Source organism: Fulvia fulva, chromosome 5, assembly GCF_020509005.1.
Source record: "Fulvia fulva chromosome 5, complete sequence".
Lineage (NCBI taxonomy): Eukaryota > Fungi > Ascomycota > Dothideomycetes > Mycosphaerellales > Mycosphaerellaceae > Fulvia > Fulvia fulva.
The window spans coordinates 4211959-4349499 of record NC_063016.1 but is presented as its reverse complement, the minus strand read 5'-3'; the positions used below and the strand labels follow the sequence as shown (position 1 = coordinate 4349499).

At 51.5% G+C, this 137541-nt stretch overlaps 34 protein-coding genes across 34 annotated transcripts; 13 read left to right on the top strand and 21 right to left on the bottom strand.

The window, feature by feature from the left end:
* Nucleotides 1-32817: 32817 nt before the first annotated feature.
* On the bottom strand, nt 32818-33724 carry CLAFUR5_06299 (uncharacterized protein; the record flags this gene model as incomplete). Its single annotated transcript, XM_047905447.1, has 3 exons — nt 32818-32990; nt 33040-33340; nt 33392-33724. The coding sequence occupies 3 exons, from the start codon at nt 33722-33724 to the stop codon at nt 32818-32820; spliced, it is 807 nt and encodes a 268-aa protein (XP_047761888.1).
* Nucleotides 33725-34463: 739 nt separating this feature from the next.
* Nucleotides 34464-37039, bottom strand: CLAFUR5_06298 (Saccharolysin; the record flags this gene model as incomplete). The annotated part of the gene is made up of 5 exons (XM_047905446.1): nt 34464-34678; nt 34734-35230; nt 35287-35376; nt 35429-36050; nt 36118-37039. 5 exons carry the CDS (start codon nt 37037-37039, stop codon nt 34464-34466), a joined length of 2346 nt encoding a protein of 781 aa, XP_047762565.1.
* A 2451-nt stretch (nt 37040-39490) lies between these two features.
* On the top strand, nt 39491-39832 carry CLAFUR5_20050 (uncharacterized protein; the record flags this gene model as incomplete). The annotated part of the gene is made up of 3 exons (XM_059462900.1): nt 39491-39550; nt 39606-39680; nt 39737-39832. 3 exons carry the CDS (start codon nt 39491-39493, stop codon nt 39830-39832), a joined length of 231 nt encoding a protein of 76 aa, XP_059319011.1.
* Nucleotides 39833-40511: 679 nt separating this feature from the next.
* On the top strand, nt 40512-41098 carry CLAFUR5_06297 (uncharacterized protein; the record flags this gene model as incomplete). The annotated part of the gene is made up of 2 exons (XM_047905445.1): nt 40512-40968; nt 41085-41098. 2 exons carry the CDS (start codon nt 40512-40514, stop codon nt 41096-41098), a joined length of 471 nt encoding a protein of 156 aa, XP_047761884.1.
* Nucleotides 41099-41230: 132 nt separating this feature from the next.
* On the bottom strand, nt 41231-42448 carry CLAFUR5_06296 (uncharacterized protein; the record flags this gene model as incomplete). Its single annotated transcript, XM_047905444.1, has 1 exon — nt 41231-42448. The coding sequence occupies one exon, from the start codon at nt 42446-42448 to the stop codon at nt 41231-41233; it is 1218 nt and encodes a 405-aa protein (XP_047761885.1).
* Nucleotides 42449-43113: 665 nt separating this feature from the next.
* CLAFUR5_06295 (uncharacterized protein) lies at nt 43114-44749 on the top strand (the record flags this gene model as incomplete). Its single annotated transcript, XM_047905443.1, has 2 exons — nt 43114-44448; nt 44681-44749. The coding sequence occupies 2 exons, from the start codon at nt 43114-43116 to the stop codon at nt 44747-44749; spliced, it is 1404 nt and encodes a 467-aa protein (XP_047761882.1).
* Nucleotides 44750-45601: 852 nt separating this feature from the next.
* On the top strand, nt 45602-47162 carry CLAFUR5_06294 (uncharacterized protein; the record flags this gene model as incomplete). Its single annotated transcript, XM_047905442.1, has 2 exons — nt 45602-46703; nt 46771-47162. The coding sequence occupies 2 exons, from the start codon at nt 45602-45604 to the stop codon at nt 47160-47162; spliced, it is 1494 nt and encodes a 497-aa protein (XP_047761883.1).
* Nucleotides 47163-47648: 486 nt separating this feature from the next.
* CLAFUR5_06293 (uncharacterized protein) lies at nt 47649-49551 on the bottom strand (the record flags this gene model as incomplete). Its single annotated transcript, XM_047905441.1, has 2 exons — nt 47649-47929; nt 48162-49551. The coding sequence occupies 2 exons, from the start codon at nt 49549-49551 to the stop codon at nt 47649-47651; spliced, it is 1671 nt and encodes a 556-aa protein (XP_047761887.1).
* Nucleotides 49552-50632: 1081 nt separating this feature from the next.
* On the top strand, nt 50633-52429 carry CLAFUR5_06292 (uncharacterized protein; the record flags this gene model as incomplete). Its single annotated transcript, XM_047905440.1, has 2 exons — nt 50633-52084; nt 52136-52429. 2 exons carry the CDS (start codon nt 50633-50635, stop codon nt 52427-52429), a joined length of 1746 nt encoding a protein of 581 aa, XP_047762382.1.
* Nucleotides 52430-52482: 53 nt separating this feature from the next.
* CLAFUR5_06291 (uncharacterized protein) lies at nt 52483-53269 on the bottom strand (the record flags this gene model as incomplete). Its single annotated transcript, XM_047905439.1, has 4 exons — nt 52483-52652; nt 52716-52868; nt 52917-53011; nt 53067-53269. 4 exons carry the CDS (start codon nt 53267-53269, stop codon nt 52483-52485), a joined length of 621 nt encoding a protein of 206 aa, XP_047761886.1.
* A 589-nt stretch (nt 53270-53858) lies between these two features.
* On the top strand, nt 53859-55145 carry CLAFUR5_06290 (Acetylxylan esterase 2; the record flags this gene model as incomplete). Its single annotated transcript, XM_047905438.1, has 3 exons — nt 53859-53862; nt 54473-54738; nt 54969-55145. The coding sequence occupies 3 exons, from the start codon at nt 53859-53861 to the stop codon at nt 55143-55145; spliced, it is 447 nt and encodes a 148-aa protein (XP_047762380.1).
* Nucleotides 55146-55254: 109 nt separating this feature from the next.
* CLAFUR5_06289 (uncharacterized protein) lies at nt 55255-55714 on the bottom strand (the record flags this gene model as incomplete). The annotated part of the gene is given in 2 exon segments (XM_047905437.1): nt 55255-55634; nt 55648-55714. The coding sequence occupies 2 exon segments, from the start codon at nt 55712-55714 to the stop codon at nt 55255-55257; spliced, it is 447 nt and encodes a 148-aa protein (XP_047762516.1).
* A 1007-nt stretch (nt 55715-56721) lies between these two features.
* CLAFUR5_06288 (Mitochondrial distribution and morphology protein 34) lies at nt 56722-58476 on the bottom strand (the record flags this gene model as incomplete). The annotated part of the gene is made up of 1 exon (XM_047905436.1): nt 56722-58476. One exon carries the CDS (start codon nt 58474-58476, stop codon nt 56722-56724), a length of 1755 nt encoding a protein of 584 aa, XP_047762474.1.
* A 514-nt stretch (nt 58477-58990) lies between these two features.
* Nucleotides 58991-62863, bottom strand: CLAFUR5_06287 (uncharacterized protein; the record flags this gene model as incomplete). The annotated part of the gene is made up of 1 exon (XM_047905435.1): nt 58991-62863. One exon carries the CDS (start codon nt 62861-62863, stop codon nt 58991-58993), a length of 3873 nt encoding a protein of 1290 aa, XP_047762472.1.
* A 1097-nt stretch (nt 62864-63960) lies between these two features.
* On the bottom strand, nt 63961-67540 carry CLAFUR5_06286 (NURS complex subunit red1; the record flags this gene model as incomplete). Its single annotated transcript, XM_047905434.1, has 3 exons — nt 63961-64169; nt 64315-64543; nt 64595-67540. 3 exons carry the CDS (start codon nt 67538-67540, stop codon nt 63961-63963), a joined length of 3384 nt encoding a protein of 1127 aa, XP_047761941.1.
* Nucleotides 67541-68184: 644 nt separating this feature from the next.
* CLAFUR5_06285 (Myosin type-2 heavy chain 1) lies at nt 68185-75521 on the top strand (the record flags this gene model as incomplete). The annotated part of the gene is made up of 2 exons (XM_047905433.1): nt 68185-74982; nt 75036-75521. 2 exons carry the CDS (start codon nt 68185-68187, stop codon nt 75519-75521), a joined length of 7284 nt encoding a protein of 2427 aa, XP_047762511.1.
* Nucleotides 75522-75809: 288 nt separating this feature from the next.
* CLAFUR5_06284 (Type II inositol polyphosphate 5-phosphatase 15) lies at nt 75810-77162 on the bottom strand (the record flags this gene model as incomplete). Its single annotated transcript, XM_047905432.1, has 1 exon — nt 75810-77162. One exon carries the CDS (start codon nt 77160-77162, stop codon nt 75810-75812), a length of 1353 nt encoding a protein of 450 aa, XP_047762510.1.
* A 408-nt stretch (nt 77163-77570) lies between these two features.
* On the bottom strand, nt 77571-78104 carry CLAFUR5_06283 (uncharacterized protein; the record flags this gene model as incomplete). Its single annotated transcript, XM_047905431.1, has 1 exon — nt 77571-78104. The coding sequence occupies one exon, from the start codon at nt 78102-78104 to the stop codon at nt 77571-77573; it is 534 nt and encodes a 177-aa protein (XP_047762513.1).
* Nucleotides 78105-78617: 513 nt separating this feature from the next.
* CLAFUR5_06282 (uncharacterized protein) lies at nt 78618-82211 on the bottom strand (the record flags this gene model as incomplete). Its single annotated transcript, XM_047905430.1, has 5 exons — nt 78618-80331; nt 80381-80649; nt 80699-81691; nt 81760-81952; nt 82204-82211. 5 exons carry the CDS (start codon nt 82209-82211, stop codon nt 78618-78620), a joined length of 3177 nt encoding a protein of 1058 aa, XP_047762512.1.
* Nucleotides 82212-83753: 1542 nt separating this feature from the next.
* CLAFUR5_06281 (uncharacterized protein) lies at nt 83754-86328 on the top strand (the record flags this gene model as incomplete). Its single annotated transcript, XM_047905429.1, is given in 9 exon segments — nt 83754-83867; nt 83922-83944; nt 83992-84485; nt 84536-84723; nt 84737-84964; nt 85053-85421; nt 85474-85702; nt 85776-85948; nt 85996-86328. The coding sequence occupies 9 exon segments, from the start codon at nt 83754-83756 to the stop codon at nt 86326-86328; spliced, it is 2151 nt and encodes a 716-aa protein (XP_047762473.1).
* A 326-nt stretch (nt 86329-86654) lies between these two features.
* CLAFUR5_06280 (uncharacterized protein) lies at nt 86655-88932 on the bottom strand (the record flags this gene model as incomplete). The annotated part of the gene is made up of 2 exons (XM_047905428.1): nt 86655-88450; nt 88917-88932. The coding sequence occupies 2 exons, from the start codon at nt 88930-88932 to the stop codon at nt 86655-86657; spliced, it is 1812 nt and encodes a 603-aa protein (XP_047762514.1).
* A 987-nt stretch (nt 88933-89919) lies between these two features.
* CLAFUR5_06279 (uncharacterized protein) lies at nt 89920-91039 on the top strand (the record flags this gene model as incomplete). The annotated part of the gene is made up of 4 exons (XM_047905427.1): nt 89920-90058; nt 90113-90214; nt 90269-90327; nt 90377-91039. The coding sequence occupies 4 exons, from the start codon at nt 89920-89922 to the stop codon at nt 91037-91039; spliced, it is 963 nt and encodes a 320-aa protein (XP_047761845.1).
* Nucleotides 91040-91215: 176 nt separating this feature from the next.
* On the bottom strand, nt 91216-93066 carry CLAFUR5_06278 (Serine/threonine-protein kinase haspin; the record flags this gene model as incomplete). The annotated part of the gene is made up of 1 exon (XM_047905426.1): nt 91216-93066. One exon carries the CDS (start codon nt 93064-93066, stop codon nt 91216-91218), a length of 1851 nt encoding a protein of 616 aa, XP_047761846.1.
* Nucleotides 93067-93606: 540 nt separating this feature from the next.
* CLAFUR5_06277 (uncharacterized protein) lies at nt 93607-95385 on the top strand (the record flags this gene model as incomplete). Its single annotated transcript, XM_047905425.1, has 1 exon — nt 93607-95385. One exon carries the CDS (start codon nt 93607-93609, stop codon nt 95383-95385), a length of 1779 nt encoding a protein of 592 aa, XP_047761847.1.
* Nucleotides 95386-95715: 330 nt separating this feature from the next.
* CLAFUR5_06276 (Serine/threonine-protein kinase HAL4/SAT4) lies at nt 95716-97860 on the bottom strand (the record flags this gene model as incomplete). The annotated part of the gene is made up of 1 exon (XM_047905424.1): nt 95716-97860. One exon carries the CDS (start codon nt 97858-97860, stop codon nt 95716-95718), a length of 2145 nt encoding a protein of 714 aa, XP_047761848.1.
* A 3274-nt stretch (nt 97861-101134) lies between these two features.
* Nucleotides 101135-103276, top strand: CLAFUR5_06275 (Putative histone deacetylase complex subunit cti6; the record flags this gene model as incomplete). Its single annotated transcript, XM_047905423.1, has 4 exons — nt 101135-101640; nt 101947-102222; nt 102277-102527; nt 102579-103276. 4 exons carry the CDS (start codon nt 101135-101137, stop codon nt 103274-103276), a joined length of 1731 nt encoding a protein of 576 aa, XP_047761849.1.
* Nucleotides 103277-103732: 456 nt separating this feature from the next.
* CLAFUR5_06274 (uncharacterized protein) lies at nt 103733-104412 on the bottom strand (the record flags this gene model as incomplete). Its single annotated transcript, XM_047905422.1, has 2 exons — nt 103733-104301; nt 104358-104412. The coding sequence occupies 2 exons, from the start codon at nt 104410-104412 to the stop codon at nt 103733-103735; spliced, it is 624 nt and encodes a 207-aa protein (XP_047761850.1).
* Nucleotides 104413-105579: 1167 nt separating this feature from the next.
* CLAFUR5_06273 (uncharacterized protein) lies at nt 105580-106152 on the bottom strand (the record flags this gene model as incomplete). Its single annotated transcript, XM_047905421.1, has 1 exon — nt 105580-106152. The coding sequence occupies one exon, from the start codon at nt 106150-106152 to the stop codon at nt 105580-105582; it is 573 nt and encodes a 190-aa protein (XP_047761851.1).
* A 988-nt stretch (nt 106153-107140) lies between these two features.
* CLAFUR5_06272 (Baeyer-Villiger monooxygenase ATR8) lies at nt 107141-109216 on the bottom strand (the record flags this gene model as incomplete). The annotated part of the gene is made up of 3 exons (XM_047905420.1): nt 107141-108615; nt 108671-108684; nt 108816-109216. 3 exons carry the CDS (start codon nt 109214-109216, stop codon nt 107141-107143), a joined length of 1890 nt encoding a protein of 629 aa, XP_047761852.1.
* Nucleotides 109217-110009: 793 nt separating this feature from the next.
* Nucleotides 110010-112698, top strand: CLAFUR5_06271 (V-type proton ATPase subunit a; the record flags this gene model as incomplete). Its single annotated transcript, XM_047905419.1, has 3 exons — nt 110010-110138; nt 110189-112301; nt 112355-112698. The coding sequence occupies 3 exons, from the start codon at nt 110010-110012 to the stop codon at nt 112696-112698; spliced, it is 2586 nt and encodes an 861-aa protein (XP_047761853.1).
* Nucleotides 112699-113406: 708 nt separating this feature from the next.
* Nucleotides 113407-116461, bottom strand: CLAFUR5_06270 (uncharacterized protein; the record flags this gene model as incomplete). Its single annotated transcript, XM_047905418.1, has 2 exons — nt 113407-113658; nt 113714-116461. The coding sequence occupies 2 exons, from the start codon at nt 116459-116461 to the stop codon at nt 113407-113409; spliced, it is 3000 nt and encodes a 999-aa protein (XP_047761854.1).
* A 1775-nt stretch (nt 116462-118236) lies between these two features.
* On the bottom strand, nt 118237-118721 carry CLAFUR5_06269 (uncharacterized protein; the record flags this gene model as incomplete). The annotated part of the gene is made up of 5 exons (XM_047905417.1): nt 118237-118257; nt 118308-118402; nt 118468-118564; nt 118624-118669; nt 118720-118721. Coding segments are annotated over 5 exons (261 nt in total).
* Nucleotides 118722-119617: 896 nt separating this feature from the next.
* On the top strand, nt 119618-123161 carry CLAFUR5_06268 (Histone acetyltransferase mst2; the record flags this gene model as incomplete). Its single annotated transcript, XM_047905416.1, has 4 exons — nt 119618-119997; nt 120046-120125; nt 120256-120303; nt 120382-123161. The coding sequence occupies 4 exons, from the start codon at nt 119618-119620 to the stop codon at nt 123159-123161; spliced, it is 3288 nt and encodes a 1095-aa protein (XP_047762490.1).
* A 2439-nt stretch (nt 123162-125600) lies between these two features.
* Nucleotides 125601-127160, bottom strand: CLAFUR5_06267 (Spore development regulator RYP2; the record flags this gene model as incomplete). Its single annotated transcript, XM_047905415.1, has 5 exons — nt 125601-126357; nt 126412-126523; nt 126583-126635; nt 126682-126766; nt 126857-127160. 5 exons carry the CDS (start codon nt 127158-127160, stop codon nt 125601-125603), a joined length of 1311 nt encoding a protein of 436 aa, XP_047761987.1.
* Nucleotides 127161-137541: the final 10381 nt, after the last annotated feature.

The following is a 137541-nucleotide window of genomic DNA, read 5'->3' as shown; positions in this document are numbered from 1 at the left end:
GAGTAGAGCTATTTATATCGCTTAGATTAGCCTCGACTAGGGGCGGGAAGAACTTACTAGCTAGTAGACGCGCCTTAGCCTCGGGGTCGCTAACCGGGCTACTAGGCGATTATAGCGCTAGGATAGAGAAGGAGGGGCCCTATATAGGGTCCTATTAGGCCTATTTCGCTAGCTTCTATATCCTCGCTAGCTTGCCGGCGATTTCTTCTACTATAGCCCTCTAGCCGACTGCTTTCTCCCTCCGTATTATAGCTTTCTTCTATTAGTATACCTCCCTATATACGTTCTAGGCCTCCTCGCTATAGCTGCTCGTCTACACCCGGCGGGCTCTCCTTACTTCTCTTACTACCGTAGTATACTTCGGCGTCTAGTATAGTTTAGACTATATCGTTAGTTAGGTAAGCGGAATATAAAGTAAGGTCGCTTTTCTTATTTCGTCTATTAGCCCTTAGACTGCCTCGTCTATCTCGTCTTTACTATTATATTACTACTACGTAATCTAGACTAGCCTCTCGGAGTTATCGAGGTACGCCTAGATATTAGCCTAGTAGGCCTTTCCCTAGTTTAGCTTAGGGGTTCTCGCTAGTATACGTTATATCTATATCGTAATAGAGGTCCTGACTAGTATATAGTCTAACGACGCCTCGAGTTTATGTTCGATCCTATAGTAGGTTACTATATAGTAGTAGCTATCTAAGATCTAGGAGAGGTTGATCGTGCCTTAGAGTCCCCCTCTCTTCTAGGTACCTAGGTCCTTCGGGGTATTAAGGGCAATTACGTTACTCGCTATCAAGTCGAGTACTTTGTCGGCTATAGGGTACGGCTATATAAGGCTCTCCTAGGAAGGGTAGTATATATTAAAGTCTCCTACTACGATATAGTACTATTGTCTCTTAAGCGTACTATCTAGGTGTCTATAGACCCTAAGGTCGCGGCTAGACCTCGAGGCTAGCGGTTATATATATAGGTTATGTATCTAGGTGCTACCTACGTAGAGGGAGGTAATATCGCCCCCGCCTTCTTCGTCTACGTAGTATACTACCTCCTAGTCGGATTCTAGTATGTCCTTACTAATATAGAAGCACGTACGGGGTCTACCGTCGCCTCCTAGGTATGTCGTATAGCCTAGTAACTTATAGGTCGTTAGTCTCTTATAGTACGGGTTAATCTATAGCTCCTAGATTACTAGGACGTAGTAGACGTACGGGTCCGCCTCGTATAGGAAATAGTTCTAGACTATATCCTTACTATAGTTAACGTTATACTAGATAATACTAAGCGTATCGAGGCTAGTTATCGGCATTAACAATTATTTCCTCTATAGCGTCCTATGTCCTACTACCTTATACATCCTAGTCTACGCGTATTGGCTATATACTAAAGGGGAGCCGGGCCTAGTTAGATTCCCTCGCCGTAGCTAGTAGAGTACGTAGCCTCCCGTACGCCCTAGGTTATATATCCTTTATATTATTCTCGGCCCTAGGGCGCTTATACCCGACCGCCGCTAGCTAGTTCCGGTATAGACTAGCCTTACAGTCGCCGTAGAATCTTAGGGCGACGGTTCTGTTTGTAATTGCCTTGTTTTTTGCCAGTTTCCGCTATAGGCATTCCGCGCTATACGATAGGTAGTACCCCAAACAGTTCGCGTACCGTCTCGTAGCCAATATATAGTCCCTAGATATATAGTCTCCTATATAGTTCGAGTAAAGACCTACTTAGAGGCGTGACACGATGATAGCGATCGCAGGAAACGACCAGGAGCAGGAGAGTAACGAGTGGAAGGAGGTCTGCAGGAAGGCAGAAACAATGGCAATGGCAGGAGATGGCGAGCACCCAGAAAGAGCACTTAAGGGGATGATTTTGGAGCTCCTTGGAGGGCTAAAGGCACTAAGGAGCCAAACAGGACAGATCATTAACAGGACAGTAGCAGCAGCAGCAAAGAAGAGGACACAGGAAGGCCAGAAACCAAGCCAACCAACCTGGGTAGCAATTGCATCCCAAAACCCTCCCCCCAGAAAACAGCTATCAAGATCTACATTTCCGACCAGCAAGAGCAGAAAGAGATTGAGGGCCTGTCAGGCAAGGAGATCATACAGAAGATTGGGATACAAGGCATCATTGGAGCCAGGAAAGAGAAGGGAGGTGTCCTTAAGCTGTTCACAGCACAGGAGCAAGACAGGAAGAGGCTAGAGACACAGAAGGAGTGGACAGTCAAACTAGGCAAGACGGCTAAGGTCTCACACCAACAAAATATGGTTATTGCCCATAGGATGACCACAAAGTTTGACATTGAAGGAGACCTTAAGAGGCTGCAGGACCAGAACCAGGCTGTATGCCCAGGGCTACAGATCACAAAAGCAGCATGGGTCAACAGAAAGACAAAGGACACAAAGAGAGAGTCTTCTCTAGTGCTCTGGATAGGCACTGTAGAACAGGCAAACACCGTGCTTGACAAGGGCATCTTCTGGGAATGCGAAAGAATGGACACAGAAATCCATAGAAGCACCCACAGACTACTGCAATGCTTGAAGTGCCAACAGTATGGTCATATCTCTACTAGATGCCCAAGCCAAAAGGACACTTGTTCCCACTGTGCTGGTAGCCACAAAGTACAGAATTGCACAGCCCCAAAGAGTGAAGCCAGATGTGCATGCTGTGGAAAGAAACACCCTTCCTGGTCCCAAGACTGCACAGCTAGGATTGAGGCAAAGAGGAGGGCAAGAGAAGCCAGGATCAACACCCCTATCAGATTCCAGACAGGGACAATCACCCAAGAACCCCTAAGGACTGTCTACAACCCTCTGAAAAGAGGCAGAACAGAAGAGACCACACAGGCACAAGGCCACCCTGCCATAGGTAGACCAAAGTCAATTGTGGTTGCAGGAAGAGACCCGTCACAAAGCAGGCTCAACCTTACCACAATCCCAAATAGCAGCCAGCAGCAGGAAGCACGAGAAGACCAGCAGGAGACCAGCATGGATGAGTCATGATTGAGACACCCAATCTTACCACTATCCAGTACAATGTCAACAAAAGCCAGCACAAGGTCCAGAGAAGCTTTCTCCAAGCACTGGACCCAAAGAAACACCTAGTTATTGCAGTCCAGGAACCTTGGATTAACAGCAAATCTGAAAGACCATCTACTGCTAACGACCTAAGGTATCACACACTCCTAGCCAAACAAGGCACCCCTAGAACATGCATGTACATCAGCAAAGAGATGGCAACAGACAGCTGGGAACAAATCCAACAGGAAGGGGGAGACATCACCTCAGTCAGACTCAACACCAACCAAGGCAGCATCCACATCCACAGTGTATACAACCCACCCCCTAGCTCCAGAAGCAGCACCCAGCTGGGCACACTACAACAGTTGCCAGACATCCTGCAGAGTGACTCCCAACACATCGTGCTGGGAGACTTCAACTTGCACCATCCTACATAGGGATCAGACTTTGCACCTGCCCATCACTTCCTAGCTAACAGACTCCTCTCCACTACCCAAAGCAACAACATGCACCTAGTTACCCCAAAGGGCCTAACTACCTGGTCACAGAGAGCAAGCTCAAGCACCATTGACCTGTGCTTTGCATCACATGACCTGCAGCAGAAGGTCACCAGATGCTGGGTTAACCAGGACTTGGAGTCCTCATCAGATCACCTCCCAATTCAGGTGGAGTTTGAAACACAGACACAGCAGGAAGGAGACCTAGAACCTCAGCTGGCCTGGAAGGCAGCCAACTGGGAACAGATCAGACAAGACCTGGAACAGAAGCTAGCTGGACTAGAGACCAGGAGACTGGGAACAGCCTTAGACATAGACCAAGCAGTGGCAGAACTGGTTAGAACAATGCAGGAAACTGCGGCAGCCCACACTAGAGAAAAGAAACAGTCACTGTACCAGAAGCCATTCTGGACAAAGGAATGCTCAGAGAAGGTCAAGGCAGCCAGGCAGGCCAGGAGAGCCCTTACCCAGAGCCACTCCCAGGAAGCATGGGACAGATACAACCAGGCAACCAGAGACAAGAAGGCCCAGATCAAGAGGGACAAGATGCTGGAGTGGAGGTCAACAGTTGGATCCATTACCCAGAATCCTGAGAAGATGTGGAAACTAGCAAAGTGGGCAAGACAACCCACACAGGACAGAAACATGCTGCCCCAGTTTCCAAACATTGAAGACCAGGAAGGAGTAATCCAACACACTCTCCCAGGAAAGGCACAGGCATTGGGGAAACATTTCTTTGGCACACAGGTAGAAGCTGACCTGCAGGATCTGGAGGGCAGTGTGTATCCAACACCACTAGAGCAATCCTGCACAGTGGGAGAGGGAGAGATCAAGAGCATCATTAAGACACTCTCAGGAAACAAGGCCCCAGGACCAGATGGGATTCCAAACTTGTTCATTAAGACATGCAAGGACCAGATCTCCCCTGCACTGTCAAACATCTTTTCACAGTGCATGGCCCAAGGACACTGCCCTAAACACTTCAAGGAGTCACTGACTGTGGTCTTGAGAAAACCACAGAAAGAGGACTACACAAAGCTAAAGGCATACAGACCTATTGCCTTGCTCAACACACTAGGCAAACTCCTGGAAAAGATCATAGCAGAAAGGCTGACAAACCTAGCTGAAGAACATGGAATCCTTCCTGAAGAACAGATGGGAGGCAGGAAACAAAGATCAACACTAACAGCTGTGGAACTTATCACAGAGCAGATCAAGACCCTATGGCACTTTGGGAACAACAAAGCAGCCACACTCCTCTCACTAGACATATCAGGAGCCTTTGACAATGTCTCACACCAGAGGCTGATCCACATCCTGAAACAGAAGGCTATCCCTAACTGGACAGTCCAGTTTATCCAGTCCTTCCTCAGAGGCAGAACCACAAGACTAAGACTGGGCAGATACAAATCTGACAGCATGCCTACAGAGACAGGAATCCCACAGGGATCAACAATGTCTCCAATCCTGTTTCTCCTCTTTATGGCAGACCTGCCAGCAAAGCTAAACTCCAGAAACACATCAGCCTCAGGGTTTGTAGATGACACAAACATCCTAGCCTGGTCAGACAGCACAGAAGAGAACTGCAGAATCTTGCAGAAGAAACACAAGGAATGCGAGGAATGGGCCAGGAAACATGGAGTCAGATTTGCCCCAGAGAAGTATCAACTCATCCACTTCAGTAGAGCCAGAAACAGACACAATATGCAAGCCCCAATCACTATTCAGGGACACACAACAGAACCCTCAAGTGAATTAAGGGTGCTAGGAATATGGATGGATCCAAAGCTCAGCTGGGGACCACAGGTCAAGAAAGCACAGGCAAGAGCAGACAACAACAGGCAATCAATTGACAGGCTTACAGCCTCCACATGGGGAGCCACATTTGCGAAAGCAAAGGTTATGTACAAGGCCATTGTGAAGCCAGCCATGCTATATGGAGCCCAGATCTGGTCAGCCCAAGACAAGATCCCAAAGAGAATTGCAGATCCCATCAGCAGAGCCCAAGCCTCCTGTCTGAAAAAGGTGCTTGGAGCATACAAGTCAACTCCAACAAGGGTGGTCGAAATGGAGTCTGGCTCCCCACCAGCCAAGCTCTACCTTCAAGGGTTGAGATACCAGTATGCAGGAAAGACGTCTGCATACCCAGCCCAGCTAGTAATCCAGAAGGCAGTCAACAAAATCAGGAGCCAGTGCACAAGAAGGCACAGACAAGCAAGACCCAATCCAGCCCCACAGAAGCAGCAGGACCTGCAGAAGTTCAAAGAACTAACAGAACAGCTGCACCTAGCCCAGCAGGAACAGGACAGAAGGACTCAAGGGAGAGGATCAGCAGCCAGCCAAGGGAAGAAGCAACAGTCTCTAGCTGAAAGGATGGCAGGACTCCTCTGGAAGACTGAATGGACAAGAACCCCACAGAGGCCAGGAACCCCAAAGGCACTCCAACAGTTTGGTAGCCACAACTACCTACTGTACTCAGACCTGACCAGGTCAGAAGCAAGCATAGCAATACAAATCCGCTCTGAACACATCGGAGTCAGGGCATACCTGCATCAGAGAAAAGTCCCAGGTATCGAAGACAAGAGTTGCCCATACGGCTACCTGTCCCAGAATGTCGAACATAGACTTCTGGTTTGCAAAGAATGGAGTACAGGGAGAGGTGAATGGAGGGCAAGGGCAAGGAACAGAAACTTCCAAGCCATGATCAGCAATAAGGGAGACCTCCAGAGAATTACAAGGTGGATCATCCACCAAGGATTTTTGGAGCAGTTCTCTCTTACTAGGGAAACAGAGAGATGGATTGAGGAGAGAAAGAAGGAGGAGGAGAGCAGGAAGAGGGGGACAACTCTAGGGTTGCAGACAAGGTAGTCAGAGGCTAACCACCATGACACTAGTGCACCCTAATGGAAGGAAAACTGAGAACTCATGGCAAGGAAGCTATTAGAGAAGGAGATGAGGTTTTTACCTAGGAATAGGTTTCCTACCTTATGCAGTAACATATATAGACATAAACCCGCATAGGCCGGAGGGCACCACAACGGGTAAATGAATCATCTATCTATCTATATAGTTCGAGTAGGCCTACTTGTTTATATACGTATAGGTTTAGTGTCTATACTGTTAGTATTTAAAGTATTAGAGGACACGAAAGGATAAGGAGTACTTTTCTACTATCTTAAGGCTATATTGCTAGATTAGGCCTTGTTCTATCGCTAGATCTACCGCTTTCGCGTCTTATAGCTATACTATTAGCGCCGAGGCCTTCTTGCCTTCTAGCTATTTCCTATAGAGCCAAGTCGCCTTCTAGATTAGAGAGTTAAGAGTAACCGGGTTGTCCTCTTAGAGAGTACGTAGGTGACCTTAGTTAGTTAGGTCAAACTCCTTAGGTATGTCGTAGACTAGGATCGTAAATTGCTTCGTTAAGACCTTCGCTAATGCCGTAACCTTAGATGCCTACTATAGCTATACCTCTAGGTACCTCTTAGTAGTAGTAGAGCTAGTATAGATCTATAGAGTACCGTTAGACTATTAGTTTACTACGACTACCCCTAGTTAGTTAATTCGTTAGGCGAGCTCCTTATTCGATAGCTTCGTAACTTTGGCCTAGTCTTCCTTTACTATAATACGGATCGTAACTATATCGTACGTTAGGCAGGGACCTAGTATCGATACCGCGACCGATACCTAGCTATAGGGGTGTTAATTCCGGGTGGCCTTACTAATCGCCTAGGACGTCGTCCTTATTTCTTATTACCCTAGTAATACGATAGTATAAGCGCCGTACGTAGCTAAGTGATCATTACCTATAGAGACCGGTATAGGAGCTAATTGTTAGTTTCTATACTTTTTACGTCCTCTATAAGTTACTACTAGTTATCTTAGGGGAGCTTCGCCTATAGAGCCGTAGGCGCCGTTAGTACCGTAGCCTAGGCTACTATCGCCTAGGAGTTATCTAATGTAGCTAGGCACCTCCGCGGCGTTTAGAGCTAAAGAAATAGGGTGAAGAGAACTTTAAGCTATCTAGATTAAATAAGGTAGAACTCCCTTAATTCTAGGGGTAGCGGCCTACTTTATAGATCGTTAGAATAGCCTTAATAAGAGCTTTCGAATATATCGTGTTTTCCGGGTCCGAATATAGTAAAGGCGTATTCTTCTATCCCTATCTAAATATAGCGTTATAGGCTACCCGGAAGGCGCGTAGGAACTCTACTTTATCGATATATAAGTGATGCGCTAGCGTACTAAGCCCGAGAGCTAAGTACCGTATACCTTCTTTAAAGGCGAATAGCAACCTATATCTAATAGCTAGAGTAAGTACGAGGCGTACAATAGTATATATAGGGCCAAGATCTTATATTCCTTATATAGATTCTAGAATACCTTCGAGTTATAGCTCTCGTAGCTATCGATAATAAGTAGTCTCTATACCCTAGTCGTACAAGCTATAGTATACTTCTAGAAATGCTCTAGCTACCGTATACCGAACTTATTATTAGTCTAGCCGTTCTCTATTAGCCCGATTATCTAGTCTAGACCTAAGTTACCATCTTAGGACTAGGTACTAATATACTGTTTACCTATAAGGATAACGTAGGGTAGGAGCGCTATTCCGTCTATATAGATAGTCTTAATCACTATTACCTATTCTCTATTGCCCTATTAAACGACCTTCCTCTTTTCACTACGCCTTTCTAAACCCGTAACGACGCTCTAAGACGTAATAACACCTATTATAAACCCTATCTCGTCGAAGTTATAGGTGTCCTAGTTAAGGATACTATACTTCTCCTTTATATTACGTATAAGTAAGAACTACCTCTTAATAACGTCTAGATCTTCTATTAGGGCTCGCTAACGATTATATCTACGTGTTATACGAACCTTTAGCTTACGATACCGCCTAATGAACCTATCTGTCTAATTAAGACTAGCGGGCTTAAGACCCTTCTCTTATAGTAATAAATCGGCTATTACTCGTATACTAGCCTTTAATAGCGGGAAACCTCTAAGATCTAGCTCGAGTATATACTTAAGTATCACCCTCTCTTCTAGCTCTATAAGCTTCTTCGAATTAGGCTCGTAGTTACCCCGAGGAGGTCGTCTATTTAATCAATACCCTAGTATAGTTCGAGACGCGTCGTATACCTTTATAGTAAGTCGATTCGTAATTATCGCGTCGCGTTTCGTAGCCTAGATAGCTAAGGTCAGTTTGGCCTCGTTTAAAGACAATATACGCTATAATAGTAGTTATATAGCTATATCTATAGAAGTGGTATAGTTCTTAGTAAAAGTAGCCCGCTTAGTAGTATAGCCCGCTCGGTAGTAAAGTACGTTAGCGGTATTAGTATTAGTATTAAGATTACGCCCGTACTACGATAAGAAATAGATTACGCCCGTAGAGCTATAAGAAGAAATAGATTACGCCCGAGCTATAGCGGTTTATAGTCGTGTTAATATAAAGTAGCTAGGTACGTAGGACAGAGGAGCGCGAGGTACGCCGAGGCTATATATAAGCCGAGGTGTTACGCTAGTACGCGCGGTCACGTGACCTACGTACTAGCTATCTATTTACTAGGCCTAGGGCCGTAATACTACCCCCCCTCTCAAATCGCGCTTAGTCCCTTAAGCTCGTATTATTGCCGCTACGAATACGATATTATCTTCTATATCGTCCTCTATATCTTCTATCTTACCCGTCTTCTTCGTTAGTCCGGTATCTTACTAACCGTCGGTTATCTTTCTTAAAGTAGCCGCCTACGGGTCTTTATAAGTACTAGTTTTAGGCTCGTAGTTATTAACTAGTAGAAGAGCTATAGATACCTACGTAATTAATTCGCGTAGCCCTCCTATAGTTACTAGGTTAGTCGTAGCTATTAACGAAGCGTTTATGACGTCTTCGGGTATATCCTTATTAGGAATCTACCCTAGTAGCGGCGTAAAGCCGGCTAGCCTATTCTTCGTAGGATAGTTATAGTAGAAGTCCGCGATAGAGGCGGCGGTAGTATCTATTAACTCCTTAGCGGGCTCCTAAGTAGGCTTACTATAACCTATCTATTATACTAGGTATTTATATCTTCGCTCTTTCCTCCTACTACGAGGTACTAGGCCTAGCGGTAGCGAGCTCTTAACGTCTAGTACCTTGTCTAATACCTATTACGCGCTCTTATTACTATTATCGTCCTCTACTTCGATCGGGGTAGGCGGTAGCTAAACTTAACTAGGGACTAGTTCGTAGGCTAGTTAGAGTAGATTAGTATAAAACCCGTTATAGAGATTACTAAGGGAGCGTAGTAGGTCTAGACGATACGTATTATACGGTAGGACTTCTATAATCGCGTATAGCCCTACGTAGCGGTAGTCGAGCTTCTTTAATAGTCGCTTCATTTGCTAGTTACGCGTACTAAGGTAGACTAGATCGCCGACCTCGTATCGTAGTATAATTATATAGTAATCGTTAGTATAATCTACCTAGCTTACTTATACTATTTCTATTAAATCCCAAAGTCTATATCTTAGGTTAGTTATACGGCGAGCGAATACGTTAGTAGAATATACGTCGAGCCGTTACTTATATAGTAGTAATACTTATAGTAGGTTAAGTTTAGTATTAGCGTATCGTAGGTTCTTACCGATATTTACTATAAACGGGCTTAACCTATAGTAGGTAGAAGGGCGGAGTATATAGAGAGCGAGATAAAGGTATACGGACCCTAACCTATTTAACCTACTTAGGGAACGATAATAAACAAAGGGGCGATAGCGTCGTAAAAGTAAAGAGCGCCCTCGAAAGGCGGCGAACGAAGGGAAACGCGCGGAGCGACGACGCGCCCGGGAGAAACGAAACACGGAGACTATTTACTATAACGACTATAATAACCGTAAGCTACTAACTAGAAGAACTAGTATACAAAACACGGTATAGATACGGTAGAATATACCGCGATTATATACGAAATTATAGCTACCCTCGCGAGCGCTAATCTACCCTACGAACGCGCGATCCGTAGCCTCCTTAAGAGCTTAGCTAAAGCAATCTAGGAGCTACTACGGGCGACGAAGGCGCTAGCTCTAGTAAAGGAAGTGACGAACGCGGACCTCCTACGAGAGATCTAGGCGCTAGGAAGAGCTAGGCCGGCGATATATACCTAAGCGGCTATAGTAGCCGTAGAGTAACTAACGTACCGCGTTAGGCTAGTTTAGCGTAAGGTTACGATATATATAGATAGATATTTCATTAAGCTGTTATAGTGCCCTTTGGCCTATATAGCTATACTATCTTGTTTTTGTATATATAGAGGGGAAACCGTGTTAGTAAAAACCCCTCCTCCTTCCCGCCTATCTTTTCCTCCTAGTTGTTATCTTAATTTTCCCTTGTTAGGAGTACGCTAGTATTATAGGCCTGCCCTAATGACTACCCTATCTACCACCCCCTAGCTTCCGCCTCTTATCTATCTACTCCTCCGTCTCGCTAGCGAGGCTAAACTACTAGAGGTATCCCTACTATAGTATCTACCGAGAGATTCGGCGAATGTTACCTTTGTCCCTAATAATTGACTTATAGTCTCCCCTTCCCGCTTAGTGCCTCTAGTTTCCCCTACCTCTCGCCTACTACGGGCATTGTAGTAGTATATGTTCTAGGTTTTGCGATAGGTAGCTATACTAGTAGGCTAGGCTATAGATGTCTAGTACGCGTCTTCTAAATAGGTATGCCCTTAACCTAATGTGTTCGGACCTGATTTGGATCGCTATGCTTGCCTCGGCCCTTATTAGGTCCCTATATAGCTAGTAATTGTGTCTCTTTACGATATATATAGACAACCCTAAAGAAAGAGAGCGGGTAGCGGTACTATCGTACTAACGCCTCGTAGAGTAGGCGCGATAGGCTAGTAAATAAGACATTATTATAGCCTAGAAGCTAAAGAGTAGAGACGTACGCTATACGTTCGTAACTATAGCGGGGAGACCGACGCTACTATAGAGCGTAGCCTAGGCGGTCGAGGCACTAAACGCGAAGAGCGTAGCGCCGGTCGCGCTAGTATACTAGGCCCTTATATACGGTATCCGAGTTAATACCTTCCTAGTAGATACTAGCCCGGTAGCGATAGAAGAGGCTATCGTAAAGGACAACTAGGCTACTATTATAGGTCTCGTTATTACCCGGGCGTACTAGCTAAAGAAGCCGGAACGAATAGAGCGGAAATACTCGTCGCTTATACTCGCGTTTAAGTATAATAGCTAGAGGATCTAGGCTATAGAGAAGGAACTAGTCCTAGCCTACTCGTACTACTACGTTAAAAAGCACGACTATACCTATATAGTAACCTAGTACTTCCGGTACTAGGGATTCGGGTATACTATAAAGTATTATAGGTAGGAGACCTACTACGGCTACTACGCGAAGGTATATAATACCCGCGAATACCTCTAACCTAAGATAAGCAAGTACGCTAACTACGGCGGGGACTATAAGGCGTAGATAGGCGGATATAGAGTAAAGAGGTAGGTAGCGGAATAGGCGGTAGGAGCACGTCTAGGTATACGCTAGGAAAGAGGAGGAATAGCGATAGTACTATACCGTCTAAGAGTCGACGCCGACGGCTTCTAGCTAGTTATATATAGGAGTAAGAAGAGGAGGCTAAATAGTAATAGACGCTTAATATATAGAGTAGGCCGACTAGCGCTTACCGACCCCCGGGCTTAGGGCCTCGGATAGACGCGCCTCGATACGACGATATTCCGCCCCTACGGAGGTAGCGCGCCCTTACCGGTAGCTACGCTAGCGACGCCGGCCCCGCGATAGGATAACAAAGGCGAGGGCGAGGGCGACGAGGACGACAATATAGTAGTAAACCTACGGAGGTAAGAAGGAGAACTATAGCTAATATAATAGTCTAACTATAAATAGTACGCTTACCTAGCTAAGTATTATATAGTATAACGCTAATAAGAGTAAGGATAAGGCCTAGAAGCTACTCCTTAGCCTACTACACCCTAGCCGGTACTATATAGTTACTATCTAAGAGTAGTAAACAAACGGAAAGACGATACTCGTAGACCCGAGATACTACCTTATAGTACCCTAAGGCGACTAGCTAGTAGCGCGGGTCTACTTCTACGTAAGTGAAGAAATCGCGATAATAACGTAGACGACCTATACCTACTCTAGCGACATAGCCTCTCTACGGCTACGCCTTACCGACGGCAAGACAATAGCTATCTATAACGCCTATAACCCGTACTTAGAACCGGGCTCGATAGAAGACAATAGCTAGTCGGCTACCCTCTACTAGCTCTAAGAAGCTCTCTAAGAGGAAGCTAATATATATATCCTAGTCAGCGACCTTAACCTCTACTACCTAAGATAGGGAGGCGATAGCGTACTCTCGGTCTATAGCGCCGTAGACGCGCTTATCGATCTAGTAGAGGTATCCGGCCTTAGCCTAGTACTTCCCGTAGGTACGGCTACGTATTAGTAGAAAAATACGACCTAGACGCTTGACCTAACCTTCGCGATATAGTAGATAGCCTAGCGGACTATCTTCTACGATACGGACCTAGAACTCGATACCGGCTATCTAGACTACCTAGCTATCCGTACGGCGTTCGACGTAATATACCTATAGGCGCTACTAGCCCTAGAACTACGGCCTTAGTAGAAGAGAGCGGACTAGAAGGAGATTAATTAAGTACTAATCTTACGCCTTACGGAGGTTAATACGGTTAGCTATATCGAGCGTAATATTATTACCCTTAGACTACCCCTAGGATTAAGGGAGTTCTACCTTATTTAATCTAGATAGCTTCAAGTTCTCTTTACCCTATTTCTTTAGCTCTAAACGCCGCGGAGATGCCTAGCTATATTAGGCAACTCCTAGGTAATAGTAGCCTAGGCTACGGTACTAACGGCGCCTACGGCTCTATAGGCGAAGCTCTCCTAAGACAACTAGTAATAACTTATAGAGGACGTAAAAAGTATAGAAACTAACGATTAGCTCCTATACCGGTCTCTATAGGTAATGATCACTTAGCTACGTACGGCGCTTATACTATTGTATTACTAGGGTAATAAGAAATAAGGACGACGTCCTAGGCGATTAGTAAGGCCACCCGGAATTAACACCCCTATAGCTAGGTATCGGTCGCGGTATCGATACTAGGTCCCTACCTAACGTACAATATAGTTACGATCCGTATTATAGTAAAGGAAGACTAGGCTAAAGTTACGAAGCTATCGAATAAGGAGCTCGCCTAACGAATTAACTAACTAGGGGTAGTCGTAGTAAACTAATAGTCTAACGGGGTCGACGACGAGAATCACCTGTACGTGGTGTCGGCTACGAACCTCTCGTCTAGCTACGAGAGAGCCAAGTATTCTCACGCTGGAGCGTCGTGGGCGCGACGGGCGCGTAGCGTAGGCGAAGCCGCGGCGAACAGAGGACTACCAGCAAAACGGGTATGAAAACCATCCGACGAGCGTGTACTCGTGTCGGGAGCGAGTCCCTCTTCTTTCTACGTGTAAGAAGGGCGCGGAACCGTGGCCTATACGCTCGACAGGACACCTCTGGTATGAGTGCAGAATTTTCACCTCCGGAGACCGCAAACCGAGCGGGCTAAGCGACGAACATTGGACGAGCGGACTACAGAACAACAACTGAGCGGACTATGCAACGGCGTCGAGCGGACTACGAAACAATCTGGTGTTTGCCAGCGGGCAATGCGGTGGGTAGGTGGACACGCGACGAAGCCTGTAAGGGCCTGTTGAACACCCGGTATGGGAACGAGGGTTTTGCCTGAGGCACTGCCTGTCCCGCTACACAACGCACCTAGTCTGACATGGTAGATTGCGACGAGGAAAAGACGATAGCCTAAGCAAGGAAAAGACGGCTGTTAGGACGGGGAAAAGACGTACAATGCAAGTGGATTAGTTCTGTGATCGGGGAGGATCGAGGGCAGGGTGATAAGGAACTTCATATTGGTTAGTAGGTGGAAACGCAAGGAGTACGCTGCCCGGCGTGGTGTGTGCCCCGAGCAAACCTGCGAGGCATGGACGGCCGCTTTCTAGAGATAGGCTGCGGTAACGCGAAGGGCGTCAGAACCTGGGGCGTGGTGTACACTGGCAGCGACGGCTGACACTGTCTGTACAGCCCGAGAGGACGGATGCGCATGTCGGTCAATAGAGAGCACTAAAGGGCTCAGGCCTATGGAGGTGGATATTGGCTTAAGGAGCAAACAGGGAGGGAGGGCGTAGAGGGAAGCTTTTGCTCCGGGCTAACCTCTCGAAACGAGGCTACACGGTGGTGCTAGATGAGTGGGAAAGCGCGGTTAAGACTTGTCACCTTATCTCGTAGCTAGCTTGCTAAATACGATTCCTTCCTTGCTAGACATATCGGGAGCCTTCGACTACGTGTCACACCCGCGGCTTCTCTACATCCTAAGGTCGAAAGGACTCCCTGAGTGGCTTGTCAACTTCGTACGGTCCTACCTCCAAAACCGCAGTACGTCGATCCTGGTCGGCCAGTACAGAAGCCCATTTCAAGCAGTCCACACTGGAATCCCGCAAGGCTCAACGCTAGCACCTATTCTGTTCCTCTTCTTTATGGCGACGCTGCTCCCAGCCCTAGAATCCCAGAACACCGCTGCGAGCGGCTTCGTAGACGACACAAACATCCTAGCGTGGTCTTCCTCGACTGAGGAGAACTGTAGGCTACTAGAAGAGAAGCACAAGATCTGCGAGGACTGGGCTAGGAGGCACGGGGCTCGGTTTGCCCCAGAAAAGTACAATCTGATACACTTTACGCGCCGGCCACGGTTCCACAATATGCAAGCTTCTATCCAGATACAGGGGCACACGACTAACCCGGCAAATCAGCTCAGGATCCTCGGACTATGGGTGGACCCGGCGCTACGGTGGAGGAAGCACGTACAGGCAATATTACGGAAAGCTGAACAGAATATGGCATCATGCCAGAGGCTCACTGCGTCCACATGGGGGGCGGACTTCCGGCAGTCACGACTTCTATATACGGCTATTGTACGGCCAGTCCTTACCTATGGCAGCCAAGTGTGGTCCTTAGGCGAGAGGGCCTGCCCATCGAAGGGACTCGTCGCGCCGCTAGCGAAGATCCAAAACCAATGCCTAAGGAAGGTCACCGGGGCATATAAGTCGACACCAACGAGGATGCTTGAGCACGAGACCGCTATACCGCCGATCGACCTATACATCCAGGGACTACGGACCTCCTACTTAGGCAAGTCGGCACAGTACCCAGTACAGAAGGTCATCGCCAGTGCAGTCGCAAGGGCCCGCGAATCAGTACCAGCGCATAAGGGCATTCGACCCGGAAACGAGCCGAACTACCGGGCAAGGGACGAACAGCTAGCAACACAATGGGAAGGTGAGAAATCGTTTGTAGAGCAACTATGGAAAGAGAGGTGGAACAACCAGGTTGTAGGGCATAGTGGACGCCCTCAGCCAGCGGGACAACCTAAGGAATGGTCAGCTACAAAATCCGCGGTCAAGCACCCCCCGAAGCTCATCCACTACCGCCTTACGAGGGCACAGAGTAGCATAGCAACCCAACTGCGAAGCGAACACATCGGCCTCCAGGGGTACCTATCATGGAGGAAGGTCCCAGGATACACGAATACTAGCTGCCCCTGCGGCTATCGCTCCCAGAACGTACGGCACGCACTCCTCGTCTGTCCGAGGTGGTCGCTAGGAAGGGGGGAGTGGATGGTAAAGGCGAGGAACCGGACGATTGGGGCACTTCTTAACAACGCTGAAGACCTACGGCGCATTACGAACTGGATACTAGAGAAGGGCTGGCTAGAACAGTACCGCCTAGTAGGAGCAGTGCAGGAAGAGAGGACACGACGCAGCGCGACGAGACCGGCTAGGAGCGGGGGCTAACGGGGTAGTGACATGGACTACGTACGTTCAGAGGGAAAGCTAATCTAGACAAGGAGTAGTCGGGGGCGGGAAGGGTTTTCACCTATTCGGGTTTCCCTTTGTACATAACAATAGATATATACCTGCATAGGCCGGATAGGGTCCTAGAACAGGGGAATGACAAATCTATCTATCTAATAGTCTAACGGTACTCTATAGATCTATACTAGCTCTACTACTACTAGGAGGTACCTAGAGGTATAGCTATAGTAGGCATCTAAGGTTACGGTATTAGCAAAGGTCTTAACGAAGCAATTTACGATCCTAGTCTACGACATACCTAAGGAGTTCGACCTAACTAACTAAGGTTACCTACGTACTCTCTAAGAGGACAACCCGGTCACTCTTAACTCTCTAATCTAGAAGGCGACTTAGCTCTATAGGAAATAGCTAGAAGGCAAGAAGGCCTCGGCGCTAATAGTATAGCTATAAGACGCGAAAGCGGTAGATCTAGCGATAGAACAAGGCCTAATCTAGTAATATAGCCTTAAGATAGTAGAAAAGTACTCCTTATCCTTTCGTGTCCTCTAATACTTTAAATACTAACAGTATAGACACTAAACCTATACGTATATAAACAAGTAGGCCTACTCGAACTATATAGGAGACTATATATCTAGGGACTATATATTAGCTACGAGACGGTACGCGAACTGTTTAGGGTACTACCTATCGTATAGCGCGGAATGCCTATAGCGGAAACTGGCAAAAAACAAGGCAATTACAAACAGAACCGTCGCCCTAAGATTCTACGGCGACTATAAGGCTAGTCTATACCGGAACTAGCTAGCGGCGGTCGGGTATAAGCGCCCTAGGGCCGAGAATAATATAAAGGATATATAACCTAGGGCGTACGGGAGGCTACGTACTCTACTAGCTACGGCGAGGGAATCTAACTAGGCCCGGCTCCCCTTTAGTATATAGCCAATACGCGTAGACTAGGATGTATAAGGTAGTAGGACATAGGACGCTATAGAGGAAATAATTGTTAATGCCGATAACTAGCCTCGATACGCTTAGTATTATCTAGTATAACGTTAACTATAGTAAGGATATAGTCTAGAACTATTTCCTATACGAGGCGGACCCGTACGTCTACTACGTCCTAGTAATCTAGGAGCTATAGATTAACCCGTACTATAAGAGACTAACGACCTATAAGTTACTAGGCTATACGACATACCTAGGAGGCGACGGTAGACCCCGTACGTGCTTCTATATTAGTAAGGACATACTAGAATCCGACTAGGAGGTAGTATACTACGTAGACGAAGAAGGCGGGGGCGATATTACCTCCCTCTACGTAGGTAGCACCTAGATACATAACCTATATATATAACCGCTAGCCTCGAGGTCTAGCCGCGACCTTAGGGTCTATAGACACCTAGACAGTACGCTTAAGAGACAATAGTACTATATCGTAGTAGGAGACTTTAATATATACTACCCTTCCTAGGAGAGCCTTATATAGCCGTACCCTATAGCCGACAAAGTACTCGACTTGATAGCGAGTAACGTAATTGCCCTTAATACCCCGAAGGACCTAGGTACCTAGAAGAGAGGGGGACTCTAAGGCACGATCAACCTCTCCTAGATCTTAGATAGCTACTACTATATAGTAACCTACTATAGGATCGAACATAAACTCGAGGCGTCGTTAGACTATATACTAGTCAGGACCTCTATTACGATATAGATATAACGTGTTAAAACAGGTACGGGTGGATGGCAGCGGAGTGGAGTAAGAGATCAATCTTCAACTGACTAATAGCACGAGCATGCAGCAATATATCAGGAACCAATATGTTGATTGTGTTAGATGTCTATCTAAGCTAAAGGGGAGAGAAGGTATCTCCCTACAAGCTGAGTCATTGTGGATGCCTCAGGCTGCCAGATCACTTCCTGATTGTTGACTCCCTTTGAGATGCTACATCTTAACACTCCCACTCATCTCGTATGGGAGGTTACAGTCTGCTCACTTCCTGTCAATAGTACTTGGACCTTTTTATGACAGGTTCAGCTGGCTTACAAACCTCTGGAAGTGTGGACCAGTCTTTGGTTTTGTAAACCCGTCTGCAACCATCTCAGAGGTTGGGGTGTACTCAACAGCAATAAGCCTCCTCCACCAAAGTTTCCTAACAGCGTTATAGGCAATGTCAATGTGCTTCGACTTGTCATGAACATGTGCATCTTTCACTAGGGTGAGGGCAGCTTGATTGTCACCTCTTAATTGGACTGGTCTCAAATTTGATACAGTCTCCTGGTTTCCAGTGATTCTTGGTTGATGGGAACAGTCTCCCACTAACTCTGGACAATCCATTTCCCTCAGCAGTGAAGCTAGGAATTGGGACTGCTTCGCACATGCATTCATAGCCATGTATTCAGCCTCCATTGTGGATGTTGCTACAGACTTTTGCTTCTTGCTCATCCAAGAAACTGGTGCCCCACAGAGGAAGAAGACATACCCAAGGATTGAGACTCTGTCTGCTTTGTCCATTGCATAATCAGAATCACAGTATCCAATAAGGTGTCCTTTTCCAGACTTTGAGAACTGAAGTCCTAGATCAGGGTATGATCTTAGGTACCTAGTGATCTTCTTCAAAGCCTTCATGTGGTAGGTGGATGGGTCACTCACAAATGAGCTCATCCTTCCTAGGGCAAAAGCAATGTCTGGCCTTGTGATTGTTGCTGGCCACATCCAAGTACCATTAATACTCTGGTACTCTGCCTTGTCACACCTCTCATCCATGTGGCTTGAAGGTTTGAGGGCCTCATAGCTGTCCATGGGTGAGTGTGTAGGTGCTGCCTTCTCATGGTTCATTCCCATCTTGGCTAGGCTGTCCCTAACAAAGTGTCCTTGGTCAAGTTTCAGGATTCCTCTCTTCCTGTCCCTTGTGACTCTCATGCCAAGGATCTTTTCAGGTTCACCTAGATCTTTGATCTTGAAGATCTTGCCAAGTTCTCTTTTGAACCAGAGAACATCTGTCAACTTTGGTGCAGCAATTGGAATGTCATCCACATGTATAAGGATTATGATCTCCCTCTTCTTATGGATAAGTAGGCATGGATCCACTTCTGACTGTGTGAATCCAATCTCTCTGAGCTTTGACACACAGAGTTGATTCCAATCTCTAGCTGCTTGCTTAAGTCCATACAAGCTTTTGAGGATTTTGAACACCATGTTTGGTGGAAGCTCAACTCCTGGTGGTGGTAACATGAAGATGTCTTCATGGAGGGTGCTTTCTGTGAATGCATTGTTCACATCCACTTGGTGAAGATGAAGATCCTTCTTACACACAATAGCCATAAACACCCTAAGGGTGTCCTGTCTTACTGTAGGTGCAAATGTCTCCATAAAGTCAACACCAAACTTCTGTGAGAAGCCCCTTGCAACTAGTCTAGCCTTGAACTTTTCAATAGCTCCACTAATGCTTCTCTTAATATCAAAGACCCATCTTGATGTAACCAGATTTGCTCCTTTTGGTGGAACAGAATTTTCCCAGGTGTTGTTACTCTGTAGAGCATCTAGTTCCTTTTGGATTGCTTCCTTCCAAAGATGTCCCCATTTCTTGTCATTCACAGCATCCTTGTAGGATTTTGGAATTGGGACCTCTTGCTTGTATGCAATGGCTTCTACAGTTGCTGCAAAGGCCATTTCCTCAACTTCTTCCAGGAATTCGCTATCCCATGGTATTGAACTGTCCACTGATTGCATGGCTGCAAAGAAAGCTTGGTGAAAAGCAGCAAGGTTCTCTGAGAGGTCCATTGCTTCTCCCACTTCAGTGGTTAGTTCGGGCTTAGGGACCATGGATCTTGGGGCTTTCTGTTTCATGTCATAGCCCTCAACATCATAGTCAGCCTTTCTCTTTCCAAGGGATGATTTAGGGACCGTCACTTGTGACCTAGTAACGTCTATTTCCTGGGGATCTAGGGAGCTTCTCTCAATTGGCTGATCGATTTTCTGAAATTCCCCTACGTTCTCCGGAGGCTGGGGAAGTTGCACAAACAGCTTTCTCGGCTGAGCGACTTTAGGGCTCTCAATTGGCTGATCTATTTCGGGGGGGCTCTGATGGACGCCTGAATGGTAGGTAGATTGTCCTAAGGATACGTTCTTCCTCGGCCTTCCTAAGGGCTTCCTAGCTGGTGCACTGCTTGGTAGATTCAATGTTGGAACATTGAGACCCATATCACCTCCAGGCTGGTCCTCAAAGAAGTCTGCATGTGTGTGTTGTTTAACAGCTCTCATGTCTGGTTCCCAAAAGAGCCAGGCTTTAGCTGTGTTTTCAACATACCCAATAAACACTGCTTCTTTACCCCTATTCATTAGCTTGTCACTTCTTGCCCATTGAGGTTGGGATCTTGTGTCCATATAGACAACAGCTTTGCATCCCCAAACTTTCAAATGGTTGATGGTCGGTTTGATACCATCAAAAGCCTCATCTGGTGAAACCTTGAACCCATCGTAATCTGGGCCATTTGGCAGTTTGTTCCTCATATAAGTTTGGGCCTCTAGTGCTTCAGGCCAAAATTCAACCGGCATTTTAGCCTCTTCAAGCATTGCCCTTATAGAGTCCTCTGAGGTTTGTATTGACCTCTCAACTGGTCCATTCTGTAGAGAGTTGTATGCCTCAGTCGGCTCGAGCCCAATCCCCAAATCCTTCTCCCACTGCTTCACTAATGCAATAAGTTCTTTTGCATTGTCAAGTCTTACTGCTTTCAGCTGCGCTGATGATTTCCTCTCTGCTTTGATCTTCCAGTTCTGGAGAGCAACTGGAGCATCTTCTCTTTTCCTAAGAGGAAAGGTCCACTTCTTCCTAGAGAAGTTGTCAACAATCTCAAGCCAGTATTTGAATCCTAGTCTTGAGATTGGTAGTGGGCCACATATGTCAATAGATACAAGGGCAAGTCTTTCAGGTCTTCTCTCTGTAACTTTGCCTTTGTACTTCTTCATCTTTGCTATTGAGCATACTCTGCACTGGTGAAAGCCATCCTTAGGGATAGGAATGGGTTCTTTCAAGTCTGTTACCTTGTGAAGATTCTGGAGCAAATTCTTCCCAAAGTGTGCAAATCTTCTATGCCAAAGCTCCCACTGCTTCAGGTCGGTCTCTGATTGAGCAGTCACAAAGGCATTCTCCATTGGTGGTGCACATGATGAGTAATGTGCCCGTTCTTGTAGGAGAGGAGAAATCTCATCAATGAATGGAACCCCCCCAAGGAGCTTTGTCTGGACAACAGTCTCACCAGAGGGGGAAACAAGAGAAAATGATGGAGGTTGCACACCAAACTGCTTGCTAAACTGGTTCCATGAAACCAGGTTCACTCCTAGCTTGGGTACAAGCAGGACATCTTCCAAAACAACTTTTCTGCCAGCTCTCCCACTCATCTCTGCATTCCCAATATGAGTGGCCAATAAAAACCCACCTCCCACTTTGATCCATTTCTTCCTTGTCAAGGGAGTCATAGATCTAAAGAGGCAGCTTTGGTCAGTCATATGGGATGAAGCACAGGAGTCAAGTAACCACTCTGACGAGGGGAACTTGCCTTGGACTTCTGCAGTTGAGTGAGCCACTTCATCATACTCATCATCATCAGACATTGTCTCTGGGGATGAGCTGCATGGTGACTCTTGGGCGGAGAAACCTTTTCCAGTCTTCTTTGCTTTAGAGGTATAAGACTGGGCCTGGTTCTTCTGGAGTGACAGCATGTCAGAGCTGAGTTTCTTCACCATTTTCTTAAGTTCTTCCATAGAGGACTTCTCTCTTGGTGTCCTCCTTGAAGTGGGTGGTGGAGTTCTCTTCTTCTTGACATGTGTTGTATTCTGGGAAGATGGTGGTTGGGAATGAGATCTAAGGACCTTTCTTGCCTCAGGCAAACTAGGGCAGTCCTTGATCAGATGATCCTTCTCACAGAGAAGGCAGGAGAGTGGTCTTGCTAGACCTGAGGGCTTGACCCAGGTGGCTGCCATGCCATACTCAGCCTTAGAGGGATCCAACCTGGCTTCTTGAGCTTCAAGGATCTTTAAGGTCCTTTCATGATCCATCTTTGGCTGAGCCATGATAGTATCCCTGGCTACATGGTAGTCAGGTGGCAGTGAGCTTAAGAGCTGGGTCATCCTCACATCAGCTTTCCTGTAATGCTGACCCTCTGGGTCAACATCAGCAATCCTTTTTCCAAGAGAAACCAGGTGTGTCCATGCAGATCTGATGGTGAACTCTTCACTCATCTCAAAGGTCACAAATTGCTTTGTGAGCTCATGTGCATGGGTTGGTAGCACCTGGCTATACTTGTTCCAGAGATACACCCACTTCTCAGCAGCTCTTCCAGATTCACATGAGCCCTCAAGCTCAAATTCATCTTCTTCTGTGATCCTACTAAGGATACTGAAGTTGCATACTGCATTGTGTCTTGTCCATGTTGGCGTATTGAGGATCTCTTTGGTTGTAGCCTCTTCTTGGAGTTTCAGAGTCTTGCCCTTGATGTTGTCAAAAGACACTTCCATTAGGTCATCAATTGCAAAGAATGCTGATTGGCTCTCCATCTTGTATCTCTGAAGGTTGAACCATCTCTTCCAATTGTCCCTCCCAAGAATTGGGATTTTGCCTCCCTTCTCCTCTGTCTTCTCTTGGTATGAATCCATAATGAATTGGATGTAATGAAACAAGGTGTGTATGTTCCAAGGTGGTGGCTCAGATCCTGCTGAGGCTTCTGGTGTAGAATGGGAAAGTTCGTAGGTGTGGATACCAAGGCCTGCTTGGTAAAGTAAAGAAGGAGCGGTGTGAGGTCTCGGGGCTAGGACACAGGTCTGTCTCTCCTAGCAGAGCTTCAAATGACTTACTTGAAGTCCTTCTTGATAGTATCTCGATGCAGTTCTGCCTACAGAGTATCTTCAAGGTATTGGCTTTGAGTAAGCCGCACAGAGTCCTTGTCTGGGTTACCTATCACTTAGTATCGAACTAAGCTCCTTGATAGGATAGACGGGGTAGACTTCTGATTCCCAGATGTTTTCTGCTACGATAGCAAGGGATACAAGTAACCTGTACTGATATAGGTTGCTCTTATTCCTGCACAAACCCGGGCTCATAACCTGTTAAAACAGGTACGGGTGGATGGCAGCGGAGTGGAGTAAGAGATCAATCTTCAACTGACTAATAGCACGAGCATGCAGCAATATATCAGGAACCAATATGTTGATTGTGTTAGATGTCTATCTAAGCTAAAGGGGAGAGAAGGTATCTCCCTACAAGCTGAGTCATTGTGGATGCCTCAGGCTGCCAGATCACTTCCTGATTGTTGACTCCCTTTGAGATGCTACATCTTAACATAACGTATACTAGCGAGAACCCCTAAGCTAAACTAGGGAAAGGCCTACTAGGCTAATATCTAGGCGTACCTCGATAACTCCGAGAGGCTAGTCTAGATTACGTAGTAGTAATATAATAGTAAAGACGAGATAGACGAGGCAGTCTAAGGGCTAATAGACGAAATAAGAAAAGCGACCTTACTTTATATTCCGCTTACCTAACTAACGATATAGTCTAAACTATACTAGACGCCGAAGTACACTACGGTAGTAAGAGAAGTAAGGAGAGCCCGCCGGGTGTAGACGAGCAGCTATAGCGAGGAGGCCTAGAACGTATATAGGGAGGTATACTAATAGAAGAAAGCTATAATACGGAGGGAGAAAGCAGTCGGCTAGAGGGCTATAGTAGAAGAAATCGCCGGCAAGCTAGCGAGGATATAGAAGCTAGCGAAATAGGCCTAATAGGACCCTATATAGGGCCCCTCCTTCTCTATCCTAGCGCTATAATCGCCTAGTAGCCCGGTTAGCGACCCCGAGGCTAAGGCGCGTCTACTAGCTAGTAAGTTCTTCCCGCCCCTAGTCGAGGCTAATCTAAGCGATATAAACAGCTCTACTCCCCTAGTCCCTAGTATCGCGGTCTAATAGGAGATGTCCGAGGGAGAAGTTACCGCTATACTTAGGAAGTTACCGGCGAAGAAAGCCCCGGGGCCGGATAGGATCCTAAACGAGCTACTAAAGAAGTATAGAGATCAACTAGCCCTAGTAGTTATAGCAATCTTTAACGCCTGCCTATAGACCGGATACTACCCGATAGTATTTAAATAATCGACGACAGTAGTCCTACGTAAGCCGTAAAAGGAAGACTATACGTAGGTGAAGTCGTACCGCCTAATTACGCTCCTTAATACTCTTAGGAAGGCGCTTAAGAAGCTAGTTATAACGAGACTCTCCGAGGCGGTAGAGGAATACTCCCTACTCCCGGACACCTAGATAGGTACGCGCCTATAGCGATCGACGCTATCCGCGATAGAACTTATCACCTCTTAGGTAAAGGCTATCTAGTATAAGAATAGGGACAAGGTGGCTTCCTTACTTAGCCTAGACATATCGGGAGCCTTCGACTACGTGTTATACCTACGGCTACTCTATATCCTAAGGTCGAAAGGACTCCCCGAGTAGCTTATTAACTTCGTACGGTCCTACCTCTAAAACCGTAGCACGTCGATCCTAGTCGGCTAGTATAGAAGCCTATTTTAAGTAGTCTGTACTAGAATCCCGTAAGGCTTAACGCTAGTACCTATTCTGTTCCTCTTCTTTATAGCGACGCTACTCCTAGCCCTAGAATCCTAGAATACCGCTACGAGCGGCTTCGTAGACGATACAAATATCCTAGCGTAGTCTTCCTCGACTAAGGAGAACTATAGGCTACTAGAAGAGAAGTATAAGATCTACGAGGACTAGGCTAGGAGGTACGGGGCTCGGTTTGCCCTAGAAAAGTACAATCTAATACACTTTACGCGCCGGCTACGGTTCTATAATATATAAGCTTCTATCTAGATATAGGGGTATACGACTAACCCGGTAAATTAGCTTAGGATCCTCGGACTATAGGTAGACCCGGCGCTACGGTAGAGGAAGTACGTATAGGTAATATTACGGAAAGCTAAACAGAATATAGTATTATACTAGAGGCTTACTACGTCTATATAGGGGGCGGACTTCCGGTAGTTACGACTTCTATATACGGCAGAACTCGGAGTCTAATAGTGCCTTACTAGGCTCTTTTACGTCTTATATATACCTATAGCACGGCTATAGCTTCCTATATAAGGCGGGTATATATCTTAGTAAAAATGGCGACGACGACGGCAGTAGACGACCGAGAGCAAGGGGGAGACGAGTAGAGGACGCTCTGTAAGAAGGCGGAAGAGATGGTAGCGGCAGAAGAAGGGAGGTTTCCGGAGAGAGCACTAAAAGGAGTAATAAGCGAACTGCTCGGGGGACTAAAGGCGCTCAAACGACAAACAAGCACTACGATCAACATGGCAATCGAGGCAGCAACACGAAACGCAAGAAACAACCCTTAAAGAGACCCGAGACAGACCTAGGGCCTAACGACCTAGGCAACAATCGCGAGCCAACCCACCCCCCCTTAAAGCACAGTACTACGAGTCTATATTACGGACCAGAAAGAGAAGGAAGAGATAGGAAAGATGACCGGGAGGGAGATAGTCGAGAAGATCGGAGTAAAGGGAATAGTAGGGGCAAGGGCAGACAACAAAGGGGTCAAGCTGTTTATAGCATACGTATAGGACAAGAAGGCCCTCGAAATAAACAAGGAGTGGACACTGAAGATCGGGAGCACAGCGAAAGTCTCCTATCAACAGTATATAGTAATTGCGTATAGGGTCCTACGAACCTTTGATACACAAAGGGATACACTAAACCTCTAGAGGCAAAACTAGGTAACAGCACTAGGACTATAGATCACAAAGACAGCGTGGGTCAAGAAGAAGATAGAGGAGGGCAAGAGGGCCTCCTCGCTGATCTTATAGGTTGCAACACTAGAGCAAGCGAACAAGGTCTTAGACCAAGGGTTGTACTAGGACTTTGAGAGGCTAGATGTAGAAATCTATTAGAGCAACCACAGAATCCTTTAATGTTTCAACTGTCAACAGTACGGACATATTGCCCTAAAGTGTAGCAAAGCCACACCAGTCTACTCACACTGTGCTAGTGATCACGCGACCCAAGAGTGCCAAAAACGGAAGGAGGACACAAGATACGTAGCATATAGGAGAAAACACCCGGCATAGTCAAACCAATGCCTAGTTAGACTATTAGCCCAGTGGAGAGCGCGGGAAGCAAGGGTAACAACACTAACTAGGTTCCTAGTAGGTGAACAGAAACAACTAGAGAGAACCACCCACCCGAATAAGAGACCCCGGCCATAAGAGGAGCCATAAATAGTGCTAGCAATAGGGAGACTAACGTTCTTATACAAGGCAGCGCAGAGCAATGGACAAATGAGAATCAACCAAATGATAGGGAGCCAACCCCAAAGGGAAGAACAGGAGGAGGGACGGGAAAACCAATAGCAAGACCAACAGCAAGACCAAACGGACCTAGACACAAACATGTCCTAATGCCTCACACTAACAGACTATCAATCATTTAGTATAATGTGAACAGAAGCAAAGACAAGGTCTAAAGGAGCTTTCTACAAGCCTTAGACCCGGAGGAACACCACATTATAGCAATATAGGAACTATAGATCAACCCACACTCTAGGATTCTATCAACTGTGCGAGACCCGAGATACTACGTAGTAATAAACAGAACCGAGGGAGTCCCACGAACTTGTATCTATGTCAGTAAGAAGGTACTAGTAGAGGACTAGCAGGCCTGGCCGAGAACCGACAGGGATATCACCACAGTGCAGCTCAAAATAACTTAAGGCCAAGTCCTGATCTATAGCGTATACAACCCACCTCCAGAGTCCAGAAGCAGCACATAACTACACACGCTAGGAAGGCTCCCGGAAGCAATAGACCAACAAAACCACAACATCGTAATAGGAGATTTCAACCTCTATCACCTAAAGTAGGGATCGGACTTCACCCTAGCACACCACTTCTTAGTAGGGAGGCTCATTAGTCAGATGGAAACAGCCCAAATAGACTTGATCACGCTAAAGGGAACAGAAACTTGGGCTAGAAACAACAGTTCTAGCACGCTAGACCTATACTTTATGTCCTACGCCTTAACACGACGGGTAGAAAGCTGTATAGTCAATGACTAACTAGAGTCCTTATCAGACCACTATCTAATCCAAACCGACATCTAACTCACAGTTGAGGAGGAGAGGGAACCTAAGAGGAGGCTCTACTAGAAGCAGGCCGAGTGGACACTAGTACAGTAGCGGCTAGAAGGCGAACTAGAACAGGTGAATATTGACAATATACATATAACGGAGGGGATTGACCAAGCAGTAGAGCAGCTAATAGAAGCTATACAAAGGGCAGCCCAGGCCTATATACCTAAGAAGAGATGGTCGCTATACTAGAAGCTATACTGGACACTAGAGTGCACAGCTAAAGTCAAGGAGGCAAGGAGAGCAAGAAGGAGATAGGAGTAACGACGCACCTAAGCAAACTAGGAAGCCTATAACAACGCGTGCAAAGCAAAGAAGGCGTAGATCAGAAGAGACAAGACGCAGGAGTAGAGGTCAACTGTAGGGATGATCACAGAACACCCGGAACAAATCTAGAGACTAGCAGAATAGGCTAGGAAACTAGACGAGGAACGAAACTCCCCGCCCTAGTTTCCCTCAATATAGGACTAAGACGGGGAAACGCAAACCACTCCGATAGGGAAAGCGAAAGCATTCGTAGACCACTTCTTCGGGACTTAGGTAGAGGCAGACCTAAGCAACATCCTAGGAACACACATTCCTCCGCTAAGGGAGGCTAACTAGTAAGTGTCTACTATAGAGATCGGAAACATTATCAAGAAACTGAAGGGTAACAAAGCCCTAGGCCTAGACAAGATCCCTAACTGTTACCTAAAAGCTAGTAGCAGCCTTATTACTCTAGTGCTTACGCCAATCTTTACCTAGTGCATAAAGTAGGGGTATTGCCTAAAGGCCTTTAGGCAATCACTAACTTGCGTCCTAAGGAAACCCTAAAAGGAAGACTATACCAAGTTGAAGTCATACAGACCAATTGCGTTGCTGAACACACTAGGGAAGCTCCTAGAGAAGGTCGTGGCTATAAGGCTCACCGGAATAGTAGAAGAACACAACCTCCTCCCGGCAACGTAAATAGGGGGGAGACAAAAGAGATCTACCCTCATAGTAGTCGAACTGATCACAGAGCAAATCAGACACATCTAGTACTATAGTAACAACAAGGTAGCCTCACTGCTTTCACTAGACATATTAGGGGCTTTCGACAATGTGTCCTACGCAAGGCTCCTACACATCCTTAGAATGAAAAGCATCCTAGCCTAGATAGTACACTTTGTGCAGTCATTCCTTAAGGACAGAACAACCTAGATCCTCCTAGGGTCCTTCAAAGCCCCGTAGACCCCAATTGCGAACACGGGCATCCTATAGGGCTCTACACTCTCCCCAATTCTGTTCCTCCTCTTTATAGCCGACCTGACCCCACTCCTAGAAACAGCAAACACCTCAGTATCGGGGTTCGTAGATAACACAAATATCCTAGCGTAGTCGTAGTCCACAGAGGAAAACTGCGCACTCCTAGAGGAGAGACATAGACAATACGAAAAGTGGGCAAGAGAGCATAGGGCAAAATTCGTACCGGACAAGTACCAACTTATCCATTTTAGTAAGGCAAAGACAAAACACAACTTAGTAGCACTAGTAAAAATCTAGGGGTTCGAGACCTATCCTATAAGGGAACTCAGAGTCCTTAGGATATAGCTAGACCCGAAACTCAGCTAGGGACCACAAGTGAAGAAGGCGCAAGCGAGAGCGGACACTAACAGATAATCAATCGAGAGACTCACTACGTCAACCTAGGGGGCGACCTTTACAAAGGCCTAGACTATATACAAGGCCATTGTCAAGCCCGTAATGCTATATAGAGCAGCAATTTAGGCAGCGGAAAAACACATCCCGAAGAGAATTAAGGACCCCCTTAATAGAGCGTAGGTAGCCTGCCTAAAGAGAGTACTAGGGGTATATAAGTCAACCCCTTATAGGACAATAGAAATGGAATCAGGTACCGCCCCTATTAGGGAGTACCTCTAGGGCATGAGGTGTCAATACGTAGAGAAGACATTAGCATACCTAGCCTAGGGAACCATCCAAGCAGCTACTCAAAGGATAAGAACCTAGTAGGAGAGGAGGAGAAGACCCAACCGGCCACACATGATCCCACAGAAGGAAGTAGACCTAAAAACATCACAGGAAATCCTAGCAGCCCTTGAACAGAGAGAAGCTCTAAGGGAGCAAGCTAACACAGGGGACAAAGGGAAAAAGAAGCAAAGCTAAGTAGAAAGGATCGCAGGTCACCTATAGGAAACGCGTTAGAACCAAAAACCGGTGAGGCCAGGAGCCCTACTAGCGGCCAGGACCTTCGGGAGGTATAACTACCTTATCTATAAAGACCTAAAGAGGGCGGAAGTAAGCATAGCTATCCAGATTCGCTCTAAGTACATTAGGCTAAGAGCATACTTGTACTAAAGAAGAGTCCTAGGATACGATTCCAAACGTTACCCCTGTGGCTACCTATCCCAAAACCCGGAGCACATAGTGCTGAACTGTACTAAGTGGGTAAAAGGGAGAAGCTAGTGGAGGGCGAAGGCAAGAGACAGGCAATACTAGGCCATCATCCAGGACAGATAAGATATAAGGAGAGTGACAAGATGGATCCTTAACGAGGACTACCTAGAGCAATTCTCCCTAGCAGTAGAAACGGAAAGGTGGATAGAGAGGAGGGAGAGAGAGAGAAGAGCCGGGGAAACAGAAGGGAGAAAGGGAATCGAGAGGAGGACATCACTAGGGTTACGGGCAAGGTAGTTATAGGGTAACAACCATAACACTAGCGTACCCTAAAGGAAGGAGAACGAAAGGACAAGACAGGAAAGAACGAGGAGGGCAAAGACGAGGAGGTTTTCATCCGTTAATCGGGTTTCCTACCTACACAAATAGACCTAAATAGCGAGAGACCTGCATAGGCCATAGGGCACTAAAACAGGCGAATGAATAATCTATCTATCTATATACGGCTATTATACGGCTAGTCCTTACCTATAGTAGCTAAGTGTAGTCCTTAGGCGAGAGGGCCTACCTATCGAAGGGACTCGTCGCGCCGCTAGCGAAGATCTAAAACTAATGCCTAAGGAAGGTTACCGGGGTATATAAGTCGATACTAATAAGGATACTTAAGTACGAGACCGCTATACCGCCGATCGACCTATATATCTAGGGACTACGGACCTCCTACTTAGGTAAGTCGGCAAAGTACCTAGTATAGAAGGTCATCGCTAGTATAGTCGCAAGGGCCCGCGAATTAGTACTAGCGTATAAGGGCATTCGACCCGGAAACGAGCCGAACTACCTAGTAAGGGACGAATAGCTAGTAGTACGATAGGAAGGTAAGAAGTTGTTTATAGAGTAACTATAGAAAGAGAGGTAGAACAACTAGGGTATATAGTATAGTAGACGCCCTTAGCTAGCGGGATAACCTAAGGAATAGTTAGCTACGAAATCCGCGGTTAAGTACCCCCCGAAGCTTATCTACTACCGCCTTACGAGGGTATAGAGTAGTATAGTAACCTAACTACGAAGCGAACATATCGGCCTCTAGGGGTACCTATTATAGAGGAAGGTTCTAGGATACACGAATACTAGCTACCCCTACGGCTATTACTCCTAGAACGTACGGTACGTACTCCTCGTCTATCCGAGGTAGCCGCTAGGAAGGGGGGAGTAGATAGTAAAGGCGAGGAACCGGACGATTAGGGCACTTCTTAATAACGTTAAGGACCTACGGCGTATTACGAACTAGATACTAGAGAAGGGCTAGCTAGAATAGTACCGCCTAGTAGGAGTAGTATAGGAAGAGAGGATACGACGTAGCGCGACGAGACCGGCTAGGAGCGGGGGCTAACGGGGTAGTAATATAGACTACGTACGTTTAGAGGGAAAGCTAATCTAGATAAGGAGTAGTCGGGGGCGGGAAGGGTTTTCACCTATTCGGGTTTTCCTTTATATATAATAATAGATATATACCTATATAGGCCGGATAAGGTCCTAGAGTAGGGGAATAACAAATCTAATCTAATCTATATTTAGATAGGAGAACATCCTATTGAGCTTTAGAGGCGCTAGTTTAGTTCTATTCAATCTATAGATAGTAATAGACAAGCTTAATATTAAGCTACGTACGCTAACCCCTCTAGCTCTAGACTCTACCCCTTAGGAGTCGAAGATACTACGAACTATAAAAGAATTTGACTCTTAATCGACACTAGTAACGAACAAAATGCGTGCCCGGGTAGGTTTATCGCTAAACTCGTTATAGGAAGGGGTGTATTAGCTTATAAAAGGGAGTAGAGAGATAGCGTATTAGATAGCTCTTATACGAAGCAAGATTAGTAAGCTACGTAAGTCTAACGAGGCCCTTATCTAGCGAAAAGTACAAAAGCGCAAGTACATTTAGTCTAGAGGGTCTCTAACCTTCGATAAGGCGTCGCAATTAATACCTATAGAGGATACTAGGAGGTAGGAAGTAAGTAGAGAGTTGCTAGATAGTATTCGGCTAGTACTAAGGCTACGACGCTATAAGCGATATAGCGAGTCGGGGTATAACGTACGTACCTATTAAGTAGACTTACTAGATAGCGAAGAATCTAAAGAGGAATTGTCCTCCTAGTAACAATTCTATAGGATATCGTCGTATTAAGATACCGTCGTAATTAAAGTAGAAGTAGTATAGTTCTTAGTAAAAGTGGCCCGCTCGGTAGTATAGCCCGCTCGGTAGTAAAGTACGTTATAGTATCTAAATCTATCTCTTTGTTTCTAGGAGAGACCCCCTAGACCCCCCTTCTACCTACGGCGCTAGTAATATAAAAGGTAATCGTTATGCTTAGTAGTAGTAGTAGTAGTAGTAGCGCTACTATTGACGTTTGATTGCTAAGTTAGGGTGTCTTTTAAAAACCGACGAATTAGAGGGGGCGCTAAGGCTCGTCTAGGGCTAATATAGAGCTCTACTCCCTCCTCGCTAACGCCACTATCTACGCTCGAGTGTTCGCAAGCTTATACGTCGCTACGATGTGGCTAGCGCTCGTCGGTCGTTGCGCTCAATCATCAACTTCTTATGAGGTTGATGATGGCGTTGGATAAGACCCTTATGTTGACGCCACTACTACAGTACAGATTGCTACAGCTTTATGATTCCTGCTACACTTCGGCTCAGGCATCCTATTGTAGCCTTGGCTGCGTAGCCACATCGAAGGCGCTGCCGTTCGCCTGATCAAGCACCACGCTTCTGACGCCGAATACGACGAAAATGGTGTCTTTGATCCCTACCACTAATCGAGTGTCTGTTTGCTCATAGGGCTGTCCCTCTTCCGAGCTTGGGCAATCTCGTCCCCTTTCATCTCCCGCAAGTCTCCAGTATTCGCAACACGTCCAGTCAGCGCGGCACCACCAATCTCCTTGGCAGTAGCGAGAGCACCGGTGGTCTTCTTCCAGTAAGAGATATCTGCAATCGAGTCAGCATCATTGTGTCCATGCCGTGGCCATTGACTTACACTTCGATCTGATCTCAATCAATTTCATCCTAGGGTCCTCTGGACCACCCGTGTGTACGCCATCGCCAAGATCACCAAACCATGCGCTCACAGGCTTCGAGTAAATCTCCTTGATGCGTGGGTCGTCGTTCGAGGTGGTCACTGCCTCTCCAGTGACCGAGATCCAGTTCTCGTTGGAATCGTGGAAGATCAAGCACGTTTCCTTGTTCTTCAAGTCGTCGAACTTCTTGCTGCTGGCATTGGCAAGGAAAAGGAAGTCGGGGCCGGTCCTCTTCGCTACTGCCATTGAGCGGGAGACTGGCTGGAGTTCTGGTCAGTGAATGTTGGGGAATGTCTTCATGGTGCTACGCACGCCAATGCCATTGCGATATGTCACCATCATGCAGATCTTACGATCATCTGCGATCTTGTAGAAGTCCTGGAACTTGGTCTCTGCAGAGGACTTATCGTCATACTGCTTCGCAACAGATGGATCGCGGGAGGCGTCGAGGTCGTTGACTTTCTCCGGCATCTTGAGGGATGTATGTGATGTGAAGCCTCGTGCAATTGGTTTTGTGAACGTCGACCTGAGAGCAGAAGCGATCCGTGGCGTTGAGGTGTACATCAGTGCTGGCATTGAGGTATATGTACTGCAATGCAACAGCAATATGCCCGCTCGGCGTGTTCTCCGTTCGCGACATGTCATGGGGTGACGCGACTGAGCTGGACCCTGCAGCACAGCTCGAAGTCATGATGCAAGAGCCCATCATAACGCGCGACACGTCTTCCACACCTGATGTTTGCTGGTGTTCCAGGATCTTCCTGGTGTTGGCAGATGCAATCAACCATCATAGCCACGGAGCTTCGGTACTTCCAGTGTGCGCTTTCGTTTCCAGCCACTCTATCGGGCAGATATGCTCGACGAGCAAGGCCAGCGGAATACCGCCCATGGCATTGAGGACGTTCGAGTGAGACTGGTCCCCGCTTGCAATGCTCCGTCGTCCAGGGCGGTTTCGATGTCGTGACCTTCGACCTTTCATAAATATGGACCGCCACGTCTCTTGGTCTCCGTACGCAAGACGGGACATGCCTTACTGCTTCGAAGAGCAGTCTACAAGAAGTGAAGAGATCACCAGTCAGTGTTGGCAAAAATGGCTCACATACCCACCTGCGTGAATGCAATGGCTGCGGCCATGCGATCAGCATAGCTCGCATTGGGTGATAGCTGCGAGCATAGCGCTATCATGATGTCGGTAGGGCATCTGATTGACTGCGAGACGGTCGCTTAGCTGTATGAAAGCAATCTCGTGGAATGCAGCAGAATCGGAGTGTTCTCTGCTCTCGCTTGGCGTCCGACTGAACCAAACGATGCCCTCCTGGATGCCCCAATATGAGCACATCATCCGGAAGCTGTGTACCACTCATCCTTTCAGGCCACCCTCCCTTCAAGCCTCAAAAATATCGCGAAAGAAAGCCTCATCATTCGGCTCCCTTCCCAAGAACTCCTTCAGAATCTCAAAGAAGTCCTTGGTACCTCCTGGCTCCAGCACCGTCTTCCTCCATCGATACCCGGTCTCGGCACTGAATGGATCCTTTTCGAACGCGGTGTAAAAGACATCCTCAGCGTAAACTTGACTCCAAAGATAGCTGTAATATGCAGCTGCGAGCAGAGGTCAGTCGCTTTTCGCACGCGTGAGAAGGATCATATTTCTTACCTCCATATAACCCCACGAGGTGCGAGAACGTGCTCTCGCCGTGGCCAGAATCGAGACCGAGGACCCTAGGGCTGTCAGTTCTGGTAGCGTTGAATCTTATCGTGTTCCACAGCTTCGTGACATCGATGGCTTTGACATCCTGAGGAGAGCCCGGTCGATGGATTCTCTGGTCGTATATTGCTCGACCCCACTGTCCAAGGGTGCCCACTGCGGCGTACGAGGTCTTGGATCTCCTGATAGAGTCGGTCGAGGAGTCCGGCAAGGTCTTAGGAGGCTGCTTCTTGCCTTTGTTGGCTTTCGTCCAAGCGTCCAAGTATTTCTTCGAGAGATAGGTGTAATGATGACTGAAGTATTTCAGAACAGCAGGGACCCAAGCCCAGTTCTGCATCATCTGTGACGGGAGCTCAAGGAAGTCGGTAGGACAGCCGATGGGGCCATGGAAACGGCTGTATTGGGTCTTGGAGGTCAATTGATGCATGCAGTGGCCTGCTTCGTGGCTGCATGTGGTGTCAGCTTTGAGCAAAGCCATACAGTGTGTAGAAAAGACGCTTACAGTAAATTCTCCACGTCACCTCTGTACATCAAGGATGGAATATCTGCATCGTCGCCGGCCTTCTTGCTGTTAGTCACTAGTCCGGCCGATCTAGTACCAAGTCAGTCAGCGTGGTCGGGACAGAAGCATAAATTGAACTCACGGGTAGTGTCGCTTTCCATCCTTCGTTTCGTAACCAGGTACCACTGGCATCATGAAGGCGCTGCCCCTCTTGCCTTCTCTGTAGAACACATCGAGGTAGAGGTAGCCAACGAAATCATCGCCTTTGCCCTCCCACACTGCATACAGCTCCACATCTGGGTGCCACAAGAGATCGCCGGCCTTGCCAGTAGGTGACAGCGCGTCTCCATCCTTGCCCTGGATTCTGACGAACTTGAGCGAGAACAGTTTTGAGTACAGATCTAGCACTTTCCGCAAGGTCTGCACAGCAGGAAAGAACTCTTTCACAAAGTCCGGGTTGGTCCCAAATTCCTTTGCAGTCGAGATTTTGCCGTAGTAGGAACCATCCCATGGAAAAAGGAATTCTGCTTTGCCAGTATCTTTCTTCTTGTAGGCTTTCAGGCGCTCCGCATCCTGGTCGGCAGCTAGTGATAGTCTGCTTTGCACCTTGTTCAAGAGATCTTCCACTGCTTTTGGCGTTTTGGCCATGTTGTCTTTGATCGCCCACGTTGCATAGTTGGGGTAGCCAAGCAATCGTGCTTGGTCGTCTCGGGTGACGATGATTTGCTTCAGCCTGTCCACGTTGCTGGGAGCCAGCTTGGTGCCTACAAACAGAAAAGAGTCAGCCAAAGTGCACACCTGGTCGTGATCTTCTACATCGGAAGTACACACCGGCGATCGACAACCGCTGTCGTGTAGTGGCATTGCTGCAGTCCATGTTGCACCCGCCCGCTTCTGGAGATTGCACTACAACTTTCAGCTTGCCCTCGTGCTCGCCTTCACCCTTTTCCAGATCCTTCAACACCACAGGGTTAATGCCGTTAAGCTCTTCCACAGTGAACCAGAGCGCAGTCTGATCGGCTGTGATGGCATTCTCAAAGTCATTGGCCAGCTTGGCGAGCTTTTGATCCTCACCTCGGAACCGATCACGCTTCTTTCCAGCCGGAAGGTTGACACCAGAATCGATGAAGTCCCCGCGAATACCGGCTAGCAGCTTGCGAGATTCTGCGTTAAGTGTTTGGTCATCTTTCTGCTTCTGGAAGACGGTATCCACCAACTTGAAAAACTCCTCATTGAGGTATGTCTCTTGCGAAGCCTTGGTGAAGTTCGGCAGAACTGCTTGTACTGCCTCTTGAAGCTTCGTGTCGTTCGAGACTGCGAGGTATACGTCCCAAAAGGATGTCAGACCATCGGCCTGGTCAAACTGCTCAGTAAATGGGACGATGGTGTTTTCAAATGTCGCATTAGCGACTGCAGTCTTCTTGACGATATCGTCTACGATCTGCTTTTCACTGGCAATAGACTTCTTCGCTTTCTCCTCGATGGTCTCTGGACTATCATTGAAGAGCTGTGGGGCCTGAGGAGGTCTGCGAATACCAGAAGGCAAGTTGTCAAGCTCACGTATGGCTAGGCGTCGGAGTGGCAGATCCGGACCGTGATTCAAGCCAAATCTGGTGCTTCGAGCAAAGTAGCATAGTACAAGTACTGTAAAGGCGCACGCCGAGAACAGCTGCCACGTGGGTCGAGACCGAGCCAAGAGGATCTGTGACCGTCCAGTGGACTCCTTGCCGTGCCGCGCCATCTTCTGAACCATTGTATGATGTGAGGTGTCGCGCCCTCGTGTGTGTTGTTGAAGATGATGTACGTCAACTTCGGGCTCTCCTCATCAGTCAGTTGTTTCAGCATAGTTTCTCAAGCTCAGTGCTGCAGCCTGCGACATCTTGGCTGACATGACAACGGGTTGTCAGCGGGCATTTGCCGGAAGCGTACAGCGTCGCTCCCTGCAAAGGTAAAGTTGGCGCACCGTAACAATAGCTCACGGTCAGTTGCGTCCACGAGGAGTTCGATATCGCATACACAATGACCACTCAGACCACGTGATCTCCTCCTGGGATACCTCATGTTTGATGCCGTACAATCGCTACGATATGGTGACCAAGGCAATGCTGATGGCGGCCAGTAATGGGAGTCAGCTCTCAAAACAAGCCAGCATACAGCCAAGACCTCGATCTAGGTGCGTCCTTTGCCGGGCTGCTACCCATGCTCAATGTAATCTACCACCTTGCTGACCCCCTGGTCCGCCACTCCGTTGCGGATGCGACAAAGTAGAAGACCTTTGGCGTTGGCCCTCAGTGGCGGAAAGATTGTACAATGCTGCTGCGTGGATGCAAAAGCAAACTCAGCCATGGCTTCGTACATGGCTTCATTGTACTTGGTGGTAAGTGGCCGAATGAGTATATCGTATCGTATCAAGAATCCTGGGCTATCAAGATGATTAAGCGTAGCGACCGAGCGCTAGCCATCCACCGTAGTGCGAGCTTGCGAGCACGTAGGTGGTGGCGTCAGCGAGGGAGTGGAGCTCTATTACCAGCCCCGGACGATCGCCAAGCCCCTCTGTGATTGGTCAACTTTGAAGTTTTGGTGGCACGTGACCTACCGCGCTGTGCCTGTTGGCGAACTCGCAAACACACGGTCGTCGTACAACATACGGTCGTCGTACAACAAGCACTGCACATCGGGTAGGGGTAGCGTGGACCGCACGCTACTTTAAAGTCCAGAAGGGTTGGTATAGAGCTCCACTCCGCTACGCTTACCCTTGGAGGTTCACAACCGCCAACAGCACATTTTATTGTAAGGAGTAATTGCTAGATGTGCTGTCGACAGCGCAAGGCAAGTGAGAAGGTGAATGGCCGCTTTGCCTTATATATCTCAGACCCTTGGCAGAACTAGTCCTATCTGGGGATGATGCTCATCTGGTCAGTATCCACGAGATAGTTCCAACGTTCAACATTTCGATCGTGGACTTAAGCCATCATCTTTTGCCACCAGCAGCGATAATGTCGATATCTGAACAAACTGTCTTGCGTGTACTCATCACATATTCTGAGAAGCAGACTTCACATGGCCTTGGGTGAGGGTCCAATCTCACTTCGTGTCGCCGGACAGCACGCAAGCCACGACACGCTCCAGACCAAAGTCTACTAAAGTTTGTTGCCGAATGCCTACCAGAACAGCTCTCCAAGACCTCTCGACTCGTTCGTGATTCAGCATGTCTTGAGAGTTTTCGCCTTGACCGTGCCTAGGCGGACAGTTTGTTGTCCAAGAAAAGCAGGTGAAGTCGGCGTATCGAATCCTAAATTGCAGGGCTTCGAGCATTATGTCATGTGGAGACATGATCGACAGTGTCTTTTGTCGCTGTCTAGTAGAGATTCAAGCATGGTGCCCCACTTTACGATTTCTGCCGCCGTCTCGAGCCGCTAGATTCCTTTGATCGGGAGCGATGCACAGTGAGTGAGGCGGCGCCCAACACTTCGAAGGGCGCAGCAAGAACGCCATGAATGCTTGGTTGCGGAATGACCTCCTACGCCACAGTACTGATGAAAAGGTAAGCACAACATGAGCAGCATCGTAGTAGTGCTCCTAAGATATGAATGCGTTGGCGGTCCAGTAGGATCAATTTAGCCGTCAGAACTCGACATGGTGTCTTTCCAGCGGAACGTCCTGGACTGACCACCCTTCCATCGAGCTGAACTGGATGCGACTGGTGCAGAAGAGATATCAGCGGGTACACCCCTTGCAGGGAAGTATCCGTGGACACCCATGTCCAGTGCAATTCAAGGCATCCTGTCACACCCTCTAAACCTGATTATCGCCGAGTTAATGTGAGTGAGCCCCCGGGCCAGTACGACAGGATGGTTCATATGAATTGTCCTCCGTACTTCTCGAGCCAGCAAGAGTCGGTAGCGCTGCTGCACTCGAATGGAGGCCCGGGTGGCGACCACATCAGCTCGGGTATGCCAGGCCTGGTGACATGCAGAGGAACATAGATACGGTTATCTCTGGTGTGTCATGATAAAGCCATATTCCACGAGGTCGTCCTTTCTGCTGCAGCTTTCCAGTGCTTTGTGGGAGATCGCTATGCTCAATGTTCACACAGTACGATCTAGAAGCATGTCAACCCTACTGGTCCTCGGTGCTCTACGGCGACAGTATAAAAGGCTGGATCTTTGGCCGAAGTTGAACGTTGCACTAAGCTCGTCATCACATGAAACTCCTCATCGCAGCCAAGCTGAGCTGCCTCCTGGCCCTTGTCACCGCCATAAATGCGAGTCATCTATCCTCGGCTGCCTTTGATCCAACGCTAACACCGTAGATGACAGAGATGTGTTAAGCCAGCCGGCGCCGGATACTGCTCTGAACATGGCGGCCGCGGACAATTCCTGAGATGCTCTGATGTTCGTGGAGACATGCTGTGCAATTCACCTGGCCAATGATCGCTAACATCACGCAGGCAAAGCCATGCTTCGTCGAAGGCAACGGGTGCGTCTTCCACTGGGGAAGGGAAGGGCCTTCACACTCCGAGGACTCGTATGCGAATTGCTCGTAGATTCATTGTGTAGGGCTCGAATAAGCTCACGAAGGGGGCCGGCTCGATAGGACCAGTGTACGTATTCTCGGTAGCCACGACTTCAACCTCTTCAATCTGGTCACACGGTCATCCGAGCTAAGTCGCGAACCAGCTGAGGTCTCCTTTAAAAGTGAACTACCCCATCACTGACCCGCCGCCGGGTACGAGGCAGCCGTATCGTGCGAGCGCTGCGTATACATCACCATACAAAGCGCCGAAACCCAGGCACACGGCTCCGGTCAAAAGGTATGGCGTGCACTGTTAGAGTTTTCGAGGCAGCCGTACGCTCTGGTGCGACCGATGCTGCCTTGCACGTTGCTCGTTGCTCACATCGAGATCATCTGCATTGTCAACAAACGGCTCTTCTCTGCTGACCCAGGGTCTTCAAAGCCAGCATCGAGACATGATCGTCTCCTCATATCAGCACAAAGCCATTGTCTCTGACTTTTGTGATTGAGAAAGTCTTTGTTGCACAATAACACCACAATGCCTTTGTCTCCCAGCACTGTGGCATATAAGCCGGCCCTCCCAGCCAGAACCTTTCCTTGACCGTTGTGACATCGCATATCGACTTTCTGGCAAAGTTCGATTCGCACCTACAGCTCAAACGGACTACTCACGCAGCCCTCACAAACACCATCCGTCCAATCCGACCACCATGCCCCCATTCAACGCTCACAAAGTCGACGAAGACTTCTTTGTCAGCCTTTGTGGCACTGCAGACATCCCAAGAATCTGCGGCTATGGTTACGGACACCAGCAGCCGGAGGATCCAGTCAAGGCATGGCTCCAGGACAACATTCTCATCGTCATAATTGGGACGATGGTCATAACTGCTACACTCTTCTATGCATATGTAGTGTACAAAGGGCTCCGCGAGACGACTGACCTCGAAGCAGGTATTCCTCTCCAGGAGATGGTCCCCAAAACTGCGCCCGCGAGTTCCGCCGTTGTCGATGCGCTTCCGTCGCATACAGTGACTGAAGAGGAGGCAGAGGAACACGCTGAGTGTGTCATCTGCTGCGAAGAGTTTGAGGTTGGAGATGAGGTGATCGTCCTTCCTTGTGGCCACAAGTTCCAGGCGGGCTGTATCAAGCCTTGGCTACTTCAGAAAGGTGAGTGTCCTTGTTGTCGCGAGGAGCTCCCAATGTTCTTCGGATAGTATTGACGCGAAGCGTTGGGCATTGCAAGGTAGCTAATTATTCTGCGTAGTGAGCATCACCAATGTTAGGACTCTCCAAGTAACCATAACGAGTCATTTGTACCAATTCGGCATCTCAGTGACTCAAAGGTTGGCTCGCCCAGACATTTCCTCCATTAGCTTGGTCCGTGTGTAATTCCATATGCACTTTTCTTCCACTGTCTCCTGAAGCTCAATTATACTCGTTTGTACGTCACTCCGTGCTTGATGATGTGATCGAGAAATGCTGTCGTATCCTTCAGTCCCCAAGTCTCCAGGCATACCCCCGGCTCGAACCAAGGCGAGCTGAAGAGCGCATCCAGAAGCTTGCCATCCTCCGGCTCAATCTTGCAGAGGTCTTCAACGCGAAACGATTCCAGCTGGAAGGAGTGTCGGAGATGGCGGGCGATTTCGAGCCAAGGATCTTCCGGTGCCATCAACCACACGTTGTTGATCTCGATATCCTTTAATGCGCGCGAGCATAATTTGAACATCTCGAGCATGTCGCAGAGCGGAACCTGAACGTCGGACAGGTGCAGTGAAGCCAGAAGATCCATTTGCACAGCGCTGGTCACCTCCCTTGCCAGCTTCACACTTTCAGGATGTTCTATAACTCGGTAATCTTCGGTCTTAAGCTCGATTGATAGCGCCCTAATTTTGGTGGCTTTTCGCAATATGTCTCTAGAAAGTCCAAAACTGTGCGCCGCTGTCTTGCCCGCCATACTTGCTTTGTCCTTGACCTCCACACGAAAGTCGAAATGCTCAAGGCTGTTTGCCGCATACGAACTCAAGGTTTGTGATAGAAACCCCAATTCTCGACTTTGGCACTCAAAGCCCTCCGTTATACGAAGCGAACGGAAAAGACAATTTATCTTCATAGCCACAAACAGCATGTCCGTGGTGATAGTGGGAAAGCGGCCCTTGACGTCGCTAGTCGTGTCCGAATATCCTTTAAGGTCCAGCGACAGTCGACAGCTGCCGTGCTCAGCCACCAAAAGAAGGACGTCGTGTATTGTGGCCCAATCGATGTTCAAGTCGCGAAGATATGTGTTGTACCAACCAACGTTGATGCCAACCCATATGTACTCCTGGGCAAGCAAGAACTCGGTGTCTTCGCTCGGTGCAAGATCAATCTCCCATTTGCTGTTTTCAGTGACGTCTAACGTCAGACAGACATTTCGAATCTTGCGCTCGAATCGCTCCACCAGGAGTAGACTTTGCAGCCTGCTAAGGCGAGCGGGACTGAACATAAACCCCTCCAAATCTGCGATCCAACATGCTGCCCACTGATCAAGGACTGCCCCCTCGAGCTCCTTACATGTGAGTCTCAAGGCTGAGAGATGTGTCGGCTTGATGAAAGTGAAGATGTGTTGAAGCATCTCCAGTGACAGAGACAGCAGTGTTGCATTTGCCATGATGAGTTCTGGCCTGAGAGGTGTTTTCAGTGTAGTAGCTGGTTGATTTATTTTTCTGTGCAGAAGACTACAGGCTCGACAGGCGATGCTCTGCAGTCGTGATTTGATGTGGGATGTCGTCGTTGTTGATGTGTGATGTCGTCGTTGTTGATGAGAGAGTGAAGGAACGAAGGGAGAGGAAGTCGCGTCGCGTCTTCGGAAGGGGCGCACGTGCACCGGCAGGAGCCGGAGTCAGCGCCGCTCGTGACACAGAGATCAGCCAGCAGCGGGCGAAGATGCGCTTACTCTTCTCGCTTTGCACCTCTTCTTAGTGCTCCACCTACACAACACAAACAAACTTTGCTGTGCGGCGACGTGTACGTGTGTATACGCTGCAACGAGACAGCCTGCAGCGATAACGACAGCAGTTCTCTCCTCAACCACCATCATATCGACGGCATACGCGAGCCACAGCCACCACCCTTTGTCTCGGATAGCCCCGCGCTGCATACCGTACAAACAATCGCGCCGACCTTCACCTGCTCGAATCTTGCTTATCCTAAGACGGACGCGAGAGCGTATTTGCTCAATTACGAGCACGTCAGAATTCGATACTGTTCTTCGCCCTTCGCAACACCCTCGGCGGCCCCGACAGTGGACTCACGCGCGACTCTGGAGGCAGATGAATGGCGCCCTCGACTTCTCAACCGATCGATGCACCCGCGTTCTCTCCACCTATGACACCAAACGGAATCACAAAGAGTCGATCAGAAAACAGCTCCTCGAGGAGCACGAGACAACGCAGCAGAATGCTAGCATCAGCCAGCAGCAGTGGCATGCTGCAGGATATGGTCAACGAGGCGCAGCAAGTTGTTGCAGGGGCCAGCGGAAGCTCCAACGGTAAAGGCAAAGCCAGGAGTAACGTGGCAGACAAGGACCATTACGACTCGGACGTGAAGATGGCCGAGGCTCTCCAAGCTGAGGAGGATGCCAAAGAGGATGTGATGGAAGTGTGTCCGGTCACCGACAAAGACGAGAAGCATTTCCCCATCATGGAGCTGCCGACCGAGATACGCCTCGAGATCTACCGCGCCTGTCTGACGAGACCGTATAACATCCTACTGTCGAAGAAAGAGCAGCCGCCACAAATTGTTGAGAAGGAACCAGAGTTAAGCAAGGGTGTCGTAGACGTCATGGAGAGCCTCTCGGATGCTGAAGAGGTCGAGGAGGACGTACAGCGACGGTCGAACTTGAGAACGCGTCACCAGCGTATCACTTCCGGCGGCGATGCAGTCGCCTCTGCTTTCCGTCGTGCTGGCGTCCCAAACGGCATGGTCAGAGGTCTGGCATCACGAGGTGCACGTCCCATCCGCTTACAAACTAGTCGTTCTGCTCCTGGCTCAGCTGCGGGCAACAACATTCCTGGAAGCCCATCATATGGCGCGGCGCAGACTGCCGGCACTGGCATGGTCTTCCGCTCGGCCACCACACGACCTGCCAATGCTCGTAGACACGTCAACACGTCTCGTGCTGGCGTGTCAAGCTCTTCCGAACCGGCGCGTAACCAGAATGCCGATCCTCTTCTCGTTAACATCCTTCGAGCTAGCCGAGACGTTTACAAGGAGGCTCGAAGTGTCCTGTACAACGAGAACATCTTCAATCTCGATCTCAACACTGCCATGCCGACGCTCGCATGTCTACATCAACGCTCACGCCGTCAAATCAAGCACATCGAATTGGAGATTCCGACTTATAACGAGATTCTTGAACGCTTCCAGGAGACCGTGCGACTCAGCCTGCGATACTGCACCGGTTTGAAGAAGATTGTTATTCACATGCCTTTCACGCTTCCTGGCGCAGACGGCAGCGGCACTACCGGCAATACGACCGTCTACGCGAACGGCTTCGACATTCTCAGGTGGCTACCGCAAGAATGCAATGTCATTATGCAAGGCAACATTTGCTCCGAGATTTCAACTGTGGTCAATAAGCATTTGCATCTTGCAAAGACGCTTGATAAGGTACGTTACACCCTCTTGCAATCCCACCCGGGAGATCGATAACATGTGGTCTGTTCTCGCGGTCGTCAGATTGCCTGCTTCAGACACCATGTATCACGAGCGACGGGTACAAGCTCTGTCTCTGCAGGCATACCCAGCCGCCATCGCCTTCCAGAAGACAGTACCGCTGTTGTCAGCCCCTCTCTATCTCCTCTGTCAACCTCATCTCGACACATTTGCTTACACCTGCAAGCTCGCGTACGCCCGACGACAACTAATCTCGAACGACACTGGCAGCTCGTCGTCAAACTCAGGCAGTTGACTCCCGAAAGCGGCCTGCGGTACTTGTGGCGAACATCACTAAAATATCTTGGACCAACAGGGCACTTTTGAGTTACGGAAGATTATTTGCAGCAGTCCTGAGACAACTAAGACTCGTTGGTATGCATAAGGATACGAGAGGATGTCCTGAGTCGACTCAAGAGCAATGAGTCGGGAACCTGTGATGAGAGTTGGGGTGGTATGTTGTTGTGCTCGACAGCCTGCGACGGTCTATTTGTGTCTTGGCGTGCTCGTGCTACTGCTGTCGGGAAAGGAAAGACGAAATTGCACTGACGATGCCGACTGCTAAATCGGATGCCATAAATGAAATCTGGGTCGGTGCGGCGAGTTCTCATCCTGTTGCCTGAATCTGACATTAACCTTTGTCGCTCAATGCTGATGCTAAACAGCGACTACATACTAGTCAATTCACAACCCAACAGAACCAAAGCGTCAGCTTTCTGGCTCGAATAAAAAGCAGTATCTTTGCACAGACACAGCTCAGATTCCGAGGACTGTAAAGACGCGGTATATTGCTCAGGTGCAGCCAAGCTGGTACGTTTTGACGCAGTAACGCACTGGCGGCTACGCACTCCCGGCACAAAGTGTCAGGTTCCCTACAGAATGTATTACCCTCTGAAGGATTTGACCAGCTTGATCGCAGTGTTTCGTGCAGATTCCCACTCAACGGTTTGACGTCTGTCACTAATGCCAAGTTCAATCATTCTGGACAAGGAACAGCCTGTCAGCCGACGTTTCGATTTCCCTTTGACGTAAGGCATCATGTCAAGTACTTCAAAATGGAACAGAACTGTATCTGCCTCGTCCCTCGTTTCTCTTCGAGACGGCAGTCATGAAGCAGCGGTATTACTCGAACATGTCGGACGAAAATCTGCAGCCTCCTACAATGAATGGCACTGTAGAGATAGCGGACTATCGTCCGCCGTTGCCGCCAAGAACACCGTTGTCGCCACCGGACGAAGCTGAAGAACACACAGCAACGGAAAATCCGGAGAACGTGAAGAGGACATCCTACTTTCCTTTGCAGCCCGTGGCCGAACAGCCGGTAGACACCAAGGAAGGCTCACAGGGCCTCAACGATCAGAATACTCCCATCCGTAAACCTCCATCTCAACATCAGGCTTCTCATGAGCACAGAACTGAAGATCAGAATCAAACCCAGCCCAGAGAAGGCCCGAAAGGCCTCAATGGCCAGCTGATCGACACCTCTCACCTACCACCGCCTCAACGACAAAGTCATCTCTCAGAGCAGACACGTGAATCCTACTCGCCCACAAGCTGGCACCGGTCTCTCACCATTCTCACCGCCTTCCTCGTCCCCTACCCGAAACCTCAGCTACCACCAGTCAGCGTCCACACCACATCCCAGCTGATCCCTCCACGCTTCATGATCTACACTCCTCCTCCTGCTCCCTTCCTCACCAAGCCAGAAGGCGAGAGCAAAACTGACGCATGGCGAAAGGAAGGCATCCCCCACTTCTGCAGACGAAAATGGTACGAAGAACTCCGAGAGGCGAAGATGCGGCAACCCAAGGATGGGAACACCACAAAATGGAAGCGGGCCAAGTGGCGCGCTACGAAAGGAACCGACTGGGGCATCGACAAGACCAAATCCACGAACCTCGAATTCTTAAATCGGGTCGCGAGGCTGCAGGATGAGAGTAATGCAGCTGCCGAGGATGTATACGCGAAGCAAGTCTCCCCCGAAGAGCTTGTGCTCCTCCACCCACCGGTACTGCGTCTCACCATAGACGGGAGCCACGACCACGACGAGGAACTTCTCCGAGAGAATTTCACCGCCTCCCTGCTCCGCACCAAGAAACGCGCACTCCGCGATACCATCATATCCGCACTCCTATTTCCGCCAGCAATCGTCATCGACACCGTCGCTGTGCCCATCTGGCCCTTTGGCGGCTTGGCAGAAATTGACGCCGGTATGTACTCTCCATCCAAGCTTCCCCCACCCCCTCTCCCTTCACATGAACTAACTTCCCGACCCAGTCTGGTTCTACGCCTCCTACCGCGGCGCCAAAACCAGCAGCGACATTACCAAACGCCTCTCCTCCACCGCCTACAAATACAAACACCTAAATCTCACCCTCACCCCCTTCGCAAAAATGGACATTCTAGAGCGGTACCTAGCCGCCCGCTGCCATGACGCCGATCCTAAGCTTTTCCCGGAATATGTTGCTACGCCGGCTGATACGGAGGTCTTGAAGGCGATTGGGTGGACGCATAGCGTGCCTGAGGGGGAGATGGAGTGGGAGGATCGGCAGTGGGAGGCGCGGCAGGTTAGGGATGATTTGGAGAGGTGTTTTGGGAAGGCGGCGAGGGAGTGGGCCGGGTTTTGTAAGAGGTGGGTCAAGGATCCTGAGAAGGCTATGAGGAAGTAGGGGTGGGGTGGGAGGTGTTGGAAGCTGGGGTGTATGAGGATAATCGAACTTGGAGAGATGCTGATTCTTACAATTTCTATTAATCTTCTACGAGCTCCTCCATACGCACATGCACTCAGCCATCCTGTCATTCCTTCAAATCAGGTTTCGACGTGCTCTCGCCACGGCACTCCTCATACCGTGCGAAGATCTCTGATGTGATCTTCATCCAGTACTGATCCAGAGATGAACAACTGATTGACAGCCTCTTTCTCACCACACCACTGAACCCCATCATACCTCGCCCCATCTTCGAACATCTTCCCCGGCACCTTCTCCATCACCACCATCACCGGCAACATCGCCACAATCAGCGCCTCGGCGTCCCTCTACTAAATCCTCAGCATCGAGAATGGTTCCCAGAAACTTCCCCCATGGCGGTGGAGATTGCAATAGTCGCCATTGTCGCGACGTGTGCCTTGTTCGAGGAGAGAATCGTTGAGAAGGTCAGTTGGTGTTACGGTGAATACTTAGCATGGGGATTTTCCACTCGTTGTCTCTGGTCCTGCGGCATAAGAGGAGGTTGTCGTTGTGGAAGATGCTGGCGACGAGGATGATGGTGGCTTCTTTGGTCTTAGGAGCTTCCTCGCCGGGTGGGCAGTCGAGATGCTCTCGGAAGAGCTGGGTGCGGCTTTTGTCGAGCCAGTGGATGGGTGCTGTTGAGTCGGCGGTGCCGTCGGAAGCCATAGGAGATTTGAAGGTGGAGGTATCTTGTGTTGCTTGGACGGCTGGTATATAGTCGCGTTGCTTTGTTAGAGCAAGATGGTGTTGGATGCTTCCTTCTTGCACCAGAGCATTTGAGATGGTGCGCAAGAGATTCAGAAAAATCGTACTTTCATTGCAGGATTATCATGACTACCATAGCTTGGGTGTCTCTTCATCACCAATCATTAATCGTGATACCCAACCCCGTTGTTGGACCAAGTAGTCTGTCGTTCTATCATCGCTCGGTATACATACTCAGCAGATCGTTTAGCGTTTCAACGCTCCCTCTGTCATACTTGATCACACTCTGTACCCTGATCACCACGCTTTGCACCCTCTCGGTCGGGGCACTCCCCTCACCTAGCTGCCTCTCGCTCTGTCGAAGAGAGCGCTCCGTACTTCTCACTTGCTTGCGGCTTACGCAGCACACCCTAAAGTCGGGAGCCATACTAGTGACTTGATAGTGTCCAATAACCTCATCAGCAATGCCCAGCTTGATCTGACTCCTCAGCCCTGGTTTGCCTTTCATCGGAGGACCTTCAATGTCCACCACGAACCATGACGTGGAGCCACTAGCGGTGGCTGCTGCGTCAGGTCGTGCAATGAGAGCGGGAGCCCCCAAGGGAGGTATTAGTGTAGCCATGTCGTCTTCGCGGCCATCGTTGCGAGAATACATCCGTTGCATTACCCTGCAGCCTGATGGCCATACTTTCTGCAGTTTGAACGACAGTGTGCCAGTACAACGTGCGAGTAGACGCCCTATCGGGCGAAGATCACTGAAGTCGGTATGACCGTATTTGAATGCGCGCTCAAGCATTGTTCCAAGAATTTCGACCTCCCACGCCGAGCAAGATCGTCGTGTACTTTGGTACAGACGTTCCTGTGCTTTGGTCACCGCCACAGGCGTGCGCATCCATTGCAGGGTAGGTTCAGTGGGTTTGGGTCGAGGTAGTGTAGAGTCATCAAGCGCAATAGGAATCCTTTCCAGCCTTGGCTCGCATTTTCGCAGCCTGCCGACAGACTTCCCGCGAGCTCGCTTGTGGTGGAAGACCTTGCCCAGCCGGGTGACGGTTATTTTTGCTGTCGATTTGACTTTGCTGGCGACTCTCTCGATGGAACGAGAGCGCTGTGGGGCGTCTTTCGTGGCTAGCGACCTCGAATTTGTGGTGAAATCGTCACCGTGAAGTGTCAAAGGGAGCGCTGTGTTTTTCGTCTCGGAGCCTGCGAATGTCTGGAGCCTGGGGTCCTTGGTAGCCGCGAGCTGTAGAGACTGGGATAACGAAGAGGACGTCTTTCGATGTTTGTGACCGGATTGAGCTGTAGCTGGGCGACTCGATGGTCTGGCCCTCTTCAACAGGGAATGTGACGTGTTGCAGCCGGTCTCTGTGGTGGTGGTGGCTTGCCGAGTCTGGATGGGGTCAATCGTTGGCACTACGGGTGCCGAAATGCCGCCCTTGTTGACGACTCGATTGTTCAGGCTGAGAGAGCTGCGCACGAGGTACGCTCTTGCTCGTTCGCCAGGGGATCTATCCCGGATGGTGGTACCATGGAATTGAACAACTTGTAGGTGATATGGTATCAGGGTCGAGGACTTGTAGAATGGCGGCCTTGGGGGCTCCTGTTGACGTTGTGTGTTGTCGGCCATGGCTCCACCAGGTTAGAAATTTGTTCAGCAAGGCGATGACGAGTGGGCATGGGCAGCCATGGCGGCGCGCTCAACCATATGTACCGTCTCTGGATTATGCTCTTCGTGTGCGCGAATGTGGCGGGCGTGGAGAAGAGGCCGAGTGATCTTACATAGTTCCATCACGAGTCCATCAACGGCGTTTCAACGATGGAAGAGTTCACGCGCGGTGGGAGCATGAACGCGTGCTGGCCTCTACCGCTCGTTTGCAGAAGGGAAGTGCTCTGAAGATACCAGGATGTCCTCGTCACGAACGGACGAGTGCGACGTCCCGGAAAGCATGCAATGCGCATAGCCGTTGAAAAGCAGGCACGACGCGCGCATGGTCCAGTCAACCGATACCTGGACTGGGTAGCGAGCGTAGCGTTTTTGCAAGTGGAAACGACGTTGAATCTTGCTGGAGGCGCGCGGGCCGCGCAGAAAGCTGCCGACAGTGAAGATCAAGGCTGCAGTGAAGGCTGAGAAAAGCCCAAGGCATCGGCGTGGGCGGTGGTGGAATTTGCGCTCAGCACATGCCATATGTGCGATAACGGACGATAGCTGCGAGGTCAGCATGACTTTTGGCGAAGAAGATGTCGCGTCTTGACCCGCCCTCGTCAGCTTCGAGATGTGATATGCGATAGAATTGACGTTGGGCGTAGAGTTCGGCTTGCGTGCATCGGCAGTCAGGTTGCCACGAGTCGTGGAGCCTGTCGCGCGACCCGCGGGTTGACGTTTGTATCAAGAGGCAGACTGGCAGTGCGTGAGTGGTGGAGATGATGTTGACACTGACATTGACCGTCTTATGCGCCGTCATCGACACCAACATGAAGCTTTTGCCGCGCCGAGAGTTGGAAACAATGCATGTGTCGACGACGCGAAAGGGTACACCATACATGTACATACATGTAGAGCATCGCGTACATACAGCGTGTGGTGCTGCAGGTGGTCATGCTTACAAGGACTCCAGGAGGACATGTGGGCGTGCGTGTATTGCTGCAAGCCTGCAAGGCAAACTTGAAACGCCTTGCGCGTACCCTCCTAATCATCGGAGCACCGTATAATGCAATCACGCGTGACCAGTGCACACTGCAGCATGAGCTCACGGCTTTCTTTCGCTGCATGTAGTCGCGCCGGAGGACCTACCGACTATCATGGTCGCTTCAGCAATGGCAATCTCGCCTACACAGCACGAGGACCATACACCTCCCTCGCTGCCCTTACCGACGCCCTGGCAGCAGAGATCGCAGCGGCCACGCAAAGCAGCATCCCAGAATGCACCACTTGCGAGCTCTCGCTCGACCTCAACGCCACGCTCCCGCTCATCAGGCCGACCATAGGCCCATACGCACAAGGCCAGCCGAATGACATCCCGCACGAGTTCAAGCACGCGCCGACGGTGCCTGACGGCGCTGATCCATCCAAAGTACACCCGGGTGCTACTTGCGCAACGATTGTCAACATCACAGACCCCAGTGGGCGCGCAATTGTGCAGCGAGCGGCTTCGCGGGGTGTGATACAGGCTGTCGAGGCGGCAGACGGCTATCGATACAGCTTCAACAATGCCTGGACGGCGAAAGATGAGGAAGGCTCGCGCTTCTCCTTCATATGTCAGGACAGCATGCAGAACAAGGACAGACATGCGAATGGCTTCACGCGGACAACAAAACATCTGAAAGGCGAGACCAACGAGGTCCGGGGACCCAGAAAACCCACGTACGACTGCAAAGGTAGTGTCAGTGTCAAGTTCAGCAGCGGCAAGCAAAGCGTCGACGTGTACTATCGACATTATGCCATCCACCAGACTGTCGCTGAACGCAAGCTCCCACCAAGGCCACCGCCGCGATCCAAAGAAGCAGGCGCTGCGACACAGAGCACGCCGAAGGAGGGTGGCGGCCTGCTGCCAACCTTGCAGGCCGAGACCTTCGCAAACACTGCACTCGCCATGGTCAACGATCAACGCCCTATCATCGACAATCAACCTCCGTTAGCCATGCGCTCCCACGCAGGCCCAAGTATATCTAGACCTCTGAAGCGCAAGCGGGAATCCCTCCCCCCACCGCCACCAGCGCCCAAACCTCGAGATCCAAACAAGCCCCCATCCTTGTCAGAACTGCTCGCAAGTAGTGAGACTGCCAACAAGCCAGCGTCGCCGGTGGAGGCACTGAGAGCGGTACCATCAAAGTTCCCGCCTCCCGTTGCGTATGAGCTTCCGTCTTGGCAGACGCCGCCGCCTCCAATGACCGCCACGCCGAGCAACCAACCTTACCCGCCGCCTTATCCTCCATACCCACCTCCGGGAAAGATAGCCATCAGTGCTACGCCAAGGCAAGGACCACTGTCCCAGCAGTCTCGACCTGGAGCACCAACAGGCACTCCTGGGTCCGGACACGCATTGTTCACGACTATGAAGCAAGTCTGGCAGCAGCCGCAGACCCCAGTCTTTCACTCGTTCGGTCCTCAGCGACAACGCGGCAGTAAGGCGTGCAGCAATTGCAGACAGCGGAAAACGAGGGTATGCACTTTTTCGTGCAGTGCGATTATGGGTTTATGCTAACAGTATTAGTGCGATGAAGCGAAGCCGTGTGGAGCCTGCGTCAAGAGCGGTCGAACAGATTGCTATTCCATAGAACAGCCTCCTGCACCTGAATCAACGCCACGGCGAGAGGACTTCGCTGGCACCTGGGGCAGCCTCAGTCAACCTGGACCTCCACCGCAGCTAAAGGAGTGGCAACAACAGCAGCAGCAGAGTCAAGCGAACTCACCATGGCCAGCAGCACAACAACAGCCGCCCCAACCCCAGGCTACGACCGCTGCAAGGAGAGACGACAGCCCAGATCCCTGGTATCCAAAACGATGAAAAAGGAGCTGGTGTATCTGATACTACAAGTCCTTTCTCTCGCAATTATCGCTTCAGTCAACTTTTCTCCACCAAAGTTCTCCGGTATAACCACCACCACGGACGCTTTGTATGTTCAACAACTTCCCCTCGGCGGTATTGTGAATGGTATAATTCCTCCTCTGCAGAGTATTGACCCAGGATGGCACATTAGCGACAGTCAGCGGACCATGAAAGATCTGACCTGTTGTGAGGAGACAAAGTCAGTCGGTTGACGCCACGATTCATGTTCAGCATGGGACATTACCACGAATCGGAGTCGCCGGAATGTCACGCGAAATAGTGACCGGCCCGGCATAGCCTATCGAATGCTTCCCTACCAGCGCCCAGTCCGTCTCGGCATCCTCTGGCTGGAATGGAAAGGTCAAGTTCGGTCGGAGCTCTGGTTCTGTGGCCGTAACTGTACAGCATTAGTATACGCGGATAGTGAAGATCAGGACTCGCTCACTAGTAGCTGACATCCAGCCACTTTTGCTATATGTGATGATCCCAACCGGGTGCTCACCATATGCTTCATCAGGAATTGGCTCTCCATTCAAAGCACTGACCCACATCATCAGTAGGGAAGGCCACAGCATTTGGATGAGAGCCAACTCACCTAGTGGTATTGATCAGTGAGTAAGTGCCTGCTATGGCTTCCAGAATAGCACTGTCCGGGTAAAACGATTGGCAGCTCGCATTATCACTATCAGAAGATGCGTTCTCTCCCGTAGGATGATGGGGCAATGCGAACGTCGATGCTGACAACAGCAGAAAGGAGACAACAGTGAGCCTCTGGAAAATCATCCTCGTCGACATCATCAAGGAAGGATCTTGACGCTGGTCGAGGGAATTGGGAGCGCACGAGGGTACTTTTATCGCAGCGTAGCTACCCCGCACGACCGACACTCGGAGTGTGCCTGGGTAGCTATCGCTTGGCTACACCACCAGATCTTGTCTCGCCTAGTAGCGCCATGAGGCTGACACTTGTGCACCTGTCCTATGTGGACACAAACTCCGGGTACCTGCGGATGGCCACATGCGTGCCCCGTGAGATAGCAAGATGGTGGGATCATCTCCGCAAGCCAAGACGGACTTTCCGCATGTGCAGAGGCCAAGACCTGCAGACTTCAGGTCCCGGAGTTCAGCCTGTTGAGCAGGCTCAGCGCTAGGTCTAGTGTGCTGACATCATGCGTGTAGATGTGCGTGGATGAGGGAAGCAGAACGGCAAGAAGGTTGTCAACTTGTCATGGTTGGGGGAGCAATGGCGAGCTCTGCGTCCTAGTCATCGCCTTCTTGGACATAGAGAACGATACGTTGCGCGCCATTTGCGGAGCACTCTTCCACCTAGCGATGTCGAAGACCTTAGTTCGCAGGTCAGCATACCTCGTAGTCGCCGAAGGATACGAAGATGTGTAAGCCTACTCTGCAATATCGGTGTGGTTCGCACAGCAGAGCACGTGAGGTCTGGACTATAAGCTGAATGCCAGTTTCGTCGCACCAGGTCTTGAAAGTCCTCGACACAGGTTAAGGCAGCTCATCGACACGCCCATCAGCCTCGAAGACACCCTCATCAACGCAACATCACCACAGATTCAGCAAAGGAGCATCCCATAATGTCGACTGTTGCTCAGCAATGACGAATACGCGTTCAAACCATGGCCCTACGTTGCAGCCGGTCACAATGCGCAATGTATACCTAGCTACAGAGTTCCACTAGAGGACAGTCAAAGTTTTGGAGGAGCATGGAGCGACACGAACGCACGGCTTACTGACTACGGTTATGCGAACACTCAGCCTCAACACGAGGAGCCTACATAAGAGAAGGCACAATCATTCGGACGGTCTCACGCAATCTCATGACCTCATTCTCGCTTCAATCAAAATGCAAGGCAAGATGTTCTGGCCCCTTACTCTTTCCGCGCTCGCAAGCACAAGCACCGCCGCGCAGCGCCCACCACCAATTGCCCTTCAAGTAAGCAGCACTCGACCTCCAACAAGTTCTAACGCTTATATCCCCCATAGTCCACATCTTCGGCGCCCGCGAAACAGGCGCCAAACCAGGCTTCGGCCTCGCCGGCGCCTTCATCAACGACATCAACAACGCCTACCCGTCCGCCACAACCGAAGCAATAGCATACCCAGCAAACGGCCAAGCAAACCTCGAAAACCAGACATACAAAGACTCCGTCCGCTATGGAGTTGGGAATGCCACGCAGCAGGTAGCAGCGTTTGCGAAGATGTGCCCTGATGCAAAGATTGTCTTGGTGGGGTACTCGCAAGGCTCAAAGGTTTGGGATATGATGCGTTGTGTGGTGGTGGTGATCCGGATATGGGGATTGATGATACGAAAGCGACGATCGCGCAGTATAATATCAAGGCGGTGTTGTGGCCGGCGGATGATAGGTTTACGGTTGGGGAGCCGTTTCATGTGGGGAATGCTACGCATGGGGGTGTAAGTGAGGGAGGGAGACGTTGTCTCTGGAAAGTTTGGGGTGTTTGCTGACTTATTGAGTGATAGTTCGATGCCAGACCTTCAGATCAGATTCACTGTGGCGATTTTGATGATACAATTCAGCTTTACTGCGATGCTGACGACGAATTCTGCACCAATGGGACTAGTCTGGCAATTCACAATGGGTATCATGGTGTGTATGGGAAGCAGGCACTGGCTTTCGTTAAGAGCAAATTGGGGTGAGCAGTTGATCATGGCTTGCGTTTGGCACAAGGCCACGACAAACACCGTTAAGCCTCAGCGGCATGCACGTACGTGATTTCCTCAATGTTGCTGATATCTTCGGTCAAGCCTAGAGGTCCTCAAGCATTTTGATAATGTCATCCGCTCCGTTCTCCTCGCACACTCTTTCGTAGCTGCTGTCCGAGTCGTAGCCGTTGTCAGGGTCGAAATCATCATTCGAGCCTCCGGAAAATCCGTCGTCCAACGAAGGCCTTACTGATGCGTGATATGGACTATGCCATATGTAATCTGACGGTTTGTGACCTGACCCCGGAAGCTGCGTGCATGTGACAGCTTTGGCTGCGGAGCTAATTGCCTGGCGAGCCACGGCGCTTTCGGCGATCTTCTCGTAGTACTTTGTTCGATGCTGCTCGACTGCTGGTTTTACAATCTTCTCATACCAGTCAGGGTTGGATTGAAGCTTGGCCCAGCTCCAGATGTCAACCACTTCTGCCGGAGTCACCTCCCAAAGGCACAGGTAGTGAGGTAGTGGTTGGTCCGGTGATCTCGGACGTAAGGGTACGGGACATCATAGTATTCCATTCCCTCGCCACAGTCTATGATTGGCAATCCAAGCTCGAATCGAATCGAATCCGTGGATCAGTGACTACGACCCACTGATCTCCTTGCCTCTTGGTCCGATAGTCGGCCAAGTTCTGCAGCGCATTTGCACAGTTGGTGAAGGAGATGTACGGAGCGTCGTCCCAGATTCTGTGATTGATGTGTGTGGCCAAAGTTTCTGTGCGCGATTCCCTCGTGTCTAGCCGCATTCTAGAACCTCGAGCCAGCATACGACATCCGGAAGCTCCATCTGGATGACTCCCGGAGTATTGGCCATAGCAACGCATGAGCGGCGTGTCCCACAGGTCGTGAAAGATCTCTCCCTCAGTGTATATAGCACTAAAGGCTTAATGCCACCTCGTGCCCCATGGATGCTGGTCCTCTGCGCTTTCACAAAGATCCGGCTCCAGAGGATGTAGAAGAGTCTTGACAGTGTCTCGCGTAAGGCAGTCATTTGATGACGCTCCTGTTTGCATCTTTCCTGTCAACAGTCATCGTTGGTAGACGATACGCCTGTGTGGAGGATCAAAGAAATTAAGCTACCACTCGTGGATGTCACACATATTACCCCTGCAAGAGGACATGGCGTGTGGTTACTTGATGCTGGGGACTGCTCGCTAAAGCCTTAACCAGCCAGATGATGCCGGAAGCATCCTTGCGTCGTTCTTCGCGTTTTCTGTAGAATGCAGTACCATCAGCGAACATGCCGGAAAGACTACAAGTCTGGAGGTGAGAACAGACGTTACACATTCGTACTTCCTACAATCTGGGCTCGCTGCCCCAGTCTTGTCCGATCCCAGCATAATCACAATCTACCAGACTCCCCAGAGCGTACAAAGAGTCATCAAATCATATCATGCCAGTCATCACAGAAGTCCCGTCTCTTCCAATCTGCTAATTACAAGCTTAAGGACATCTCAGTCCTTGGGTATCATAACAAGTAAAATTCATTCCCTCACCAAACTTCCTTTTTCAATCACGAGACATAAGCAGGCGGCGCCTCACTTCTCTCCGCCAAGTCATCTTCACTGGTGGTCGAAGGCCACGCTCTCTGCTTCGCTCTCTCCATCTCGACTTTCCTTGCAATCTCCGTGGCCATCTTTTGCATCCAGGCTTGCTCCAAGATGCCACCACTGCTGCCCTCGTTGAACGCACCCATCAAGTGCTGTAGTTTCAGCTCCGAAGAGGACCTCCGAATGTCAGCTGCCGAGCTCCGCCGAAGCTCAGGCGATGGGGATCGAGATGGAAATGACTGCATTCGAGGGAGCTGATTCATCGATGGGCGAACAGGCTTGGCAGGTTTCTCGGGAAGGTACATCGATTGTCGCGGCGTGGGGTCCGTGTCGACTGCAGTCTCCAATGGCTTCGCTGGTGTGCGCGGACGCGATCGTTGCACGTTGATCTCGTTTGTATCCTGGTTGTTGAAGCCGACTCTCTTCTTTTGTGGGCTTCGCGGTGGTGTTGTGATCTCGCCCTCGCGCGGTGCACTACTAGGCGCTGTTGACTCTTCTGTGCTCTTTCGCAGAACGCTTGACCGCGCGTCGCTATGTGTCCGACTCGCGCTATCGTCGTAGCCACTGGAGGTACTGGCAACCTCGCTGGTGTCGTTATCCGCTTTGTTCTTTCGCAGATTGACCACTCTGTTCTTCCTCTTCTTTGGCCGCGTCCTCGAGGCGCTGCTGCCCAAGCTATACACCGATCCCGTGTGCATGCTCGCAAAACTAGGCCTAGTCGCCTCGGAACCGGCCCCAGATACTTGTGAGGTCGCGCATGATTGTGTGCCGTGGGACATGATGGAAGACTGAAGGCGCGACAGGGTGACCGGCCGGGATGGTGTGTTAGTACCGTTGCTACTCTCTTCCCGTTGCGCCGCGCTCGCCCATGCCCGGTATACTGTGTCTCTGATGCTGGGCGTAAATAAACTAAGCGTCCGCTGGCTTTCGGTGAGTGTCGCAAGCCGGATCATGTTCTTCTGCGAGAAAGATGCATACATTTCGGCAGGAGGATCGAGTGAAAAGGGTGCGCCGAGATCGTCCTCGCCATCGATGCCTTGTTGCGCTGGGCTGGCGAACGGATCGATCGGTTTTAGGCTGTCGTCCTCGGGCTTCTTAGGCTCCTGATTCTCGGCAGTCTGATACTGTGGATCAAAGACACGCAGGGATAATCTGTGTATGATGGCCGGCAGATCTTCCATAAACAGTATTCGCAGCTGATTCTCGATGGTCTTCTGAAGGTAGTCGCGCACAAAGGGTATCGAGTCGAATGTCGACGAGACCTTGAGCTTCTCCAGCGGGTCGTTTCTGAACACTATTGTCACGCCTTTCTGCTTGGAGAAGACCAGAATGACAAATCCCGACAGTCGGATGTCTGACAACGTGATCTGGATGGGTATCGTGAGGCTGCTATTCGCCGCAAGTGGCTGAGGACTTGCGAAGCTCGGCTTGGTTGAGAGATAGGTATTGAGCGGATTCGCTTGCACCCTCGTCTTTAGCGTCAGGTATGCATCGCCCGCGTAGCTCATCTTGAATATGCCACGGAACCTGTCGTCGGCCAAGTCCCCAATCTCCAAGATCTCGAGTTCCGGCGGTGTCGAGCCCAGATTCAGCTCGTTGACCACGATGTCGTCGACGATGATGGGCGGCTTTGGCGATTTGTTCAAGGCGTTGGTGAGCATGTCGCGCACTCGGTCGGTGTCCGCTATGAGCGGCGACCAGTTGAAGTTGAACGCCATTGTGGTGGCCTGTTGAAAGGGCTTGTTGGAATGCTGATGTTTACGGTCTTGCCGATGGCGTAAGACCAAGCGTCGCGTGCCTCATGGAGCAGCTGATAAAGCGCTCGATGTCGTGCGCTGGGCGAGTTCGAGTGTGAGGTCCGTTCGGTGTGCTGCAATCGGGTTTGCGCAGCTCGTAGGGCTCGATGCAAAGTCCGTCAAGGTTGCTATGCAGATGTTGTGAATGTTGGATGCAAATGTTCGCAAGGGAGGGATCGGAGCAAAAACACGAGAACCATCACCCCGGATCCATGACATCTTTCGGGACACGGCTCCGGATCTCTGCCGAGGTGAAGCTTGATTTGCATGTGCTCCTTCTTCACCACAACCATATTCACCCACAACCACAGTACAGTATCGACGATGTTTGCACAAGTATTAAGCGAAACCTTGGTTGGACCCAAAATATCAATACATCTAATCTCCTAATCACAAAATTCCGAATCTCAATCAGCCAGAACATCTGTCTCTGAGCCTAGGCTTCAGTATCTCTCGCAACCATGCCTCGGAGGCAACTCATGCTTCCATCATCTAGCTCCACCTCATACGCTGGTCTCTCCTCCGGCTTCAGATGATCTGGGAGCACAGTTCGGCACGTCAGGGCGAATCGTAGGCACTGCTCGGGAACGACCTTGTGCTCGAGATACTGCTGGATTTCGTAGCCCTCCATCAGCACGATATCGCCATGGTTCAGCGTCACCGTCACCAGATCCTCGGCCTTCTTCATTCGCTTCGAAAACAACCCCAGCTCCTTAGGTAGCTCCTTGCGGCGACGCTCGTAAGCTGGCTTATCAGTCGCCTTCAGCGTCTGCAGCTCGTTCCAAGCAGCGAGGCGCTTCTGGTACATCTCCGGGCCATCGATACTGTGGGGCATAGGCTTCTCGGCAGTGAAGATGCCCGTCTTCGAGCAGCCGGTGTAGTGCTTCATCTTCATACGCAGGTGCATCTTTGCCTTTCCACCGAGTGAGAGTGTCGCGATACGTGGGCCGAGGCCGGACTCGCCGTCGTCATGGTACTCGATCTTTTGACCCTCGAGGTACGCAAAGATCAGTTCTTCATTGAAGTCCATGTGGTCCTGCGAATCGAGGAAGGTCTGTGATGCCCAGTTGAGGTCAGCACGGCAGGTGCGGACTGGCCAGGGAGAGTCAGTGAATGGCAGACTACTGCCGACGGCGACGAACTTGTATGGCATGCCGTAGTTGATGGAGAAAGCTGTCATAAGATCGCCGTCCTCAACCACTGGCTTGCCAACTGTCGTGGTGTCCTTTGGGTCACTCTTTTGCGGCTCGTCAGCTTCCGCAGCTTCTTCGATGCCGGCCAAGAAAGATCCGTTGTCGTTCTCTGTCATTTCGGCAGCAACATCTGGTGTTGACTGAGACTCGTCGTTCGTTGGTGTAACGTGGGCTGGCTCCATCGCATTAGTTGAAGAGGCGCTGTCGGCCAGATTCGGGGACACCGCTTTCTGGCATCTCTCAGCCAGCCTACTAGACCGCTCGCGTCCAATTTGCCCGCCAATCTTCTCAGGGCTAACAGGGGATGAACTTGACCGCTGAAGAGAAAGAGTATCTAATTCAAGGTCAAATCGCAATGTGCTCTGCCGTAGAGGCGTCGATGGTGCCGCTGGCATTGCGGGCACTGGTGGCACAGTCTGGCTCTCGATCTTGTTGACCGGCATCTTCTCGATTCCAAACCGTCTTCGCTCGAGATGCATATCCATACCAGGCTCGTCTTGCCCCTGAATGGCGGCGAACATCTCGTCAGGGCCCCTAGGCTCCCGGTTGATCTTGGCATTAGACACAGCGTGCACGAACTTACCATTCACGCCTGCGATAGTGTATGTGAAAACCTTGAAGCCGTGAACGTGCGTAACGACTACATTGACGCCGTGAGATCCTTCATGTTTGTTGCGAGCCAGTGCTGGGCCGTCGCCGCTATTCTCCCATGGATTATGCAGCATGGGTGGGGTGACTGGAATATGTTGCGGGAAGTTCTCGAAAGTGCAGCTCGGGTTGTCACATCTCCAGCCTTTGAACAAGCGACGAGAGCTGCATCGACCGCACTCAGGACAGCAGATGCCACGAGTGTTGATGTAGGTCAAGTTGTCGCCAACCGTATTGCCAACCGTTGGCACGGCTGGTCTGACGCTGTACGGCTCTTCTTCCTTGGCCCAGCGAGTGCGGTCCAGAAGGAATGCAGGATTGTAAAGCAATTTGCCATATGGCGCGTCACCTCCGTCCTCGAGCTTCCAGAACTGATCACAGTCTGGATTGAGACACATCCATCCGCAAAGGTAGGTGTGAGCAAAGGTTCGGTGGCATTCGGGGCATGGTGTATGTGTCAAATCTCCAGCGAGCTGTCGATCTTCGTCTGTGACCATCTGTTCTTCTGGTTGATGCCAGGCGGGCTTACTGTCGTTCAACCTCTCAAAGCGGTACTTGATGGTCGTCCACTTCTTGCCACCCTTGCCCAGCGTCTTTTCTGCCCAGACAGATACAGGCTTGAACCATCCGAGGACATTATACTTGTGAGGCATCTTGCAGACTGCTCCCACACTGCGATCGCCACAAATGAGGACCAATGGATTTTGCAACTCGATATCGTTGAGGACTGCTTGGACTTGGGCTTCAGTCATCAGGTGATGCTTCTTTTGCACTATCTGTCCACTCGCATCTGCTTCCATACCACCGCCAGCACGAGCGATAATCACGTCGGAATCCATGTACTCGCGGCAGTGGCCTATACTGTCGAATAGAAATGCGTATACGTGTCGGTCATTCTGGTGACAGCCGCTTTGTGGCATCTTGAAGTATGGCACAGTCTCACAAAGTGCTTGCCTACTGTCTGCCCAGACCAATGGCTGACCTTGAGGAAGAGGCTTAGAGGCTAACGGCTCTCTTTCCGTGAGCTTCTCTGCGAGCTGTCGCAACAGAGGATCGGCCGACGTTGCCTCTTCAACATGAGCCTTCGCTTGCGAGTTCTCAGGGGTGGGCAAGCCATTTTCTTGTTGACTTGCTTTGGGTTGTGGAGTGATAGGGTCTGGTCTCTGGAGGGTCGAACGGGGCTTACTTGTGCCGGAAGAGGTCGGTTTTGGTAGCATCAAAGTCACAAGCTTCGTTTGCTTACTCGATGATGCCTTTCTGGCTGGAGTCTTGCGCTTGGTAGGCTTCTTTGACGTCGCTTCTGCAATCTTGGCCGCATTCTGCTTGCGCTTCACCCAGCTTTTTCTGGCACTTGCGGATTTCTTCTCTTTGGCTGTGAGAGGCCGAACCTGGTCCAGGTCTTCACTTTCGATTGCAGTAGCCTGTGCCGTATTCTGCTTGCGTTTTAACCAGCCTTTCCTGGCACTTTCGGCTCTCTTTTCCTTGTCTGTGAGGGATGTAGCTTGGTCTTTGTCTGCAATATCAGTCGCAACAGCCTCTTGATCGGCAACTATTTCCCCGCCAGAGTCCTTCTCGTTGGTCTTCGAATCTCGGCGCAACTCATCTGGTGAGCTAAGATCCATGACATCCGAGGGTACCGAACTCAGCACACTAGAGGCAGGCGAAGGGGAGACATGGGCGTTGTCTATATCAAGTGCTGCCTGCTTCGACGGTGGCGTTTGCGCTGTGACGTCGACTTCGATAGCACTGACTGACGATGGCGGAGTTGTTGAGGTCGGATCGTGTGATGCAGGCGATGAATTTGGCTCCGAGTGCTGGCTAGTCGAAGGTGTAGCCATAGACACACCCGACATATCAGGCTCATGCGATCCCTCCGGGTGTGGAGCCTCATCCTCCGCGTCCGGTAGTTCGTCTTCGGCGGCAGCAACCGTTGCGGCGCGTCTCGGTGCTGGCTTGGGGGATCTCGTTAACGCAGCAGCATCTCGACCAAGTGCTCCACTTCCAACTTCTGTCGAAGCCTTCGCTTTAGAATGCGCCGTGGAGGTCTCGGCAGCCGGCAGATCATGCGTGCACCTGATCCTGCGCTTGCGACAATCGGCGCATGATGTGCCTTTCTTACGGGGAGCAGGGGGGATTGCAGCCGTGGTATTGTCTGATTTGGAGGATCTTGCTCTCTTCCTGGTGGATGTGGTGGCCACCTCTTCGGGCTGCACTTCAGCTTTGCGCTTCTTTCCAGCACCGGCTGTCTGCTGGCCTGCTTTCTTCTGGGAGCCGCTCGTTGATGCCTGCTTTGGAGCCTTGGTCCAGGATGTGCGTTTGCTGTCATTTGGCTGTGACTTCTTCGCTGGTTCTGGAGCCGCAGGGATCATCGCCTCAAACTCCTCTTGTGGTTCTACGGTATACCGAGGTTCTGAATCCTGTTGCAGGCTTCGCCTCTCTGCGAGACGTGCCGAAGACGTGCTGACCATGATGGCCGTTCTGGATGGTAAGGGGTGTGGTCAAGTGTGGTGGTGGTGGATGTTGGATGGCGGGTGTTGATGATCAAGAGATGATAGCCGGCGGAAAGAGGGTGCTTAAGTAGTGTACAGACTGCCAGTGGCGAGGAGCGAGAGCGAGAGTGAGTCTGCGGATTGCTTATGATATCAACGTGTCCAATGCGTCTCGTGATATCGTCTCATGTGCCCTCCAAGCATGTGGTGACGTGCAGTGCAGGTGCTATCGAAGCCTGACATGCATCAGAGTTGAGCGATGAAGAATATCTGGAAATTGTCAGATTGTAATTGACCGATATCCTATGGTGTGTACTCTACCATTGATATGAGTGTCGTTGAGTGGTGTTTCGTGCGTGTAGAAAGCAGGCGCATATGACAGCTCGTGAAGTGAGGTTGCAGATCTGCGTCGAGTCAAGTAAGCTTTGACGCCACCCTAGCCATTGGGTTCATGCTGATGGGCGGGGGCCGAACAGACCCTTGGAGCTGTATTTGCTTGCGCCAATGGCTGTTTGAATGACAATGCAGTGATGAGAAGATGAGAAGAGCGTGAAGCCCACTTGTGAGAGACATACTGGTACAAGTTATCTAGTGCTGGCTTCTGCTCTGCCCATGCTGCTCCGAATTTTCCATCCACCTTAGACCGTCTCTGCTGATGCGAGCGATCCTCCCATTACCGCACTCATTCATAGAGCTGCTGCAAGACCTCCATAGGCTTGGCCGTGGTGGCGCACGGCCTGAGCAAGTATCCTTCGCAATCAATAGCCGTGGCGAGTGCACTCCAGCCAAAGCGGCGATGTAAGGTGTCGTTCACAGAGCACTGATCTTCTCGATCGTGACGCGCTGATTCTTTCGAACCAGGTCGTACTTCCGATTCATGCCTTTGATGTCACTGTTGTTCTTTCTCTCTGTCTTTCTGATGATAACGGCACAACCGCAGTTGCTATGAGGCCGTTGGCTTGAACGCTCTTCGCGAAGATACGGATGTGTCAATCAGGGGATGAGTGTCACGTCGAAGACAGCGCAACTTGCATGCGGTGGTGGCGAAAGCATATGACGCAACGTCACGAAGCAGCTCACTTGAGCAAGATGGTCTGCGTGGGATCACCAAGGAACTCCCGACGATATTCGGCGATGCGAGTGGCGATGCACTCCACGTCCTTACCAACGTTAGTCGCTCGCAGGCTCTGAACGACGGCCGTCAGTCCGTTCTTCCACCTCTGGCTCTCTTCTGGCGTGCGGGCTGGAGTGCGATCTGCGCCTATGAGCCGAAGGAGGTCGTTGTCTATTAGTTAGTAGCGATTGATTAGTCTCATACAAAGCTTGGAAGCGGGTGGTGTCGTCGCAGAGTACGAATATTGAGGCTATTGCTTCCCAATTTGTATGCCGGAGGACAGAGGAGAGGGAGGGCAGTGCGGGATAACACATACCAGAAAGGTTCATATCCTTGAAGTGCTGATGGATACAGGAGGGATCCTTGCACTCTTGACCAGCTGCCTCGAAGGGGCAGAGCACCTTCATCGCATCAATGCTGTTGCTGTATGTCAGGGATCTGTGACCGCCCGAGACGGTCTTCGCGAATTCGGGATGGTATCGGAAGTCCTTGAAGCGGACTAGTGGGCTCTCGTACGACTTGAAGGACGTCGTCGGATGTGATGGCTGCGGCAACGATGTTAGTCAGCCATACGGCGAGGAGGAGCTCAGACGTACCTCTGTACGTGGCACGACCGGCTCCTCCACGACGGACTGGAGCTCGGGTGCGATGATATTGGCAATCGTGCCAGCCGCCGGTTCTGCTGTGGTATCATTAGTCCGCTCCGACGAGAAGCCATCGGCAGCATCGCCCGTAGGTGACGAGGCTGCTGACGAGCTGTCGTCTTCACTGGCTTCACGTGGACTCTGGTCTGCCTCCATACGCATCTGCAGGTCTGCTCCTTGGTTAAGCTCAGACGAGGTTGTCTGGCGCTCCTGTGCACTCCTCGATGTCGCAGTGTCAAACTCTGGTTCGTACTCTTCTTCTGATTCGTGTCCGTCAGGCTCCGCTTCGGTCGAGTCGCCCGATGTGTCCATAGCATCATCAGTGTCGTCCTGATCGTAGTCTGGCGCAGGGATGGTCGTGGGGGCGGGGTGTCGCACCTCGTTCATGGTGTTCAAGTCGGCTGCATCGGCATATATATCGTCCAAGTCGTCGTCGTCGTCGTCGTCTATGTCTTCATCGTTCTCTTCGATATCGCCTGACGGCTGCGCGACATCTTCACTCTCGTGCGGTCGATTGGCTGCGTCGAGGTCATGAGTTGGGGGCAAGTTCGACCCCACTGCAGCGCCTACAGTAAGGTTCTGATCGTTTGAGAGCTGAGTCTCGGATGCGACCTCCGTGACAGGCTGGCCGTCGGGGCTGGTAGGGACCAGATCAAAATCGGGCTCGTAATCGTCCCCGTCTTCACCGTCAACAACCTCGGGGCCGTCAAGCAATGCAGGCACATGGCTCGCGGTCTTCGGCAAGGTGCGCCCAGAAGAGATTGGTCGTCCATCGAGAGTTCCGTTGACACCTTGGACATCGGAAGGCCCGGCTGTAACTGGTGCGGGTGGCGATATGAAGCCGGTGCCGATGCCTTGCCATTGAAGGTCCCGCAATCGCTGCTCCAATTGTTCCCTCTGTTCCTTCAGAGATAGTTTGCCTGGCTCTGCACCTGGCGTGGATGTTGACTGTACTCTTTCAGTGGCTACAACTTCTGCACTGGGAGTCATGACTTGCTGGGCTTGTCCAGTGGAGCCAGTCTTGCGGCGCTTCCTGCTCTCCGCTTCAGCGATCTTGCGCTTCATGTCGGCAATTTCTTGGTCCATCTTTAGCTGTGCTTGGCTAGGAGTCCCTGGAGTTCCCGGTGTACCCGGCACACATGTGGCGAGCTTGGAAAGTGTAGGCCGCGGTGGGAAGTCCCTGAGTAGCCCAGGTGCTGATGCTCCGCCAGTAATCACAGTAGAGCCACCAGGCGCGCCGTCGTCGTCAATGTCCATATCGTCTTCGCTGTCATCTTCGTCGCTATCAACAATTACCACGCGATCATCGCCATCATCGTTGATCTGCCCATAAGGCCGCTTCTGCGCGGACGTATGGGTGATCTGCCCATAAGGCCGCTTCTGCGCGGACGTATGGTTGATTGCACTCGCGGAATCAGGACGTGATTGCACAGCTGGACCGGGAGGTGGAGCGAAAGCCGCCGTTTGTTGCTGGAGGAAAGAAGCGGGTGATAGTGGACTGCTGGTAGTGAATAGGCCAGGAAGGCCAAAGCCACGGTTGAGGGTCGGCGAGGCGATTTGCTGCGTAGAGGGCTGTTGTGGTACATTCGGCACCTGGGAAGATGTTCCTGATGAGATATTTCGTGGTGTCAAGGGAGAGTGTTGATCTGAAACGACCTCAGAAGCACGAATGCCGGCATGTCCATCGCCCAGACCAGGCTTCGAGCTGTCATGAGTGCCATTGTGCTGAGGCTCATCACTTGAGATCACCACGACTTCGCCATTCTCAGCAGCTTCTGCTACCTTACGCTTTGCCTCCTCTTTTGCAGCACGTTCAGCGGCAAGAGCTGCCATGCGCTGGCGTATGAGGTCGTTCTTAGAAGCCACCTTCTCAGCAAGAGCAGGCACGGTAGCAGCGGCAGCGGTGGATACAGACTTGATTGTTGTAGGAATGGAAGGACGCGGCTTGTCAATAGGTGATGCCGACGCAGCAGTGGGCTCGGCTTTCTTGTTCTTGGCTGCTTGTAGCTTTGCCAGGTATGCACTGCGATCAACCGTTGCAGGCTTGCTGGGCGCAGCTTTCTTTGGTTGCGATGCCTTTCGCTGTGGTTCGGAGACTGGCGACTTGACAGCGGCCGTGGTGAGTAGGGTACCAGGAGCGGGCTCTGGTGATACTGCTTGTAGGCCAAGCTGGTTGTACACTCTGCGCAGTACCTTTCTGTTCGAGATGGCCTTGGCAACATCGTCGAATGAATACCCGTTGTTGTGCAACTTCAAGACTATGTCCTTGGCAGCCGCGTTCCTGGCAGCTTTACGAGCGTCACCCGCATCGCCATTGGTCTGAACATGTGTAGCATTGGTGGATGAGTTGAGGGCGGACGTACGGGATATACCATTTGCAGCTCGTGGCGATGGCTGTCTTTGATGCTGCTGCGAGTGCCGTCTCGCGTCCTGAGCATTGTTGAATCGTGGCAGCGGACTACGACTACGCTTTCTCGGACCCTTGGGCGGCGTCCGGAGGAACTCTCTTGACACCGGTTCTGGCATATCATCGACTTCTCCTTCTTCCACCTCGCCGTCTTCCTTGTCCATATCGACATCTCGCGCTGGTGCCTGTCTGTTCAGTCGAGGATCGGCGGCGGGCGCTGGCGGTGCCTGATTCGATGGAGGAGCAGGGGGTGTCGCGACAGGAAGAGTCGGAGGTGGCGGAGGAGGGAGAGTCAATTGTCCAGTCTGCATCAGATACGCGATCTTGGCCAATTGATCAGGTGTAATGTTCATGCCGGCGAGGAGCGATGCCATGTCGCTTCCTGCGGGTGGTGCAGCCATTGTCGGCGCCTGTGTTTGAGATGTGTTGTGCTGTTGTGGTGTCGCGACTGCTGGTTGTCCAGCAAAGGGGAAAGGGAGGTTCTGCGACATAGCGGTCACGAGGAAATCGTGTTACTGCCGTGTAATAATGCGCATAATCACGCGACTCAACCATAGAGTGAATGCGATGCACTGCGACCTGTTCTCGTGACGAATGCACTTCTGAGGTCGGGGCGCGTACTGCTGAGAGTCGGGTGCGAACACAACACAGCGACCAAGAGGCACCTCAAGTCCCAAGATGCTCGCGTGCGCCTCTCTGGAGTGGTCACGATCGCGATATGTTCAAGAGCGAGTGTGCGCTTTGGAAGTGGCGACGCAGATGCAGATGCAGATGCAGATGGGAGGTGCGACGGAAGGTAAGGAAGGAGTGGTTTTTGACGGAAACCTTGATTAGCCGCGAGAAAGTACGGGACAGGCCGCGGAAGCCCCACCCTCTGTCGTACAGTAACCCAAGGATGTCTGTTTACTTCCTGGCTTAGGCGAGCGCTTCACCAGCAGAACACGTCGATCAACCACCCTACACTTTCAATCTTCTTGTCACTTCTTGCGCACTGCACACTGTACATACCCAAATCCATCATCACGCGCTGTGGGGCTTTGTCACGACTGTACGGCGCTCGATGGAGCCTTGACGATTGAACGATTGCGCGTTTGGGAGAGACGCGCCTGGACCACAGAACGATACACAACACGTAATGAGTGCGCAGGCGCAGAATGGCCCCAGGTGGCGAAACAGCCCATTTGGTGGCCGAGACGTGGATACGCCTTCGCCAGGACCTCCGCCGGGACATGCTCGGTCCAAGTCGAGCGTAATGCAATCACCGCTCAATTCGCCCACAAACCACGAAGTCAGTCATGGGCGTAACCAGTCGACGGTGGACTTCAATCCACTAGGGCTCAGCCGATCAGACTCGCGACGATTACGACAAGGGTCGGTGAGGAACAGCACGCCTGCCGGTACCTTTGCGCCCACTTTCATAAAGAGCGAGGATCTGGATGGTGCCGTGGAGCGAGTACGCGGGATTGAGGGCGAGAATGACTTCTCTGGCAAGAGATATGTCTGGCTGCGGGATCCAGATACGGCATTTGTGCGAGGATGGGTGGTCGAAGAGTTGCCAGGCGATATGCTCAAAGTACAATGCGATAATGGCAGCCAGCGGGATGTTCCTGCAGACAGTGTGGACAAGGTCAATCCGGCCAAGTTCGACAAAGCAGACGATATGGCCGAGTTGACACATCTCAACGAACCCAGTGTCGTGCACAACCTGCAGCAGCGTTACCTGGCGGACTTGATTTACACCTATTCCGGGTTGTTCTTGGTCACTGTCAATCCATACACACCACTCCCAATTTACAGCAGAGAATACGTGAACATGTACAAGGGCAGAAGCCGAGAGGACACCCGGCCGCATATCTTTGCCATGGCGGACGAAGCATTCCGGAATCTGGTCGACGAAGGCACTAACCAGTCCATTCTGGTCACTGGAGAGTCAGGAGCTGGCAAGACTGAGAACACGAAGAAAGTGATTCAGTACCTGGCGGCGGTTGCAACCTCGGACACGCCTCGAGGGAAGTCTGGGGGACGACAGCGCTCCAATTTGTCCGAGCAGATCCTTCGAGCCAACCCGATACTGGAGGCTTTCGGAAATGCACAGACCGTGCGAAATCACAACTCATCTCGATTTGGCAAGTTTATCAGGATCGAGTTCAGTAGGTCGGGGCAGATCGCTGGAGCGTATATTGACTGGTACCTTCTGGAGAAAAGCAGAGTGGTGCACATCAACTCGCGAGAACGGAATTACCATGTCTTCTATCAGCTGCTGCGAGGAGCAGACCAGACGATGCGAAGGGACTTCTTGCTTGGCGATATGGACGTGGAGGATTTCGAGTACACAAGACATGGCAATGACACTATTTCTGGTGTGTCTGACCGCGAGGAGTGGAACTCATTGCTGGAAGCGTTTCACATCATGAATCTGTCCGAGAAGGACCAGAAGTCGGTACTGCAGACGATCGCTGGCGTTTTACATCTCGGAAATATCACCGTGATGAAGGAGAGCCTACGAGCAGATCAAGCAGCACTTTCACCAGATGCCGAAGAGCCCGTTCAGCGAGTCAGTCGACTGCTAGGCATTGCCGCAAAGGACTTCGTCAAAGCTTTGTTACATCCACGTGTACGAGCTGGGCATGAATGGGTCGAGAAAGTCCAGACTCCAGAACAGGTACGACTCGGAATCGATGCCCTCGCTAAGGGTATCTACGAGCGCGGCTTCGGTGACCTCGTTGATCGCATCAACGAGCAACTGGATCAGACATCTTCGGGCGCCGATGATACCTCGTTCATAGGTGTGCTGGATATTGCTGGATTCGAGATTTTCGAGCAGAATAGCTTTGAGCAGCTCTGCATCAATTACACGAACGAGAAGCTGCAACAATTCTTCAATCATCATATGTTCGTCCTTGAGCAAGAAGAGTATGCCCGCGAGCAGATCGAGTGGAAATTCATCGACTTCGGGCGAGACCTCCAGCCAACAATTGATCTGATCGAGCTGTCAAATCCGATCGGTATCTTCTCCTGCTTGGATGAAGACAGCGTGATGCCGAAAGCAACAGACAAGAGCTTTACTGAGAAGCTACATTCACTCTGGGATCGCAACACGCCCAAGTACAAACGCTCGCTGCTCAACCAGGGCTTCATGCTCACGCATTACGCCGCTGAGGTCGAGTACTCCACTGACGGCTGGTTGGAAAAGAACAAGGACCCACTGAACGACAACGTGACCCGTCTATTAGCACATTCCTCCAACAAGCACATCGCCAACTTGTTTGCAGACTGCATAGAGGCAGACGACAGTGAAGGGCTCGCGAGAACTCGAGTTAAGAAGGGCTTGTTCAGAACTGTTGCACAAAAGCACAAAGAACAGCTTTCGCAGCTTATGAATCAGCTACACTCGACACAGCCGCATTTCGTCCGATGTATCCTTCCCAACCACAAGAAGAAGCCGAAGCAATTCAATGCATCGCTCGTGCTGGATCAGCTCCGCTGCAATGGTGTTCTCGAAGGCATCAGGATTGCCAGGACTGGCTTTCCGAACAGACTACCCTTCGCAGAGTTCCGCGCAAGATACGAAGTTCTGTGCCCCCGCATGCCCAAGGGTTATCTAGAAGGCCAAGCTGCCTGCAAACTGATGCTCGAAAAGCTCAACATGGATCGCAGTTGGTACAGAGTGGGCCTTACCAAGGTCTTCTTCCGTGCTGGCGTCCTGGCTGAGCTAGAAGAGAAGCGCGACTCTCTCATCCGCGACATAGTCATTCGCTTCCAGGCACTGGCGAGAATGTTCGTGCAAAGGCGCATTTTCAAAAAGCAGCAGTACCGAGCAGAGGCCGCCAGAGTCATCCAGCGTAATTTCCAAGTCTATTTCCAGATGCAGCAGAATCCATGGTGGCAGCTCTTCGTACGCATGAGACCTCTACTTGGCGCCACGAGGCAGTCGAATGAAGTGAAGAAGCGTGAAGAGGAGATCAAGAAGCTTCAAGAGCAGATGCAAGCTGAAGAGTCCCAGCGCCTCAAGATCGAGGAGGAGCGCCGACGGGCGGAGAACGAGATCCTGAAGGTGCAGAAAACGCTCGAGAGCGAACGTGCCTTGGCGTTGGACAAAGAAGAGATCTTCCGACGTTTGCAGGACCGCGAAGCCGAGCTGACTGACAAGCTGCAAGGCGCACTAGAAGATCAAGATCAGCTTGAAGAACAGATGGATCAGCTCATGGCAGCAAGACAAACCGCCGAGCGACAAGCTGAGGAACGCAAGACTCAACTTGAGCAAGCGTCGCACATCATCGCCAACCTCGAGACCGAAAAAAACGACCTTGTGGACCGAATCGCCGAACTGGACACACACCTTGCAGAAATGGAGAAGTCCAAGACAATGCGCAGCGAACAAGAAGAGGCACTGCAACAGGACATCCGAATGCTTCAGAGCCAACTGAGCCTGAAAGAACGCAAAGTCCAGGATCTGGAGGCGAAGTTGCTGAAGAACGATCAGGATCTCGAAGTTAAGCTTTCCAGCACAACAAAAGATCTTAATACTGCCAGAAAGCAGATCAAGGGTTTGCTCGACGATAACAAGGCAGTCCGCCAGCAGATGTCGGATCTCTCAACCACATCGACAAGCTTCGAGGATCTCATCAAGCGCAAAGACAGCGAGCTGGCTATTCTCAGGACCGACTTGAGAAAGTTTCAAGACGATCGGAAGCGTTTTGAGGAAGAGAAACATGGCCTGACGACAAAGCACGATTCAGTACAGAATCGTCTTCGTCAGATGCAGGCCGAAATGGAAGCCATGCGAACGCAGTGTGTTCAGCTTGAGCGAGAAGCTGCGGATGCTAAGCGAGCTCTCGAGGAGCAGACGACCTCCAACGAGCAAGTTACGATCCTCGAAGCACAGCTGCACGACATCAAGGGCGAGTTCTACCAGCTCCAGACGGATCTCAGCCGAGAGCGCCAGTCGAGGGATGATGTCAAGCTCATGGCTGACACGGAATATGAGCAGCTGAAGCGTGACTATGAGGCCCTCAATGATTCGAAGGTAACTGTTGAGAAGGAGATGTACAGCCAGTCAGACCTGACGCGAAGGGCAACGGCTGCCCGTGAGGCTGCCGAGAAGGATCGAAAAGAGTACCAAGCCGAGCTGCAAACACTTCGCCAGAAGTTCATCGAGCTCCAAGAAGCCAAGATCGAGTGCGAGGCTGCTGTCGAACGTGACCTCAATCGCCAAGCAAATGAGCGATATGCTGCCGTCCGACAAGAGCTGGAGGCCAAAATTAGGCTAGTAGAGCAACTCGAAACTGAACGCGGTGAGCTGAGCGGCGAGGTTCAACGGCTGAAGCGTTTCATCTCCGAGTCCGACAACTTCAAGCTACACAACGATCAGGAGAAGCAGCGTCTGGAGCGTGAGCTGGTCACTATCAAGGGCCGATTGACGGCCTCCGAAAACGACAATCGTGCGCTGCTGAATAAGGTACAGCAGAAGAACCTGGACATTGCTCGATCCAACAGCAAGGTTAGCGATACACAGCGTGGGCGCATTGCTCAGCTCCAAACGGAGAAGACCAAGGTCGATGAGGAGACCAAAGCTTTGCGAAGACAGCTGAATGATGCGCAACTCCAAATCACGTCCCTTGAAAAGCAAAAGGAGAAATTGCAGCTGAACCTAGAGGACATGAACCACGAGGTTGATCGAGAGCACAAGACCACCAGGAATGCTGAACAGCAATCTTCCGCAGCAAGCCTTCAACTCGCCGAAGCTAATCGCAAGCTTGAGACGGAACGACAGCTGCGCAGTCAAGCACAGCAGAATACGAAGACTGTTCAGTCATCGCTTGACGCCGCGAACAACGAGCTCAGCCAGGCACACGAACATCTCCGACTGCTACAGAAGATCTTTGACCCAGAAAGTGCAAAGTTGCCTGCGTCGTCGCTTGAGAGCACGCTCGATGGAGCCAAGCCTGACCTCAAGAAGACTATCGATCTGGCTCAGAAGCTGGATGCGTCCGAGAACGCCTTGCGATTGGCGACTGATCGCTTCTCTCGTGCTGAAGCTGAGCTAGCGAATCTACGATCACAGCACTATGACGATATGCAAGACAACGAGAATCGTCACCAAAATTCCAAACGTGCGCTACTCGAGGAGATGAATGCCAGTCAGGTCAATGCCCGCTCATCACCGAGTAACGTTCGCCGCGAATGGGAGGGACGCAGGCCGTTCGCAGAGCGCGCCGCTTCTGGAACACCTGGCACCCCAAACAATCAACGTCACATCAGCAAAGCCAGCACAGATTCTGCTCGCTCTGACAGAACGTCCGACACCTTGACATATAACAATCGCATGGATTTGGCAGCCGAATTGGAGCTGGTACAAAATCAGCTGCAGATGTCTGAGATGCAGAACCGTCATCTCCAAGCTCAGATGGACCGGGGCAGCCCGTTGAAGAACGAGGCTTGGGACGAGAGTCCATCCATGCGAAGGGTACAGAAGCTAGAAAGGGAGAACTTCCGTTTGCACGATATGCTTGATGACTCTGCCAAGAAGGTCTCTTCGCTTGAACAAAGCATTCGTACTGACCAACTATCGCTCAAGGAGGTTCAGACCAAGAGCCACGAAGAGTTGTATGATCTGATTAACTCACAAGAGCAGACCAGACGTTCTCTATTGACTTCGCACAATGCTGCTATCGCTCAGCTTGCAGATGCGAAAATGTCCTTCGACGACGTCAAGCACCATAAGGCATCCGTTGAAGTCGAGCTGCGAGACGCAAAGTCAGAGCTTGCCGATATTCAGTATGAGCGTGAACAAGAAGCTGCGAATCACTCCCAGCTGCTGCAGGAGTTCGCAGACCTTCAGATTCGTCTAGACACCGAGACTTCACGTTCTGAAGACGTGACAGGCAGCATGAACCTCTACAAGGCAAGGGCCGATGAGTACTTCTCGAGGCTGGAGCAAGCAGAGATTGCCGTGCTCAAAGCACAGCGCGCCGAGCAGTTCGCTAAGTCTCAGGCGAAGGAAGTCGAAGACACCTGCGCAACGATTATGTCGGAACGTAAACAAATGGATCAGCTGGTCGAGGACCTTCAACGCCAGACCCAGCAATACGAAGAGCGTCTCGAAGATATCTCCACCGATCTCGACACCGCTATGCAGGCGAAGAAGCGTCTGCAAAACGAGCTAGAAGACTACCGCTCACAACGAGCGATGGACATTGAGGACAAGGAATCTTCCATGGAGCAGACCCGGAAGAAGTACCAAGCCGAGCTTGCAACCTTGAATACGGAACTGGAAGTCGAGCGGGACAATGTTATCCATGCGCGCGGAGAGAACGGTCGTCTGCGTGATGAGCTTGAAGAGCTCCGTAGCAAGTGGGACGATGAAGTGCTTAACAGCTCGGCCTGGGCAAAGGAGAAATCTCGGTTGGAGGTTGCTCTGCAGAGCCTGTCTGATTCCCGCGACGAAGCGACGTGCGCGCACAACGAAGCTCAGGGCAAAGTTGTCGAGCTCCTTGGACAAGTTCGTGGCCTGCGGACCAATGTTGACGACATCGCTGCTGAGCGTGACATGCTCATTAAGGAGAAGAAAGGCCTCGAAGCACGTCTCACAGAAGCTGCACAGCGCCTCGACGATCTCTCGCAATCTGGTTCACCTTCCAAGCGATCTGTGGCACTGTCTGATAAGGAAGTGCTCGATCTCAAATCCAAGCTCGCTCAGCAGGAAGACATCGCAGCAGCTGCTGTTGGCAAGATGCGCCGCGCAGAAGCTCTCGCGCAAGAGGTGCAGAAGGACATCGCTAGTGAGCGCGAGTCGAGTGTCAGTCTGCACAAGGAGAAGGCGGCATTGGAGAAGAGTGTCAAGGACTTGCAGTTGAAATGCATCGACCTCGAGACGAAGGGTTACTCCAGCGGTAGCCAGGACGTGCGTTTCCTGCATGGTCGTATCCAGGAGGTGAGACAGCAACCCCGTCATCGTCTCCCAATAGATCGCTAATATGTTCACAGCTCGAAACTCAGCTCGAATCCCTTGAGACAACCCGCGCGCGCGAATCTCGCGATGTTCGGTCCGTTGATCGCACTGTCAAGGACCTGCAGGCCCAAATCGAGCGCCGCGACAAAGCTGTGCAATCGACCCAAGAAGATCTCAACCGATCGCGCGACAAAATCTCGACCCTCCTCCAGACCATCGATGACCTTCAAGCATCGGACTCTTCCGCACAACTAGCATCAAAACGCGCCGAACGCGAGTTGCGGGAAGAGCGTGAAAAGAACCTTCGCCTTGAGCGAGAAATCGAACGTCTTGGTGCCGTGAGTCGAGCTGATCGTGAGTCAATACGGAGAAGTGGAACGCTTGCGGCACTGTCAGATGCCGGCGGCAGCAGAAGAGGGAGCTACTATGGTGAGAGGAGCAGTGTCAACGGCGAGGCAGCCGGCGAGGTGAAGCTTGACGTCCCGGCAAGGAAGAGCAGTCTTAGCAAGGGTTTTTTGTAGATGAAACTGGCGAATATGGGAGCGATGGCGTTAGACATGGTTTGAGGTTTAGGCTCGTGGTCAGGAGTGAGGCTTTCCTATAGCCTTGCCTGACCAGGTGACTCAAGGAGGCGGTGTGCAGAGGTCTGAGATACCAGGGGTGGCGGTGTGCATATCTGATTAATGTTGCATAGTATTCTGGGTCTTTTCGTATCGAGGAAGTTCCGAAGACTTCATTCTCGTCGTCTCGTATGGGTATTGTTGTTTCAATCATCATGGTCTCTTTCCCATCATCGTTCCATCGTTCACTCAATAACCCAACATGTATCGCAATGCCAAGTACCCAACAATAACTCCCACCAGCGTCCCAGCGGTGAGGACGCGACCTTGTCCCGTGAATCCCAGGTATCCACCCACTCCTACTGCGACTTCAACTCGCTTGGCAAACTCCCGGCGGATCTTCCAATCCTTGGCGATGTCGAAGGGAGCCGTTACTGCCTCTGTCACTGCCTTGTCAGGTACTGAGCAGGACAGTACGACCGGCCTATGGTCGCTCGTTGGCTGTACTGGTAGTGCTGTGTAACTATGCACCTGTGGCTTCGCGGATTCGAGGAACAGGATCCGGTCACACCATGATGGAATGCGGTGCTTCGCCCAGAGGTAGACTTGCTCCTGAATGTCGGACAGGTCTATCGTTGGGCTGACAGATTCGTCATCTTTGGTATTCTGAGATCGTGCTTTCGCAGTCTCTCTTGCCAAAGATTGAGCGCGCGAGGAGTATTTGTAGGTTGGTGGGAACGTTATGGGGGCTTCTGTGAGGCCGTGGAGGGTTCGATTGGCTTTGAGTTCGCGCGTCAGTTGGTCCTTGTCCAGCAGCTTCGTGTAGTGTGCTGTGCCGGAGTCGGATTGCATGGGTTGTGGCCACGACTCGAAATCCTTCGGGTCTGGTTGCGAATCGGAAGTGCGGTAGTTGAGGTCGCCGGCGATGAAGAGGTGCGAAGGTGGATCATACATGCCATGTGGTCCAGAAGTGCTGTCGTCGTTACCAAGCAGTGGTTGCCCTTCCGTAACGTTGGCGTTCCTCTTGTCCACCGGCTCGAAGACCAAAGTCTGACAAATGTTCTCCCAGTCCTCGTTTCTGCGTTCCCAAGCCTTCTCCATTGGTGCCAGGTGCGCCGCGACAAAGGTCAGAAGCACGTCCTCGTCATCTGCCCCTGCCGACTCCAGTGCTATCCTGACTCCAACAGCACCTTTGTTGCCCATCTCCCATATCCCGACTCCTGTCCCGGCTGCCTCTATCCATTTAGTTCTCTCCCTGACGGTCCTCCGCCCGAACACGACTATGCCAGTCATTCCTGCGCTCCTTGTGACAACATGCTCGTAATCTGCGTCCTTGCCAAATGCCCACTGCGCGGCTCGCGTGACTGCTCCCACAAAGCGTGACAAGAAGGGTGCCAAAAGCGATCCGCCAAGGAAGCTGTATCCAAGCGGTGCGATCTCCTGGAGTGAGAGGACTATGAGGTCGGGCGGTAGTGTGCCTGGTTTGAGGGTCGTGTAGAGCGAGGAAGCAAAGTAGTCGACATCGATAAGCTCGCGGCCAGCGTTGAATGTGGTAATCGAGATGTTGAGGTCTGCTACCGTGTGCATGCGTAATAGAGACATACTGGCCGCATCTACGAGACGGAATGTATCGACAAGATGTTGTAGGTCTAAGTTGGGAGAGCTGAGGGCATTAGGTGACGTAGAAACGCCAAGCAATGAAGATGCAACCTCATGCTCCTCCCTTTCCTTTGTACATCATCTACTATAGCCTCCACTACCTCAGCTTGAATCTTATGAGGCATCCTACGCTCCGCGCTCGATATTTTCATATATTACAGCATCGCTAACTCGAAGTACTGACGTCCTTCATATACTCAATCTACACAGAGCAGACGGTCTTTCTCTCCAATTCAGATCTCAACAAAACATGCCTTTCGAGCACACCATGGCCAGCTAGGCTTCATTGTTCAAGCAGCTTGATATTGTCCTGAAAGGTCATCTCCATACGTCTTCTGGAGCTAGGCACTATCAACTATCACTCGGCTCTTCCTTGACCACAACTGGACGAGGTTTCCTTGGCTCAAACTTAGGAGGTAGTGTTACCGAAAGACCAAGGAAGTTCTGGTATTCGGCCTTCCTCTTCCTCTTCCTTTCCACCTGGTTCATCAGGTCTATCGCCTCATCACCGCTCATCGACCGTCCGCCTCCAAGGTCGTGCATCATCTCCGCTATCTGTGTCCGCAGCATGTTGATCACGCCTTCCATCCCCCGACGGCCCTCTTCGATATCGCTCGAGGTCTGATCGCGCCCTCCAGTGACAAGATCTTGATGCACAGGACGTGACTGGCCCAAGAAAGCCTCCATGTCTTGTGCTGCTGTGGTTTCGCGTCTGCGACGAGACGTTGCGCGCGAGGTACTTGCTTCCTCCATCTTGGTCTCATTGTCGGACGTAGTCTCTGGGCGATGTTGCTTTAGCTTCACGCCTTCTGAATTACCAAACCCACTGTCTGGACTCTGCTCTGTTCTGATGCCTGGCTTGTGTTCACCATGTGACTCTGGCATTGTGCAGTTACCATTTCTGATCCTGATCTTGGGAATCCACGTACACTCAAATACACACATTTGGCAAACATATGAAATGGCAAACAGAGACGCCGATTTTCTGCCACTTGCTCCTCGCATCTGCAATATAGACTCCGGATTCCTGCAAACATTCCATCTCTTTCTCAAGCTATCAAAATAGTGGTGCCACACTGTGTGTGTTATGTTACGAAGCGCAGGAGAATTGACATTTGCACGGACAAGGTGTTGATGCTATTAGCTATCTAGACTACTCTCACTAGCCAGGACGACATCTTGGCATCCAACAAGTTCCTTCCCACACAAACATGCCTTGCATGTACAATCACTTGCATCTTCCACTTTCGTTCTCATACAAAAGTTCAGCACAGCGAGTGTAGCATGACTGCTGCGTCAACAAAGGTGCAAGCACAAGTACAGACTGTGAAGTTGACAGTCGACAATCGACATTTCGTCCGTCTCTTCGAAGTTTGACTGACAAGGAGCGACGTGCCGTCAGTTGAGGTTCGCGCCGCCTCCTGAGCCGTAGAAGCTGAAGTTCTGCTTTCCACTACCTCCACTCTGGTTGAAAGACTGCTCGGCAGGTGGTCCGAAGCTGAAGCTCTTGCTGGTGTCTGTCGGAGTTCTACCTGGCCCGAAGCTGAAGTTCTTCATGGCATCGGTCGGAGTGCTTCCTGGGCCAGACCGGCTTGGTGTTGGGAAACTGGCCGAGACGCGGCCATCAGCAGAGTCGTTGGTCTGAGGGAAGAACGGGGACTTTGGCTGGCCGGAGGAAGCGGGGACGGGACTCTTCTTCGGCGACTTGATCAAGTCGGTGATGCTCTTCTTCATCTGCAGGTCCCATGATTGGTTGTAGGTGTGGCTCTTGGCGCGGCCGCTGCCACCGGGAGCTTTGTCGAAGACCGTGTTCTCTTTCGCTTGTGGTGTGTTGTCGTTGCCTCCGGAGGGAGTGATCATCGAGGTGCCTTGAACACGGCCTGGCGAGATATCGCCATTACCGCTCGTAATCGCGAGCTGCTGCTGATTGGCCACAATGACACTGTCACGGCGGACAGGCAGATAGCTGGCGATCTGCTTGACGCCAAGCAGGCCCAACTTGCTGCCAACTTCGTTCTTCTCAGCCATGGCTCGAGCGCTCTTCGCATTCAGCAAGCGAATAGCCATGTCGCTCTGAGTTGGCAGTTTCAGCTGATGCTGAAGCGCATACTGCTCGGCGACAATGGTGTGGAACTTGGCGAGCAACAGGTCCACATCCTCCACATTCTCCATTGTCATCAGCTTGGGCTCGACGCTGAGCGCACCGCGAGCAGCATGTGGTGGTGGTCGATGGGTTGGTGTCTCGTCACCCGGCTGTAAAGTTGTACCGTATCCACTGTCGAAACTGCTGATCTGATTGTTCATGCCATACTGCGATCCAATGTTGCCCATGGACACGGCTGGGTGCAGCAATGAAGCGTTCGCTGCCGATGGAGGCCGGACAGCCGACATGGATGATGCATGTTGATGCAGACTGTTCAGAGAGCGTGCGCCATGCAAGCCACCAGCATGAGATGACACACCGGGCATTGCCATAGCATTTGAGCTGCGAGAGCCGTGATTACTGCGGCTTCCGACGCTGGAGGCGGTAGAACTGGCACTGCTTTGTGGAGCCGGCACCAAGACCAGCCGGCCTCGATCGTTGACGGCGACAGTCATGAGCATACCAGGCTGATACGTTACAGCATTGCCACCTCCGGCGGTGCTCAGATTCGGAGCATGACCATCCACCTGCACCTTCGGCATCCTGGGTGGACGCGCAGCCAAAGGGGTATGATCCTCCTCAGAGGAGTCGTAGCGCTGATTCGGGTCATGATGCGATCTCCAGTTCTGCGAGTTGATACGTAGGCCTCCACGGCCACCACGTCCGCCTCCACGCTCGCCGCGACTGCTGAAAGTGCCACGACGCTGGGCCTGGCGACGGTCGTTGGCGCCGTCTAGGCCGCCGGAGGCCAGTAGAGCCTCATTCTCTTTGTAGTTTCTTGGATATCCGAGGATGCTGGAGGTTGCTGGCGTGGTGACAAACTTCTCGATCACCATACGACCGATGTCACTTGGAAAGTTCATACCATTCCACATGTTTCCGACGGGGTGATCATTGTGTGGCTGACGGATGTGGCTGAATTGATGGTAGGGAATGTCTTTGACATAGACCCAAGTGACGGGGAACGAGCTGTAGCGAGGTCAGTGTGCGTCTTGCAGTGATGGGGTGTTAAACGTACCCAACAGAAGGAGCTGTCGCATCTGACGCGTCGATCCAGTCGGCAATGCTATCCTCCGGATTGTATGGTCCGCACATCTCAGCAAGACCAGCAAAGCGCTTGCTGCCATTGATCGAGAACAAGAAGATGACCTTCTCGGCCGGATCCTCACGAGCCTCCCACACTTGCATGATGCGATCGGCCACCTTGCGCATCACGGAATACTTGCCAACACGGATGGAGGTGAGGACGTTCTTCGGATACTCTGATTTGATGTTGACAGCACGAGTCTATCAGAATGTCAGCGCATGGTACCACAGCTGCAGGGAGATCACTTACGCCGTATGGCATCTGATAGTGCTCGGGGTTGAGCGCAGAGAGCACCGCGAGAGCGCCGGGGTATGCCTCCTCCCAGTCTGCGTGCGGGTCCTTCAGCCCACGTCTCAGGCTTCTGGCGAAGGCTTTTTCCGCCCAGACGTCACACTTGGAACCGGCTTGGTCAGGGTTTGTCATGGTGTAGTGGTCACTGAGGGCGACCGAGCCGCTAGCAACGGACTGCTGGTCATCAGAGCTTTGCTGCTCGTGGCCAATCTGTGACGCGAACGTGGATGTGCTTGATCGCGGTGTGTCTAGCATACCGAAGTTGCGGCTGGAGAAACTGCCACCACTGGAAGAATCGCCAGTCTTGTGACCCGTGTATGTGAACTGACGCTGCGGTAGCGGATCGGTCTGCGCGACATTGTTCGAGAAGCCCGAAAAGCTTGTGGCGGTGGGTGAGTTGTGGTACTCGAGCGTTCTGGTATGCTGGAAGCTGGCCGGACCAGGAGACACTTGCGCGCCAGCCACGCGTCCATTTCCGTTGCGTGTGAAGTTCACATTACCGTTGATGGCCCCCGCAGCACGCGCAGGCAAGCTCATGTTGCCGGGATCACCTGTGGTGAAAGAGTGCGACGGAGATGGCAATGGCGGAGCGACAGAACTGCGCCGATCAAAGCTGTCCCAGCTGGACTTTGGAGGGATTCCAGCGCTGCGCAGTGGTGCGGCGGATGTGGGCGACCAGGTGTCCGATGAATATAGTGGCATCGGTGGCCTCATGCGACCGGACGAGCTCGCACCTGAGATGGTATTGAAGCTGCCTGAAAGCTGGAGCTTTCTCTTGACTTGACCGTGAGTGCCGGCACTTTGTGGGCCGTGTGATGGCACAAGGTCTTGTGCACCTGCGTCGAAGCTTGCGGAAGTTGGCGTTGCGGCGCCTGTGCTGGTCTCTTCGGCCATGATGAGGGGTGGCGTGCAGACGGAGGAGGCCTGCAAGCGGAGGGGTGATGAACAGGGCTTTGAGCTATCAGTCAGTACGCCGTCCACATAAGAAGTGTAGCTTGTAAAGTGCTTCTCGTGCTCACCTGTGCAATTTGAAGCAAGTGAAGGTGAAGTTCGCTTGTTTGTTTTGGTGCTTCGGTGAAGTGAGGGCGAGAAGTGCCCTGGTCTGTGCTCGCTGGTCTGACAGCGAATGTTTCGAGTCTGCTGGAGACAGCGCGCTGCCGTGTGCGCCAAAGAGTTGTTGTCAAGCAGTCTGGCTTTGTGCTCTCCAACTTACTAGACAATGTCAGCTGTGTTGCCAACTCGTGGTTGACAGGCGGTGAAAGTGGTCAGCAGGCAGAGAACAATGGCAGAAGCTGTCTTGAGAAAGAGAAGGTCGAGCTCAACGAGAAGCTGAAGATATTCGAAGAGCTGTGACCGTTGACAAGTCAAGCGGGCCGCAATGTGCACGTGCACAAGCGCATGTGGATTGAAGTCTTGATTCACTTCCTTTCGTCGAGGTTTATGTCAAAGTATGAAGGACTGACTCTCTCATGGCACGGAGCTCGAAGTGTCTGGTATCCCGATGCTGCCAGGTCGTGCCGCATACCGCCTGGCCCCCTGGACTTCACTGCCCCGACAGTCTTGTCGCTCAAGTGTATAGCGGCGCAGCTTACCAGGGACAAGTGACGCAGCTAGAATCTGGCAGTTGATAGACTCAAGCTGCAAGAGGCTACCTGCAACATGCCTCATCGTGTACTCTCGAGGGCCTCAGCGCTCCCTGCACTGCGCAACTGATGTCTTGCCATTCGGATACGCCCTGTGTACGGATCTGGACACCTTCAGCACACAGCAACGCAAATGGAGACCTGGTGATTGGGTTGAAGAAGTCTCGTTTCCGACTGTGTACATGAAAAGATCATGGTCTTGTGGTCTTTTACGAGGCTCACTGCATCCCGACTTGCCATCAGTCGTGTATCCCATTGCTCCACCAACTATATTGCTCCAGCCATTGTGGTCTGTATCTCATTGCCCAGGCACTAGCGACAACGCATGATGCATCGCGACGTTCGTTGCAGTCGCCGACTGTCATTAATCTGACTGTGTTCACTTGCAAGACGTGCGGTCATGTCGTGGCTCGGGGTCGTTAAGGTCAGTGCCTTATCGAAGGATAACATCGCTATCATCTCCATCGTGTCGTTATCCCGGCGATGTTCCGCAAGCACATGATGGTTGCAGAGCAGCGAAAGCAGAGCCGCTGGAGGTGAGGTTCCGGGTCAGGCATGGATCGCGCCCAGACTTCCCGCTAGCGCGTGCCATCGTTCCCCTTGCTCCTTCCACTTCGTGCAGCCATCGTTCTTCGGGTACGCGTGTCGACGACGGCTTGCCCGACAATGGTTGTCCTGACATGCTCGAGGATAGATTCGACGACGACGTGATAGCGAGACAGACATGAAGCCTCTGGACTGCCGAGTGAGTCCATCTGAAGAGCAGGGGACAGATGGGTGGAAAGGAAAGAATGGAAGGTCGATGGGCTCCCAGAGCATGAATGCCCTGAGGATAGCGGTGCGGCCGTATGTTGATGGAGCGGGCGTCCAATCGTTTTGAAGCGCTCTCGAAGACGAAGGAAGCCTGGCTCGGCGGAGCACTTTGAAAGGCCCATCTGGACATCATTGTGTGATGACAACACAGCATGAGCTGTCGGCTCAGGCTATCCAGAACGCACAAGAAACGGAGTCTGAAGGGCTACTGGGCCAGAGGAAGCTGGCTTTGCGTGACACGCGAGACTGAAGAAGCGTACAGGAGGCAAGCGCATGCAATCATCGCGAACAGAACGCGTTTTTGCAGCCATTGTAGGTAGCATACACCATTGTACATGATAGGGTGTCCTCACTTTGAGCTTCACACGCCTGCTGTTCTCGCTCAGGTCCTGCCTTCCACATACGTTTGAAGCATCAAGGCCCGAGCGCGGTTGCCTGCTCGCGCGGCTTCCCTAATCGTTTACTGTACCTCCTCTTTCCCGCTCAATGCCACTTCACTTTGTTTCTTTCGCATGATCAACCCAATTCAGCTGCTTCACCTCGTTGCACCCGCCACCATGGCCGTCACCAGACAGAAGCAGAAGCAGAAGCCACAAACCACGACCACACCCAAGACAGAAGTCACCCAACAGCAGAGTCTTGAGATCGTGCAGACTCTAGTCCATGGCACGGTAAGTCATTTGATCAGGCTTTCGAGAGTGAGCTGAGACTGACTCTGCTTTCAGCTCAGCAACACGTGCTTTCTCAGGTAAGTAGCTGCTGCCCTCACACGGAGAATGCAGCTGACCAAGGCAGGGGGCTGTTACCAGAGAGAGCGTTGCAAGACGCAGTGATCGGAAACAGCGATCGCTTGGTGTATACCGACTTCGCCGCCGGCAAGCTCAACCAGAAAAAGTCGACCCAGGACTTCACGAACCTCAAGGCCATGCGGCGTGGCGAGAGCGTGCGTGTCGACACATTTTTGGATTGGCTTGTGAGTTCCTGCACACGATACCAAGCGATATCCACTCATCACAAACAGGAGATCGGAGCGTTCACCGCACTCAAAGACAACCGCCTGCACGCTGTTTGCGTGTATGTGCACGCCCAACCAGATCGGAAGGAGTTGCTCGAGAAGTACGTTTTCACCATCCAGTACGACTCTGACGGTGAACATGGGAAGCTGCTTGCCGGTGTGCAGATAGCCACCCGTCAGGACAGTGTACGAACGGTCGAGGCGACTATGGCTGGCTTGCAGACTTTCCTGCGTGAGATCAGCACTCGCTGCGGTAAACTACCAGATCTTCCAGGTAAACCGACCTCCTTGAGCATGCTCAAACAGCGCTAACATTGATCCTAGACATTCGTTTCTTAAGCATGAAACTGGTATACGACGGAGAGGACTACAATCCACCAGGTTTCGTGCCAGACACAACCAGTGACCCATCATTCGCGAGTGCCGCTGGCTGGACGAAGCAGACCAAGGCAGTCACCGACTTTATGTCTCGTTATCATGGGTTGTTGGACTTTGCTCTGGCACCACGCATCGTACTGACTATAGTGTAGCGCCGGATTGACGATCACCTACCTTCAGCCACCATCCCAGCCTGAGAACGTTGGCGTCCATGAAGAAGCAGCCGGTAAGAGTAACGAAGATGACGTCGGAAGCTCGAAGACCGACACTCCCTCGACTGTGGTGGCAGAGGACCTCTTCGATCCCGAGCCAGCTCTGGCAAAACAGAGCAACGACTCAGTACAGCCATCCCAGCACATCGCCGGTCAAAGTAGGGTACGATCGAATGCTCAATCCATGGTGTGTCCGCCTCGTACTGCATTCTGCTTCATGCATGTGGCACTGCTTGACTGACGTCCAACAGCATCCTGAGCCTCGAGGTCCAAGAGGCACTTTTCATGAAAGCCTGGACACACAGTCCAGCAATGTTCCTCGGATGAAGAGTGCGTTCGATGATATGCTGCAGCCGGAACGCATGACACAAGGAGATACGCAAACCCAAGCACCACCTCGGGCGCCGCGGGCTGGCACCAGATCGCTCACGACCCCTGCCGCAAAGTTGCCATCTGATGGCAAATTGACACTGCTGCCCGGGGTCGCTGCGGGACTCAAATCCGAGAAGGCGAAGCTGTACAGGACCGCCACCCGACTTGTTGCACCTAAGCAGAAACGAAACCAGCCAGAGGATGTCGTGTTATGCCAGTGCCAACAAGACGGCAGGGATCGTGACATGGTATGTGCGTGGAGTATTTGTCAAGTGATACTGGATGCTCACGTTTGCTTAGCTCCACTGCACCTTCTGCGACACCAGGCAGCATTTCTACTGCTATGGATTCTCTGGTGCTAGCGACGACCCACGCAGACCCGCCATTCACGCCTGTTACCAGTGCCTCTTTGGCAGCAACGACGCAGCCATGCTCGACGAGCTCCGAGACCTTGCAGTCAAGCGACGAATCGTGCTCTTTGGTCTGCGAACTGGTCCTTGGGAGACGACGGACATGGCCGAGTCTTTGAGTAAGTAGTTCACCATGATTCGTTATTTAAAATTTGCTGACATGTGTCGAAGATATTCCAAAAGACGATGCAGCACGACTGCAAAGCGAGCTTCTCGAGGCAGATTTCATTGAGGCTGAGCCGAATTCGCAAGATCCAGGCTTCGCAAAGACCAGACAATCTCGTTTCCGCCCAGCGATTGGAGCGGCAAGTCATCGGGCTATGATTGAGCAACTCTTTGACCCGTTGGTTGTGGTTGAGAAATATGTAAGTGATAACCGCCGACGTCCAAAAAGCATGGTTGACCCCTGTAGTATGCCAAGGATGCTAACATGCTCACGCCCTTCGCGGTTGCCAAGCGGTTCCACAGAGTGAGGCCTGCGAGCATGTCTCCGCCAGCCATGTCCTCTTCGAGCGACAGAGGACAAGACGCATCAACTGTGGTCTCGGAATGCGATTCGCGAGCTTCAAAGTCGCCGAATGTTACTCCCAGCCCACGCAAGCGTGCGAGCGACGAGCCGGACATATTCTCGACTCCAGCTCAGCGCGCTGCGACTGGCACGCCATTGTTCAAACGCTTGAAGAGCGTGCTTTCGAAGTCCTCGCTGAAGGCGTACGGATCATCCCCGGCTCCGGTGGGTCGTTGATAAGTATGGCATGATGACTGGGCGTCGCGTTGGTACGGTTGAAGTGTATGCCGAAGGCGTGGTAGCTACTTGCTTGGCGCGACGATGTCACGGTGTTGCTGTGTACTGGAGGGAAAGATCTGGGGCCGAAGAGTCGACTAGCTAATACTGAATATTGCTGAACTACTTGCACTACATTGCCGCCTACGAGTGCCGTTCGTGAACTTCTTGTCATCGTCACCGTTGACCCATAACGCCTTATTTAAAGAGACTTGGTTATGAGCGGATAATCTGAGACATGTGCACAAGTGCCGAAAAAGCATGCTTTGTGTTAGCCACGCCATCATCTAAATAGGGACGTTTTCAAACTCCTGCCTCTGAATCGTATCCTGAGGCTCACCCATAGCCTTCGCCGGGCTCTCCGTGTTCACGTTTGAGATCCGATCTACACTCCCACTCGTCTTACTCGATCTGTGGCGGCTCTTCTCCTCGTCAACACCGGCACCGGCTTGCGCCATCTCAGATGTAGAGTGCTCCGCTTGCTCCTCAGCAAGCTGCTGAGCGAATGGAGATCTGTTCCTGAACCATTCTCCCTTGGTATAGAACACCACGACAGGAATGCACAAGAATAGCGCAATAATGGCGAGGATGAGGGTGGGCCAGAAGTATCCGAGCTTGGCTTCTTTGCCGCCGAAGGCTTGGTAGAGAGGTTCGGAGTACAGCGCGGCGAAGCCTGCGAGAGCGTCACGGCAGAAACCGTTACCGCCTGTTGCGGAGGCGGCGTAGGGGCCGTAGGCGGCGACCATGTAGTCGATTGTGTCCATGTAGATGTCGAAGTTGACGAAGCCGATGAACGCGGTGAAGATGGCGATGCCGATCCAGGACACGCCGTAGTCTGGGCCAATGCTTAGAGCGCCGTAGCAGATGAGGCCGATTGGCAGGAGCCAGACACTCCAGAGCAAGCGGCGGATTCTGGCTTCGGGACGAATAGCGTTGGGGTTACCATTCATAGCGCGACGGTCAGCGTAGTAGGTAGGGAGATGGGTTGCCCAGGCGATAACATAGGCGATCAGGAGGGCGAAGAAGGAAAGACCCTTGGTGATTGTGGTGAAACCCCATTTGTCGAGGACCATGCCGAAGGAGGTAAGGCCTGTGAAGATGAAGGCGTCGCTGAAGCCGGAGAGGAGAGAGAGGAAGCCGACGATCCATTCGGTGCAGAGCATCTTGTAGGGGCGCCACATGAGTGTGGCGATGTGCTTCCAGGAGAGACGTTGACGGAGTGTACCACGGACTTCAACGGGGCCCCAGATCTGTTCGCCAGTGGAGCGGAGATATTTCGCGTGCTTGTCGAGCATAGTGTCAGTGCGAGTCTCGGGGACGAGCCAGAAGTGGAGCATTTGGGTGACGGCGCCGAAGGCAAGGGAGATCCAGAAGCACCATTGCCAGGGAAGGTATTCTTCAATGAAGCCGCCGGCGATAGGTGCGACAACACTGCCACCGACCGAGGAAAGGACAATGTAAGCCAGTGCGAATTGTTGGTCGGCAGGCTTGAACATGTCTGCTACGATGCCGAGTGTAACAGAGCCACCAGCCGAGCTCAAGCCGCCAAGACCACGAGCGATGATGACTGTCGTGAAATTTGGAGCCAGCGCGCACGGGATCTGCCAGACATTGACCAGGAATAGCGATGCCTGCATTATCCAGAATCGGCCAAACTCCTCTGAGAAAGGCGCCCATGCCTCGCAGCCGAAGGCGTAGAAGAGCAAGAAGACGAACTGCCCGATACGAGCCTCCTGCTTGCCGATGCCGAACTCTTTGGACATGCCGGCGACGGAGTTGGCATAGATTGCGGCGTTGAAGTTCATGCTGATCTGGACAACGAATATCACGGAGAGGATCATCCACTTCTTCCATTCTGGGAAGGCGAAGCCCGTGTGCTCGTAGGCATCGCTTTCTCGGAGGTAGTTGTCGTTCCCAGATCTAGCTGATGTATTGATCTTTGAAGTTACGGCTGGTGTATTTTCTGGAGGAACAGCCCCAGCGGACATAGAGGTCGCATTCGAGTTGGAGTTGGAGTTGGAGGCCTGTCGCTCCGAGACTGTGGCCAGGGCCACCTTTTTCTCGGAAGGCATGGTGTAGTATCCTGAAGACGCTGTTAGTGTCAGCCATCATATAGTGCAAGTATGATGATGCGAAAGCAATGTCGACATATCACAGTGGGCAGCGCCAACGTCATTTACAACACTGCTTGAGTCGTGACAGAGCGTGAAGCTGGGCTCTTCATCTAGCATGTAGTGTGCGCTTGCTGCGCAACGCAACCATATTGCTGCTGGCAACACCAGCTCCGTACTGAATGATTCCAACAGCATACTGACTCATGAGAGAGGTTCGACTCACCTTATCTGGTACCAGAGAGCGTGCTGATAAGGAGTCGTGTTGGGCAAATGGTGTGTGAGGAGCAGTCCAGTTGTAAGAGCGTTGGGTGAAAAGATTGATGTTGAGTGTCTGGAGAAGAAAGTCAGAAGAGTGCGACAAGGTAGATAACAGTGCACTGCCGCGATCATACTTTGAGGATGTCGAAGGCTGTTGTATGGAGCCATACAGCTTACCACATCGTTGTGACATGGCGCTGGGTTGCCAAGCTCTTGCTGTCCACGACTTAGATCGCGCATAATGCCATTGTTCTTCACCGAGCGGAACCAAAGGGAAGAAAGAGCTGGCTCCGTAGCTGTACAGAACACGTGTATGCGTCGGCTCGAGGTCACAAGGCCAAAATGGAGGCTCTACCAGCATGAACCACGCCTCAGGTAACAGACTGAACCTGCGTGCCCAAGGAATAGCTTCATGAGCCTTGAATTCCAGGCGGACCATCGTCTAAGATCGTACTCGTCGCGTATTTCGAGGGTCAAGCATTACGTCTCGATGCAGCCGTCGTACCAGGCCCAAGATACTACCAACGTGCAGTAGAAGTCTTCAAAAGTAGGTCATGGCGGCAGAGTGCGCTGAGAACCGTCGTCGTTCGCGTCATGATGTCCTTCGTCCATAGCCTCATGATTACGGGTTGCAGGTAGTGTGGAAGGTATGTCCCAGTTTTAAGCACGTTCGTTGTCAGGCAAGCGAGAACGAAGACGTGAAGGCGCTCGCGGCTCGAGGAAGTCGAAGTCGAGCTCGTTCTTGGCGGCTTCCCAGCCATCTCGTCCAACTTCACCGCGTAACAGCATCGTCTTGCAACTCCGCGCTCGCTCAACATCTTGACGCCAATACTCGCAATCGATCATGGACCGTAGTCTGGACGAGATCATCGGCGAGAGGCCAGCCCCGCGCGGAGTAAGTCCTCCAGTCATGATATATCGAAGCCTGCTTCACATGAGCTCTGCTAACATTTGTCCACAGCGCGGTGGCAGAGGCGGCGGCCGAGGAGGAGATCGACGAGGACCTCCACCCATGAGGGCACCACGTAGGGAGGACTATCCCAGAGACGGAGTGCGAAAGGTGCGCCTGATCATATCACAGCCCATGCCAATATCCAGCTGACATCCGCTGCAGGTGCCGACTTCCTCCCTTCTATCCTAATACCGTGAGACCATACGATCCTGACGACGCATACCTACAATGTCCTCATGGATTGTTCTACGGACGCGACCATCTTCGGTGGCCTGCACCACGAGTAGCAGCCATACAGACTGGACCAAGCTGACCACGGCATATCTGCCACACAGACTCGACGTGATGAGCCAGCGAATCTTGACGAGTACGTCGAGGCGTACCATCTGTGGATACAAGAGCACGGCTGATGCGGCAGCAGAGATTGGACACACGACCGCTACGAGGATGATCGCTATGATCGCCGAGACAGAAGGGCGCCAGCACCATACGATGACCGCCCACCACGACATGGGGGAGCACCGTACATCATCACCTCTGCTAAGCAATGCCGATACTCGCTAACAAAGCGTCAGAGGCGGCACCAAGATTCGTGTCGACAATCTGCACTACGAGCTGACAGAAGAAGACCTTCGAGTACGTGCTTCTCACCCCGGATGCCGCCCAGCATACTGATGTTCAACAGGATCTCTTCGAACGCATTGGCCCGACAACATCCGTACGCCTTCTCTACGACCGCGCAGACCGTTCTCTAGGCACAGCCTACGTCATCTACGAAGACCCACGAGATGCTCGCGCAGCTGTCGACGACTTTGATGGTCAAATGGCCAACGGCCAGCCCATCCGCCTTCAGCTCATGCCCAGCGGTCCAGGTCCTCGAGCGCCCGCAGCGTCGCTTGCCGATCGTATGGAGAAGCCTCCACGCAGTCTGTTCGACAGAATCGAGGGAGGTCGCAGCGGTGGCAGGCAGAATAGCCGAGATGGGGGTGGCAGGAGGAGATACAGAAGCGACAGTCCACAGAAGGACCGACTCGCGCCGCCAGACGTGGACCGCTACGTTCCAGGACGCGGATCGCGGTCACCGATCAGACGTCGCGGTACACCTCGTGAAGGCGGACGACGGCCAGGAGAGAGGAGAGAACGCGGTGGTGGTGGCAGAGGAGGACGTGGCGGACGCACAGATGAGGAGGGTCGTCCTGTCGTTGGAGGCAGGCCGAAGAAGACTGCAGAAGAGCTGGACGCTGAGATGGCGGACTACTGGAGCGGCAGCAAGACCGACGCTGCTGCAGACAATGGAGCACCTGCTGCCAATGACACAAACGGCGGAGACATTGACATGGATATCTGAGAAGAAGGCGAGCAACGCTCTGGCCTGTGAAATGAAGCTCGTGGTATAATATGCACAAGAGCCAAATCAGAAACTCAATAGGTTACCCGAGAGTATAAATGGAAGCCCGACTGCCACGCTATGCAGAACGAGAACGCTCAATTGTACGGAAACGTAACCCGGTAACAATGAAAGCATCACAACTCCAACCCGTCCAATTGCGATATGAGAGCAGACTCGTCCCCGCCGCAATGATGTCCTACCACATCCTCGACACCAAGCCACTCCTCCTGCAACGCAAGAACCACAAGGTCTCCAGCGGAACAGATCCCATTGGCAATGATCGAGGCAGGATCCAAGAAATCCTGTACCTTCAGTAAAACCTTCTCCAGCTCCTTCCCTCTCTTCCAGACCGCGTACTCCTCTTTCCTCTTCTTGCTCGGCGCTTTCTGTTGACTAGGCCTTTCGATCTGTTCGAGCAATTTATACAGAATCAGATGTAACCACACAAGATTCGTCTGAGGATGATACTGTTCCCAAGTCCTTCCACTGGCGTCCATCTCGGTCTGGAGCTTGTGGCAGTCTGCGAGTGCTTCGTCGAAGTAGAGCGCGCCGCGCATGTAGCGGTATATATCGTATTGATATTCATCTGTACTATCGCCCTCGAAGATGGCGGGGTCGCGGGTGAGGTCTTGGTAGGCGATTTCGTTGGTGGGTGGAGACATGAGGCATCGGGAGATGGTGTAGTCTATAATTGTTGTTTCGTGCGAGGTGAAGTTGAGGTGCCGGGTTGGGTCTATCTCCTCGGTCGAGGATGGGGTTGAGGAGCGAACGCAGATGTTGCCGAGATGCAAGTCGCGATGTTCGAATTCGGCGCCTTCTTCGCCTTTTGCGAGCGTGAGGACGACTTGCCAGAAGATATCCCAAATGCTCAAGATTGAGGTGGTCAGGCCTTCTTCTACGAGGCGTTCGAGGTCTGTGCCGGCGTCTTGCATCTCTATCACGGCCCAGAGCTGATCGTCGGTGTAGCTGGTCTTCTTTGAGGGGTCCGGAAAATGACTGAGATCCTTCTTCTTTCTTCTTTGGGCTGTGTTCCAATTCTTGAAGGCTTGAGCAAAGGCTGCCGGCGGTCGTCCTTGTAGTATTCGCACGTCTCGAAAGTTGGTGAAGCCTGGTATTGCGCTCATTCGCTGAAGGACTTTGACTTCTGTAGCAACGTCGCCCGGTGCGGTCATGTTGTCTTGCTTGGTCATTGCAGCCTTCCTTTTCCGTTTGTCCACCGGGAGAGTGCTTTCTGGTGCCTTGAGAGGGATGACCTTAAAGACTGATTCGTCTGTGCTGGCGAAAGCCGACATATCTTCGTGAAGGCTCAGTCGATATACCTCGCCAAACGATGCCTCAGCTATCTTGGTCACGGCGAAGTGTTCCGAGAGCTGTTCCGACCACGTCTCGAAGCAGGTCAAGGGATGTGATGAAAGGTCCAGCAGTGTGCCGCAATGCTCTTCGTACTCATTGAGAGAATCTGCTGACGGCTCTAACGGGGTAGACTGCTCCAACTCGATCGTCGAGGGTTCTGAATTGTGCGGATGTAACGAGAGACCTCCCATGCATTTCGTAGCTTGCTCGAGGGCATCGAATTCCAGGGCTGCGGTCGCGGTGTCCAACTTCAACGACTTTATACCACTCAGAAGATCTTCCTCTTCCACCTGGTCTCGCTCCTGTACCGGCTTAATTTCTTCTTCCTCATCCTCACTGTCCCACACGATGTGTCCTTTCCGCTTTACTCGAGGCTGATTCGTCCCTTTCGCATATCGCACTGCCTCGACCGGCAGTACTACTGCATTATGACTCTTCTCGCCAAGTGCTTTCCGCGGTGACCTCCTTACTGCAACGTTCGCTTCTTGCTTTCGCTCTACCTCTTTCGGTGCTGCACTCGACTTCTTGGTCCTGACTGGCTTTGGCAGTTGTTGTTCCGGGCTCGAAAGCGGTGCTGGGAGGGCATCGTATATTGCTCGAGAGCGTTTTCCGTATACTTGCTGGCGAGGCATTATGACAACCCGGTGATTCTGTAGTCGTATCTGCCTCCAAACCGAGCCTGTCGTCTCACGAGCATCCTGGTCGGTGCATGTGCTCGAGCTCCAAGAGTCTGTTTACTGCGGAAGTCGGATAGCAACAATCGATAAGCCTCGACACGGGGCAGCAGGAACCGCCCCCCAACCGGAGAGAAGTCACGACCGGTGTTCGATCCACGACTGGAGACATCTTGTTCAATGTTGTTATCATCAAATCTATGCGTCGCATCTAGTCTCACAGTCACATGTTGGCACTGAAGTTCGTAGTCCTGCCAGGGCTGCACGCGATGGACATCGAGGTAGGCGCTGTCGGTGCTTGACTGCTTGAGACCATTGTTTCGAGTATAGAACGCGTCCACTTCCTTCGTGTTCCTCCATCTTCATCGATGCTCATCAACAGACTCGACGCCACGACCTGCAATTCGAGGCCGGGAAGCACCATTCTCTCGCCATATATGGACCTGGCCGCCTGAAGATCACGCATTGCCTGTCAACAAAGCCGATAGAGTAACCAACATGGCGCCAAAGCATCAGAATGGCAAGACTCTTGAGACCCCACAGCCTGCACCATGGTCAACGACAATACGTCTGCTACGCCTTACAGTCCTACTGCTTGCCACAGCAGCCATCTCGCCAATATCGCAGCTTACTTTGGCACCCGTATATGGCGCCATACCATCATCGGTAAACCACAAGACCATGATGCTGCTGTCCTACGCTTTTGGCTTCATGGTTAAGATCATAAATGTGCGAATTGCGGAACGTCAATTGCCTTATTTGGCAGCATTGGCTGCATGGATTCCAGTCATACAAAGCTGGATTCTACCACTCAGCGGCCAGCTAGGGCCTGTTGGAGGCCCTGTTTTGACTGGCTCCCTAAGTTGCCATCTGCTCCTGATACCATCAGCATATGCCATCGCAGAGATGTGTGAGGAATTCAAGCCTCACAAATACATGCCTCGTGCAGCCGCGCTGGTGGTAATAGCCGGCGTACTGGCCTTCCCGCTGTACTTGCTCGAGCAGATGTTCTCGCGGCTAGCATCAGAGCACATATGGCAAATACCAGGATTGGTCTTGACACCTGTTGACCTGCAGCTTGCGCTAGCGTTTGCTTATGCTGTATTACATCCTTCTCGGCTGGTGCTTTTGGGTGCACCAGCGTTGGGCCTCACAGTACTACTCAACCCACACTACACTCGCGCTTCAGTTGACCTCGCGCTGCAACCGCACAACTGGACACTGGTGGATCGACAATGGTCCAACACCGGCTATATCTCAATCCTCGACAGCTCGGAGCAACAATACCGAGTAATGCGCTGCGACCATTCCCTCCTTGGCGGCGAATGGCTTCTGACAGAACAGCGCAAGAAGAAAGAAGGATGGAAAGTCAATGAACCGATCTATGCCGTGTTCGAGATGCTCGAAGCCGTCCGACTGTTACAAGTCAACTCAGTGATCCCAGACACAGAAGCGCACGCCCTCATCATAGGACTAGGAATTGGGACAGCACCCAAGGCATTTGTCTCACATGGAATCAACACCACTACCATCGAGCTGGACCCTGTTGTGCACGACTTTGCCACAAAGTATTTCGGTCTACCTACAAATCACATCTCAGTCATTCAGGATGCCGTCTCATGGGTGGAGAATGCGGTAGCGCAGGAAGAAGGGAAGAATTACAACTACATCATCCACGATGTCTTCACCGGCGGCGCCGAGCCACTGATCCTCTTCACAACACAGTTCCTCACAAATCTCCGCAGCCTCCTCACGCACAACGGTGTGATAGCCCTAAACTACGCAGGCGACCTGTCAGTCCCTCTGACACGCCTCGTACTCCACACCATTTCCAAAACATTCTCGCACCAATGCAAGATCTACCGCGACGGGCTTCCTGAATCGAAAGAGCAACACGGCAACTCAGACTTCCTGAACATGGTCGTCTTCTGCCGTAACAGTCCCGGTCCCATCGCATTCCGCAGACCCACAGCTGCCGACTTCTTGGGCAGCAAGAGTAGACAGCACTACATGATGCCGAAACCCGAACATGAAATCCCGTTCCCTGCAGTGTCTGCGACGCACACCGGTCAAGGACATCTGACGCAAGTGCCGCCGCTGAAACACGGTGACGCGTTGTACAACGCACCGAAGAAAGCGCAAGCGCTGATCCCCGATGGTGCAGTCTTGGAGCTTGGCGATGTGGGCAAGCATGCCAAGCAGCAGGTTGAGAGTGCGGTTCGGCATTGGCATATCATGCGAAAGGTGTTGCCTGATGCCGTCTGGGAGCTTTGGTAGGACGTGTCGGCGTGGGATTGTGATGGCCGTTGTGGCTATGTGTTGCGAGGTTCGGGATCGATCGACAGCGTTTAAGTACGCATTTCGAAATGTTGGTGATGAAGCGGGCTGGTCTGTGAGAACATTGGTTTTAGCTGGAGCGAATCATAGAAGCTTTGTGCGTGCGGGAGTGGGATTGTGAGTGATGGTGCGTGGCATGTATTTGGGTATCATTTCTGCCGTGCAAGTGGACAACCATTTCCAATATGGTGGCGGCTTGTGACGCTGAACGCCCGTCAAGAAAATGCAACGATATGTACAAAGGACAAACAGAAAATGTTTGTGCAGCGCTCACTTGTGACTGGGTTTCAGGAGACCCGTCTTCGCTCTGGTTGGGGTCTTTCCGGGACTCTTGACCTTTCCAGTCGGTGGTTTGTGGTTATGTAGCGCCTTCTTTTGGCGCTTCTTGATGTCGTCGCTGTAGCCTGTCTGTTGACAGCAGGCAAACTCGGTGACTGTCTTCCACTCGAGTATGTCCTGGATGCCCCAGCGCTTATCGGGCTCTGGGTGTAGCATGCCGAAGACCATGGTCTTGGTGCCTACATCGCCCAATTGCATGAATTGCCTCGTGTAGACGAAGGCTGGGAGTTCACGGCCTTTGCAGATCTCACCGTCCGGGTACTTGTCCAGCCAGCTGTCCCAGGTACTCATGTAGATGCTGAAGTTTTTGCACGATGGATCAGCCGACTCCCATGGGGTGCCACCGAAGCACAACGTGATATAGCAAATTCCAACAGACCAAACATCCGCAGCCCTTGCGTCGTACTCTCCTTTCCGTTGTATAATTTCCGGAGCCATATAAGGCTTGCTGCCAACCCAGCCTGGCGGACTCTTCCGCACTGGCGCATCAGGGCTGATGATGCTCTGTCGTCGACAATTTCGCACCCCAGGATGATCGCCGTTGAAGACTTCTCCTGTGCCAAAGTCTGCAATCTTCAAGCATCCGTCCCCTGTGACCAGCAAGTTTTCTGACTTGAGGTCGCGATGCGCAATGCCTCGTTCGTGAAGATAAGCCACTCCTCTCACAAGCTGCTTGAACATGCAGTCCTTGTCCTCTTGGTTGAAGAACTCCTTGTTGATGAGATCATTCAAATCGCCCAGTTCGCAATACTGCATCACATGATGCCACTGGCCGTCTTTCGATTGGCACAGTCGGTAAGTTTCCACGATATTTGGATGTTGACAGGCCTTTGAGATGGCGAACTCAGACTTTATCTTCTGCTCGTAGTCATGCTCGTCTTCCTCCTCGGGTTCCCATGGACGGAATTGCTTGACCGCAAAGACGTGCTTCTTCTTACTCGTGCAAACACCTGCATTCTTGCTTTCCATAAGCTTCACAGTCGCTGCACCGCCTTCGCCAATGTCCTTCTGTAGTTTGCGATCGATGAATGTGAAAAATTCTTCCAATGGGCATTCGTCGACGATGAACTCCTCGGGCAAATGAATGGACAACCTTCGTGCTTTGGAACCAGCTCCAGAATTGACACCGCCATGGTGCTCGCCATCTGCTGCTTTCGAGTAAATTGAAGATCTTCGGCCGTGAGTCGCGGCTGAGCTGGCTCGGCGCGGCCTGGTTGGGAGATTGTCGCCGGAATTTTCGGGGTCCCATTTCACACGTCCTTTCGTGCTTTTTGGAGAGCCGAGCGGGGTCAAGCCATGTGGATAAAACGTTGCTTCTGCATCTGCATCTGCGAATTGATCGTGGTGGCCATTCAGCTGTAAGGCAGGTGCATCTTCGACGCTCTGCTGGCGGCCATGTCCATTTGTAGATGACGGTGATCGCAGTACAGATCTCGGCACGTTGAGAGGTGCGGCGGGTTTTGCTGTGCTGGGAGCGGTGGTAAACCGGTCGTCAGCGGTGCCCGGTCGTGACTGCTCAGGTGAGGGAGTTTGCGACTGCGACGGCGGTGGCATCTGACTTTTGCGCCGCGAGTGGCCCAGTCGCTTGAAGAAGCCGGGCTTCTTTTCACGTTCCGGGGGAGTGTCCGGCATGGTGAGCGGTAGGCGGTAGGTGTTGTGGACGGGGTGGATGTGATGCGGATGTTCGAGGCTCATGCTGGACTGCGCTGAGCTCGATTGTGTGGAAGAAGAAGCGCCGGCGGAGGTGGCAGCAGCACGCCGCTTCATCAGATGCCTCGATTTGCCGGGAGAGCGCGTTTGCTTGGCGTTCAGCGCCGCGATAAGATCCTTCTCAGATGTGCTGCTGTGATGATGGTAATAGTCGTCGAAGCCAGAGTCGTGTCGCTTGTACAGCGTGTCGAGGTCACCGGCGAGAAAGCGCGGCGAAGCAACACTTGCCCTCCTGTTGTTGTCGGCGGATCCTGCCTCGTCATCATTAGTCTCCGCATCCGCATCGATGACCATCTCCAGCTTCAGCCGCCCAGCATTGTCCCACTGGCGGACGACGAAGAGGCCAGCAGCAGCCGGAGCCGTCATGGTGAGTGTGTGCTGTGCCGAAGCTATGGCGATGGCCAGATTGGCATGCTACTGTCCTGCTGGAGGGACCTGCAGCGATGGACGAGAAACTTACACAAGGAGGTCCTGAGACACATATACCACTGACCCTACCACCGCAGAGCACCATTCAACCGGCCTCCGGCCTGTACGATGAGATAGGCCTACCAGGCTACCACTGCGTGACAGCCACCAAGATGCACACAAATTTGATTGGCATCGTCTAGGCCAAGCCTTGGACTGCTTGGCTCAAGCTGCGGATCGCAGAGGAACATCAGTGTTGCACGAGCGTGCCATATTCCACGCCCACACTCCATCCACGCCTCGCTGACGACTTCAGACTTTACTGATGCGTTTTAGTACTGCTTCTTGCAACTGCTTGGCTGCCTTGGCTGGTCACGCATTGGGGGTCGTACTTCACACAGAGGCGCGGCAACGTCGATCATCCGGAAGTCTCTTTGCATTCCGAAGATGCATCATGCTTTGTTGTGTGCATGTTCGGGGCCTTATCGAAGCTCATGTAAGGGGTCTTACGTACACAGGATCAGCTCTGCAGCTTGGACCGGATCTCTTCGCTGACGACACCTTGTACCTCTGTGCTGGTACGGACGATCTTGCTTGACTCTGTCCTTCGAATTGCTTCTTGCCTGCTGCTAGCCAAGTGATAAGAGCTTCAACATGCTTCCGGACCTTGCTATACAAGTTCACTTCTGCCGGAGATTCATTGGTCACATGCTTCGTGGGTACGGACATAGTTGTTGCCAAGATGCTCAACCTTACCATATCATCTTCTCCTGTCACCGGGTACCGGGCCGAATGATTCGAACTACATGATCAAACAAGGCGCCAACAACGTTGAAGAGAATACATAAGACGACGCGGAGACTGCACATCCTGACGGCAACCATGTTTGTGCCTGCCCTGACGCGTGGAAAGACCAACTATACCGGTCTCCGTATGACACGTCTACAAAGACTCGTCAGCTGCCCTTTCGTTGGTACATGTTTGCTTACACTTCATCCCATTGTGGCTGTGCTGACTGCCATACATGAAGGCATCGATGATTCGCAAGCAGGTAGGTGCATAAAGATCATCAGGCGATAAAGATCATCAGGCTTCGCAGAGGCGCCGGAATCCGTAAGTATGCTTCGAGGACCTCAAAGAGACGACACTTCCGAAAGATACATGCACTGTGCAGTCATTTCTGACGGCAAGCACGAGTTTTGTAACGCCGGTCCGGTCGTGATTAGCAACACAATTGATAACCTGCCTACTCTCCTGGCGCCAGTAGAGACACGACGGTCTACAGCGACCAAGATTCTCATGCTTCCATTCCGTCGGCACCAAGCCGCTGTCATAGCAGGATCTCGAGGCCAGGATGACGAACTGTATCGAAACTTCACTGTGGACCGGAGTCGCAATGGTGGGACAACCCGCGGAGTGGCAACTAGAATCGTAACACCCAGACTGTAGTACCGAATGTACCGCTGGCCGTACATGAAGGAACCACCATTGGCTCGATCCTTTGCTCCAGCGGCCAGTGTGGTGGATTTGTTCACGGAAGCCCGAGGCCACAAGCTGGCAGGGAACCAGACCACTTGATTTATCGGTCAATGAAGTCTGTCGATACCCCGGAGGCGTATCCTGCGAATTGCTCTATCGGGGGCAGATTACGATGGCGAACAAACGTGGCCCACTGGCTGCCACAAGATATCCACGAGGACGACGCCGGGCTGCCGAAGATACATGTCGGCTACTGCTCTTTAGCTCGTACACTGGGAAGTTACAGAGAGCAGGTAGCATGATTGCAGTGGCACGGTTGAAGACTCAAAATGTTCGTCAATGCTCCGCTTGACTGGACAACATGCTGTCGATTATAGTACTATCTGCCTGAGTGCAGAGAGCCAGAATTCTCCCGAGGCATCTTGTTGTTGGTGCGCTTCACATGCTTCCACTTCCTGAGCAGTCGCTGCGCCACGGTGATCTATCATAGCTTTCGAGTAATGATACTGCTGCTATGCAAGCAACCACCTCTTTTCAAGTTCGAGACTGTCGTGAGAGGTAGAGTGGACCCTAGTGTTCGTAGACCGCTGTGCAACGACACCTGCACTGTCTTCTTCTGGAGGGCTAATTGTATGTTTCTAACAGGTTGAAACGTCGTGCAATGCAAGGCGCGTGAGAGAGATGCGCTCGAGCGTCCATCGGCAGAAGAGCCGTCGGCTGTTGTCGAAGTAGCGGTTATACACGGCAGGTGGCCTCATGCTATACAGCAGCTCATCATGACAAGCAAACCTTCTTGTGTGTCTTTCAAGGCTTTGTGCCTCCGATCTGAAGTAAGGAACATGTATTGAAACTGCGATATCGAGTCCATGTCCATCATCACCACCAGGACAACTATACATACTGCGACTGCGACCCCTTTTGGCTGATGCGAACGTGCGACTTCTCCGCGTACCGACGACGGATGCTCACAGCTGCAGCTGCGCAACGAAAAGCTGCCCAAGGTTTACGATACCTTGCTGGCATGCTGGATCTTGCTCTTCACCTTGTGTGCGACGACTGGACAACACCTCGGCAGCAATCTCCGATAGCTGTGAAAGCATTGCTTCGCTTCTCCTGTTGTTTCTTTCTCGGCGTTGCCCCGAGGCGCCCAGACCCGTGTTCCTTTCTCGAATTTCTGACATCATTCTCTTCGACATCCCTCCTGTTTCTCCAAGCTGATCTCCTTTTGCCTCCGGACGAAGACATCAATATTCTGCAGCAGAACAACGCTGCGTCGGCGACGAAAGACGTACGCGACATCGTCTGGCAACATGGCATTGCCATTGCCACGCGCTTTGCATACACGCGACACCGACATCGCGCGAAACGCGACTTGGTGGTGCCGAGCAATGTCATTGGCTGGATAGCCGAGCTTGATCCGGCAAGCAGATGCTCTCCATCTCCAGCGAAATCCCCAAGCGGCGGCAGACTCTCTACCCACCGACCTGATGACCACCTACACGCTTGACATTTGCACTGCATGCTCTCGCAACAGTGTCAGGTAACCATGAGCTATCGTTAGCATTCTTTGTGCTGTCCTCTCATCCTCTTCAGCGCCCACAACCAGAGCTGGGCGAGCGCTCGGATCGCCGCTCCTCCTCACAGGTACTGACCGATACGACCACCACAGCGAATGCAGCGCATCTGAGCGTTGTAACGCCTTCCATCGCCATCCTCAGCTCATCACAACGTTTTACCCAGCCCTCCATCCACCATGCCGTCGCCAATCCGCCGATCTGCTCGAGGGCAGCTGGGTCCAGCCTCCAGTACCACTTCCTCCCTCTCGTCGCGACAGGACCGCGGCACGCGTATCAACCAGACCCAGAAGTCAGCGACACCCAGATCTTTATCCAGCGAAGACCTCAGCGAACCTCCCGTGGCGCGTCGTAGTCAGCGCCAACCGGCCACCAAGGAAGAGGGGTCGGCCAAAGACACCGAAGCTATCGAAGACAACGACGAAGAGGCAATTGAAGAGGAAGAGATTACACGATGCATATGCGCACAGCAAGAATACCCAGGACCGCCTCTGAGCGAAGCATTCGCCGACATTCCCAACGCGCAGGCCGACGAGATCGGCGGGCTCTTCATTCTGTGCGATGGTTGTAGCGTCTGGCAACATGGCGGCTGTGTTGGCATAATCGAAGAAAGCCAGACTCCCGACAAGTACTTTTGTGAGGAGTGCCGACCGAAGCAGCATGCTGTGTCGCGAGACAGTCGAGGGTACGTTCATTCTTTCGCAGCTTCTGCTTGTTCTTTATCCAAGCCATATCTTCATCGTCCAGCACATGTAGGGTAGTGGCGACGAGCGCAATGCTCTTGCCCCCACTGCACGCTCTTGCTGTGAATCAGGTGCACGAACGCACTTTCAGGTGTGCGCTCACTGCACGCATGAATTGCGACGACTGCACCTCAAGCCTGCTGTGAAGTTCTGACCCGCACACAACACAACGTACCCTCACACAAAAGCATGGCGCGCTACCACGAAGCACCGACAAGACGAGCAGCTGCTAAGACTGAAGATGACAGGCAGAAATACTCACTCTACATACCACAGCATCCGAAAGCGCAACGAAGAGGCTCCACAAGCAAGACGGACGACAAGACGAAGAAAGAGCGTCAGAGCGCAGATCCTCGTGGCAGCGTCGATCCTTCCACTGGCAAGCGACGAGGTACTATCAGGAGCAAGGAACTGGATGATGAAGAGGAACAGCTGCGTCAAGCAATTGAGGAAAGCAAGCGTGAAGGTGGCACAGGAACGGGCAGACGCAATGGCAAACGTGCCCGTGATGACAGCAGTGAGGAGTGAGTGCACATTACCCAACCTTATAGCTGAAGCAGAATGCTAAGCGTTACCAGCAGCAAGCAAGAGAGCAAGCGGCAACGAAGAGCTTCAGAGTTAGTGCCTTCAATGCCGCACGTGGCATCGATCGAAGACGACTCGGACGATCCCGAGTCAACGTCACTCAGCAGGGTGAAGAAAGCTAAAGCCGATGCGGCTCAGTCGGCGCGTCAACTTCAACAGCAAGAGAAGGAGAAGGAGCGCGAGAAGTCTAGGAACGAGGCGGCCAGCCGAAGACAAGACCGCGCAAGAAGTCGCCGAGGTGAGGGTGAGCATGGAAGAGGATTAGCAATGGTCTCCATACTGACTGACCTGACAGAAGCGGATGGTAACGAGGAGACAACACCCAAGCCCACATCGAGCGGCAAGGTCTCTCCGCCAGCGCCTTCGTCGCAGCCTCCGACGCCGCCTCCTGCCGAGAAAGCGCCCGTCAAGAAAGGCCCGGGCAAGAAGCCTGGAAAAAAGCTTGGGAACAATCAGTACACCAAGCGTAACCTCGAGCAGGCGACATCTTCGCCCTACGGAAGAAAGCGGCAATTACAAGGTCAGCAAACGCAAGGCAGCGGTGACGAGGGGTCAGAGATCATCGTCAACGGCGGCACAAACGGTACTGGCGACAAACAGAGTCCAGGAATAGCTGGCACGAGCGAGAATACCAATGGCAAAGGCAAATTTGGCCGAGGAAGGAAGGCCATGGGCAACGGTAATGGTGCTAAAGGTTCGGCGCCGGAAGAAGTGGAAAGGACGTTCACGAACATGCACCTCGTGCTGCAGAATATCAGCACGTACGTCACGAAACAGCAGGATGAGACAACTGTTGCCGCTGAGAAGAGTACGTTGGCTATCGAAGCTGGGTCTCCGAGTGGTGCTGGGGCGATGCAAGCGCTAAGTACAGCCTCGGTGAGCTCGCTGGCTGATCGAAACTTTCACGAGCTGAGCTCAAATGAGATGGCTGTGCAGCTTCAGTCGAATATCAAGGAGTGGCAGAGACAGTGGGGACACCTGGCGAGTGCATAGCAAGCGGGGTCCGGCATTTGGTTGATGATGATTTTACGACACGAGTGGCATTTCGATAGGAGTTGGGTGACAGAAAGCATAGCCAAAGAAAGCATGCGCGCTGAGGGGCTGGCATTATGGACAGGTCTTTTAGAGGACACGGGTCTCGATGAGACATACGCCGCTCGACTCCTTGGATTCGGTATACTATGAAATGGGATGAACTGGACATAGCTGGTGGGAGACAATGAGAACTCAGCACCGGTGAAGTATTAACCGTATGATCGATTGCTGCCGGCAGTCTTTGCTACCTGTTATGCCCAGATGTCCACTTCGGTGCTCGAGCGACAGCTCAGCTTGCGCAAGACAAGCTCTGTCTCTGCTAATCCCCTCACAGCACCCATCGCCCCTACCACGCACCTTCACTGTGCACGCCGTTGAGGCAGACCATCGCCTTCATCACCTTCGTCACCTTCATCATGCTTTCCACTCAAAGATGCCGAATTCCAGGTTCCAGGGGTTGAAACGGCCAGTGCTGCCTTTCCCAACCCATACATTCGCCTTCAACACACCGCGCTTGAGAAAGATTCCTTGTGCCTCCAGCTCCACCCGGAACGCCTCCAGCAGGCTCAATTCCTGCGCCGCGGCCTGGGCTCTCCCATCATGGTTGAGTTTGAGCCACCTGAACGACAGTGGGTCCTTGCTCTCAGGTACGAAGACTTCCGGGTGGACACGTATGCTGCGTAGCGCCGAGCGGTATCCAGTGGGGAGCGCATCAAGCCACGAGATGAGCTGCGACTGGTACAAGCAGTAGAAGGTACGGGTGGCGAAGTATGCGCAGAGCACCTCGTCGTGGAGGGTCTTGCAGGTGAGGAAGAAGGTGCAGTAGTTGGGGGAAGTTTTGAAGCCTCGGACGAGCCAGTGGAGGAGTCTTTTGTGCATGTCGCTGCCGATGTAGGGGCCGATGGGGAAGGGGTTGCCGAGTAATGTTAGTTCGTGGATGATGTCGCGCAGTTCCCGCGGAAGACGGAGGAGGTGGCATGTTCCTGCAGCGGGGCTCAGTCAGTGGATGTGTTGGAGGGGTGAGGGTGGATCCACGTACCATCGGCTGAGGGGATGCTTGGGTCTTGCATGGCTGATGCGGTCTGGAGTGCCATTTTGATGTCGCAGCTGGAGGTAAAGGTGGAGAGGAAAAGTCAATAAAGGGTTGAAACAAGCGACGGATGGAAGCAGGCGCGTTTAATCCTTGTCACTGAATGAACGCTGGGACCACTCACCCACACTCACCCAAGTGCTTCGCTGCGAGTGAGCAACGCTATGCAACTGTCAGCTTTCTCCACGGTTCGACAACATTCACCACACATTCTGGTGGTTCCAAGTCGACACCAAGTTCCCGCCATCAAATCTGACGGCCGCCATAAAATCCGAATTTCTCAGATCTTCACATGCCACTCGGCCGCTCCCGCAACACGCTATATATACCATTTTCAATTCATGATTACCAATCAAGCAAACAGGCAAGACAACCCGCAGTGAACGCTCTGCGCAAACAAGACCATAGCGAATAAATCTCCCGCCCGAAGCATAGGAGATTAGGTTGTTCAGTCCTTCATGGGCCCTGCTTCTTGAACCTATCTGACTCTGATATCACCGCTGATAAGTGGTGGTATCAGATGGGGTAGGTCTTCTTTTGCAAGTTTGAAAGGAATTGGATCAAGCGGGTATTCCTTTTGTATCAAGCGAACACATCCTCTGGATATCTAAAGCTGTACACACCCGTCCATCCCACCCCATTCTACTCGTGCCCCGGCTCGCCAATCAAATCTGTACAAAAGCGGCATCAGTCTCAAGCTAAGTCTCTCCATCCCCGAGATTGCCACATTTATGTCTTGTTGTTCTGCAGATGGTGTTGCTCGAACCGCCAGCCCTGGCGCATTGGTTCGTGAAATCCGTGGGAGTCTGTCCACTGGCGCTCTTCGTGCGGACAGCAGACGCCGTATGTGCAATGGATGTTCTGTAGAGCGAGCGAACTGGGCGCCATGATAGCGCTTTTATCTTGAGGTCCTTGTCGATGAGGCCCGAAGTTTGCAATCGAGTCACAGTCTTTGACGTGACGTGGGTCCATGTCAACCTTGCCGTTTGCTTCGGTCGAGTACGCGCTAGCGGCAACACATGCACGTTCCTATGATACCGCAGTATTTACTGCGACGCCTTCCATGACGCTTTTGGCATGATTGAGGTCTGACCAAGACCATTACGAGCTGTGATTTGTGCTACCGGCCTCCGGTACATCTTCTCCAGACGGGCAGACATACTTCCGCACATCATGCCTGACTCTCTGAATGACCGTTCTGCCGTGTCAGAACCTTGAGCACTCCTCGCTGAATCACGATGCCCTCCTTCGCCAGAAGCTGTCGAAAGTACTCCAGCTGCCGACGTTTGCCTGCCATCGCTGCCTCTGGATCCGGCCATCCGCCCCACCTCAAAGGCCTGTCTAGGTGGAACATGCTAGGCCCACATCCGATGCTGCGAATCCTCTGGCGAGACATCACTGGAAGCCTGCTCAGCCATTGATGAAGGACATTCATGCTGGTGACCACAAACTCGACATTGGTGTAGTAGCTCTCAAGGGCCTCTGGGTGTAGACGCTTGCAGGTCAGCAGAAATCCATCACGTCGCTGATGCCGAGTGAACCCCGTCGAAGTGCCGGCGGTGTAGACAGAGGTCCCAGTGAAGGCAAGCCTATACACTTCATCACGCAGCTCTCGAGGCAGCCTGAAGAAGTGGCATGTCCCTTGATCAGGTGCCAGCGAGTCCATCCCGGACGTGTTCGAAGTGGTGCCGTCTGAAGCTAGAGTGTTCGCGTCGTCCAGCAGAGGAGGTTGTGTCGCAGCCATGTGGATGTGAGCGCGCTGTTTGAAGAGGAGGATGTGGTCGCAAAAGGACTCGTGCCGGGCGTGCCGTCACATGCCTGTCCCTGTCACTTAGTGCTTTGCTTACAGAACGTTGCGATTACAGCGAGCACCAGCATTGAGCACAGTGTAACATGAGCGAGTCTGCTCTGGGCGATGACCGACAAGCGAAGCAAGACCCACTCACTGCTGCTGCCAGTACGCTGTGGTGTCGATGCTGGCTTGGCCGTACCGAGATTCATGGTATCGTCTGATGCTCAGTTGTGGTCCCTGTCCCGTGCCTGGTTCGCGTTTCTATACTGCCGTTGTGGTCGCCGCATTCTCAGGATCGAGAGTGTGCATTGGAGTGATACAGCCAATGGATTACTGCAGATGTTCAGTGCAGGTGGGTGGAGATCGACGAAGAGTCGCATAACTTGACGCAGAGAATACCAACACCATGATGAGGACAAACAGCTGGGCTCGAAGATTAAATCCTCCAAAACAGCAACACGCAAGCCTTGGACGCCAAAAGCAATCACCGTGAGCTCTGGTATCCTCAATATGGCACCTTCGGGTGTTGATCAATGCCTAGCCCGACTCGATATGGAGAGTGGCTGCCGCGTGAGATTGTGTGGCTTGGCGATCTTATGCCGTTGAGCTAATGTTGCCGAGAGATCATCCAGCAGTGTCCTGTGTCGTAACTCACGTAGAGGGCAGCACTGCCGTTGCATCTAGCAATACTGTGCGTTACCGATTCGTGAAAGGCAAGGGAAGTTCCTGAGATGGAGTTAACTGATATCAGGCGCTTGTTCTTGTGCAGAAGCAGCGCAGGGTTGTGCTCTGTAGGGAGACATCCACTGAGCCCTAGCACAGCGATGTGGTTGAAAGCTCATGTGGAAAGGGTAAGCGCAGTCCAACCACTCAGATAAGCTCAACGAAGATCGAGCAAAGCAGCCGAGACAGCGACGAGCGAAGACAGTTCTGTATCAGTTTAGCTGTCGAAGTACTTGATGTCCAGTCCCTCCATCTTCCCATCCGCCCTCCAATCATCCAAGATCTTGAAGAAAGCAGGACTTCCACCTCCATAAGCCGCATTCCTCGCAGCCTGCGGCAACATACTTCCCTCGTTGTTGTAACATCCGGGGGTACACTCCATCAAGAATGGCGCCCTCAGCTTGACTAGCTCGACAATGGTATCGACCCACTTCTGCTCTGCTTCGGCCGTCGGCTCGATCGTGCGAGTGTTGTTTTTCATGCCTTCCGATATGACATAAGCCAGGTGCTTCGCCTGCTCACCCGTGACGTGAATGAAGTTGGGCGTCAGCGCAGCCTGTACAATCGACACCCAGAAGCAATTGGGAAATCCACGCGTGGACCAGCCGTGGAGTGTACTGGCGCCGTCCTTCCAGCAGTCTGTGATGGGTTGTCCGTTGCGGCCGTAGACCTCCATATTGGTTCTGTGACTCCATTCGGTGGCAAGCTCGAAGCCAGTGGCGTACACAATGCAGTCGACTTCATACTCCTGGCCGTTTGCAACAATACCCTTCTCCGTAATACGATCGACGCCCACGCCCTTGGTGTCGACCATGTGCACGTTGTCGCGATTGAAGGCTGTCAAATATTCGTCATGGAAACACGGCCTCTTGCACAGTTGGTTATACCATGGTTTCAAGCTGTCGGCGGTGGCTTTGTCTTTCACGACTTCGTCGCAACGCGCTCGCACTTGGTTCATCTTCTCGAAGTCCGCCATTTGACGCTCTGCAGCTGCTTTTGCAGGGTCAGTCGATTCGGTAGCTCCACGAGCAAGCAACTTCCGCAGGATATCAGTCCAGCCATCCTGAACAAGGTCAGTGGGAAGAATGCCGCCGTTGACGATGGTGTTGAAGTTCTCCATGCGTTCCTTCTGCCAGCCAGGTTTAAGGCTATCCGCCCAAGCCTGATCTGTAGGTCTATTGCCACGCACGTCGATGGAGGAGGGTGTGCGCTGGAAGACATAGAGCTCTTTGGCATATTTGGCGACGTTGGGAACGATTTGCACGGCAGTGGCGCCAGTGCCAATGACAGCAAGCCTCTTGTCCGCCAAGCCAGTCAGACCACCTTCATTGTCTCCTTTGGTATAGTCGTAGTCCCATCGACTGGAGTGAAAGCAGTGTCCCGTGAACTTCTTAATGCCTGGCACACCAGGAAGTTTAGGTCTGTGGAGCGGACCAGCTGCAGGCACAACGAATCTCGCCTGAATGTCGTCATTGCGGCTCGTCTTTACTGACCACAACGCCGTGTCCTCGTTCCATCGAAGCTCGTGCGTCTCGGTCTGGAAGAGTGTATGCTCATACAAATCATACCTTTGACCTATCATCTCCGAGTGCTTGAGGAGTTCTTTAGCACGTGCATACTTTTCAGTCGGCATATAGCCGAGCTCCTCAAGCAGCGGCATGTAGATGTATGACTCGATGTCACACTGTGCACCTGCATGGTTGTCAGTACTCTGTCGAAACCAAGACGAATTCGAGGTAACACGTACCAGGGTATCTATTCCTATCAGACAGAAGGTTGTCAGCTATGCCTGAGACCAAGTGATGCTACCTCGACATTCCCGCAGCTGATACCAAGGAGTCTGTCGCAGGCATCTCTCCGATTGATGATGATGGCTGGGTTAAAGTACTCACCAATACCATGTGCCGCCAAAGTCGCCAGCCTTTTCGAGGATACGAAAGTTGTTGATGCCAGCTTCGAGCAGTCGGACTGCAATCAGCTGCGCTCCATAGCCTCCGCCAATGATCAGCACGTCTACTTGTTCTGAGACAGGTTCGCGAGTGAAGCCTGGCTCCACCCACGGATCCTTGAGCCAGTGGCCAAAGATGCCGTCTTCCTCAATCAGACTGTACTGATTGATACCACCTCCATGCTGCAATCGCTTGTCGCGCTCAGCAAGATATTTATCCTTGAGCTTGACAGGATCGAATGGTGCTGGATTAGGCTCGGCCTTCGTGAACTCGGCTTCTAGGTTGACCTGCTTTTGCTGCGGACCCAGAATGTCGACTCTATCAAGAACATCTGCAGTTGCCATGATGTGCGGGATGTGTTGAGGAGCTGCAGGAAGCAACAAAACGAACGTTTATAAAGGTGTTGGCCGGAGTAGGGCGCGGGAGAAGGATGTTGGATTTCGCCTGGAGGGATTTATCAACGATCGAGCATAACCTACATTCGGTAAGTCTGACTGTTGATCTCCTCTCGACCCTACCTTCCTGCCACATACAAACATGGCTATAGATTGATACATGTACGTGATATCACGGATGACATGCTCACCGAGGCACTAGTCACAACCCCACCCTGATAGCCGATGGGGGGTGGTCGAATCCTCTTGATCCTGTTTGTAGCTGCTGGCCATGCCGCGAATCCTGGTTGATTTAGGCATCCTGTGCGCGGAGAACGAGCTTCACGCAACTGCGTATGGTGTAGCAGCCCTTGATGTTATGCATACAGCCCGCATGGTCATGGAGCGTAGACCCGCAGACCATCATTGTCAGTCGCTGACATCAGCTCGCCGGACAGAGAGCATTGCGTAGTCGTATGTGTTGCGAAGAGTACGCTGATGATCACGACGGTCAAGTAGTACGTAGGTAAAGGAGGATGATACCAACACCGTGAAGAAAGTTCCAATTTCCAAGACGCGCTGGACGAGTGCTCAGACCCGCTGAAGATGGCCTGACCCTTGTGAGACGGTGCTTGGCGCTAGCATCATCGCCGCCTTGAGCAGGAGCTCTGGCAGAAACACTGCCACCCCAACACTACAGATACCTTCGCCATACCACCATACCTCTCTCGCCGCCGTGAGAGGTAAGAGGTACTCGGCAAAGATGGCGGCACAACAGGAGTCGCTGTTCCGGTCGCAGGACATGACCCTGACCCAGCTCTACGTGGCTAATGAGATTGGGCGGGAGGTCGTGTCTGCGCTGGGAGAGCTGGGCTCCATGCAGTTCCGCGATGTCAGTGGATACGGTATCATGTGTGACGGTCATGTGCTGATGCGAGACAGTTGAACCCCGATACCACCGCCTTCCAGCGCACCTTCACGCAGGAGATTCGCCGCCTGGACAATGTCGAACGCCAGCTCAACTACTTCCGCTCCGAGATCGAACGCAACGGCATGGAGATGCGCTCCATCTACGAGTTCAGCAACACCATGGCAGCCCCCTCCGCTTCCGAGATCGATGAGTTGGCAGACCGCAGCCAGCAGCTGGAGCAGAGAATCGCCAGCTTGAACGAGAGCTATCAGACTCTAAAGAAGCGAGAGACGGAGCTGACGGAGTGGCGGTGGGTGCTGCGAGAGGCTGGCGGCTTCTTCGACCGCGCCCGTGGTCAGACGGAGGAGATCCGGCAGTCCATCGATTCTTCCGACGATGCACCTCTTCTACGCGACGTTGAACACGCGAACGGATCGACCGAAGGCGGAGGCCAGAGCTTTAGTGTTATGAATATTGGCTTTGTAGCTGGTGTCATCCCACGCGAGCGCATGGGTGCCTTTGAGCGTATTCTCTGGAGAACGCTTCGTGGCAACCTTTACATGAACCAGTCGGAGATCCCAGATCCTATCATCGATTCGGAGAAGGGCGAAGAGATTCACAAGAACGTGTTCGTCATCTTCGCACACGGGAAAGAGATCATCGCCAAGATCAGGAAGATATCAGAGTCTTTGGGCGCGGACATATACAACGTGGACGAGAACAGCGAGTTGCGCAGAGATCAGATTCACGAAGTCAACAGTCGCCTGCAGGATTTGGGCAATGTTCTTGGCAACACCAAGCGCACACTTGACGCGGAGCTTACGCAGATTGGCCGTTCTTTGGCTGCATGGTTGATTGTCATCAAGAAGGAGAAGAGTGTCTATCAGACCTTGAACCGCTTCTCGTACGATCCCGCTCGCAAGACACTGGTGGCCGAAGCCTGGTGCCCAACCGCCCAGCTTGGTCTGATCAAGTCGACTCTTCAAGACGTCAACGACCGTGCCGGGCTATCTGTACCGACCATTGTCAACCAGATCAAGACTTCAAAGACACCGCCGACTTACAACAAGACAAACAAGTTCACCCTCGGCTTTCAGACCATCATTGATGCGTACGGTACTGCAAAGTATACTGAGGTCAACCCAGGTCTGCCAACCATCGTCACGTTCCCATTCCTGTTCGCTGTCATGTTTGGTGACTTTGGTCACGGTGCAATCATGACTCTTGCAGCAGTGGCCATGATCTACTTCGAGAAGCCTCTGCAGCGCGGCAAGCAGGACGAACTGTTCGGCATGGCATTCTATGGACGTTACATCATGCTCATGATGGGCATATTTTCTATGTATACTGGACTGATATACTGCGATGCTTTCTCGAAAGAGATCCCGCTCTTCAAGAGTATGTGGGAGTGGGAGTTCCCGGACAACTACGAGCCAGACAAGACAACAGTCACTGCCAGGCGAATAGAAGGTTACACTTACCCCTTTGGACTCGACTGGAAATGGCATGACACCGAGAACGACCTACTCTTCAGCAACAGCTACAAGATGAAGCTGTCCATCATTATGGGCTGGGCTCACATGACATACTCGCTATGCCTCTCCTTTATCAACGCTCGTCACTTCAAGTCACCGATCGACATTTGGGGCAACTTCGTGCCCGGCATGATCTTCTTCCAGAGCATCTTTGGATACCTGGTGCTCACCATCATCTGGAAGTGGTCGGTGGACTGGTTCGCCATTGGTGAGCAGCCACCTAATCTCCTGAACATGCTTATCTACATGTTCTTGTCGCCCGGTACGGTCGAGGAGAAGCTGTACAACGGACAAGGTTTCGTTCAGGTTGTGCTGGTTCTGCTGGCAGTGATTCAGGTTCCAATCATGCTGTTCCTCAAGCCTTTCTACCTCCGTTACGAGCACAATCGCGCTCGCGCCAAGGGCTACCGTGGCATCGGAGAGACCACGACTGTCTCGGCTCTTGATGACGACGATGACGCCGACCACCCTGGTGAGAATGGAAGACCAAGCTTTGCTGAGAGCGACATCGATGGTGCCATGATCACCCAGGATATCGGGGGCGGCGAGGAAGGTCACGAGGAGTTTGAGTTCAGTGAAGTGATGATCCACCAAGTCATTCACACCATCGGTAAGCTCATTCCTCTGTTCTCGTTCTTTTGACTCTACTAACGTGATTGACAGAATTCTGCCTCAACTGTGTCTCCCACACCGCCTCATATCTGCGTCTATGGGCGTTGTCACTGGCTCATCAGCAGCTTTCCATTGTGCTTTGGAGCATGACCTTGGCCAACGCCTTTGCCTTCGAAGGTGCCACTGGTATTTTCGTCATCTTCCTCGCTTTCGTCCTCTGGTTCTCCCTGACCATCGCCGTGTTGGTGGTCATGGAAGGTACCAGCGCCATGTTGCATTCTTTGCGTCTGCACTGGGTCGAAGCAATGAGTAAGCATTTCATTGGCGAGGGTATAGCTTTCGAGCCCTTCTCGTTCAAGGATATGCTGGAAGAGGAAATGACGGAGTTAAAGTAGAGGCGTTGTATTGTTAGCAAAGCAAGTGTTGTGTAGTCTACTGCTGTATAGAAGAACCAGATCCTAAATGGAAAAGATCCCAGCCTCATGTCCCTGGCTGACCACTTGTAGTCGTAGTGATGATAACAGGGCAAGGTCCTTTGCTCAGGTGTCTTCTCGTGTGTACACTAGCAATACAGACAACCTCCCACACTTGATCTCAATATATCGTTCGGCATGGTACATGTACGTTTCCCAATCATCCCAAGAGTGCCGTGAATGCGTTTTCTCAAGCCACCAAACAACCCATTTCCCACCAGAACTCCGAGCACCATCAAATGAAATCGCCATATCCTCTCATGCCTCCCGCAGACTCCAATGCATCCGCCTTGGACCAATCCAGGGCCATTTCGCTGCCGCTGTCGACAATGCCGGAACAAAGCCTTCTCAAAACGCCGAGTATCAACATCCACATGCTCAAACACAGACCCACAGAATGTACAAGAATTTTCGCCCTCTAGAGTCCAACTATCGCCGTTCGCATCCATGTCGCTGCTGAAACTCTTGCCGGACTCTTCGAATAACACCGCCGGGAGGGACCACGAGCGGTTACGACTCTTGCTGTCAAAGTCGTAATCATGTTCTAAGAATACACAAAGGACATTAGCGGAAAGAACTAAACAAGCGAAGTTTCAAGAATGAATTGATAGGATCTAAAGGGCCGAGATGTCAACCTGAGGATGCAGTCGTCGTCGGCTTCGCCGTCATGGTAGCGGCACTGGAGGGTGATAGGGTAGACGTATCGGGTGTGCTGGAGAGACCACCGGTTGTGCTGGAGCCCGTATGGCTGTGCGCAGAGGAGGCGTTGCTGACGTTGAGGACTGGTGTTGCGTTGGTTGCTGTGCTTCGCGACATCGGACCTTGCGATTGTCGCATGCGGCGGACTTCAGCCTCGAGTTTACGACGCTCTTCTTGCTCGGTCTGGGATAATGATGTTAGTATGCTGAAGGGCAGTGTACCGAGCAGAGGGACTCACTCGCAATAGACGGACGCCTTCGCCTCGTGCCTCGCGCATCATCTTCTTGAACTCCTGTCTCAGGACCATGACGCTGGTTGATTCTCTAGGCGCACCAGGATCAACTCCACCAGGACTCTTGATCCCAATCCACTTCATCTTCTCGTCACCGAGCTGTGCCTCAAGCTCATCACATCGCTCGCGCAGGCTGTCGATCAAGCCCTCAAGCTTCTCGCGCTCCTTCTCCAGCTCAAGACTCTCACGCGTCATCTCTTGGAACTCATTCGTCATGTCCTCCAACTCGCTCTCCAACAGCTTGCCACGGTCGGCGTATTCTCGTCGCATCGTCTCAACGCGCTGTTCGTGAGCCTTCTGCAAGTCTTCGATCTCCTGGTCTTTGAGCTTCTGCAGTGCGTCCATCTCGCCTGCGGCCATGCCGGCCTCTTTCTTGCGTTCGCTTCTGGAGCCATGAGCGGCCTCAAGCTCAGCGCGCGCCATCGTCAATTCAGTCATGAGGCGAACAAGCTCGGACTCTTGCGTCTCCATTTCTTTCTGCAAATCAGAATGTCGCTGCTCGGCAGTCTCTTTGTCTGTGGACAACTGAGCACTTGCAGCGGACATTTGCGCGTGTCTTTGCTCGATCTCCTTCTGCCTAGTCTGTGTCTGCTCGACCGTATGGCGCATCTGCTCCAGCTCATTCATGACATTGACCAGCTCCTCGCGATTCCGGGTGGACTCCTTTTCTGCCTCTTGGTGGCGGACCATCAGATTGGCAAGTTCCTGCTGCGTTGCATCATATGCACTTTCAAGTCGGTCATATTTGCTTTGCATATCGGCGACTTCGGCCTCCTTCTCGACGTCCACCTTGCCATTGAGGTCGCGCTGCTGCTGAATCTGTCGACGAAGTATGTCCTGCTGTTCCCGCGCGCTGGCCGCTACACTGGACATATGCTGGACGCGGGAGCTAAAAGCCTGTATCGAAAAATCTTCTTTGAGCGGGCTTGACGCCGAACGGTCACCGGCAGAGTCGTCGCCACTCGGGCTATCTGCTGCGACAATGTCCCATAGGCCAGCGAGGACGGTCTCATACTCGGTCAACTTCTTCGAGTGTGTTTCAGCTTTGGTCTGTGCCTCTTCCATGCCGCTACCTGCTGCGCGGGCAGTAGCCAACTCCTGGTTGTGTTGTTGCAGCAGCTGACCGATTGCGAGAAGGCTGTCCTCGAGATACTGCAGCTGGTGATCATAGCCATGACCAGTGGCTTGCGGTGGCTGTCGAAAGTCCTTGACAGAATCCATCTGCGCTGAAATCTGCAGTGTTGCGTATAGCTGCGAACTAAGAGCCTCCAGCTGCTCTTCCACGGCATTCCTAGTTTGAGAGGCACTGTCCTGCACTCTCGCATAAAGCGCCTTGATTTCTCCCTGCTCTGAATCCAGAGTCTGCATGTTACGCTCGATGACGTCGAACATGCTGGCAAGACGCTCACTTGGGTCCTTGTGCGTGGGTCGGGCAGGCTCCGGCGCAGCAGATCTGCCACGAGTCTGGCTTGCCTCTTCAATGACAGACCGAAGCTGCGTATTCAGCTGCTCCAACCGATCCTGCATGCTGTGAAGCTGTTGCTCATGGTCGGTCTGTAGTTTCTGGACACCTTGCTTACTCGAGGGAGCAGGTTTGCCCCGAAGAATATCTCGTATACCATCAAACTCGTCGGGTCCAGCCAGATGCAATTCATCCTCGTCGAATCCACGATGCCCATTCGTCAAAGCGTCTGTTCTCTGTGCGGGATGCTGGCTGGCTTGTGCTGCAAGAACAGCGGCGGTGTGGCGTAATAGTGAGCGCTCGACGATCTGGCGCCTCTCCAAAAGGGATCTGATTTGCTCGTGAAGTTCGTCCACTTTTTTGATGCTCTGCGCGACCTCATCTTCGGCTTGGTGTAGGGTTTCAGCACCGTTGCTACCGGTCCTGCTTCTGTTCCCAAGCAGACTGGCCCTGTGCTTGCGTGGGCTGTCTGGGCTTTGCGGGGTGTCCGGTCGTCCCTCCTTCTTGTCCGAAGAGTATAGCCTCTGGAGATTGCGCGCTGCATCCTTTACCTTCGTCTCCAGGGTCAGCTTCCGGTTGGCTGCTTCAATCCTCTGATTCAGCCTGGCTTGCTCTTTCTTCAGCTCATCGACCTCATTGATATCCAATATCTGGAATGCCTGCGTGTCCAAGAGCGCGTTCTCGTACAGCAGATGCTGTCCCACGGCATCGTGATTGTGGTCGTGCAGGCGTGTGTTGAGGCTGATCTGGTGGCTTTCCGTGTGAGGCAGTGGAAACTTGTAGTCATCTATGTTGGTCGGAGGGCTGCGCGTTTGATCCTGCGCTTGTAACGACGGGCCAAAGTCGAATCCATCGTAATGTGCGTTGCCTACCGCTGGAGTCACATATGGTAAGGGACTAGCCTCACTAGACGTTCGGGACTCGTCCAGAAAGCCTGGCCTCAGCTTGCTGCTATGCTGGACAGCATTGTTGTGACTGTAGCGTGCAGAGCTCCTGGCACTTGATCCCGGACTGCCATAGCCGCTGCCATCGTAGCTCTCATACACGGGCGGTGAACGGGGATGTTCAAAGTAATGGCCGTTTGCCTGCATACTGCCCTCCTCCTCTCGCGGGCTGTATGCGGGCAATGGCTCAGAGGTGTCAGAATCGGACTCCTGCTTAGACCTGTCGGCACGGAATGTCCACGCGGTCGATCTTGACGCGCCCTGCACTCTCAGCGCCGTTCTTGGCATGGGAATGTAAGCCGGTCAACACAGTCGATCATCGCATGTTGTCGGGTTGCGTAGGGATGGGTTGTAAGGACTGTATAGGGTCGGAGGGGGTAGAGAATCCCAGCTGCGGAGGATTCGTGCGCGGCGTGGGATGTGAGGTGTGCGAGATTCCTCGAGGATGGAGATCGGCTTCGAGATGAGCAGCAGGGATGCTGGAATTGCTCGATCTCAGCTTTCGTACAGTATTGCGCTTTCCTGCGACTCCCCCTCTTTGCCAACGACTCAATCAAGTGCCCAACGTCGCATACCACAAGTGGAAGCACAAGACTGCCATCCACCACCAGAAATTCTCCAACGTCGATTAGGAGAGCGGCTGATGAGGCTAAAACGTTAGCAGCGCGTCGCGGCAGATGTCGAGATCACAAGCTTTCGGAAGTGGTTGGTGCGCCGCACTGATTCGCTACAGACTCATGATGCTCCCCTTAATCGAGGAACCCCAAACAATGTTGGCCCCTTTTAGCACAATTGCGATATAACTGCCCGCCGTTTCGTGCCACTGACAGCCTGCCGTGCTACCAAAACGCTCCCCACCAATGGCTGAGGGACGGTGAGGCCATGTTGGCTGTGTGATTCTGTACTGCACGCACAAACAGACTTAACAGCGTCACATACTTGGGAGCTACACGCATCGAGATCCTGGAGCTCCGAGGACGTGATCATGCATTGCTGTCAGGGCTGTCGTATCACACAGTCTGCAGCCTTGGCCTCCTTGCTCTGGTGGATGCAAGCAAGCACGGCTCAGGCGAACGATGTCTCCGCCGGAACCCTCTTGGGCTCTACGCTATTGACTGCTGTATGAGGGATCCATAGATGTCATGACTGAAGTGAAGCAAGAAAAGTCTGGTCTCGACACTTGTTGTTCTTGCGCAGTAATTTCATGATCAGGAGACGAAACATGCCCTTGGGATCTTGAGAACAATTCGGACCAATTATGTCATGGGTCCGCCGGGGAGTGATTGCATGCCCATTGGCATCTCTATTGCGCATTCTTAAGTACAGGGATGACTTCAGAGCTCGCTGCAAACATGTAGCACTGCGGTATCGCACAGTTCCATGTTCGCACACTGGGGCCGAAGCCAACCACAATCCCGGACAAAGTCCAAACGACCAACGACTAAACATGCAAGTCCACCAATTATTCAGCGGTCTGTGGCTTCGTTGTCGGATCAGTACAAAGCTGGCCATGGCGCACAAGTATGTAAAACTCGTGGCGGGCTGCATCGACGCTGACTCTCGTACGGATCTTCTGGGAAGTCGACGAATCAGACACACGAAAGAAATTGTGCCTGAATGTCCTTTGACCTCTGTGGCTACCTCCTCGCGGCATTGAATGGAAGGAGTAGAAATACGCTCCTTGCCGCACGACATTCAGAGGGAAAGAGTGAGCCATTGTGACCAGCCAGGTCTGTAAGAGAGAGGATCACGCAGTATTCTTGTAGCAACGAAGTTGGTCTCTTCGGATGGCAGAGCCACGTTTGCCCCAGCGTGATATGTCGGCTTAACACTGACGGTCAGCGTTATGACGGAAGGGTGGCTCGTGACATTGTGTGATGCTTTGAATATCCCGGAGCTGATAGTGAGGTGAGCGCTTATGCTTCGAGAAGAAGGCAATGCAGGTGCGAGAGACGCAAAACACATCAATGACAGACGAAGAGATGATCTCGGCGTGAATTTCACACTTGCCCACGCGTACGGTCTAGATTTCTTGCGGAACGGTGTGTTTTGAAGTTGTCCGTCTAGTAGATCCCTTTCTCGATCTGCTGAAGTTAGCGTCTGGTTCACAGATCTCTCGCAAAGAACAACATACCCGCCATGGATTGCTCAACTCAAAGCCTGCTGGAGCTCTGACATTGTCTGTCTGCCCTCTCAGGAAGCCTGTAAGTCTCCGATCTCTGTCCATCACTACGCAAGATTCCGTCAGCATTTTCCCTTCCGTAGTGTGATATCTTTGCCCTGGCCTCACGCACTTTGTCTGTCCCATTGATCCACCGAATGCCGACCCCTCTTTCCACCATTTTGCATATGCCTGATCTTCGAGAGTCCCGCACCAGTCAAGCCAAAGAACTATAGTGCATTGTTAGCAGTCATACAGAGTCTCGTTCGAACGTATGGTGATGTCGTACCCCGATACAGACAGCGTATGGGAGGAGAGCTTCGAATGGCACACCCCTGCGGTTCTGGTCAGCGCATAGTACGGCCTTTCACCTCGCGATGCTCACATTTCGGCGGTCGTGTGCTGATTTTGAGCGCGTCGTACGCTGAACTGGCGTGAGCTAGTCTGTTGTCAAGATGAAGGCTTCGTGGTTGTGGTGGTGGTGATGTCGGAGGCAGTCGCAACTCTGGAGAAGCTCGGGCGCAGAAGTCGTGACGTGCGGAAGGCAAGCGCACCTGAGACTTGGGCAGGCACGACGGATCGCGTTCAGCAGCCACGGACAACACCTCGATAGCGCGACAAAGACAGTTCAGAGATGAATACGCAGCCGAAATAGTTGCTACTGACGCCATCATACTCCCAGACGATGCGCGTCGCGATATCATAACCACTTTGCGACCAGTACCAGCACTTTTGCCGCAGCGACACGGAGAGGTCCAGCAGCAGCTCCGCGAGAAGGGGCGGCAGCGCTGAGAATCAACTCCCACGAGACCCACGACGACATCCTACCTGCATCATCGCTGTCGCATCACTTCACTGGATCCATCGAGCCGCACATTGCCCAACCCGAACCGCTCCAGCACCGACAACAACCACATTCACAGGCTGATTAGTCACCCAGACAATCACCACAGGCACGACTACATCAGCTCGGATCAGCTCGAACGCGTGCACGAAGGATCAGAAGAGTTGTGACGAGCGAAAAACGCGTATCGAAGAGCTTGGAACACGTCCATCGAGATCGCTTGGCAGGCCCGGCAGCAGGCCTCTGACCTGTGGCCCAGGGGAGCTCAGGTGAATTGTTGACAGAGTGGGAGGTCACGAGCAAGAGGCAAGGTCGCGATCAGAATCCATCTCATGGGCTAGGTGATAGCCCAGCGGACACCCTGGCGACTATAGTCCTCAACCGTGCCGCGCTGACGCCCAACCGGCTGCGTGGACGCGGCGTGAGTTACAAAGCACACATGTCGGGATCAGCTATGGAGCTCGATGAGGAGCCGGATGCGCCAATAGCGGAGGAAGAAGAGGTTGGAGAGGATATCGAAGTGGGAAATCCAGATGCTGATGGTGAACCCGACGATTCTGACCAGGACGCAGAGGGCGAGGTCGACGAAGAGAACGAGGACGACGAGGATGGAGAATTTGTGGGTGCTGTTAAGACCCGATCGGTGCGACCACGAAGGCGGAAGGCTTCTGGAGAGGAGTCGGACGCCGAAGTTGAAGTTGAAGACGAAGACGACTCCGAAGCTGACACCTCGCCTGGTGGCGAAGAGGACTGGGAAGCTGCCGACGATGTGGAAGAAGACGACCTGAAAGTCGGCAACGCGGATGCTAGTCGCTGCGTGTAAGTCGTCCGATCGCTAATTCTGCGCGAATGCTGACTTGTCCCCAGATTCTGCAAGCAGACCGAAGAAGAAGACCCAGGTGAAGAATACGAAGATTATCTCGCATGTCGTGTGTGCGGTGACAATGGTAAGTTGTTGCATCCCAGTCGAATGCGAGATCTACTTTGGTAGGTCGAAAGTGGAAGAATTGCGGCAAAGCAACAAATGATATCAAGTTCATCCAGGGTCCGAGCGCGCGCTGACTTCCGTACCTGCAGCCCACCGGCAATGTGCCAGAGATGCAGACACGCTAGCTGCCGACGAAGGTGCGTGATATCTGACCAGCCCCAGACCAGGTCATGTCTTGGTCAGGCAAACGCAAACGAACTGACACAATGTCGCAGATGCAGAGCACTGGCGATGCCAAGATTGCGTCGCAAATGGCCTGGAGGAAGACTTCAAGGATGTACCACACATGCTGGAGAACCGTCGACGTTCTTCGGCACCCAAGATGGCGAGGGACTTACTGCCAGCTGCTCGAGGCGGCATAAAGCCAGGATCTCATTCTGTGTTCAACACTCTGATCCTCCCGGAAGATCTTCAGGACGGCTCGAGATCACTTAGAAAGCGAAAGACGCCCTCGGAAGATATCGACGAGCCTCCGCGAGCTGCAGTTAGGAAACGAATGCGGGCTACTCCCGATGACGACGAAGAAGCGCCTACTATTGTCGAAGAGCCTATTGAGACCAATGGAGATGCCGAAAATGAGCAACCGGACTCACCGCAGTCACGACCCTTACGACCTCATCGACATACCAAGGCTCAAAGTGTAGGTGCCAGGATCATATCACGATCTGAGGACCCTAAGAGTGCCATTATCGCCATCCCCGTCAGTATCGCTCAGTGGGACCAGATCGAGAAGGACGTTCAGAAGAAACAGAAACGTCGCGAACGTGATCGACAAAGACGGCTACGCAACAATCAAAGCCGTCGTACAGCCACTGCAGAACCTGAAGAGCTAACACACTTTCCTGCTGTCCAGACAGACATGTACAACAACCCATTCTTCCCTTTCCAGGACAAGGAAGTAGATGAGAACAAGGGCAGACCTTATGGCGGTATCTTGACAGATGCGGAGGCTGATACGACTCGCACTTATCCACAAGATGCTGACAGAGAAGCGTTTCAGAATGCTCGTGACAAGGCAGAGCAGGAGTGGAGAGAGAAGCTCGCGAGGCAACCTGGAGAGACTCCTGCACGATCCAAGCAGTCAAATGCTGCCAGTAAGATCAAGTGCATCAACTTCGGCCAGTACGAGATCGACACCTGGCACGCCGCACCTTATCCTGAGGAGTACAGCCGCAACAAGCACCTCTACATCTGCGAGTTCTGCCTAAAGTACATGAGCTCCGACTACGTGGCGTGGCGTCACAAGCTCAAATGCTCAGCCAAACACCCCCCTGGCGACGAGATCTACCGTCAGAACATCAGGAACCCAGAGACTGGCGCAGAGACCACGCTGTCTTTCTTCGAAGTCGATGGCCGCCGCAACCCACTCTACTGCCAGAATCTGTGTTTGCTAGCGAAGCTGTTCCTCGGATCGAAGACGCTCTACTACGATGTAGAGCCTTTCCTGTTCTACATCATGACTGAGAACGATGAGTTCGGGTGTCATTTTGTGGGATACTTCTCCAAGGAGAAACGTGGCTGTGGGCCTCCAGCTCCCGTCGATGCCCGCACATCCTTCGAGGATGCCCAGGACTCGCATGCTAATAGCGGCACCGATGCAGACTTGACAGACACCGCTGCCGATCCTGCTCTCAGTAATCCTGGGAATAATGTGTCGTGCATCCTGGTACTGCCGGTCCACATGCGAAGAGGCTTCGGAAAGGTACTCATCGAGTTCTCGTACATGTTGACAAAGGTCGAAGGTAGGACCGGGTCACCTGAGAAGCCTCTCTCGGACATGGGCCTCGTTTCCTATCGGTCATACTGGCGCGAGGTCATCTGCAAACTTCTGTTGACTTACGAAGGTAAAGAATCCACGACCAACGACAGCAGGCCCCTGTCAATTGTACGGATAGCAAAGACTACCGGAATGACGCCTGATGATATCGTCTCTACCTTAGAGGCCCTTCGCTTCTTGGTGCGAGATCCTGTCACCAAGACTTACGCGCTTCGTCTGGACTACGATTATATGAAGGAGTACGTGGAGAAGCATGAGAAGAAAGCAACCATCAAGCTTGACCCTGCGAATCTGGTCTGGACGCCATATGTCATGGGACGACCGACAAATCTTTTTGCGATGGGAGAGGAGACTAATCAGCCCCTGCAAACCGTCGCAGCGAGAGAAGAGCCTATTGAGGTGCCAGACCAGCCACAAGAAGGAGTCCTGCAGGCTCTCAAGGCACCGGACCTTGCCAAATCGCACAAAGACAGCAAGGGCGATGCTAATGTCACAACCACCGCACCTGATGTCGCAATGGGAAAGACCACAGAGGAGCAGCCGCAAGCACAACTCAATGGGTCCTCGCCGAAGTCACGCAAGAAGACTCCACCTCCCCTTACATTGACACCTCAACCTTCGAAGTCCGAACGACCACCGACAAAGGGATCGCCAAGTCGACGCTCGCCCCGCAAGACTCCAAATGGCAGCGTACAGTTCATCGAGTCCGGCGAAGCCAGCCCGGCGTCATTCTACTCCGGATCACAGCCTGTATCCGCGGGACCCATCCCACCCACCCGCTTCGAAGTCTTCCCACCTGTACCTGGAGCGCCACCTGCGGCTAAGAGACGACCCGGTCGACCATTTGGCACAAGACGTAGTGGTAATCGAACTGGCTCGACTCAACGTCGATCACGAACGGGCAGCAGTCGCCGAAATCATAAAAATAATCAAAGTCCGAGTCATGGCGCATCGTCTGCAAGCGCTTTGCGCAGGACGCGAAGCACACTTGGCGAAGTCGCAATGGCTGCTACAGATGCTGATGAAGACGACCCTGGTGGTGCGGGCGCTGCTGTGGAGGCGGCACAGGAAGACGCCGACGCCGATGTTAATGTGGGTCTTGATGAGGATCAGGAGCTGGACAATGACCATGACCAGGACGATAAAGCCGATGCAGATCATGAAGAGGATGAGGATGCCCCTGGTGAGGAAGACGACGAGGAGATTCAGTATGAGTGAGAAGAAGCGAGCAACGTCAAGATTTCGGGACAGATGTGCCTTCGTCCTGACCGCGCTCACTCTCTTCGCTTACATGACGAAGATCATGGTTTGTCCCTTCTTTGCAAGTTGCGACCAGCGGCTCCCTCATACGGGGCAATCTTTGGAACTGTGGAGGTGGCGTGGTGCTTTGTATCCTCTACTACCCATGGGTTGGTGGAGATGTACCTGCATGAAATACCAGACTCTGCGCGTTGACGTTCCGGGATCGCTTCTGTGTTGTGCATATGCAGGTAGGCGATGGCGATCGACAGCGTACCTGTCAGGCACTACTACTTGTAATCATACGATACCAGCATTGAAGAGCTTAGATGAAGGCGAGATGTACAGTCATCACGAACCATGGATGCTACTTCGTTGTCACTTTTCACGTTGAAGCGGACCATGGTGAGCTTGGGCTATATGTGCTGCAGGAGTGTCTGGTGCCGTCGAGGTGCATAATCAGGGGGATGTGGTTGTTTACATCCTGCTTCGCTTCGCACATATGCCGCTCAGGTAAGGCAAGTGATTGTGTGTCCGCCGGTCTGCCGCGTCGGCGAAGTCTTGTACAGCTCAGTGCCGGCATCGCTAAGCGATTCGTCGGCTTTAGCGCATCATCACATCCTGATGACAAGCCCTGCAGTTGCCTCAATCTCACGCGTTTGAGGGAGACGGTTTGTTATTTATACGTTACTGACCCTCGATGCAAGGGGTCAACGAGATTGTAGCACTCCAATACTCAGCCGAACTGCCACGACCACTGGAAAGCTCAACGATGTCTTCCGATAGCAGCAGCGTGAACTCCGGCCATCTCTGGTCTGATACCGGACAATAGTGACCTTCCCCACCAAGTTTCGTCGAAAGTCCTCACGGCATCGCAGGATGACCTTCTCCGTACGAGCTGCATATACCGGCCTTCCCACCGCTGAAAGCTCGACCTGCACGCCATATCAGCCACGGGCTTGTCGCTGGCTGCGAAGGCGTTCAGGTACGTGTATACGACACCATCCCAGGCCCCGAGCCTCGGTTGCCGCTCACATGTCAAGGTGAGCTGAGAGCAGGCGGGAACTGACGGCCTTTCAGTACAGAATTGTGCCCAGCAGCAGCCACATTGCGAGCCATCAGCACTTGTGGCTTGTTCTACGATTGTACTAGAACGTTAGTATTGACAATGCAATGCCTAGAATAGAATGAGGTCTGGATGCATTCCGGCGTGATGAGTAGTCTCGTATTCATCATCACACGAGGCTTCGAGCAAGTCCTTCTCATAGCTAACATGTGAGGCCGCGGGCGTCGATGATGCTCCCTGCCGGTTTGTCACTGTCATGACCTGTCGAGCTTTGCTGAGCGGCATTGGCGGGACGCTGTCTTTCGCCTCCTCCTTCTCCTCCTCGAGCTTGCAGTGGAGCTCAGAGTCTAGCATCGCCGTGCGTCGCCTTCCCCGAAGCAAGATCTGAGACAAATCTGCAGGATGTCGAGCTAGAGCCAAGCTGTCCCAGGAGCTAAGACTGAGGCACTGTACATCGTCTCCACTAGCTGGAGCAGCATACGACAACGACTGACGTGACTGTGTTGTCAACCGGTTGTCACTGACAAAGAAGCAGCCACGAGCTGGTGAAAGAGCTTTCGGTTGCACCGCAGGCTTTCCTGATGTGGCGTCTGGCGTTCATTTGGAAGCCAATTCTGCTTTAGGTTTTGTCGATCAATGTGGTTGGTACATGTACTCTATTGGATCCTTCGGCAAATGTGGACACGCGGTTCTACGGGCGCAAGCTGATAACGAGTGTGCTGACAGAAGCGCGTCGAATTTTGGTGGTAAACTTGGACTGTTCTCCTGAATGAAAAGAGTCGCTTTTGTAGCTCTATGGCACTCTGTGCTCTCTGAGCTGTTCCAGTACTGTAATATGTACAAGCGAAGCAGAAATAATCGTATCCTGTGATCCGACAAGCTTTCAGCGCCTTCCAACCATGCTTCGCTGTAAACAGAGAAATTCCCAGAAACCATCCCCCAACGCCTCGCTGATATTGCATAATTTCATGAACACGTCGAAGGCCATTCACCATACCGCCCATGTATACACTAGAGCTGTCGCTGCGGCAAGGACAATGTCTGCGCCCATCGCAAGCTCGTATCACCCGGCCGTTGTGTGCTACCACAGTCGATGCAGCCATTAGGGCTTTAAAGCGGGCGAAGAGTACTTGGTCGTAGACTCTAGTCCACACCGTACAGCGGTCGATGACCAGTAGGACCGCGAGTGGTATATGACCTTCCAGCAGCGCTAGCATTGATCGTTTTGAGTCTCAGGTAGACGGCCGGTGTCGGTGTGGCACCTTTCGTGACCGTGACTGTCGTGGAGGTACGAGCAGCGTACAGACTCGATGATCGCTGGTGCTCCAGAAACTCATCTGCACATTGATACGCTAGGGATGCTGATACTTCTCGTCCAAGCTGTACGGATATCCTCCCGAGATTTCGCTGGGCTCTGGTGGGTATATGCTGCTCGGCTGCATGTAGCTATGACTGTATCCCGGCGTATGTGCAGCAGATAGACCTGCTGTGTCCGGAATCGAGCTTCCTGGCATCTGAAGATCATATGCAGACTGCAGATCCCCCGAATGTTGCCCTGAGTATTGGCTGTGCGTCTGGTACGTCTGGTAACTGTTGTTGTAATACGGATTGCGTGGTACAGAGCTCGCTGTACCGGGATCGCCAAAAATTGACGAAGTGGATTGTTGTGTCGTAGTGGTCGGGTAAGAAGGAGGCTGTTGGTTACTGACGCTTGGTGTCGGGGAAGGCAGCGCGCTTTGTGAGTGAGCATTCGACCAACTCGGAGGTGTATGTGCCTGGACTGCAATCGGCTGCTGCATCCTGCTGCTCATTCCGATGTTAATGGGAGACTGTTGGTGACCATAAGCAGCAGGAACTCTTTGAGTGTCACCACCTGTCCAACCTCTCGTCCCACTAGGTATTGAGCCGGCATATTGTGAAAGATGGCTATCACTCCCGGGGATGCTGTACATATGTGAGGTATCATACTCGCTACCCGCACGCTGACGCTTGACAGCTGGCGAAGAGGCAGAGTAGTGATCCTGTACCGCACCACCGTACATTGCCGAGTGCAACCCAGGAGAAGGAGCATCCGGCGGTGAGGCGTTGAATGAGCGCTTGACTCCAATACTGGACTTTGTCAGTCGTCGAACCTCTTCACCCTCACGAAGCCTCCATTCGTACCTCGATATTGCACGGGTGTCTTTGCGGACTCGGAGCTTCACGCCTTGATCTGAGAACGTCCGTGTCAAGTGTGTTGACTCCGACATACTACCAAAGTCTCTTTGTGCCAGTACTGTAAATGTTAGTACAAATCAACCGTGGGCTATTTCGACTTCGATGCACGAGACTAACCTGGGAAGGGGTCGGATTCGATCGAACCCATGAAGAGGACCTCGTCCGATTCCCTGAGCCTGTTAGTAGAGCTTAGAGACCGTGCGAATGTACACTCACTTGATCGTGTCGAACAGGCTGAACCGGAGCCTGAATGTACCTAATTTCCTGGCTGAGATATCGCCAAACACGAAGAAGCCACCATCTGTCAGTTCGTCAGCATTGGTTCCACTGTCACAGCACTCCCGAAAATGTGGCATTGTATCCCTCGTGAATGATTCGACCAGTGACATACCTTTGTTGGTAACATCTTTCAGCCTGTGAAGAGAGGAAACCGTCTGCCCGATCAAGAGTTTGCCTGGCGATTCACCCCTCGCGTCTTGTTTCGAATCCTTTTCGTCAACCAGCGTTACCATCATGAAAGTTCGAGGGCTGACGAGCCACTGGCTGTTAGAGGGATCATTGCGGTCGTCGTATTTGAGCTCGATGATCGGAGGAGGGTCGATGGGCTTTCGGTTCTTGGGGTTGTTCTCTTGTACAACTTGCGCCCGTGTTGGTTGTTGTCTGACAATTAATGAGACCTGATCGCGAGCCATCATATTTATCGAACTTGGTCCTCTTCTTGACAGTGCCAGTACGCTGCTGGAACCTTCCCGTTGGTGAGGAGATTGTTGTAGCCCGTGGTACGACCAGGAAGCGGATCCAGTTTTGAATCTCGAGGGAACAGTGTTTCGTTGGCCTTGACTTTCAGGCAGCCTGTGAGTCGATGACCAGCAACGGTGCGGTCAATGGAACCTTGAAGCTTGTCAGGTGTAAGGCAAGCTCCAGTAGTGGGCCCGATCAAGGTGAGTAATGTAGAGTAGTAATCACCTCGCTGGGCATTGGTGTAGAGTAAGTTTCGGCTGGTATTGGATGCCCTTTGCAGGTGGAGTAGACGAGCGTCGACAAGAGTAGGCAGGCTTGTAGTCTTTCACAAACGACATGGGTGCCGTGCTGCTAGAGGTCCTTCTTGTCTTGATATGACTGAGCTCGTGGACCCTTCCAGCTGCAAGATGTGCCCACCAAGTGGCTCCTGCTTAATCTCCAGCGGAAGTCGTGCAGCGAGTTGCGGCTCCAAGGTCCCTGCCCGTGCGTTTGAGAAGGCAATTCCTGATCTGACGAAGACTTTCGCGGCTCAAGGTGTCGCAATCGCGGGACTCAAGATCCTAGATTGTTGATGCCTACTTCTGGATCGACAACCGTTACTGCGCCAGAGTCGCAGAGATTCACAAAGGTTCCAACACCGGACCGGCGCGAGCACAACCAGACAGATGGACCCGTCTCCCCGGAAGGCCTGGCTGTCCTTGAGATCGTCGTGACGGATGTGGATGTCGTCAACCGATCTGAGACCGGAGCCAGAACTGAGGAGGCCACTGCCAGGTTTCAGATAGTCGATGCAAGCGTGAAATGGCGAACCAGGTCTGGTGCTGTGCGTGGAGGCAGGTTGGTTAGACTTCCTGATTGAAGACAATGGAGGGAAAGGCCCCACAGCTGGTGCTCTTTCCGGCCGAGCAAGACGGATGTTGGTCAGGGAAGGCGCGATTGCTGAGGATGGATACACCTGCGGTGAAAGTAGTAAACGAGTGGAAGGCGAAGTAGCCACAGTCTTCGCTGGAAAAGATCAAATCTCGAGCAGGGCGATCAAGCGTGCAGCGTGTGTCGATGCTGCACGACAAGCCTGAGGTCGTCTGGTTGGTGCTTCAGCGTGAGGAGGTTAGCAGGTGTTCCGCCTCGCTACCACTAGCCACTGGCATGTGCAGAAATCAAATGGTCCCTCGAAGGAGCGTCCGGGTAGGCAGCCGGTGCTCCGCGGGTGTCAACAATGCGCGGCAAAGCTGATTGCAGTAGTGCTGCTGGTGGCAAGTCAGTCGAGCGGAAAGAAGAGTGTCTGCACGCATGCACGCAGAGGAATCGAGTCGCAGTAGTATCAGTCTGTCCACGCATCAGTGCGTCAGAGGGCAATATGGAAGCACACGCGGCCAACAAGCGGGACTGGGCAGAATCAGCAGCAAAGAGGACAGGGTTAGTCGAAGAAATAGCAACGGCGCCGCCAGTGATTGGTCTCGTGCTTTGGAGTCGGCCAGTACCTTAGTGGTCGCCGACCTACAATCGACCTCTCGACGGGTCGTCATTAACCATCGGGCCATGTCGCCTTCGCCATTCCCTGCTGGCACTGGCATTCTTTGTCGCGTGTCAGTCACATTCTCGCAGTGCCAGCGTGGAGTACGAGCAGGTGTCTATTACCGGGCTTCCTCAGGACGGCCTACGGGAGCGCCTTTCTCGAATGAGGATAATGTACTCGCTTCGGCATGATGAGAACGATTGCTCATTGATCGCAACGGCTGCAAGTCACTCGGCTACTGCTTCTGGCCCTACGAACGCAATAGTTCAGAGTGGCTTGTCCTATTGCACTGCCGTTGACGATCGCGGCCACTTGTGACTGGCATATTCAGCAGACGGCCAGCTCGCTCGGCGCCTCCTTCCTCAGCCCGCAAACCTGGAAGTGGGCACGGCAGGACGCTCAACTGACAGGTCGAAATGCAAGACAGGTCGAGGACTACATACATGTACGCAACACGGCAGATGCAGCAGCTGTACGTTCCCATCGAGCAGCGCTGAAGGCTGCAGTCCAAGCAGGTGCCTGTGAGGTGCCACAGTGGCACTGCCACGTTGTGCTCGGCCTCGGCACAGGTGGACAGATCGCAACGTGGCGCCCTGGTAGGAAGGGCAGGGTTGGAAAGGTATGAGACAAGTCGAATAACGCGAATAAGAGCCTCGAGTTTCTTGAACGGGCGATTATCACCGCTGCGCAACTCGCACATTTGTTGGCCGGCAGCCACCACCACCAATGTTAGACACAGCTATTCGTACACCCAGCTAGCGTGCTCGGCGTGGTTGATTTATGACAGATCGGCAGCGCTCTGCAGCTGTGGCAAGGTTCCGCCGAATCGGAGTGGACTTGTCGTGAGTCCAGCAAACGCTGTTAGCTCTAAGCGAACCGCCAGGCAGATGCCCTCTGAGCGTTTGTTATAGCATGAAGAACTTGCGACTCTCTGCTGCGGAGAGCCATCACGATTCACTGATGGGGTGTGCACACAGACATCCTACCGAGATCACCACTTTGTAGAAGCATGACCCGGTTATCAACCAATTTAGAAGATATTTAGCCGGCGGCGACATCAAGCGGAGCACCCTGCAAGTTGTCACTCACGTCGCCACAAGCTTCGCCGCACCCCAGCAATCGCCGCACCCCAGCTCGGATTCTCGCGTTCCGACATATGGTGTTGCTGGCTTGTATCAATTGCCACACACGCTCAAAATACACGATATGTAGCTCAAATTGCTCAGAATAGCATCGCGAATACAGAATTTGAGAGCCTGTGGGCACTATAGTGGGCTCCATGGTGTGTTGTTGTATGTGGTGAGGTGGTGAGAAAGCAAGAAACGCGTGAATCTCGACACGGGCGCATGAAGCTTTGGTGGGGCTCTCACCAAAATCCCATGCCGAAGCGTCAACACCAACCTCTCGGCAACACAACGTGTTTTTACGCGATATAAGTATGCAGAATATGGAAACAGATAGCTGCGAACACATTGGGAAAAGGATCAAGTTGATATGAGCAATATTGGTGGTGTTGATGATAAAAAGTCACTGGGGTGCGGCGATTGCTGGGGTGCGGCGAAGCTTGTGGCACTCACGTCCAAGCTCAAGTTCGCTTGGAAGCAATAGTGAGTCCAGGTTCATGGCTGCGGGTGCCGGGTTCTTCTCGCTGCTCCTTTGGCCAGCGCACAACGATGGGGTGCTATGCTCGCTATGCTGCAGGAGGGCATGATGAGCTGCACTCCTCGGCGGCTGGATGAAACACAGCGAGGAGGCACATCTTTAGCTGATGAAGCGCTCAGAGCGAGACGGTAGTCGCGCCAAGTGCTCATCATCAGCACTCGACTCTCGTCATGTCGTTGACATTATCTGCCGGGGACCTTGGCCATCGCGGCTGTCCAAGGGCCTGGCTCCGTGTCTCCAGCATGTCTCGGCCGGGGAGCTGCGATGACAACAACAACAACAACAACAACAACAACAACAACAACAGCAACAACAATAATAATAATAATAATAGATAGATAGATAGATTTGTCATTCCCCTGTTCTAGGACCCTATTCGGTCTATATAGGTATATATATCTATTATTAGTTATATATAAAGGAAAATCCGAATAGGTAAAAACCCTTCCCGCCCCCGACTTCTCCTTATCTAGATTAGCTTTCCCTCTAAACGTACGTAGTCTATGTCACTACCCCGTTAGCCCCCGCTCCTAGCCGGTCTCGTCGCGCTACGCCGTATCCTCTCTTCCTATACTACTCCTACTAGGCGGTACTATTCTAGCTAGCCCTTCTCTAGTATCTAGTTCGTAATACGCCGTAGGTCCTTAACGTTATTAAGAAGTGCCCTAATTGTCCGGTTCCTCGCCTTTACTATCTACTCCCCCCTTCCTAGCGACTACCTCGGGTAGACGAGGAGTACGTACCGTATATTCTAGGAGTAATAGCCGTAGAGGTAGCTAGTATTCGTATATTCTAGAACCTTCCTCTATAATAGGTACTCCTAGAGGCCAATGTGTTCGCTTCGTAGTTGTTACGGCCCTAGGCCTAGTAAATGTCTAGCTAGTACGTAGGTCACGTGACCGCGCGTACTAGCGTAGTACCTCGGCTTATATATAGCCTCGGCGCACCTTGTACTCCTCTTTCCTACGTACCTAGCTACTTTATGTCAATACGACTATAAACCGTTATACTTAGCTAGGTCTCTATATCCGTAGAAGAGCTACGACGGGATCTATAAGAGCGTAGATTATTAATAATAACTGTTGAGAATATACAGGCCGTAGGACAAGCATATAGGTGTAGGTATGTCATGTGACTAGATCACGTGACTAGGGTTTGCCAGCCTATAGGCTAGTAAACATCCGGACACCTAGTATCTACCTATACTAACACCGGCGATACTATTTATAGATATACGCTATCCTATTAGGTCCTTCTTTGTCTTTTGTGTGATCCGCCGTCTTCTACTACTATATAACTCGTACCTGTTTAACATTAATAATAACCGTAATAAGAGATTACGGCGTACGATAAAAAACGCGCGACTTAGTATAAGAGACTACTATAGGCTAAATAGTACCTAATATAGTACGACCCTAAGGATAGCGAGGCTCGCTACTAGCTATACGACTAGTAGTATAGCGCGAGTCTATATATAATATATAGACTTAAGGATAAACGTAAGAGTAGTAGTAGACTACCGACGACACTATATAGTAGAAACTCGAGAACTTATAGCGCCTAGTTACTAACCTACCTAGTAAGTTCAACTTATACGACCTTCTAAACGACGACGAGATCTAAGACGAGAACGGCGTTACTATAGCGGTAGTCGACTACGACGACGACGGCGCGACCGAGGAAGGTAAGGGCGAGGATATATAATAAGTCGCGAAAACCCTCCGAATCCCCGTAAACGACCTCCTTTAACTCGATATTAACTAGCTCGTTAAGCTTCTAATAGAGCCCGAGACCGCCGTAGCTATCTACTTTATCCTAGGACGCGCCGAGTAAGAGTATAGGAACGTAATATAGATAGCGACTATCCTCTACGAGTAGTTAGGTAAAGTAGAGTAAGAGCTTAGGAGATAGAAGAGTTACGACTAATAGATACGTAATAAATACGACACCCTAGTTAAGGAACTCGATAACCTAAAGGCCCGACCTAATATATTATCGAATATAGTAATGTCCGTAGAGATTAGTATACTTACCGCGAAGAACGACACCCTAAAGAAGTAAGCTAAGGAGGCACTTTAGTAGTTATCTAATAATAACTCGAAGATTAAGACCCTCGAATTCGATCTCGATACGTATAAGATAGAAGCTTAAACCTACTAGAACGATATTAAGCATCTTAATAAGTCGTAGTAGACTTAGGTAGATAATCTTAAGAAGTAACTCGAAGACCGCCGAGGCCGCTCTTAAGTACGATCCTTACTATCTCGCGCTATATTATAGCGTCGTGCCCTATAGAACGGCCGAACCCTATCTAAGGATAATAATAAGGATAATAATAGAGCTAGTAATAAGGACGAGGAGGACAAGGTAGCTCGCCGTACTACTAGAAAGAAGGCTAAGAAGTCTATACGTAAGGATAATAGTAACGACTCCGATCCGTTATCTAAGGAGTTAGAGAAGGACTCGGAGTCGGATAGCGATGCTCGTGCTTATCGCCGCTCTTCTAAGAAGAAGAAGAAGCTAGTCTACGACTTCGAGTCTCTAGTTAAGTACGATCTAGACCTTAGCTAGCCCTTAAAGACTTAGCGTAGTATAGATAAGCTAGAGAAGTTCGTCGGTACTATCGATAGTAAGCTATCTAGACCCTCCCTCGAGAAGTTCTTCTCCGAGTTAGAGACTATTATCGACTACACGGTCTTTCGCGATAATAAGGTAGTACTTAAGTTCGTATACGACTTACTAGCCTTACTAGGTAATGCTTAGGAACTAGTTAGACTAAAGATCCCTACTATCTCTAGTAGCCTAACTAGTAGTAAGAAGACGTATAAGGGCATTAACGACCTTATCTAGGAACTCGCTAAGCGATACGGAGACCGTAACCTAATTAGTAGGGCTCGTAATCGCCTAACTAACCTTAAGATAGATAATAAGGACAGCTTCTAGACCTTCTTCCCTAAGTAGCGCTAGAATACTAACATCCTAGGCCTTAAGGGTAAAGATGCGATAGATAACCTATAACGTAAGCTAACTGTCCGCTATCTTAATAAGCATCTTAACTTCCGTTCCGAATCGTTATAAGAGATGATCGACAATCTCTATTAGGTAGATAAGGACTTTAGGATCCTCGACGCTCTCTACCTACGCTCCGAGAAGCTAAAGAACGATAAGAAGGACGGTAATAAGGATAATAAGGACAATAAGCTAGTAGGTTTAGGCTCTAATAAGCCGACCCGTAAGGCTTAGTCTACCCGACCTAAACTATTTAAGAGTAGCCTTAGTAAGACTATAGACGAAGCTAAGAACACTCGCTATATACGTAAGAGCCTCTATAAGAAGTGTCGTAAGCCCGGTCACCGCCTATAGTAGCGTACTTACGAGCTATTCGAGTACGAGATACTAGTACGTCTAGGTACTAACGCTAGCGGTACTACCGTTATACTACCGGCGGAAAATGCCTAGTCTACTACTTAAGCGTAACAACTAGTAGATATAAAAAGGAGAATATAAGATATAACGGAGAGGCACTACTAGTAAAGCCACCCGAAGGGCTTAAGCTATTATTATATATTCTTAGAATAGTAGAAATAGAATATAACCCTATTATCGGCTTATACCTCGTAATACTAGGGATAGCTAATAGGCAAAATGTATTTACTTTCCTCAATAACGGTGCTAATTCTAAGTATATCGACTTCTCCTATATATAAAAACATAATCTGCCCTTAATCAAACTTAATAACCTACTAGCCCTTAGGATAGTAAACGGCTCGATAGCCGCGGAAATGATAGAATACCGTATAAGTCTAGAACTTATACTCGGCAATAGTTATAAGGAGACTAGAACCTTCTAGGTTATATATCTAGAGTATAACATCGTACTAGGTAGGCCCTAGTATAATAAACACTAGCTAGGTATCTACTTTACGTTAGGCACTATAACCCTCGACTCGGAGTACTATAAGGAGTATTACCTATAGGATAGCGAGCTAGTCTAGGTATAGAGTATTAACGATAAGTAGGAACCGGTAATTACTAAGTAGACCTTCGAACCTACCCTAAAGACCCGACTAGCGTATTAAGCTACTATCGAAGAAGACGACGATATAGATTTTGTCTAGACTATAACCTCTAATATAATTATAAAGGAACGCCCGTAAACCGCTAAACTATTATTCGAAAAGAAACTAGCTACGCCGATACTACCGGATATCGATATCTAGGAAGTTAGCGCGGAGGTAATTAAGAAGATAGTAAGGCGGAAAGGAGTAGAGGTATATATAATGTTTATCTTTAATAAGAACAAGCTATAGTAACCTAGCGATATACGTACTATAGACCTACTTACTACCTACGCTATAAGCGCCCGTAATATACGTAATGTAGTAATATACTCGCCTAATACCGGCTATAGGATGCTTTCTAATAATAAGACTATCGAGCGACTTAATATACGTATAGCGGCGTTCGTACTAGTAGCGTAACGCGTTAGTCCGACTCTCTCTACCTACAAGATATATATATAAGCCGATATAGACAAATGTATACGTAAGAAGGAGGAGACTATCGATCTAAAGGACCACCTTCTCCCTATATATTACGAATTTGTATATTACTTCTCTAAACAAGATATAAAGGAGCTTCTACTATATAGGCCTAGTATTAACTACGAGATCAAGCTGAAGCTAGGAACTATACCGCCTTTTAGTAGGCCCTACCGGATATTAAACTAGGAGGACGAAGTTATCGCGTACTAGGTCTAAGAGTAGTTAGCCTAGAAGGGTATTCGTAGATACGAAGGTAGAGTAGATACTTTATTACCCGTACTTATTATTAAGAAACTAGGAGGTAGATTAAGAGTCTATATTAACTATAGATAAGTTAACAAACGTACGATCAAGTCTAGGTATCCTATACCCTTAATGTAAGACATACTCAATCGTATTACTAGTAAGAAGTACTTTACTAAACTAGATGTTATTACCGCTTTTAATCGTATTAGAATAGTAGAGGGCTCCGAATAGCTAACCGTATTTATAACACGATATAGACAGTTTAAATACCTAGTAATACTATTCGGGTTATATAACGCCCCTAGTACTTTCTAGTCTTATATTAACAATATACTACGAGAGTTCCTTAACGACTTTACGTCGGCATACCTAGATAATATACTTATCTTTAGCGATACTCTTAAGGAGTATATAGAGTAGATTAAGAAGGTACTTCGTAAATATAGTAAAGCCGGCCTATAACTTGACATTACTAAATATAAGTTTTATACCTAATCTACTTAATACCTAGGCCTTATTATCGGTAAGGACGGAGTCTCAATAGACCTAGCTAAGGTATAAGCTATAAGGAAATAGGGAATACTAGTAAACGTGAAAGATGTCCTTACGTTTAATAGGTTCTCCGGGTTCTATCGGCGCTTTATTAAGGACTATAGTAAGATAGTATTACCTATAGTAAAGCTAACTAAGAAGGACTGCCCTTAGTAATAGATAGAGGAATGTTAGAAGGCATTCGACGGACTAAAGCAAGCTTTTACTAATACTAAAGGCACTATATTAGCAATGTTTGTCCTAGGACGTAGAATAGTACTTAAAACGGATACGAGTGACTTTATTACGGCTACGGTCCTATCGTAATACGATAAGGACAACATCCTAAGGCCAATCGTATACCTATCTAAGAAGATAAGCCCGTAGGAGTGTAATTACGACATTTATAATAAGGAACTACTTGCTATCGTTAAAGTATTTAAAGAGTAGAAGCCCGAACTTATAGCTAGTAATATCGACGAACTAGACTTTAAGAACTTTACTGATCTAAGCGGCTACCTAGTACTAGTGTATAGCGACTATAAGAACCTCGAATACTTTATAACTTCTAAGTAACTAAATAGACGACAAGTAAGATAGGCCAAGTTCCTCTTATAATTCTTCTTTAAGATTATATATCGTCTAGGTGTTTAAGGAGCTAAACTAGATAGCCTTACTAGACGTTTATAGGACGCGATTCTATATAACAAATCAGATCCACGGTACGTATAGTAGGATCGTATACAACTTAAACTAGAACACTTCTTATCTATTAGCGCTAGCTAAATCCTACGGCTAAGCGTATCTGAAGTCGAAGGAGTAGTAATAGACGAAGCGCTATTAGCCGACATTAGTAAGCTATACGAACAGGACGATATAATCGAAGCTACGACCTAGTTAGTAGTAGGCGAACCTATTAAACTACTACGAAAGAACAAGATTGACGATAAGCACGCTATACTAGTCGATAGGATAATCTATATTAAGAACAGATATAGCGGTTATAGTCTCTTTATCCTACCTACCGAAGATAAGGAAAACACTATACGTATACGTATTATTAAGGCCTTCTATAATATACCTACTATAGGACACCCCGGTAAGATGACTACGAGCCGGTTAGTATTACGTTACTATATATAGCTACGAATAACACAGTTCATTAGATCTTTTGTACGAGTATACCGTATATACCGTAATAGCCGTAGTATTAACAAACCTTAATATAGACTACTTGCTCTACTACTAGTCCTATTCGACACGTAGGACGACGTTGCCTTAGACTTCGTTATCGAACTACTAAGGGCTAAGTATACGGTAGATAGTTAGTACTATAAGAACGTACTTATAGTTATAGACCGTTTAGGTAAGGAGCGGTATTACATCCTAGTATTAGAAATAATAGCGGAGTATATTGTATATATCTACGTAAAGTACATCTTCTCCCGACATAGTCTACTAAAGATAATCACGTCGGATCGTAGTCCTTAATAGGTATTAGCCTTCTAGGGACGCCTCTACGAGTTACTATAAATTAAGCGTAAGATCTTAACCGGCTATTACCCTAAGACTAATAGTCAAAGCGAGAATACTAATAAGATAATAGAATAGTACCTACGTACGTTTACTAGTTACGCTTATAATAACTAGCTAGATTAGCTCCTACTTATAGAGTTCACTACAAACGACTACGTCTCCGAAACGACTAGCGTAAGTCCTTTTATAGCGAACATTAGTAAGAACCTACGTTATATAGATACTAAACTCAACCTCCCTATATAACTACTTCCGTATAAATAGCGATTAGACGTAGAGTCTATAAATGTATTTGTATAA